This window comes from Diadema antillarum, unplaced genomic scaffold (genome assembly GCF_040938485.1).
Source record: "Diadema antillarum isolate AM-2024a unplaced genomic scaffold, OU_Dant_1.0 seq00001421_RagTag, whole genome shotgun sequence".
NCBI classification, from domain to species: domain Eukaryota; kingdom Metazoa; phylum Echinodermata; class Echinoidea; order Diadematoida; family Diadematidae; genus Diadema; species Diadema antillarum.
The window spans coordinates 69,211-213,389 of NW_027272173.1; the positions used below are offsets into that span (position 1 = coordinate 69,211).

The 144,179-nt window shown below is 39.3% G+C and overlaps 2 protein-coding genes and 1 non-coding gene across 3 annotated transcripts; 2 read left to right on the forward strand and 1 right to left on the reverse strand.

Annotated features, from left to right (window-relative positions):
• Positions 1–14,310: 14,310 nt before the first annotated feature.
• LOC139709258 (conserved oligomeric Golgi complex subunit 1-like) lies at positions 14,311–40,295 on the reverse strand. Its single transcript, XM_071621209.1, has 27 exons — positions 40,177–40,295; positions 39,085–39,172; positions 37,184–37,228; positions 36,593–36,659; positions 35,825–35,928; positions 34,830–34,896; positions 34,120–34,305; positions 33,650–33,691; positions 32,893–32,979; positions 32,279–32,315; positions 31,230–31,337; positions 30,947–30,997; positions 29,704–29,775; positions 27,569–27,756; positions 26,688–26,792; positions 25,795–26,033; positions 24,766–24,987; positions 24,228–24,329; positions 23,705–23,812; positions 23,043–23,085; positions 21,344–21,408; positions 20,367–20,460; positions 19,472–19,549; positions 18,796–18,872; positions 17,193–17,514; positions 15,551–15,754; positions 14,311–14,456 (listed from the first exon to the last, which is right to left on the reverse strand). Exons 1-27 carry the CDS (start codon positions 40,199–40,201, stop codon positions 14,322–14,324), a joined length of 2,961 nt encoding a protein of 986 aa, XP_071477310.1. The 5' UTR covers positions 40,202–40,295; the 3' UTR covers positions 14,311–14,321.
• Positions 40,296–55,138: 14,843 nt separating this feature from the next.
• Positions 55,139–100,361, forward strand: LOC139709256 (S phase cyclin A-associated protein in the endoplasmic reticulum-like). The gene is given in 30 exon segments (XM_071621206.1): positions 55,139–55,390; positions 59,834–59,960; positions 62,794–62,921; positions 65,291–65,449; positions 66,707–66,807; positions 68,932–69,033; positions 71,621–71,773; positions 73,168–73,376; positions 74,557–74,783; positions 76,299–76,437; positions 77,405–77,508; positions 83,112–83,290; positions 83,913–84,107; positions 85,023–85,134; positions 85,846–85,986; positions 87,255–87,410; positions 88,485–88,627; positions 90,153–90,234; positions 90,724–90,879; positions 91,469–91,570; positions 92,586–92,782; positions 93,396–93,525; positions 94,444–94,556; positions 95,111–95,234; positions 95,697–95,929; positions 96,524–96,687; positions 97,634–97,863; positions 98,639–98,791; positions 99,067–99,258; positions 100,134–100,361. Coding segments are annotated over 30 exon segments (4,533 nt in total). The 5' UTR covers positions 55,139–55,336.
• Positions 88,274–88,346, forward strand: Trnas-gga (transfer RNA serine (anticodon GGA)). The gene has a single exon. It is a non-coding gene; the product is annotated as a tRNA-Ser (tRNA).
• Positions 100,362–144,179: the final 43,818 nt, after the last annotated feature.

The following is a 144,179-nucleotide window of genomic DNA, read 5'->3' on the forward strand; positions in this document are numbered from 1 at the left end:
TAGATAGATAGGTGGATAGATAGATAGATAGATAGATAGGTGGATAGATAGATAGATAGATAGATAGGTGGATAGATAGATAGATAGATAGATAGGTGGATAGATAGATAGATAGATAGATAGGTGGATAGATAGATAGATAGATAGATAGATAGGTGGATAGATAGGTAGATAGATAGGTGGATAGATAGATAGATAGATAGATAGATAGATATAGATAGATAGATAGATAGATAGGTGGATAGATAGATAGATAGATAGGTGGATAGATAGGTAGATAGATAGATAAACAAAAGAGAGAGGGAAGAGAGAAAGGGCGTCGTGAGAGGATATATGTAATACTATATAGTAGTAGTAGGCGTATGAGTGTGGATTGCTGTACAATGTATAATATCGTGCAATATGGTTATGCATTGATGTATGATTTTTCATATTTCAGAGAAGCAGGTCCTTGCGTAATTGATAATTTAATAGTTGAAAGAAAGACATTTTGGATGAGTTCGATAATCTCAACAACAACAACAACAACACACACAAATATTTATATTGAATTCTAAGACAACTATTCTGCTAGATATCAAAAAGCAATATGTGGAATTGATTTTGGAAATGAACTAAATAAGTTATTTGTTTTTAAAAAAAAGTGCGCATGCATGCATGGTTTCTCGTCAGAAAAAAAAATATAGGCCTATAAAGCCCTACACAGTGACACTGATCATCTTTCCTTTATATAGGAGCACAAAAAACAAACAAATAAACAAACAATATATTTCTTTCTAATGGCGTGGAAAAAATAAGCTAAATACTATAGAGAGATAACAATATGATAACATTGCAACATCATAACTAAGACGAAATGAAATATGATAATTTTGTCACTGTTTGAATAAATCAATCAATCATCTGTTATAATAGTTTGTCTTATTGAAGCCGCATAATGTTGCATCATCTGCATAAATCATAAATTGCAACTACAAAAAAGCTTCGTGTTTCTGTTTCTGGCTTTGTTCTGATGGCCTTTTTTTTCTCATCACTGGTAACTTTAGTCGCACATGCGTATATCATAGTGAAATATACTTTGTTTAATCTTTGTTGCGCGCTTCTATATACCAATAATGTAGAGCAGAATATCGCATAAACGGAAGCGGAAACTAATGTTTATTGGACATGAATGCGTTGAGGATCAAACACAATGAAATTAATCATCGAGGGACACAACAAGATTACGCCACATAATTATCATAAGTCGCGGACAATTCCTACTTACTATGCACACCAGAGCGAAATGATACCATTTCATTATACGTGTCTCACTTTCAGAATGCGTCAATCATCATCATAATCATTTTATTTCTTCTTCATCTGACCAACCTACACGTGATTGAAAAAATGTGAAACGATCTGTCACAGATTAGTTCATAATTATAGGTGTATACGATTTCATTTTCAAATTTATTGTTTCTTCCAGGACACCTTTTTCCATCTCGATGTTGGACAGATCGAAAATTTCGAGAACGCTCAAAGCTAATGTTGGGTTGCGGACTTGCGGTTAATTAAGACATTACATATCACGAGCCATCAAAATGTCAAAGACTCCCCTGCAAATTAAATTAGGTTTTACACATAAGAGTGCAAAACGTCAAAATGTGACCTCTGAGGTGAGTAACATCTTGCTCCAACGTATACGCTCTTTGTAGCAATAAACATAGGCCTACTAGTACTACGGACTGGACGTGATGGGGGGGGGGTTGATCGTTTTAAAAGGAGAAATTTTGAAACCTATCATTTTAGTAGTTTATGAAGATTTCTCATTTTGAGATGTGTCGTATAATACAGGGGCTTATTATCATTGCGTCTAAACAATCTCATGGTACATTACAAAAGATGGGGATGATAGCAGTTTCGTATACATAATAGGAAAACAATGTCTGGCGCTAAGAATTACAGCAATGGCAAGGGTCTGTTCGCTTGCGGGAGGGTCAATATTTGCGTGAAATTTGATCTAACCAGGGAGGTGCCTCTCACCTCCCTGATCTAACCTGCCATTGACGACTCTTTGCAGGTTATTAGCTTGCACGATGTGACATGGTCAACAGACCCAGGGTCCTTAGCCTTGCCCTTGTTCTTCCTCCCAGACCCATTATAGATCAGTTTGTCTTTAGACATGTCCGTGTAAAAGAAAAGTATAGCGACTTTGAACGTCAATATTCAAGCGCGAATGCCTCCTCTTTTCCACGTATAGGCCCTGTAAAGTGTTATCGTGATAGTATCCATATCTCGTATAGATTCATGCGATTCTCAATTGCACTTGTAGAAGGTAAATTCACTCTACGGAGGAGATAAAAATCGTTGTGGCAGGCAAGAAAAATGGATATAAGACAGGGAATGCGTAAGGAGTCTACTATTCCAGACTAGTTATTCACTGACCTGCACGTCTCCCGATCCACGGGCCTTTCGCAGCGAGTGACCTGTCAATCCCATATCAGGCCTTCCTAGGAGGTTTGTCGACATCTAACGCAGAGTAAACCCGAAAACTTGACCTGAGTAAGCTATCTTCGAAGGGATAGAACAGTTATAAATTATTTGTTTTCTTTCCTTTTAGGGGGGAGGGGTGCTCATGAAAGAACAATAAACGCAAATTTCAAAAAGCATGATTTTTTTTTTTCAAACAAAAATTGGGTAGGGGGCTTGATTACGAATAACCATGGGGCTCTTTAATGCAGATGTATTATCTATAACTTCACAGTTGTCTGCGTGTACAAGTGTATATTATGGTTGACCTCTCACTTCCTATTCACTCATGGTCATGATTGCCAAAATAGGAAAGGAAATTGCACAGCTTTCTGGGAAGCCGACGGGAAGACGCCATAAGCATTCACATAAATTAAATTAATGAAGCAATGTTTTATGCTTCTCAAGAATGGAGATATGATATTCAGTTTCTTACAACTTAAATGCAACATTTGAACAGAATATCACATCCTTTAAACTTGGAAGATTGCTCTGGGATGAGGGTGGGCACTGCAACCTTTAAGGTTGGCCTGGCCAGCCCGTTCCCGCTCATAGACCTACGGAAGACGCGCCAACAATGCGAAGATGTCCGACGAGTATTAACATCTCAGTCATCACGTATGCCCCTTGGTGGAGTGTCAAGAGAGACAGTCGATGGTGAATCGGTGCATGATGTAGGTTTGGCGAGTTTACTTTAAAATCACCACGCCCCACAATCCACGCAGTTTCATCATGGAGATACTTGAGGTATACTAAAGAGGCAACGAGTAGAAAGAGCGGGGGTATACAGAAGAATGTGATAAAACAGTGACCTTCAGTAATTACTATATTGATAATGACATTGTATGCACTGTTGTTTGACAGTGAGCGGTTACAAAAGCAACTTAATTCTACTTATTTTTTGCGCTGAAAGTGTGCATTGCAGTCATTGTGCACCAACGTGACATATATGGAATCTGTGCTAATGTATAGACCTATCCTGCCTTCTTTACAGTCCCGAATCAAAGTAAAAAGTGTCGTCAGCAAAGCAAATATCCAGAATTGGAGGCGTATAAACATGTGGTACATGTAATATCTACATTAAAAAATAGGTATCATCAACAATGCATAATCTCATGAGCATAAACCAGCACAAACTCATATGCAGCGGAAATAAGAGATGAGTGTAATTATATACTCTCTATCTTCTTTAATGATTGAAGATACAGTAAAAATAATGACACAACACATCAATGGGTGTCCGAAAGATGACAAATTCGCCGTCGAATTAGGCCTATTAATCCCTCTGGCATTTCGATCTTTCATGACAGAGTATAAAGGCCTAATGGCCATTCACTCCTGCCCATTATGTACATCCAAACAAAACTCCCTTTCCTCTTTCTTTGGGGAAAGCAGACCAGATGCCTAGTTACCGAAAGAAGATTGTAGTAGTGATCATAATATCAATCGTCGTGATGACAGTATATTGTGCAATGTCGAATAACACCAATTCAGATATAGCCAAAGGAACAAGGTTTTACTTCGCTATACTCGTATCGTTCGCTATTTTTTTTTTTTTTGATAGAAAATTATGTACGCTGGTTATCACCGTCTGAAAACTCGACAGCTGCTCGACCTCAACCATCGTTTCCAGAATATTTATGACTGTGCAATAAACAAAACTGGCCTCTGAAAATGACCATTAAATGTTATTTTCGCCCGACTCGATTTTTACCGCCCAGCGCGCCGTCGAAAGTTCTGGTGAGAAGGAAGGGCAGGGCGGCGGGCTCCTCGAGCTCGGTTCTGCCAGCTTGCAAGCTTCATACCAGGTCTGGCGGGAAACAAGTCCGTGTTGTAGTTGTCGTTGCTGTTGCTGTTGTTGTTGCTGCTGCTGTTGTTGCTGTTGCCTCTGCTGGTGTTGTTGCTGCTGCTGCTGTTGCACTTGCTGCTGCTGCTGCTGCTGCTGCTGGGGTTGTTCCTGTTGTTGTTATTGCTGCTGCTGCTGTTGCTGCTGCTGTTGTTGTTGTTGCTGCTGTTTTTGCTGCTGCTGTTGCTACATGCTGCTGTTGTTATTATTGTTACACTAACTGTTGTTGTTGTTGCTGTTGATGCTGCTGTTGTTGTTGTTGTAGATGTTGCTGTTGTTCTTGTTGTTCTCGTTCTTGTTCTTGCTCTTCTTGTTGTTTTCCCTTTTGTGTTTGGTTATAGTATTTTTTTGCTTCTGGCAACTGAGCATTCGTTGCTGGATGCCAGCATTCAGCATTTCGATATTTTGAGCTTGATCCTTGGTAGGAGGACACGTCTGGTCAGTGTAGCCTGGAATCTCTGAGTAATTGGACTTGAAATGACGATTATAATATGAATAGGGTATAAATAGTCTCCCTATAAACTCCCTACAAGTGCAGGTCATCTTCACTTTCATCTGCCTCTATGAGTGAGTCATATATTCGTCTGTTCCTCCATGTGTGTGTTCGCGCAGGCATATGACCTTGTGGTGTGTCTTCTACCGGCGGGGACAAGTTAAAGGGCTTTTTACACTTGTAAATTTTTGCTTAGCCCCGGACCAACGGTGGGGCTAAGGGGGGGCCTTAGCCCCACCGTTGGTACGGGACTATCCTTAGCCCACTTTCTGTTTACACTCGTTTTTGCCAAAGTGGGCTAGCCCCACCGATAGTACGGTACTATCTGGCCCTGCAAAATAGCAGGGGTTAGCACCGCAATTGCGGTGCCAAGCAAGTGAGTGTAAACAGAACGAAAAAATAATCCTGGGCTAAGCGACGGAGACGAAGTCCGACCCTCACTGACCAATCAGAAACGAGGTAATCAAGTGCTGCCGATGCGTGCGTGTACGTGTACAGTACACAGCGTATATATGAATATTCATGTGGTTTGGAAAGTCCGGGGCTAAGAAATACGAGTGTAAAAAGGTCAGTTTTCTCCTTAGCCCCGGACAAGAGATAGTACAGGACTAATTGGCGAGTGTAAAAAGCTGAAAAAATTGGTACGGGATTAACGATAGTCCTGGGTCAGAGAAAGTCCGGGGTTAAGAAACACAAGTGTAAAAAGCCCTTTAAAGAGCCACCTGATTTTCAGCCTAGACCCACTCCACCTACTCTTCCCCTGGGAAAATGAAGAGTTTTATTGCATTTTCAAACATTTCAAAGTAAGTCCATCATCAGATAGAGCAAAATTAAACCTTTCCAGTGATATCTCACTTAATTGTGACATAACAAGGAATAGAAGTTATGATTAAAAATATCCTGTATTTTCTTATTATTTTCTTTGTTTTTAACAGCTCAACTTAACAAGGATGGATTTAGCTCGTTTTGCGACAAAACTCTTCAAGTATTTCCATTCAATTGTTTTGTTTATTCATTTCCATTTTAAATGAAAACAAATACAATGCGTGCATTACACTTAATCATCTCTTTCTTACAATCTGAAATTAAGCCTTTGTTTAAAGTCGATGCGAAATAGGAAATAAACAGAGAACTTAACAGAAGGACTCAGAGGCCTTGTAATATATGGTTAAAAGAGAAAGGAGGAAAAGGCCATAATAATAATGATAATGATAATAATAGTGGCTACTTGTATAGCGCACAGGTCCACTTTTCAGTGCTCATGGCGCTTCAAAAATGAAAAGATATTATATATTTACATGCATATACATATTCAAACATTTCAACAAAGAAGAAAATGGTAAACAGAAATATATATATATATATATATAAAGAATGTACCAAATAAAAATACAATATTGATCCAATATTAATGGCATACAGCAATAATGAAGCTTAATGAATTAAATGACAAGTTTGTTTTTCACGTATACGTGTAGTTGTATCAAGGAGGTACGAGCTCGCCTGTACCTCCTTATTTGTAATTCTGTTCATGCAGGGAGGTGAGAGGAACTTACCTCCCTGGTTCACGAGAACATTACAGTTTTGAGCAAGGTCATCTTGTTTGAGTAGCCATGACCCGTTTGGCTTTCTTCGGCCTATGTCCAGTTGACCTATATCCATAACTGGCTGGAATGTTTACATTCCTTTTACCCATCCCCTCAACAAGGAAGAGAGAGAAAAAGTTTTATGAAGCCTCTGAAAGTGACCTTTGACTGAAATAGATGACCATTAGTGGCATGTGTCCTCCAAAGACGATGCATTCCCAGAGAACCATGAAAACAAAATTCACGTCGAATCTTTTGACTAAAAAAAGCCAAAGAAGACACGACCAGTTCAGCTCCTCTGTATGCTCTACTATATAGGCTCTCACGCTGTCAGTAGGACCTATAACAATAATTTTGGGCGATGAAATCGAGCCTCTTGATAAGTGAACCTTGAACAAAAGAAGAGCCGTCGAAACTTATGAATCTGCATAAACTGAACCATTTGGGTGGCAAAGTATTGTTATCAGACAGACAGCTTCTAATTAAAAAATCTAAAAAACAGTCCGAGAACTTCGTGACGTGTCACAATGAGTGATGAAAATAAAACTAGCTAGGCCTTATACAACCTTTCACAAAAGGTCGGAAGCTTCGTTATGTTTTTGATTTATAATACGCTCCCTTCAGGTAATTTTAAGAATCTACACCTGGTTTATATTTTTTGTGTGATTTTTTTTTCTTTTTTAAGTCTGTGTCTGAATATACAACTACTGTATGCTTAAATATGTTTGTTGCTATGAAAGAACAGTTTTTGTGGTTGCTAAGGAAAGTCTTTTGTTTCTATGAAACCATCTTTTAATATCTTTTGTAAGCTAGCATCAACATCATGGTAAAACGAAGACAAAAAATATATAACGTCACAAAATGCACGTAGGCCCACAAGCGAGGCCAGTGCGGAATGTGACAAGATGGCGCTATTTCATTAAAACAGCCGTGGCGACGTTTCGACGTTTATATTCAACTCTCTTTCTGTGTATGCAGACTAATCAGTGAAACGCTATTTTGAAAAATCTAAAGAAAATATCGTTCAAATGCTGATAATGCTCAAAGTTTTGGTCAATTTTAAGTGCCGACCTCTCTAAACGGAAACGGAACGTGATGGGAAATTCAGAAAAAAAAATGCACTACTCCAGGACATCGAAAAGACACTTTTTTCTTTAAGTTATGGGGAATTAGTCGCCTTAAATTTGAATATGGCACCAACGGTTCAAGGAAATGTGTGTTTTCATTCGTTAAAGTATACAAAAAACAAATTACAGGTTGTAAAATCTCTTTTTATATTTCTATGTATCATTCCATCATTGTACTGCTGTGACATAGCGAGTTGTAGATTCCCATCAAGACGGGGGAGGGGCAGTCTATAGGATTGATTAAAGGGGCAGTACATAGGATTGATCAATAGACATGCTCTATTGATAAAGTTTCAATATTTCATTCAGAGAAACGTCCCCTATAATCCGTCATGGTAAAAGTACATCGTTCGCCACAGCCTCGCCTAAAGGTGTTATGTAAAAGTCACGTAGCATGACTTTCAGTAGCCTTAGTTCATTAGAATACATTGTACAATGTTGTACAATAAAAGCACTGATGATATGATCATTCTGAAATAGCATTGCTTTTCAACATTACAGGTACATACTGTTTACCATGGGAACGGTGATTTAAAAAATGTTCGAGTTATCACATTTAATGCATAGGGCCTATGTGTAGGTCAGTTGTATCACAAAACATCCTACCATATAATGATTTTGCAATAAAGCCTAAAATATAAGGAGATCACTATTTTTCTCACTAAACCATAACTGTAGACGGTTTTGATAGTCTAGACACAATTTTATTGTAACTATTGTTCACATCTATAACTTAAGATTGACTTAACAATGATTGACAATACTTAACATTGATTATATACTGATTAACTTTTTACACTGGTTGTTAACTAATTCCTCACTCACATTTTAGAACTATTTTGAAGCACTAAAGCTCGGTTTTTGATTCGTCTGCAAATGATAAATTATGCCTTTAAATGAATGAAAACGAGTCGCGATATTGTAGAGCTAACCCGGGCTTTTCACAGTCGTTTTTATTTCTAACCAATCACTGACACATTCGGTATCGTACGATTATTCAGGGAGAACGGCCAGGGAAGAAAGAGTGACCCGTGTCCTAAAATCTGACCTGATGAGGTCACTACAAGATGACCCGACGCTGACCTTTATCGAGTAACAACAAGCACTCTCTCTTCCATCCCGCCAATTTCACATCCGCGTCCCCGATTATCTCGATCCACCCCATCCCCTCCGGGTGTTTGGTCTGGTCACTCTGGCCAATCAGCGAGCTAGCTGGCTGGCTTGACCACTCTGACTGACCTTCACACTCTTTCTGGACCTGTCGCTGTTGTTTTTCCTGCCCCGGTGAAGCTTCCTGAGCCTCTAGGATCGAGAGATCTGGTTCTCGGGTGTGTTGCTCAACCAAACAGGGCTGAGCACGTCCGAGAGGAAAATGAGCAGACATGCGTTCACACCACAGTCTACTCGGGCTACACCTCTTTTTCGTTTTCTTTTTTTCCGTTCATGGTACTAGTAATCGTTTCAGACCCATTCTCATTCACTGACCGAAAAGCGTGTAAATAATCAATGTATGTACACACACACACACGTACACACACACACACACACACACACATACATACACACATCTCTCTTTCTCTGTGTGTGAGTTTAAAGGGAGGGTACAGTATTGGTGGAGATGAGAATTGAGCTTTTAACTTTTTGCGAGATACCAAGAAAACACTTATGAAATAGTACAGAGCTAACCATTTTCAGAGGAATTCAAAGTTTATTTGATGAAAATCGGGTTTGGAAGGACTGAAACATCCAAAAACAAAGTAAAGCAAAGCGATCGTAATAAAGTGTGGGTCCCACACTTATTAGAATCGCTCTGTTTTGGATATCTCAGCCATTTTAAAACCAATTTTCATCAAATAAATGTTGAATTCCTCATGGAATTACATGCTCTTTCTGTTTCATAAGAGGTTTCTCGTTATCTCACAAAAAAATTTTAGAAACCTGAAATTAGGTCTCAACCAAAACTATACGATCCCTTTAATTGTCAAATGGGCTTTAAGTGCAGATTCAATCAAATTGATGAAACTCTTCAGTCAAGTTTTGTTCTTTTAACTTGCAATTGACAAAATTTAATGTAAACTATTAATATTGATGTAGGGCAATTTGTTAATCAGTTGCGGTAAAAAAAAAAAAAGAATTTAAAGTATGTCCATCATCAGAGCAAAATAAAACCTTTCCATTGATACATCACTTGTTGCATAACAAGGAATATTCTTGGAGTTATGATTAAAGACATCCCATATTTTCTTATCATATTCTTAGTAGTTGTTTTTTTTTAGCATGTCAAATGGCCCATAATTCAAATATACATGTAGTATAACTTATAGCATACTCTTGCATTGAGAATATTTGCCTTGTTCTTTGCATGTTCTATCTGGTAATGTTCAGTGGCTTGTGTAATACGTTGTATCGCTCTCTGTGTAGTTCTATATTGTGCTTACTGAAATTACCCTAAGAAGGCATCTGTAGGCATCTGTTGATTACACCACTCTCTGAAATGTCGTCTTTCAATTTGTTCGTCAGCTTTTGTTCTGTTCTTTCACAATTACATAATTACTGTATAGTGGTAGTATTTGTAGTAGTAGAAGTAGTTATTACAGTGCACTCCCATTATTATGGATACAGTTATAACAAAGCTCTCATTACGGAGTAAAAATTTAAGTCCCAAAATTATTATCAATAATTATCCCATTGGAATCCCATTTTCTTTGCTTAATTTTGCTCAAGAAATTTAAATATAATGAAAGAAAAATGCTGGTCCCCAGGACTTTGTTAGTACTTGAGTCAGCCTTTTATGTAGTCAGTATGAATTACTGAAATGATATAGTTGTGACATACATAATTATGTATGTGTATGAGTGGTGCATCTGTCATATAGCTACATGAAGTCCTGATACATGTGTAATGACAATGACACGACATTGACTATAACATCAACAAAGCGAATTTTCTTTAAAGATACTTTATTTCAAGTCATACATTGCTGTAATATTGATTGTAGTAATGTCATAATCTATACAAAAACGTCTCTTCAGCTCATAGTCTGGTATTACCATAAGAGTATGCTACAATAAAGAAATGTGCAAATATTTCTGCTCAGCTCAAAGCTTGGTACTATTAACATAAAGAATGAAATTCTTCCATGGACAGAAATACACAAAATATAACGACATTTCAAGATTACAGATGAGATACTAATAGAGTTCATCAGTAAGAAAAGAAAACAAACAAACAAACAAACAAACATGTCTTTATGAAGGCATGAATATTCATATGAATACAAAAGCAGGTATCTTCATTTGCAACACATGATCAGCAGGTGTGTGCAGAAACATACTCATAGCGCCATCTATGGATGAAGTGGAAATCTCTGGATTGGATAAGCAACTAACATACTACTCTCACCGCCGCCGCTAATGAAAAACGAGAACTCACATACAGAATGGACATGAACACATATTAAAAACCATGGGCAGAATATGGATTGGCTATGTCTCTTATAGTATACAAATATACCAGGCCTGAGAGGCTCTGGTTGAAACTATGTGCATGAGGTGACTTCAGTAGCACTATTTTCTGCGCCCCTCAGAAAAAAGTGCTTCTGATGTCACCGAAGGCACATAGTTTCAACCGGTGCCTCGAAAAATTGGCCTGGTATATTTGTTTTATATCCCTCCCAATGAATTAAAGAGTATTTGACTGCTGGTATTCTGTAATTTACCCCTTTTTTAGGGCATCTTGCTTTACTCTTTTCAAGAAGATTAACAAGTCATTTACGCTCGGGAAAGCAGCAGGAGGGCAGCGCGTACGCGTACTATGAAGAGACAACTGCGCGCTCAGCCGCTAAAGTACTCGGTGCATTGCTGTACAACGTACTGGTAAACATGCGCAAACTGCAAACTCACTACGCGCTTCATACATGCAATACGCCTATCCGATCTGTCAACAAGTACGTTGGTGCGGTGGTACGGTGACGTGCGTGCTCGAGCTGATCAATGATGTGACTGTGAGCTGGGGTTGCAGTTGATTGTGTTTTCTGTCGTCTTTCTAGCTGTCTGTACATGAATATGGCCTATCCTTTCCTGTTAAAATTGCAAGTATACATTGTAAATTTGGGTAGAACATTCAGTAACAGCGAGTCTAAGGTTAGATTAGGGACTGGAAAAATTCTAGCAGTTAGCATCGAGTGCCACTGTAAATTCGTGTGATTCGTAACAGTTAACAAGTTAGACTCTAACTCATTAGACACTCTAAAAAATAATTATTAGGATGAGATTACGGGAACTACTGTAAGACAGGTAGAACTAGGCTTAACTAGATCTAACTTACGCTAGAAATAATTAAGCAGGCCTACTATCTACTGCAGTTTGTCAACATCTTTTGGGTGGGTCGCTCGAGTTAGTGAACTGCGAGACCAAATTTCAAGCGACGAAGCATGAACTCCCCAAAATTAGACAGTCCTACACTGGGATATAGGCATAGGAAATCTAGCATACCGTAGTTAGGGGATCATACTTTCTCATACATTGCACCAAAACCTTGGAACGATCTTCCATTATCTCTACGACATGCATCTTCAAAACCAGGGCCAAATGAGGCCTAACCAACGTTAGATTAGATCTAGGCCTACGGTACGTCGAAGAGCCCTAGCTTGCTTATTGTTGTTGTCTAATTATAGATCTACGATATCGCCTACTCTGTTGTAACGTAATATTCTATTCCACAATGCCATGAGCATCTTTTTAGGTAGAATGAGGGCTTTATAAGAGTCTCTCTGAGTCTCTTATTTTCTCTAACGTTACACGTATTGAGTGTATTGTCTACAGTAGGCATGCCTTGTGGTTCTCGCGAAGTGAAGGCGCCGCGATACCCATTCATTTGCACATGAAATCTCTCGCAAAGCGAAGGTGCTGCGATACCCATTCATTTACACGTGAAATCTTTCGCGTCGCGACACGAAGCAAAAAAGGCGCGAATTTCACCAGCGTGATATAGTTTTTGTACTATTTCCCTAGGGAGAATAGTCATACGCGGATTTGTATGGTAGAATTATGTTTTGTTGTTTACAGTGCTCTCGACCAATCAGAGGACGAGAAGCAATTTGTGAGGGACATAATAAGTTATAGAATATTGCCCCTTGGAAAAACCAATAGATAATTTAACCCTTTGCGTGTTTTGAGTGCTAACTGATACAGATAACCTCTTGGTGTTGCATCTACAGTACAAAGGCCCTGGAACAGAAAGGATTAATAACTTGTGGGGTAGACTACTAAACTTGAATGTTTCCTGGATAAGTATAACTTAACCACAAATATTCATTTCCTGTCTCCAATAAAGAACCCCTGGTTTCCTCTATAGAAATGTTCATTTTTCAACATCAACTCTCGAGACAAATTTCTTCCTCGAGGAAGCATTGACTGCACTGATCAAGCCTGAAGAATAAGATCATTTTTTGTGAAATTGCTCGAGTTTTGCAAAGCCCCATTGCCTTTCTCTTGGGAAATTCAAAGATTATCATCTCCCAAACATGATCCGAGCAATATTTCAAACACATAGAATTTAAAACGCTTACAAGATTAAATCACATCCAAATGAAATGCAGTCAAAACCCTAGCAGCAAGGAAGTGGAGAGAATGCACTAGAACATAAACTTAACAGAATGATGCTCAAGATTCCATATTACATTCCATTAGAGTATGTTTTTTTTTATGGCTCATCATTGTTTCATTCTTCTCGCAAAACAGAAATGAAATACTGTAAAAGTAGATATTCTCCCATGAGTAAATTTCAGCGCTCAGTTGGGTAAGATGAATTTAATGGAATCAATTACTAGAACATATGGCAAGCAAACATTTTTGCATGCTTTTATTTTTGTGTTAGTTTCTGGTTTTGCGAAATGCATGAAAATTCCACACCTTGAAATTTCTGCTTTTACAGTATTGTAAAAAAACAGAAGGTTCAGAATTGAGACATGACGTGTGTGTCTTTGTGTGTACACTTTCCAGAGAGAAATGAGAAATATGAGGGAAATATAATCAAATCAAGTAGTGAGGGGCTGAGAAATCGTTGACCACTGATGGTAGATTAAGGCATCTTATATATTCATGTCTTACCATTTCCAAGCTCAGATTTGAATCAGAACAATTTCTGCAAAGGATAAAGAGTATATTTTATAGTGGATGGAGGCTACTATATAATAATAGCCATAGATGTAAAATATTGGTGTACTGTAAACGTGGAAATTTTCGCGGTGTTGAAATTTTCGTGTATTTCGTGCAACCAGAAACTAGCGCGAAAATAAAAGCACGCGAAGATTTTTGCTTGCCATATGTCCCTGTGCGGGATATCTTGATTCCGCGGAATTAAAAACACGTGAAACTCTTCTTACCCAGCCAAGCGCGAAAAATTAGTTGCGCAAAAATATTCGCTTTTGCAGTAATAAGAGTTATGTATGGCTGTGGAATAACAAAGTCATATTCACATTTAGCAACAAAAAAATTACAGGAGAGAATATTTTCCATTTAAGATCCCTCCTATTTCCTGTGGAAACTGGCTTTGCTCCTCAAGGTTTGTTTAGATCGTGGAAGAAATATTTATCCTCCACACAATACTCTTATCTCTTCTTCTCCCTTGGCAACTGGCTTGGAGATAAAAGACAGAGGTCTATATTTGAGATTGTGATGTCCAATCTCCATTTAAGAAATCCCATCTTTTGGTCTCCTATGGCAACCAGCTCTAACAACCCCGGACGGGCTCCTTGCTCATGACTGACCCCCGAGATTGGAGAGCCAGCCGGACTTGAGGCTGGAGCTGAGACGAGATGAAAGCGAGGCCGGAGAGGAGCGAGACTTGTGCAGGATGGCATCCATGGGGGAGGGTGTGGCCATAGATGAGACCTGGAGGTGGTGGAGGAAGGTGCAAGAACACAATCACTTTAACAAGAAAAATACAAATATTTGTGACCACCTGGCTCAAAACCCAAAAAAGTAGGTCAAAACGAATTCCCCCTTTCTACACAGTTTTAGAGAGCAAGCACTAGGCTTTAAATTCTAACTTGTTAGGATTGGACCTTCTGACCCTTTCAAAATGTGATTGAAATAAGAGAGCTAGCAGGTGTAGTTTCATAGAAAATGGGGAAAAGAGGACATAAAGATTGGGGTAACTCAAGCATGCTGTGCAGAAGGATCAATGAAAGTGTTCTACTTCTCAGTGAAAGCGGTGCCTAAGCACACCTGTCTGAAAAAATATGGTCAAAGAAAGTGCTATTACCTTGATTTCTGTTTTGTTTTTAACAAGCCCCAAATTTTGATAGTATGGAGAGAAATATTACTCTCCGAAGTAAGACAAACGTAACTAGAAAAGTCACTCTGGTGACTGGTACATGTATGCCTCCGCCATCTCACTTTATTCTCCCAACAGGTGTGTGTATAGTACATATTGACAATAACAGACAAGAGTTTCATGTGACTGGCAAGAAATGGAAATGACATATTTTCAAGTTTGACAGCACAACCCCAATTAACCTGTTGAGGACGGTTTGATTTTGCTACAACACGCATTTTCCATAGACACTTGCCCGAGTATACTCGGAACTCGTCCTCAACGGGTTAAGAGAATGAGGTGGGAAAAAGTGGTAGAACATAACCAGTTAAAAAGAACAAGAGGAAAATTACAAACCCTTAATAAATAATATAACATAATGAAGGGAAAGTAGAAACATTCCTCCATGGTGAAACTCCAAAAAACAATGTTTTTGATTTTAAAAAAAAAGGAAAATCAGAGACTGTGCTGTCAATAAGATAAGAACAAAAGAACAGGGAGAAGAAAAGCTTGAAGGAAGATGATAAGGAAGAGGAGGATGAGAAAGAAAAAGAAGAGAATGAAAAGGAGGAAATGAAGAAGAACAAGAAGCAGAAGAGGAAAGAGGAGAAAAAGTAGAAAAAAAAAGGGGAAAAGAATAAAGAGTAAAAGAAGGAATAAGAATACAAACCTGTGGCTGTTTCTGCCGAGCCAGTGCCGGCTGTAGGGTCAGCTTGCTGGTCTGAGAAGAGGCTGTGCTGAGGGGCAGAAGGCTGAAGCGCACCTGGGGACTGGACAGTGGCAGGACATTGTGCTGTTCCTGGTAGCCGGCTGCTGATGACCGCTGACTCGAGAACAGGTGCTTCTCCGGACTGGTCAAGAATCCCAACAGGAGCTGGTGTCATGAAGAGTGGAAAATGACAGGTGAATTAATTCTATATAACTCAACTTTGATGTTCTATCAAAATTATACAGTACTCTACTTTTGCCAATACTAAAGACAGCTTAATTTCGACACTATTTCGAACAACACTAATAAAAACAAAATATCAAATCCTACACCACAATACACAGCTCAAACAATGACTTCACACAATCAGAAATGAAGAATGTGATAAAACTTTTTTGTATGTCAAGGCATACACTAGGTTAGTAAATGCTGAATTCAGGACCTCGTTGCTAGAAACTAAGAAAATGATAATTGTAGATGAGCCTCATTTTGAATTAGCTGAAATAATCCCTATAAAAAGCCAGCAAATCATTAGTACATAGTAGCAGTCAACTAAGGCAAAGTATAAACAAGAGACCCACGGGTCTAGCGCTCACCTGAGTATCGCAAGTTCACCTTTCACGCAGTCACTAATCTAAAATTATTGCAATAAGGGCCCAAATTTTTAAAGATTCCTTAATTTTGAGGGGATTGGGGGCCCCCTGGGGCCCTCTGGGTGGGGCATGGTGCCCATGTTGATAAATTGAGATCCTAACCCCCTAGGGATACTACCTGTCAAGTTTGATAAATATCCATCATGAAGTTTTCAGGAAGAAGATGAAAATGTACAATTTAGGCCCCCATTTGGACCCCCGATCACTCCCCCCTACCCCCAAGAGGGGAACCCCTGGATCGGCTATGAACAAACTTGATACTACAGTCATAAATAGTATTAACTTAGCTCTATCACTCCTGATTCTAGAGAAGATTTTTAAAGATTCCTTCATATTGGGAGGTTTGGGCCCCTTGGGGCCCTCCAGGTGGGATACGTTGCCCATTTGAACAGATTGATATCCTATGCCCTTAAGGATACTACCTGCCAAGTTTGGTTAAAATCGGTCATGGGGTTCTCAAGAAGAAGATGAATATGTACAATTTAGGCCCCATTAGGACCCCTCCCCACCCCCCTCCCTTGGGTCCCAAGGGGGGGGGGGGGGCACCCCTGATTCCGCTATGAACAAACTTGAAACTACAGTCATCAATGTACTAGCTCATAGTATTAACTTAGCTCTATCACTTCTGGTTCTAGAGAAGAAGATTTGTAAAGATTCCTTCATTTTGGGGGGTTTGGGCCCCCCTGGGGGCCCCCTGGGTGGGGCATGGTGCCCATTTTGACAAATTGAGTTCCTAACCCCCTAGGGATGCTACCTGCTAAGTTTGGTGAAAATCGGTCTTGGGGTTTTTGAGAAGAAGATGAAAATGTAAAAAGTTTACGCACGCCGGACGCCGGACGCCTGATGAAGGGCGATTGCAATAGCTCACCTGAGCCGAAGGCTCAAGTGAGCTATTGCAATCACTAATTTACTGTCTAATTACATTTATCCAAAAAGAGTTCCTCACTTACCGAGCACCTATGGGCGTGTCTGTTTAGGTTGGAGGTCATGTGTGGGGTGAAGACATCCAGGTCAAAGGGGTCAACGAACCCTTCCAAAGTGTCCATCAGTCCGTGCAGCAGGTCGTTGAACCTGGCCTGGTCTTTCTTGTCCTCGCCCCGCCCCAGCATGATGCTGCCGATGAAGCGGATGTCGAAGAGAAGCTGCAGGGCCTGGGGCTGGGTGAGTCGACGGCTGGCATCCCTGCCCCTGGGGGATTTCCCCTTCAGGATGGTTTGGTAGGTGTGGAGAAGACCATCACCTGTAGCTCTGACTAGCTCAGACACTAGAGAACTGAAGGGAACAAAATAGTAATTTCTGCATCAACTTTCTCCACTTCTACAATCATAGAATGAACAACAAATTGTAATACATAGGAATATGTAACATAGGGTTTTACCACTTGGTTCCCCCCCTCACTCAGTTTTTTTTTTTACCCCGGTAGTGGCACCAAAAATATAAACTGGGCTCTTTCACTTTTAAAACATAGCGCCGGCCCTGAACATTTCCTTTAGCAATGATTTTAAGATATCGTTCAGCATGTTTGTATTGGGGTTCTATCTTCTTTGAGGCTCTTGTCTGTTTTTAATACATCTCTACCCATTTACACAGAAGTATGAACAAAACGGAATAGAAAAACAAATCTTTGGAAATATCATAAATGATTAGACTCTGGAAACATAGGCATGCAAGACTGATATTTATAATGCAAGTATGATATGTGATATGTCCTCTATATGTGGGATACAAATTCATGTCTTAGAAACATTATACATCTAAGACATAAAACTTAAAAGAAAGTCCAAAGATTGATCTGAAAGGAATGCAGCTAGACTGATTTAAAAGTTTTAAAACATTACAGGAATATACTACTGTCATCTTTTATTTCTTCCAAATAAATCACTCACAGACACTGCACTCCCCTTTTGTCCAATAACAGACTACATGATTAGAATTAAACAAGGAACACAAGACATAATCCTGAGCTACAGCAATTAAGTATAAGACTTTGCAGACACTTTGGTCCGTATTCATGAAAGTGGTTTAAATGAAAAAAAAAAATGGTTTAAATTCAGTCCACGGACTAAAATAAGCATGAAATAAACATACATGTACCTTTCACATGCACATATCAACGAGCAATTATTATTGGATGTCTTCTGGCATACACAATCTGTCACATGCCTGTACACAGAGGAAATTTGCACAAACCATGAACTGAATTTAACTCTTTATGTGCCATAGTGGAAACCCCCCGTGTGCCACATTATTCTGAGACACCAACGTAGTCTTGCGATGAGAAAACATTCTGTTCTTCATATCTATATAAAGTTGTATAGATTTCTTTTAAATTGTAGACCAAGTGAGCAAAGATGTAGAGAAAATGCCAAGCTTTCCATTGATGTAAATTCTATGACAAATCTACGATTGCTTTTTTTTTTTCCGTTTGGGCAGGTTTGTGCGTTTGAGCAGAATATGCGAAGTTGGCACACCGTCCACTGAGTTGGACGTGCGAACGTGGCACATAAAGAGTTAAACCACCTTCATGAATACTGGTCTTGGTGTCTTTATTACCTGGAGAGGGCATGGCCACCAACACGGTTGATCTCCTCACACAAGCCATATAAGAGGGACTGTACATACCAAGATGACTGTAAAACAAGACAGAGAATGTTATGTGTATTTCTAGGAAAGTTTTCTTCTTGTAAGTGAGTTTGAAATATTTGATGATTATTTCAAGTAAAACGTTGCAGTCAAAACAACTCATGAAAGAATGTCTCCTGCTCTTCACAGCATTTTGTGACAAATGACAAACAGTCAAACAAACAATCCACACAAACCAAGAAGCTAATTTTGGCCTACTCAACTCTCATCTTTAACAGTAGAACTATATTATATGTAAACATTGTTTGCAACAAGAAACCATTTTTTTTTTTTTGGATGTTGCTGAAGATTAGAAGAGGGGCAAATACCATTACAAAATACAAAGTGTGTACATCAATCATGGTATAAGTGAATAAATGCAGTCAGTGTGCAGAGGCCAAAGTCACGTAAGTTTTTGACAAATGTATGATACATGTGTGGTAGACAAAATATGTAGGGTCAATATTGTGTATGTCAAAGTTAATTTTCCCATCAAAACAGATTCAAATAATGCAGAGTTGACAGTGTATCAAACTAGGTCTAAAATGTCAGGTATCTGATAAGGTGCATGGGGAGCAGGATTCAAAATATATGATATGATAAATACCTGGACTGGAAGACGTATCTTGGAGGACACTTTCTTGCCATCTTCAGTCTCTTCTTCAATGTCGATGCTGTCCCATGCCTGCAATGGAAATCACATGAACACTATTGTGCTTAGAAGGGACATCGTCAGCGCATCGTCTTTTGACTCTCATAATTCACCTCGGTAGCTCTCATTTGGCAAAGGAGGAAATCTTTTATTAAATCATGACAAATCTGTAAGATATGTCACAGAGATGGTAAAAACTTGAAATGTCAAGATGTAAAAGCATGACATGTAAAGATATCAAAAGTCAACTACAATGATTTTAGAATCGAATGGCTCATTGTTTCAAACTTGTTTAGAATCTTTATTTTAAGAATTTCCCTAGGCTGAAGAGGAAAATGTAGTGCCCAGGCAGATGAAAATTATTAGCAATTGCAGCTCAAGCTGAAGAAAAAGGAAAAAAAAAAGATAAGGCTAATATAAATTACATCTCCTGTCTCAAGCACGGAGAGGAACCCCCAATAAGCAAAAAGGTAAAAACACAAGAGAATTCATGCACACAAAATATTCAAAGAAATTATCAAAAAGAGGACTTCTGGCCAAAGTACGAATATAGATCATGCATTCAGAGTAAACTAGTTACATCATTCCTATATTTTTTCAGCCCATGTGTTGAATGTTGGAAAGAAAATGTGAAAGATACAACTAATGTTGAAGAGAGCAGACAAAAAGAAATATGCAGATTAATAATGTAACACAAAAGAAGAATCTTTCTAACTAGTTTTGAGGCTGCTTCTTTCCCTTCCTATCTTTTCATTTCACTTTTGTAATCAATGAGTTCCACATCAAAAGGCCATCTCCATCTATTCCTTCGGAGCACACAAGCCTATTCTTGCCCAACTTCTAAACTCACCGTCGAGTTTTTCAGCAAGGCAGACGGCGAGGTGTCAGTAAGGTTGTCTTTGAACTCTGCCAAAAGCGATGTACAGGTGTAACGACTCCAGAGTCTAGGCACGCGGTGTGGAAAGGATGGAAAACAAAAACATCACCGAGCATTGGTCACGGCAATGTGTTCAAATCTTATGTAACATCAGGAGGATGTGTATTTCCATTCACAGAGTACAGAAACGCTTCATAGCAGCATTTGTTACTACGATTATTCTCTGCTAGTAGCCATCATATGATCTCAAATTAATCACCACCAACAACAATAACACATTGAATGGTAAGTTATATTGTATCCTCTTGCTTATAATGCAGATTTATACAGATTGTTAAAAAGGAAGCTACATCCTCAGATTTTATCTAAACACATCTGGCTTTCAATTTGTCTACAAGTAAACTCAAATTGCCTTTAAACACATACTTTGATGATAAAGATGTCACATTTACATTTCAAACACCCCTTTTCATGACTCAATTTCCAAAAACACATGTGTTGCATCAGGCTCTTCAACTAGCAATTACACAAAGGCAATTTATTGCTTTCCTACATTTCACATGAGTGAACTCACAGTATTTCTGAAATTTATGATGTTAGGAAGATCTCCTTCATCCAAAACATGAATATAGGTGGTGGTATGGGCACAAATTTCTTACAGACTATAACTTTGGTATTTCTTATATGAATATGCATCAGTTTTCAATGCTTAGTGCATACAAATGTTTAAAAAAAAAGTTTAAAAAAAAACAAAAAAAAAAATCTGCAATAATCAACAAGCAAACACAGCATTGGTATTTACAAATATGTTCATATTCATCAGCTTTCTCGTCTCTTCCTGCATTCCAAATACACATGGAATCTCTACACAGACTTATGGCTTGGACTCTAGCTCGCAGGTTCCTATAACAAACTTCACATGAATGGACAGCTCTGAGTGAACAACTTACTTGTAAGCCTCATTGGACTGAGACAGAAATCCTGCTTTGGACTTGCTCCACTCATCATCTGTGGACTAGTATTGTATAGGAAATAAAACAACATGTCAGACAGAGCATCACAAACAAAGTAGCTGGACATAGACAATATCTCAGAAGTAATGATAATAGTGAATAGAATATGATCTTCTTTATTCTGGGTAGCCTCTTCAGTGTTGCCACTGTTTTACCAGCAAGTGTTGCCTTTAATACCCTAGTGTTCCAGAAATCTACTTATGTATTGAGCTCACGAAACGCATGATAGTTAAAATCATCTTGTCCAAGGAAGTAGTAGACACTTGACGGCGTTTGAACTACAGGCATTCCATTGAAAGTCAAAAGCCTTATCCGCTATGCCACAGTACCCCTACAGAGCAACTAATGTGGTAAAGACTAAGTGAACATATCTCTGTCATTTACAAACTTACTCAAAACTAGTTCATGACATATGTCATGAAGACATAATTTACATGGGATATCACATTCATTAACAGCAAGAGCAATAAAAATCTGCCATATCAATTAGCATCCAAATATCATTTTTCCTATAGCCTTTTCTTTTTTAGCAGTGTTTATCATGACTGACAAAACTAGCTGAGGAAATTGACTGAAAAAGCTATTGATGGTTTGTTTGGAAACTAATTCATCACAGAAAGACAAATGAATATAATATAACAAAAGTCTAATACAGTGTGACTGTTCTTCAAGGCAAACGTCTGTGTATATTGGCTCATTGAACACTAATGTCAATGTAAAATTATAAAATATGAACTTAATTGAATTTTAATGACACAATGTCTACAGTTCTTTACACCTCTTGGAGGTCCAGAACACATTATAACAATCCTAGATATTATGTGTTTTGTGATTATTTGTAAACCATTATTTCTTTTTTCCACACAATCACCATTCACTTCCCTGGAGAAGGTATAAATTTGTACAGAATAATGAAACTACTGCATATACGGAATACTTTGTATGGTTTTTATTTTCATGCATTTTGTGAGTCAGTTGCTATTTGCAAATTTAAAAACATGCAAAATTTTTAACACAAACAATTCTCCATTCAGTTCTGTCCACCATAATCCCAAATTTTACCACTCGCGAATTTGTCGGGAAGTCCTGATTCATGGAAAATTAGACTCGCTAAATATATGGTGTATACAATAGTACAAACAGAGTGTAATACACTCTTCATGGTCTTAGGGCATGACATGACATGATCTGTAAATTACAACAATCGCATATTGCAGAGACTCCAACCCCAAGCACCTTCCGATCTGGAGACTCTCCCGCCTGAAACCCCTAGCAAACAGGAGACTCCAACTTATTGTGCACGAAGCGCACATCTCGAGCGCGAAGCACAAAGTTCCTTGCGGCCGGGGTCCAGCTCCAGCTTTAGGGTTCTAGATGCTCTCTCGTGCTATCTAGAGCTCATTTTCAACATACGATGACACTAAGCAAGAAATAATTTCAAGCGGGAGACACAGAGCCAGGGCGGGAATAATCAAATCTCAAGCGGGAGAACGGGAGATTTTGCAAAAATGGGCTTTCAGCGGGAGATCTCCCGTCGAAAGCAGGAGAGTTGGAGTCTCTGATATTACCGTCTGCTTTCTAAGCTAGAGGTAATAAGGCAACGGCAATGGATAAATGACTGATTGAGACTCACCACTGATGATTTGCTGTCCCTCTTGGTAGCAATTTTGGTTCTTATTCTGTACACGGAATAATTTGATGAGGTGTGCAAAAAAAAAAAAAATTGATCATTATATGGCAAACTTTAACACCTAAGTGTCAAAAATTAGCATTTTTTATTTGATATTTCATGCATCTGACAAAAATTTTTATACAAAGCTGGACAATTATATCTCACAGACACTTGATAATTATTCCTCATAAAGATGTTTCTTTTGGGACATGAATTCAATGTTACTTTTTGCAGGTTTGACAGCATTTATGCATCAAAATCAGGAGATTCCAAAGAGCTATCAGGGCATCATGCATCTTAATAGCTGTGGTATAGTTCCTAAATCAGTAAGACTTTTTATATTCTCTTGTCATGACAAGAAAATTTGTCTAATTCACCGGGAAATCTCTGGTCTCAAGAATCAGGGAAATATGAAAGCTCTGCTATTTTCTCTGAGGGCTGACATAAAGAGCTACTGGTAGCACCATTCTGCTCAGAAATCCTGATACAAATCCAACAGATTCCATAAGAAATCAATGAATAACAAAAGAAATGTACAGTATGTAAAAGAGAAAACCATATACACTCAGTTGCTAAGCACCTAATTTTTGTCAAAAGACATATATTTTGCAAGATATTTTTCCTACCTCTGCTGCTCCGATCTCCGATCTCTCTTCTCTGTGATCAGGACAGCCTGCTGGAGGTGGGGCGAGAGTTCTGTCAGGGCAGAGCACAGACGACCCAAGAACACCACCCTGGAAGGGGGAAGGACAAAATGAAGTACCAAAAAGCACCTTTATCTCAATTCATGACACTTTCTTCAGAAAAATCAATCATGAAATGACATGAAATTAACCATCAGGGAATAATACCAAATCGAAAAGGAAAATGGAAGATGTTTTAAATGCACACAGCAATATATAACAAAACAAAAAGAAAAAATATTAATGGCAGTTCCTTTCCATGAATAAATGTAATTGCAAAGTGTGCATAACTGGTGTATTTTTATACTTTCAGTGTGTAATTCTGCTGATTTCATAGCTACTGTAAGAAATAAACACTGAACAGTGACGTTACCAGACATTATTTTGATACAATCTGGACATTTCTGTGGTTATGATTCCGTGTTGTTACAAGTACGATGTTTGTTTGAAGTAATGAATGCCTTACCTGTTGATTGTACCAATAGCCTGTTCCTCAAGATTGGCCTCATGGGCTACATCAAGGGCGCCCTTACAGTCAGTCAACTCTTGCTTGATGTGCTCAATTAACCTGCAAGACAACAACAAATGAATACTGGTAATAGTGGGTAGGCATTGGTTCCACCAAGAAGAGGAGTTGTACTATATACTGTATACACCATATATTTAGCAAGTTTAATTCTTCGTGAATTGGGACCTTCCGCCAATTTTGCGAATGGTTAAATTCGCAATCATGGAGTATAGCAATGAATAAAGAAATGTACACATCCACTTCACAGTTATGTCAGGATTACAGATGATATTTTTACATTTTCATATTTGTTTAAGAAGTCACACTTTCTTCTGAACATTTGTGTTATTCTTTGTTTACAATTACTATGATTACGAGAACACCACAGAAATCAGCATCTCCTGAAAATGTCCAATCAATAGCTACTCGTAAAAATATCTATGCAAAAATATCAGCACAGTTCAGTAAAGTAGTGTGCAAAGTTTGGGCCACCTACCTATTGACACACTGTGTGCAGGCGATCTGAAGGAAACTGTGGAGACTGGTGGTGTCGGCGTACTTGTCAAACGGACCCTGGGCCCCTCTGGAGGTCGCTGTCTGTTTGTCACTCTGCTGCTGCTGCTGGGGTCTGTCCGTCTGTCTGTCTGTCTGTTTGTCTGCGTAGCATCCCAAGTCTTCCAGCAGGCTCTTCAGTCTGACGTCGATGAAGGAGCAGATGCTGGAGAGAGAATGACAGGAGGAGAATGAGACAAGAAGGTGGTAGGTTGGATAACTTTAATAATAGATTTTTTTTGGGAGGGGGGGATAGAGGGGATATGTACAGTTGTATGTCTGTAACCATAGTTTTTCTCTGTATATATGGTCCTGTAAATCCACAGATTTAATGTTTTGTTTCTTTTTATTCGTTATGCTGCATGTGGAAATTTATTGTCCTATACTGTAAGAGTGGAAATTTTCACGGTGTTGAAATTTTCGCACATTTCGTGCAACCAGAAACTAGCATGAAAATAAAAGCACGCCAATACTTTTGCTTGCCTTATGTTCCAGTAGTTGATATCTTGATTCCGCAGTATTAGAAACATACGACACTCTTCCTACCCGGATGAGTGCGAAAAATTTGTTGCGGGAAAGTACCCACTTTTACAGTATTGTCTATTTTTTCATATATCTGCATTCATGGGTATGTCTGCGTTGTATGTACATCACCACATGTGCACTCAGGTTTAACTTTCTGTAAGGGTAATGTTTAATTATAGGATTGTAAGGTAATATGACATCAATATGACAGAATATTCAGGCTTTTAATATCTTGGTTACTTTTTTTTTTACTGTGAGTTTTCTGTAATCATACATTTTCTCTGTACTCATGGCACTATCAACGTCTGCAGACTTACTGTTATGTCCTTTTTCATTTGCAATAAAATCGAAATTGAAATTGAAAAAACACTGTTCACCTAAAAAAAAACACACACACAAAAAAATACAAAGCAGACTGATAAACACACTTAGTTCATGGTTTGCTTACCTCTGGGTCTTGGGAGTGAAGGCTCTTGCCTTCATGTAGAGGCTTCCAGCATCTAGGACATCCTTGGTGGACGGCCCAGCCTGCCAGGCCAGGGGACTGGGCACGTCGGAAGCCAGCTCCGTCCAGGTGTGGCTGGCCACGTCCAGGTCGGCTGGAGAGCTGTCCGTCTCGCGAGAGGCCTGGATGACCAGCTGGTGGCTGTTGGTCAGCGTCTGGTCAAGCGACTCCTGAATGATGGCCTGACAATCAGACCAACAAAAAAAAAAAGTCACAAATGAATACTAAGTTAACGAGAGCAATGTGGTCGGGTGTGTATACAGTATAGTCAATACAGTATATTCCTGGGTATATCACACCTCCTTTCTATCACAAAGTCTGCAGTGAACATTGCCTCTCCTGAATAATAAACTGGCATGTCAATAACATAACATTCATCCATACACTCAACAAATCATTGCATAGCAGAAACATGTGACATATAATTGACGAGCTTCAAGAAAATCTTACACGTTCACACTTCTTTTTGGATTCACTCTCTCTCTCTCTCTTTGTCTGTCTCTCCTTCCCCTTCTATATATGACACAATCCACCAAGTTGATACCATTTGCTGACTGGTAGTCACCTGGGGTGAACCATGAGGGGTCGGCATCATTCACCCATTTTCTTGTGTAAGTAGGTGGGTAGACCACTTCACCAGGTTAGCACCAAGGTCTTTAAGATGAATGAATGAACAAAGTGGGATCTTTAACGTGCAGGAGTCATGATTCCCTCACACAAGGCACATCCATTTAATGTCCTACCCCTGCTGTTCCACCATTCATTCATCCATGCATTCATTCCTGTAAAACTTAAACCTTTCAACCTATCCTATGACAAGCCCATCATAAGCTCACCTGTATTCTGGTCAAGAAGAGAGGTCGCACAAACTCCCCCCACAGGCATAGAGTGCGTCCAAGCACCCTCTTAGCAACTGTGTTTAGAGGAATATCATCTTCAGCCTGGAATGACAACAAAGAGAATAGAGACATCACAAAGATTAAACCTTTCTGAGCCAGGGACTTTGTCCAACGTGTACAATACTATTGGTTTTCCTGTGACAATCATTGCTCAAAGAACACAAGGGGTTAAAGAGGAATTCACAAATTTCATAGGAATTCAGACGTTTCGTAGGAAATATCGTAAGAATGCCCCACACACTTCATTGTCTGCTTTACACAACATCATTATATGCATGGCATACCTTTATGTATTATGTATTATGTATAAGTCCTGAACAATGATCTTCATTCGCCGAAAAACAGTAAAATCATCACCTCTTTTCCATACTTGATCAATGGTGAGTCAATACCCAATCTCCCCACCAAAAAAAAGAAGAAGAAAAGAAATGAAAACACACAAAAAGTTCTCATTCTGAAATTCAACATCTAGCAGTACAGACCTAATCAACTGTCTACAGTTCGGATTGTGGAGTGTGTACCACTAAGTTCATCTTGCAGAAGGACAACCCCAGCAAAACACCAAAACAAACAAACAAACAAACAAACAGACAAACAAACAACACTGGTGTCCAAATTGGCTCTTTTTCATAAAGCAGTTTGCAACAATTGTAACATAATCTAACTGCACCATGCGCAGTAGCGCAGGGGTAGTAATCAGTCAGATGCAAGTATTTCAGTTGTTGCCATGGTAATTGCAGTTACGGACAAAAAAAAACTTGCAATAATTACATATCTCGTCAAGAAACAGGCCCCATGAGAGGGTTGGTATCACTTACCTCCTGGAGCAGGTCCCATACTGCATCCCTGATGCTGGTGAGGCCTCGGATGGAGGTGACGTATCCTAGCAACTTGCTGATCCCATCATGAACATCACTGATGCAAGTCTCTACCCACTGGGATACGCTCTCCTGGACGAAAGAGGCAGCGATGGGCGTGGCAGCAGCTCGGAGCTTGGGGTGGAACTCTGTTTGTTGGAGGTTTTTTTAAGAATAGAAAAAGGAAGAGATTTCAACAGGATATTAGCCACTTTATCATCACATACAGTCTGTCTGTCCCAATGAAGAGTCATACATCCATCTCAACAACCCAATGTTCATTCAAATTAATGATTCTTGCAGTGAGTTGTTGTCTTTAAGTGATTGCCTCTGCCAAGGAAGGAGGAGGTTATGTGATCATCGCCATTGGTTTGTCTGCCAAATAACTCAAAAAATGTTAACTGATTTTAATGAAACTTGCAGGAAAAGTTGATAATGACACAAGGAACAGATGCCTACATTTTGGTAGTGATCTGGGAATTTTTATGGATTTTTGAAGGATATTCAATCTTTTGGCATACAAGGTCAATGAACTTTGGAGTTCTAGCTGCGCGTACTGGAGGTTTACATATGCGCACTAAAGTGTGTGCTCTGCTGATGATGTAAACAAAAGACTCCTATATTGGAAAATTGCACGCATGTTTTGTGGAAATGAGTTGCTAGCTTGGTGGAGGTCTGCGCTCTCAAAACGCTTCTCTAGTTGACCAATTGCCCTTAATCCACACAAATACAGATTATTCAGTATTTTTAGTAAAAGTCATGATAGCCTGTCTAGCAAACAGGAGGCTGTGAGTTCAAATCCCATCCTAGTATTAAATGCCCATGATTTTCTTTTTTTTTTATCATGGCTACTACTTTGAACATTGAATGATCCGGGTTTATTATGTTGATGAAGGATAATTTGTCAATCAGCTTTAACTAAATTTCACATTCCTTAGAGACTGTTGACAGTATGCAATACTTTTATTCAAAATAGACGAAAAATAGAAATGTCGCTACGGCGACTGGTGTATGCCTCCGCCATAATGCATGGTTCTCCTAATAGGTCTATAGTACAATGTCTTGACAATGTGTGATGACAGTTTCACACAATTGGCAAAATATTAAAATGACAGGTTTGCCACAAATGTGCTGAATGTTCACTTTCCTAGAACTAGGTTCAATTGGATGAATGACTAAAACGTCAGAGTGCAGGTATTTGGGGGAACTGATGATTTTTACTTGACTTTTGACCCTTCTATAAGTTTATGCATTGAGTAATTTTCAAGGTATTGAGAAAAAGTATAATTTCAGTATCAAATGGTAAAATAGTATTATCTAAACCTGGCCTTTGACCTTTGACCCCACAGTTCCAAAGAGAATCACTGTTAGGTAGAACATGCATAAATATGTAAGTTTCATGATAATACCTTGAGTTACTTTTCAGATATGGAGGAAGAAGTGCAATTTAGCACTTTCACTTGACCTTTGACCTTTTGGCAAGAAACTTCCCACAGAATATATATTGGGTTATACATGCATACATCAAGTTTTTAAAAAAATCCTTCAGGCATTGCATAAATATAAGGAAAGTAGTGATATTTTGAGGAGTTGACCTTGACCTTTGACCCCCTGACCCCCAACTTCCCTAGATAATTACTGCCCATCGGTACATGCATATATACTAAGTTCCATGAAGATACCTTGAACCATTTGCAAGATATGGAGAAAAACATGAAATTTCAACCGTTTTTTCCACAAAATAATCTGTGACCTTTGACCTTTGACCCCGTGACCCTAAAATCCAAACAAAGTATTATCCCCCCAGGATATACCCTCATACCAAGTTTGATGCAAAACCACCTCATGGTTCTTGAGATATCGACAAAAACAAAACGGGACAGACGGACGTACGTACGTACGTACGGATAGACGGATGGACGGACGACCCGAAAACATAATGCCTCCGGCCACTTCGTTGGCGGAGGCATAAAAGATGAGCTTTGCAGATATTCTACTACTATGAAAAGAGTGATTTTGAGCTGTTGAGATGATACTGAAATATGTAAGCAAGAAAACATATGAAATGGCGCCAGAAAGAAAAACTTGAAGCAAACCTGTTATGTGGGACGGGAGATGCTTGGAGAAAGTGCCCACGGCTAGTTCCTCAGCAAGGACAGTTTGACCATCTGGATGGACACATGAGTATATCATAGTACTTTAGATTTGATTGATCACATAAATATATATGTACACACACATACATACATAACACTTTTCATATTCTTTGAATCTCATTCATATGGAAATCATACAAATGTAAATGTACAAAATGATAAATACCTCATGTAAGGATTCAACTTGATCATGCTGAATCCAAACACACACTCTCTTGAACATAAATATACTTCTACCAAGATCTTCCCTTCAGCTTTTTATGACAGACTACCAATGTGGGAATAATGTCACTGTTTGCATAAAACAAAATAAGGATGATACTGATGAGTTTGCAGGGCTTACATAAAATAACCCGCTTGAAACTCATATAAACAATGAAAAAGCAAACTGTCTCTTTCACTACGCAACACAATAAGAAACAAAACAAAAATAAATTCTCACTTCAAAATGTGACTAGGGGTGCATTCAAGTGCTCTTGTGAAGTATACTGTATTGTACCATACCAGTGACTGACAGTCGAGCACTTGAACTCTCCAGAAGTGTACCATAATGTAACATACTGTTCTGTGCCAATAGTGAATCACTTCCCAATGCCCCCCAAAAGCACGCCATACTGTAACGTTACATAGAGTGCTCAAATGCAAAGTGGTCTAAAAGTGTACCATACCAGAAATTGGCATAAGAAGAATATGTGTATCACACACTCATCATAATACAAGTGGTTGATTCTCTTTGTTAGGAACACCTATGTAAAGTGAAGCGCACAAGGTGAATATCCCCGTTGCTACAAAACCTGTGACCCTTCTGACTTTACTCCAGAAATAACTCATGACGAACACTATCTCCACAGAGTGCTCGAATGCTCCATATGTGGCATGGTACAGTATTGTATGGTAGGGTATAGCATGGTTTGGTTTACTTTTGAGGGCTCAAACACGGTCAAAATTGTTATCATCTGGTTGAAATTGAGGAAAATATAAAATCTCATATTCTGTTATTCCAAAACTTGTAGGCAAGAGTAAGTTACTGATTCATATGTCCTTCAGTCTTTCCAAAATTCTCCAAAGAATAAGTCAATCACACTTAGTTATACCACATCCTAGACAAAGCTTAAAATTTCAATATTTCAAATAGCAAAGAGATAGTTTTGAAAAATTACATCTGTTCAAAATCTATTCTCACCTCCACTTTGGGTCACCTTGTTGAGAACACTGAGAAGCAGGTTGCTTTTCTCTGTAGAAGACAATGAAATAAAGACAAAACAAAACACAACACAATTTAAAAGAAAAATCGCAAAACACTGGGATGCATTTCCTGTTTCATCACAAAAAGGGTGGACAGATTCCTGATATTTTGGGATTGTCATGACAACACTTGGCAACCATGAATTACACAGGGGGTGCTACAGACGTAGAAGTGTTCATCTATTAATCTGACAAATATTGATGCGTGGGTGTTTCCTCACCATCGTCTTCCCCCTCATTCTCCTGATGGTAGAAGACAGCATGGATCTGCCTTAGAGTCAGGTTGATGAGGTTTGTTACTCCACACACCTGTCTCTTCACGCTGGTGTCTGGTTAGGGGAAAAAAAGTAGAAATAAACATAAACTAGAAATATTGGTTACCATGCAATGCCAAGTATACCTGCACCAACTTATGTTCTTTTAAAAGTTATTGGAGAGATGAAACATTTCGCATATCTCTCCTTTAAAAAAACATATCTATGCAAATTTCAATATTGAAATCTTCACTATAACCGGTACAGCATATTATATAGAATGTACACAGGTTAACTTTCCATATTCACCTTTTCCCCTACAAAAGCCAAAACAACAAAGGGCACTGTCACAAACAACAACAACAACAACAACAACAACAACAACAACAACAACAACAACAAACAAGCAACAAAAATTGACATCTTGATTGTCCGATGACAAAATATCCATGGTAAATCTGAGTGAAAATGACCAAGAAATGTGGCCGGTAAAATGCAACCACAATTTTTTTTTTTTTTTTTTTTTTTTTTTGGGGGGGGGGGGGGGTGCATTTTGTCCTTCAAAGTTTTTGTCTTCTTAGCAAGACAATGACAAAGTTTTACAAATGTATCTCATTGAATTAATGCCAGGTGGCTGGAAATCTATTGAAATTGCTCAGCAGATATTATGGTATGTACCATTAATCCTTGTTAATGAAGAGTCCAAATTATTGCATATAGGTTTAAAAACTGATCACAGGATTTAATCTGTATTTGGCCAAGGCAAGCCTACTGAATCAAGTGAAGAATCCAAAGATAATATTTTCTGCGTGTGCATCAAATCATATGCCAGCTGGATTACTGGGTATGGGTATATACAAGTGGCTTATTCTCTGTCTCAACTATGACTAACTACACTTAAGAAACTTAGTCCAGTATTTATGAGGCTTGTCATGTTTTTTGGCATTGTGGCTTATGATGCTGTCATGAATGGTGGCAATGCCACGTTTACAGAGCACACTATGGACACTGCTTACCAAACTGAGGTGAGCTGAAGGCCTGATGGACTGCATTCTGGGGGGGGGGGGGGGGGGGAGAAGGAAAAATAGCTGATATCAACAAAAACTTTACAAAATAATCAGCGATGAAAGAAACTTCCTCATTCATGTAAAAATATCAAAACAACATTTTTTTTTTTAAATCTTACTGCTAATTTTTATTGCAGCTGTCTCCTCCTGATATTATCAGACACAGACAAAGTTACTATCTTCACCCAAGAAAGGGCATGGTGTATCAGCAGAGTGATAGGAGCTATGTGTAGAATGCACAGAATACTTGCCCTAACACTAACATGAGGACCTAACACTGCGTAGGTGGTCCCTTTTGTCATGTGACCAGTCACATGACAAAATCAATGAGCTCCCTACCATCTGTCACCTGACACTCTGGCTCAAAGATTTTCATCATTACCCAATCACAAACAGTGTGCTGCTCAATTAAAGACTGGAGAGAGTGGCCAGAGAAGTGCCACAACTTCACACAAGTAGGTTCTGATTGGGATGAATCGTCTCTTGAGCTAAAGATGCACATCTTACCAGATAAATTAAAATTCTACTGCAGGCCAAGACTATCAAAATATTTTGAGACTGACCTTCCTGGCGAGGAGGAACTCTGTGAAGACCTGTCGAGGTGAGGTGTCCTCAAGGAGCATGATGGCACACAGAGACTTGGCAATCTCCTTCAAAATATGAGGGCAATCACTACGAGTGATTTCACAAAACATGTGTACAGTGCACTCATCATATAACAAACACGCTTTTAATAAACTTCTCGCTACAATGGAGTAAAAAATTCATGTCCCCAAACTATCATCTTTACATCTTTATATACTTTACTTTTTGCCTTAATTAACAAAATGTTGAAACAACAAAAGAAAACTGCCGTTCCCATGGATGTTGCTATAACGGGAGTCATATGTATTAGAAGAAAGAGGCCCAACACAAACAAGAGACAGGGGTGGGGTGGGCAGTAGTGGGTATTAGATAATTAAACAAACATTTCTTCCACTATTAATTACTGGTGAAGCTTGTCATCTGATTTGTTGTTTGTGAGTGTGAGAGTATCTTTGTCTGTTTTGTATAAAACTTGTATCATCATGTAATTCAATATTTGCAGATACCTTCATTTTCTCTCCTCTGTAATTTGGTGTTTTGTTTTGTTTTTAATTACGGAAAAAGGGACCAAAATATCTGTGAATCAATGGAACTGAAGTTTTCATTTAGAAATCTACAAACCGATCTACAAACTGATCAGGGAACTATGAAAACATACCTTTCTATCAGACTTAATAGAAAATTGAAAAGTTAGATAGGTATATAATCACATACATGTACACTCTAGAAACTTACCTCATCAGGAGCATCTGCATTCTTCAGGACATTCCTGCAACTCTAAAAAAAGCACAGACAAAAACACAAAAATTTGTACACCAAAAGAAATCAGCAAATTGTGAAGTAACTTGCTTTTAATATTTGCAACCTCTACTGAAGCAATCAATAAACTTTTTCCAAGTATCTTGGCCATGTTATTTGCTTATGTTGTGTATTACTTCAAAATTACCCAGATAACATCCATTCAAGAAAATTGCCTGTAAAATGGGTCAGTTGAGGGACAGCATTTACACTTAGTGTTAAAGTCACAACTAGCTTAACAAGTGAAAAATTATCAGCCAATGTCATACACATGTATATAGCATAAAACCTTGACTTTACACCTTGTATAAGGAAAATAGGAGGAATGATCTGCGATTGTTGGTCTTATACCATCTACCACCCATTATTCAGGGAGAAACTTGACTTTCCATCAAGGTGATCCATACCTGTAGTATGCTTGGCTTGAAGTGGCAGATGGCAGCCCACTGCCTGGACAGCACCGGAAACCACTTCAGAAGCTGGGCAGACTGGTGCGTGGTCGTGTCTAGCTGCAGACTGCTCACTATGTGGCATGCAAGCAGGTAAAGCTGGGTGGCATGTAAGTGTTCACCACTCTCGATGTCACTCCAGATCTGCACACAAGGAGGGTCGATCGCAAGAGTTAACATGTTTTGTAATTTTCGGTAATTTGTCTCAAACTTTCACTGACAAGTCAAATTAACAACCTCCTAGGTATGAATTGAATTGTATTGTCCAATACAAAAATTTATTGTTCACTGGTTGACACTTCTACAGAGTGTACACATAATTTATAACATAGAAGTAAATAACATTGAAGTCACTTCACAGTGATGCAAATTACCAAGCATGTAGTACATTTCATTTTGCACAATCAATACAACAAAATGCATTATAGATTGATATGAAATACATGTAAGGGGTTGACCTCCAAAGTGATAGAAATCAGATGTCTATAAATAGGCATTAGGATCAACACCTTATCATACTTCAAGAAATAAAATACAATACTCATCAATATTACAACAATTCACATCAGTTTTATAAACACTAAATTACACAAACATAAACAATATCATAGGTAAGTAATTGTAAGTAATGGTAAGGTAAGTAATGTTAATGGTAAGACGTATCTTACCTTCTCTGGAATGTCAAGGAGTAGTTTGGTCTGTGAAGCGATCGCATAAAAGCCTGATGACTGAGATCTGAATCAAAACATATCAATCAACTTTTGATTTTCAGTTTGAAATGTGCAAGTGGTGTGACATCATGAACATAATTGATGACACTTTGCAAAGCATGACACATGCACATGAAAGTGAAATTCTTATCAGATGTGGTAGTCAGGAGGCATTTGACTGCATTTCTGATTTGTTAACAATTTAAAGGGATGGTATAGTATTGGTGGAGATGAGAATTGGGCTTGTAACTTTTTGCAAGATATCACGAAACCGCTTGTGAAATAGTACAGAGCATTCCATTCTAAGAGGAATTCAAAGTTTATTTGATGAAAATCGGTTTTAGAATGGCTGAGAAATAAAAAAACAAAGTAAAACAAAGTGATCAGAATAAAAGGTGAGTCCCACCTTTTATTAGAATTGCTCTGTTTTGGGTATCTTGGCCATTCCAAAACCGATTTTCATCATATAAACAGTGAATTCCTCTTGGAACTATATGCTCTTTCGTATTTCATAACAGGTTTCTCATTATCTCACCAAAAAAGTTAAAAACCTGAAGTTAGGTCTCAACCAAAACTATACGATCCCTTTAAAACATATCAGCATGGCTGAAATTAATGGCTTAGCATGATGCTGTGTTCAATACATTGCGCTCCCATTATAATGAACACGGCTATAACAAAATTTTAATGAAGTAAAAATTCAGGTCCCCAAATGTATCTACATAGTGATACATAGTTTATATGTTTGGCTATTATAAAGTTTTGATACGACAAAAGGAACTGTCAATCCTGAGGGCTTTGTTGTCATCTGAATCAAGCATCCACTGCTTGGCTGTTGAAAGAATACTCACAGAGTCTCCCATTCAGTCTTTTGTCAAGTAAGACATGGAAATGTAACGCCAGAGTTACTGCTTGAAAGACATTATTTGGAGAGACGACCGCTCTTTACATACCCTGAATTGCCAGCCTTCTTGGGTGATATACTGATCCCTTTGGTGAAATGAGTCTTCTGCAAGTTGACACAGTGTTTCTGCATATCTTGGATGGAAACAACAATCTAAATTGGAAGAAAAAAAGATACCAAAAAAAAAAATAATAATTGTTACAAAAATGGTAACAAGAAACAAATTAGAATTATTGAGTACCCTGCCTGCAACTATTAAAGAGCAAAGGAATTAAAAGTTCCCTAATTGGATGAATATGCTCAATTGATACCATATGCCAATTGCTTTGAGTCACCATTTTTTGCATAAAACATGCAAGCATCACAACAATACATTATTCTTTGCTGACTAAGTGTTTCCAATTTGCCATTGGCATGAAGTCCAACATAACACGGACCCTCTAACTTGTACTAAGACAGAATGTTCTGTTTACATTAAAACCATGTTTGTCTTCAAATATATCAGCTTTTTTTGTGTGAGTTTAACGGGTCTTAAGCCCAATTTCAAAGAACCACATCAAGAATTATTTACCCTTTTATTTCAGGGTATGGTATTTTCTTGAGTGAAGGCAAAAAAGTCCAAGAGAATGCACATTGCCATGACATGCTAGTAATGCAGAATGCCATCAGTATGTTTTTGAGTTGAAGCTTTTACTTCAACTGCAAGATACTGCAGGAGATGAGAGAAGAAAATGGCAATTTCATCCTCTCACTGTAAACAATGAGGTCTGCTCATATCTTTACTACATCTGTAACAAATGGCCAGTAGCCAACATACCTTCTCTGCACAATTTTTCATGTCTGTAATGGTGTCTGCAGCCTCAATCAGATCCCTGTAGCGCTCACTGGAAAATAAAAGTAGAGAAAAATATTCAAATAATGGCATAATATGATAATTCAAGATATTCAGAGACAAATATGTGTACGAGAAAAGCGAAACCTGCAAAGCAAAAGCCAATATAAAGCTGACCGCTTAAAATAAATGATAATGTATACACGGAAATATTGAACTCACTGGCTGATAAGGCATGAAAGAGGAAACATTTCTTGCATCGCAGCAGTCCCTGTCGTGTCTCAGAATATCTTTTTTTTTATTCGCGTTTTCCAAGAATTTTGTTCTCAGTAAACTCAGTAAATGGTAACGCAAGAGCTGGCAAAATAAATACACAATAACAATAATTGTTTCAGACCATGTATCTTATCAGGGACAAGGATTTGTCTTGGGGAGTGTGTGTGCACTGAGAATAAATAATATCATAGTGACATTCTAAAAGTTTTGGTCCTGGTATGTCTTGTAAAACTGTTACCATACATGCTCACAAAGCTTACATCTACTTAACTGAAAGATTTGTTTTAAGATATTACTCACCCAACCATCTGTCGTAGGTCCTCTTTCTTTTTCTCAATGTCAGCCCTGCAAAGAAAAATTATTTGTGGGGTGCAGATGTAATGCTTGTGAGCATATTACTGTCTAGTGAGTCATCCCTCACCTTACTTTAACTCTCTATGTGCAACATTCGCATGACTGACTCAGTCAATGGCGTGTCAACTTCACAAATTTTGCTGAAAAGCACAGTCATGTACAAATCAATTGATGAATCATAATATGCCACTGTACATTGAACGCATCATAGCCAAAGCCTAGTCATGAAATTTACATCACAGCAAAGCTTGAACTTTTCCATACTACTTTGCGGTACTGCATTTCTCACATGAATGGTTCTTTAAAAAGTTAGGTGGCTCTGAAAAACAGAATATTTCCAAAAGCACTTATGTGTTGTAGTCTCAGGATAATGTGGCACACAATGACTTAAAGCATAAACAAAATAAAAAAAAGAAGATGATGATGATGGGAGATGAACCATTAATTCCTTGGCATTCATTCTTACTCATTCAACTAAAATTTTCACCATCTAACAGAAACTGGTACCAAAGGCTAGATTTTGTAAAGACCAGCAATAGCATGGTGTAGCGGTTTCCAATATCTCTGTATTTTTTACTGTCTGGCTGCCGTCAATTATGCTGTCTGACAACCCAGCATTCTGTCAACATCCACGCGAACTTTCTTTGTGCGCCGACACATGACAGGTGCGCACTACATTCTCCGCCTTTGTCATCGTGCCGAGGTACGCGTATTTCGCATTCCAACAGTAGTCGGATTTTCATAAACACACCCCTTGTTTTGCTGTCACGGAAACAACCTACCAATTAGTGGCGAGCTGTACACCTTCACCAGCCAATTACCACTCTCAAAGCTCCTGTCCCGTGACACGTTTTTTCCGACCACGCTGTTTCATTTCCCACGCTTCCTCACTTCACGATTAGCTTTCATCCTGAGAGCACGTTCTAATCGTTGGAGTCACTCACGTCCGCATACTACGTCCGTATGTACTTCCCACGTCTTCTCGCGCTGACGATACCTCGCGCCGTGGACTGTCATTTCACACGGATTGTACTCGATACGGATACGCACACTTTCCCGGATTTCGTACTTCGCGGCATTCGCTGCTATTCACATCGCGGCTCGCCCTTTCTTCAGGCTACACTCCAACCTGGGGATCTTTACATCGCTACATTCAACGCGATCGGCGCCTCGTTACATCGCTGCATTCAACGCGATTTGCGTCCCATCACATCGCTGCTTCGGTCCTGCTAGCGTGCGGCCCGTGGTGTGCAAACTCTACCACAACCAGCTAGGGACCGTGCAGTTCTTCCATCCAGCGCCCCAGCGGTGGACTCTACCCTCGCTTAATGTGCTAGCCGCGGCACTCAGAGGATACTCCACGCTGCCGCTGGATCTTTTGTACATATTTCTATGGGACACTGTCGTCTTCGGACACCCTAAGTGCATTCGGAGTTAGTCCATATTATTTCGGGAAGTGCAATACCCATTACAAGGACACTGTTCACCTTTACGGGTGCCCTGGTGCATTACACTACTGTGTAATGTGCCTCATAATGTGATGTTGTATTTTATGTTCTGATTAGTTATTACTTAAATTTTCAAAACAGCAGGAAGTAGGTGAAAACTCACTTCTTTTATAAACGTAGCTTTAAAATCTGGCAATATACACGTACAAATATATCATATTACTTTTTCCCTGCCTGAAAACATCATAAATGATGCATTTCTAGTTTCATTAGACTGCTCTCTTCTCTGTACTTAAAAAGAAATGGAAGGTCATATATATTTCTTGTTTGTATAATTTCTAGCATGTGCATATTGCACAAATCTTGAGTACATGTGGCCATCATCAGGTGCATACAAACCTGGTCTCCCTTTCAAGTTTTCTAATTTCTTCCACTGTATATTTCTCAAAGAGATGGCTGGTGCTGAGGTCTGCCATTGACATGTGTCCTGATGGGGAAAAAGAATAGAACACTTTAACGTTCTATTTGATATTACCAACCAAAACAAAGTATTAAGACATGTCATATTTGCAGCCCAAAATGTAGACTAGATCTAGTTCAAGTTGATATAAGCAACTGGTAATCTTGTCTCACTGATGATTCTGTCCAATAAAAATGAGCATTAGACAACAACAAAAACTTAACAAAGCCATAATATTAATAGTGTACACCAACGCCTGGATCGTGCAGAAAGAATTTGGTGCATGATGAGCCATAACTTACCAGAATCACAAATGAATGAGACTGATACGAATATGTAAATATACATGTTATATGTATTTCCCATTATGCAAGGCAATTATTATTACTAGCAGGTTATATCTATCAACAATCACGCCATTCACAGTGCATCACAATTCATATTTTTCACTGGATTTATATATACAATATTCAGTGTCTATGAAAAATTACTTTTCCAGATCCATGAAAAATGACTTTTCGAGATCCATAAATCTATGTGTTATCACCTAATCTAAAAAGAAAAATCACCACACCAACTGATTGAATTTACCTCAATATGAATTATCTATATAACCACCGCAAAGGGAAAAAAAAAATCATTCCAAACTGAAAGGATTGCATTTTCTGGTAACTGGGGACTTTCCCCCCCCCCCCCCCCCTTGTCTTCCCGACGGACTTCAGGACGCTTTGGTGGCATACATTTATCCAAACAATAAAGATCAAAGTTGCCCCTCTTGCCTACGGAGTTAATATGTACAGTAGCTCTCAATCCCACACTTGTCACTCCACAGCACAGCACAGTAAAGCCGAAGCTGTCTACCACTGCACTGCACTGCACAACAAGTAATGAGGTGAACACTGCACTGTGACCTCACATAAATATTAGCGAGTGGGACTGTACAATATCATTTCGAGTCGTATCGACGAATCGGGGCTGAATTGGTAGCAATCTCTGCGAGACAACAAATCCATAATACGATTTCAACTTACCTGCTGATCTATGACTACCATCCATTATGGTAAACAGCTCGTGAATAATCTGGAGAAGAAAAATAAAATGCTAGTTCTGTGGCCCGACGCACACTGCAGTCAGTTCAACCCCTCCGACACGTCAGCTACCTGTCGACACGATAAAACCCGTGTTATGTTAGTTGGTTGTAAAGGAGTCTGCGCCCAGACTACTTCATGCACCACTCACTGGAACTGGGTGCATGTATAGTCTTGGCGCAGACTCCTTTATGACCAACAAGGGTTTGTGCCTGCAAGCTAACTTGACACTGTGAAAAAAGAAAGAAAGAAAGAAAGAACAAAGAAGCTCTCCCCGATCGGTCGCCCCCAAAATCGTACGCCTGTGGCACTGTGTGGTTGGGGCGCAAGGTATTGCAGTGGCGGATCTACAGGGGGGGTTTAGGGGGTTTAAACCCCCCTCTTGGGCTGCCAAGTAAAAAAAAAAGAACATACAAACAAACAACAACTAATTAGTCAATTATTTGAAGACCAAAATCAACAATAAAGGCACTTTTCTTGCGTAAAAGCTGTCAATTTTAAAACTGAATATGCAAAATTGTCGCCCCTAACGGGGCGAAAATTATAATACACTATCAATATACATTATCATATCTTTATACACTAATATTTACTTTATGAGTAAATTTAGTGTATAGATGGTAGCCTCGCGTCCTCGAGTGTGCCCCGTGGAACATACCTTTAGTAAAGCCTACTTTTTTTCTTTTCTTCTATGCTTTCTTGTAATACAAGAATAATTTTCATTGCTCAAACAATGCGATTACGTTTTAGCTTTTAATGAATACATTTCAGACGAATGGCAAAGTGAGAGTGGCTCGCTCGCTCTGTCCATACTTATAATAGAATGAATAGTTTGCATAATTTATGATCATAGTCCTTTGGATTTTTTTTTACTGTGTTTAGTTCCCTAGGAATTTGATTTAAATGCTCTAGAAACGCGACTTTTATACTCTGTTTTTACAAAAAGTCCCTATGCGTGGGACATGGGAAGAGGTATATCCCCCTCCCACACCCTCCCCCGCTCTGTCGCTTCGCTCTCGCCGCGGATCTCACACCGTCTCATGAAATAATGTTATACCCCCGTATAATCATAGTCATTTGCAAATGATTCTATCCACTTTTTAATTTCCTAGAAATTTGCTTTTAAATGCTCTATAAACGCGACTTTTGTACTCCCCCTCCCCCCGCTCGGTCGCTTCGCTCCCTCGCCGAGGATCTCAAACCATCAAGTCAATGTGCCCATCCCCGTCGAAATTTTGCCCTCCCCCCCCCCCCAAACCAGACATGTTCCACTGCGCTTGGGGCGCGGGTGGGGCTGCACCAACCCCCCCCCCCAAAAAAAAAAAATATATATATATATACATTGTATATATGTTTGGCAAAAAAAAAGAGAGAGAGAGAGAGAAAATAGAGCATGCAAAGTAATTAATATGCTTAAAATTGCAAGCTGGCAATCCTAAAAATTGAAAATCTCCCTACTGTGGGAGGGGGGATACCCCCCTCCCACACCCTCCCCCCCCCCCCCACTCGCTTTGCTCTCACTCACTTTGCAATACCCAGCTCAACCCTTAAACCCCCTCCTTGGAAAAAAGCTAGATCCGCCCCTGTATTGTACCGATTCAAGAAGCACTCAGTTGGATCGAGGTACACGTTGTACACTGTACACTCCTCCAATATGCCACATATAGGCCTACCTTGTACTATCGTTGTACTATGTATGCTCTACATTTTGATGTCGTACGACCGCCCCCCCCCCCCCCCCCAAGGTCGTACGACCCCCCCCCCCCCCCCCAATTTTCAAAAGGTCCACTTTTTGTAAAAGACATTTTTGTTTTTCGAGGGCTTTTTACCCTATATATACATTGTACAACAGGAACAAAAAGTGACCTGGGCCCCGTTGCAAGAAAGTTGCAATCAATTGCAAATAATTGCTAATTTTGAAACAACCATTCTGATTGGCTCAGGGTCTGCCCTATTAAGAAGACATGCATGCAACAATGATTTTGATTGGCCAGTGACAATCAGTTGCAAGTTGCGTTTAAACGCAAAGTTTCTAGCAACGGGGCCCAGGTGGTGTACCAGCAAATTGTCAAAACCTCGTAAATTTCGTAACTTAGTTTTAATATGCCATACTGGTACCTTATTTCTAAGCCGCACTGCCATGCCGAAAAAGTCACTTTTGTATGCACCAAAAATGGCCCCATTTTAAGATATAAAATTCAAAAACTCCATACCGTGGGAGGGGGGACACCCCCCTCCCACTGCACCCTCCCCCCGGCTCGCTCGCTCCGCTCCCTCGCAAAGATGCAAAGGTGCAAAGGTCCAAAAATTTTGATTACGACCCCCAGAAAAATTCCTGGATACACCCCTGTCTTATCATAAAAATTAATCTGTATCCGTTTTCCAAATACAGCACTGATCTGATCCATCAAAGTTCGATTTTGATGAGTGCTTCGTCCTCTGCTTTTCTCCTCCTTCTCTTCTTATTGTCTCTAATTATTCTTTTTCTTCATTTTTTAAAGCTTTCCCTATCGTAGGATAGAATAAAGCTATGCTATTATATACAACCGTACTTATTTTCTGATTAATTATCACAGATGGAGTCATTCTTCTCTATCAAGGACTTAATGAAGGATCTTGAGGCATGAGGTCCCATCCCCTTCCCCATTGCACGCATACCGATAGTATGCTCGTTTTCTCTCTTGGAAAACAACTCCTAACTCGGGACTGCTAAAATTTCTGAACCCACTTTTCGCGGTCTTTTTCTGGCTTGGAGACCACTCTGAATTCCGGCATCCGGGATTCTGATCCCGGTGACTTGATCAAGAAATTTCAATTCATTCAGCCACCACTAAAGTTCTAAGGAATCAAAGGAGAGAGAACTGAATCGCGCGGTGAAAAGTCAAATACTTTTTTCCATTTATTTACAATTCTCGGGCCAGATTTCGTCGTGCCAAATAAACCTCTTTATCGGAGACTTCTTGAACATGCATGCATGCATGCAGTCCCTACGACCGAGGAAAATCCAGCAATACAAAGTCCTGTTCCGCGCATGGAAGCATGAAAAAGTTGAACATATTACAAATCTCTTTTGCATGTTTCACTGCTTGCAATTCGTTCAAAATTATTTCTTTACCCAGAACCATTTCGAAAAAGGCAACATTCGCGGCGGAATTTGTTCGGCGGCATCTAATTGGGGTCCAGTGGGAAACCTCCAGCCAAGCCCACTCCCCATGCAGGAAAAATTAACAACCAAACAAATTTCGAGAATTAGGATGTTAGCTAATCGCTAATCTTATCTCTTCCCTCCCCTATTTTTTTATATATTTATTGGTGTGTGCATGTGTGTGTGTGTGTGTGTGTTGGGGGGGGGGGGATAGAAGGCACCGCGGTCCTCTCTTCACTTATGCCTAATTATCGCAGTGTATCCACGATGGATGCGTTACTATATTGGTGGACACGCTTTCAGCAAGTGGCATGTTTGTCTGTTTGTATATTTTTGCTTGCACCTGCGCACATTGCACTCCTATCATAATTAGAGCTAAAGTATAAAAGGTACAGTTTTTGTTTCATCATGCCACCTCTCACTCACACGTCATTTCCAACATCCCGGGAGCGCTCCCTTAAAGGCATAATTTACCATTTGCAGATGAAACAAAAACCCAGCATTAGTGCTTTAAAATAGTTTTAAAATATGAGTTAGGGATAGAAAAAAACCACTGTAAAAAATTGAATCAGTAAAATTGATGTTAAGTATTGTTAAGTATATACAAAATATGAACAATAGTTATAATAAAAATGTTTCCAGACTAATTCGTCTACAGTTAATTGAGAAAAATACTGATATCTCCTTATGTTTTAGGCTTTGTTGCAAAAAATTTTTATGGTAGGATGTTTTTGGATGGTACAACAAACCTACGCATATGCATCAAATGTGATATCTTGAACATGTTTAAAATCCGCTCTGCTTCCAAAGCTGAACTGTACCTTTAAGGAGCTGCCCATAATATTGGGATCATCAAGACTTCACTATAAAGGTTCAAGGACTGATATTTGTGTTTGCACATCTAAATTGTGGTAAACTTCTACGGAAGCTTTAAAGTGCCATTCGACTTGGAGACTTGGCGAGATAATTTATCTTGTCAAGTCAACATAATAGCTCTATCATGTCGACTTATCAACTTTATAAGTTGACATGGAGACAAAAATTATCATGTCAAGTCGATTTCTAAAAATTTAAATGTCGTCATGGCAACATAACATATCTTGCCAAGTCACATCTAAAAAGTTACATGTCGTCTTGGTGAGATAAGGTATCTTGCCAAGTCGACATCTAAAAAGTTACATGTCGTCATGGTGTGATAATGTATCTTGCCAAGTCGACATCTAAAAAGTTACATGTCATCATGGTGACATAATGTATCTTGCCAAGTAGACATCTAAAAAGTTACATGTCATCATGGTGCATAAGGTATCTCGCCAAGTCGACATCTGAAAAAGTTACATGTCGTCATGCCTATATAACGTATCTTGCCAAGTCGACATCTTAAAAGTTACATGTCATCATGGTGACATAAGTTATCTATCCAAACTGAATAAATTTGCATGAATTTGCATAATTAATGAATTTCACTATTTCGTGTAGAAGTTTGGAAGCCCTCACCAAGCTCTATCAGATAAAACAATCAAAATCAAAATCGGCCATGAAATGACGGAGAAGTAGCATTTTCTAACATTTGAGCACACACGGACAGACGCACGGACGCATGGACGAACACACACACGCATTCACTTGTTATATTTGATGGTTTTGATTTCATTTTTTGGTAAAATATACACCATGGTATTAATTTTGATCATCTTCCTCCTCATTTTCTCTCACCCTTTTTATAGGTCCTGATCAAGCAAGAATCACAAGGATTGCGTGTGGGATATGCTGTGATAGAAAGAAAGACAGCTTTTTCATTTCATGTGGGCAGACACTCTGCCTTCCATGCAGCACATTCTTTGAAGAGAATGAAGGAAGAGATTGCCCATTTTGCAAGCAGAAAATACAGTCTGTTCGCAGTTTGTATTATTAGCTACCTTAGACCCTTAGTTTGTGTCTGAAAGGGGTGCATTAATGCATAATGATCTCCCAATTCATGCCTATGTGGCAGTCCTCGATAAAAAGGGGAATTCCACCCAAGTCAGTCCAGTGTTTCTACAGTGTGTTCCTAAAAAAGGGAAACCAAACCTCAAAGGTAAATTATATCACAAATGCATAGTTTGTTTTTTTTGTAATTTGTGTGCTGGATTAAAAAGTAGCTCATTAAGTTAAATTTGACACCTTGCTTGCGTCAACATTGCCATGGGTTTTGTTACAGATCGAGTAAGGTTTCTTTGAAGGAAAATGATACAACATCTACTTTTTCCAAGTTTCAAAGAACCCTAACTCTCTAACTCATGTCAACGTTGACGCAAGCAAGGTGTCAAATTAAAGCTGGAGAGCTACTTTTTATTCCATTATACAAATTACAAGAAAAAAAAAACTATGTATTGTTCAGTTGACTTTTGAACTTGCCTTTCCTTTTTAGGAACACACTGTATGGACGACGATGAATTAAAAAAAAATTGATCCAATCATGAGTGAATAAGGAAACTACAATCATTAACATTATCTAGTACTTCATTGTCAGTTTTCAAAATGGCAATGCTGATGAAATCAGAGAATTTTTAGGAGTAGTTCTCCATTTACATTTCACACAAAATTTCTCATTTTCCAGAGTATGTATTTTCACATCTTAAACTCTAAGTATATTTAGAACAGTTGTCACTCTTTGTCCTTAATAGGGTAGAAAAAATGTAGCTTTCAAGAAAATTTAACTTAATTTAAAAAATGTAACTTTTTAGATATCAGCATGGATAGATAACTTATGTCGCCATGATGACATGTAACTTTTTAGATGTCGACTTGGCAAGATACCTTATGCACCATGATGACATGTAACTTTTTAGATGTCGACTTGGCAAGATACATTATGTCACTGTGACGACATGTAACTTTTTTCGATGTTGACTTGGCAAGATACCTTATCTCACCATGACGACATGTAACTTTTTAGATGTCGACTTGACATGATAATTTTTGTCTCCATGTCAACTTATAAAGTTGATAAGTCGACATGATAGAGCTATTATGTTGACTTGACAAGACAAATTATCTCGCCAAGTCTCCAAGTCGAATGGCACTTTAAAGTTTCCGTAACTTCAATGTGCAGATAGGCCTACATACCGTTATGTATTTGGTGCTCCAATCATTGTCATATCACTTTCTCTCGTAGAAAGTGCTGAGGACTCTTTGAAACTCCGGAAAACAGTTTTTTTTTCATACTCTCAAGCCACTTTAATTTTTCCGTGTGTATGATACATTAATGGAGTTGTTATGATTTACATCATCAAAATAAATGCAAATCGAAAGTAACGAAAGAACTTACTTAGTAAACGATGTCACATATAATCAAGGCCTACATAAATGCACACATATTGAATGTGTATAATGAAATATTTTTTCATGATTACATGATATATTGTATGACATGTATGTTTATAGATATCATTTCTCAGATAGATAGAAAGATAGATAAATAGATAGACAGATAAGTATAGATAGATAGATAGAGTAGATAGATAGATAGATAGATAGATAGATAGATAGACAGATAAATATAGATATAATATATTACATGTATGTTTATAGATATCATTTCTCAGATAGATAGATAGATAGATAAATAGATAGATAGATAGATAGATAGATAGACCTATAATAGTAGCGGATCCATGGAATTCCGTAAAGTGGGGTGCAAAACTATTTCTGGTGCTTATTCCGGGTTTAATCAGTTGATAAGAAAAAAAAAGGCTTCTTTCCGAAAATACTTTCACTATTGATCACAATGATGGTTGCATACATTGTAAGCATGAACCAAAACTCTGACTTTTAGCGTTGGTCTTGTCTGGCAATAAACGATAATGTGATAAGCATGTACTTAAAGGGTGTGTACAGTTCTGGTCGAGGTGAGGATTTAGCTTTTAGCACTTTTTTTTGATATCTCAGCCATTTGAAAACCAATTTTCATCAAATAAACGTTGAATTCTTCTTAAAATTACATGTTCTTTCATATTTCATAAGAGGCTTTTCATTATCTCACTTAGGAATGTTCAAAACATGAATCCCCACCTCAACCAGTACTGTACAGTTCCTTTAACGATAATTGCCAATAATTGATAAGACGATGGTGTTTGGTCACTGTTTGGTCACAAACATCTAAGCACCCCCATGGTCCAGCCAATTGAGACTGAATGGCTCTTCTCTCATCTGTGAAAATTCAGAACCTTCAACCAAGGCGCTAGGCTCTGTGAAAATTTTAGAATTGGCGCCCTCTCTGTTCAGTTTGAAATATTTCACGAATTCACATCACTTTCCATGTAAACAGAAAGTGGTGATTTATCGTAGAATTCGTTGTAACTACATCTTGATGCCGTCATTTCCAGGACTAAAAAGCGCTCCCACGGCAGCTTTTGTCTTTAACAACCTTATTTTGCTGTAGAGGTGACAACATTTCCAACTAAAACCTGACATTCTGGCTTGAAAATGAGCGACTCCCGCAGGCGTCGGTCGTCGGGGAACAGTAGGCAGGGTCAGCGCTCTGCCTCCTCCATCAACGGCGCCTCTCCCTCTGACTGCGCTGCAAACGGGTCTTCTCGGGATTCAGTGGGACGATCGAAAATATCACATTTCAAGGTAAATTGCCGGTATCCTACTAATATTCCGTGCCTGGTTTACACGTTTATTCGAAGCCCATATACCATGTTCTTCACTGAGACTACCTTGATCTGTGATGCTCAGGACTGTTAAATTTGGCCTCATACTGTGACCTAAATTATGCAATGAATGTCCCAGCCCACGACTGAACAACTGTCAACACTGTTCAGTGCAGTACAGTGTTGGTAATTTGTGTGTGTGTGCACCTACCCTAGCTTAGTGCACCTTGCACTGCACTGTTCATCTGCAATGAATGAGACTGATGATGGAAAAAGATACCCAACACTGCTAATGTTGATCGCTCCTAGGTGCTAGTCATCATAATCTGAATACAAGGAGAGGTATAGGGGTCCTAGTACACTGTATGTGTGTGATCAATGGTCTTTTCTTCAGCCATGTTTAGAATTTGATATTCAACAGACACATCAATCTAGCGTTAGATCAAAGATGTCTAATTAAATGTTATTAAATGATGACATGCAAGAGGGAGATTATATTGGATGTTTTGATCAGGGAAGGGTATTAATGTAAATCGATCAGGCCACAGTAATCTCCCATCCAATCTTGCTTTAGTTTAGAACATGTCGATGGAACTAGAGATAGAATCAACTTGAGCACTAACGTTACTTCTTGAGGAAGGCTGTTCTCTTTTAATCAGGCACTAATTTTACTTGGGGTGGTATTCTGAGACCGTTTTATCTCTGTTGTAAGTCTGTTGCAACAAATCAGTATTCTGAACACCGTTTTATCTCTGTTGTAATTTCTGTTGTAACTTCTGTTGTAACTTGTGTTTTATCTTGCGCACTCTTTGCCTGCGCATACCATTGTCTTAAAGCATGCGCACGCGCGTAACAGTGGGCGCAAACCTGAACACCCATGAGATTACACGGTATTCTGAAAACTGTTTTATCTTCTGTTGTAAGTCATGCCCCGTGCAAATTTATGCTTCTGAGATAAAACAGGGTGGAAGGTGTTTTAACTCCGTTGTAACTTTCGTTTTAATTTATGGTAGATAGTGAGATAATTCATTAGCTCAATATTGCGGTATGCGAGTTCAAAATAAAAAAGATATACAAAAAACAGAAAACAATGTATGTACAGAAAGGCAAAAGATATAGCAGTTTGACAAAATGTAAACTCATTCCACAATACAAAATTTGGTAAGAGTAACATTGCAAGTACATACGCGTAGCATAATTATGCACATAGATAAAAACACAAACACATGCATGAACAGAAAGGTTACCGGCACCATCGGCAGTTTGTTTTAAGCACTATTCATTTCAAAAATATCTTTGAAAATATTAAACAATTTTTTAATATGATTTCACGATCTTCACCAATAAGAATTCATTATCAGTACCTTTTGGTGTTTCAAAAATATTTATTGCTGGGGGTGGCGCGAATCCTGAGAAAAGTATTAGAAATCTAAGGTTCCATGATGGAACTTGACGTGATATTGATCTCCAAGAGATATCTTGTGAAGATAGTGACAACAAAAACAACAACAATAATAATAATAATAATAATAGTAATAATGATAACATGGCATTGCAAGGGCTTAACTTAATTTAGAAGCGTCTAGTTCCCCATAAAAAATGAAATTTGGGTTCCTCTTAATTATGAACGCCAGATATCTTATTTTTTAAACAAAATTTCAAACAAAAAGACTCAATCTGAGATAGCTTTGCGAATCCCCTACTGCACCAACTATACGTCAAAACCGGTAAATGATCAAGCTTCTGTTTAACTTTATCTTATCGATGGCTCTCTTTACCTGCGCATGCCATTGTCCTATTTGTGCGCACGCCAGAGAATGAGCGCTTGTTAAAACGCGCGGAGTTAAGCAAGGAGGTGTCCACGATGCACAAGTGTGGGTGTTATTTGACAGAGTGAAGAAATGGTTAGGTATAGGATCCAGTCTTGCTATTTTATTCCTTTGACAATCTTTAATCTTAAAAAAGAACATTGTGATGTCATCATCTCTCCTTCTCTATGGCTATAGACAGTGTCAGAGTATAGGTCAACAATTTTCAGTTTTATTGTATAATATGCTCGCTGGAATATGCTACCAAAGTCAGCTGTGGAAGCAACTACAGTTTATAACAGATTCAAGTCAGAAGTTGATGCATTCTTGTCAAAGAAGTACAGCAGGGCCCCAGTTCATAAAAGATGTTAAGATGGCAGCTCTTGCTGGAATGGCAACTTCCCATAGCAACAACCAATCAGGAAGCTGGATTCTTGTCATTACTATGACAATTGCCATTCCAGCAAGAGTTGCTATCATATCAACTTTTTATGAAATGGGGCCAGATTCACATACTCTGCAGAATAATTTTCTCAAACAGTAGCAGTCAATACTGCAATAAAGAAGTCAAGGTATTTAAGTTTGACACACAGTTGAAGCTTGCTGAAAGTGGGAGGGCATCACAAGACTAAATCGTGTCTTTCCAGAGGCCTGACAAGACAGGTGAATACAGGTGATAAGGTAGCTCACCCATGTTATTTTAAGCCCCATTTCATTGCTCTCCTGATGTGTACCTTCTCTACTCTAAGTGCGGTAGTACTAATGTGGTAAACAGTAAGGGTAGTGTCTTACTGTTCAGTCGACTGAAGGTACTACATGTACAGCTGTACATCTGATAATTCCATGGAGTTGGTTAGCTTAGCTTTGTTTACAACCTCCAATACATGTTCGTGGAATTAAGCTAGATGTCTACCGGTCTCTTTCAAGGGTGGCTTCCTTTAGTTTACCTGTATGTTTGCTTCCAAGTGGTATTCTTCTTTGTGTTGCTTCTTCCCACATGAAAACAGAGCATTTTACTTTGGAGTTTGGTTGAAAGATAGTTGCCACTTCTTGGCCGACTGGGCGACACTTTCCAGATCAGAATATAGTGCCATGCCAAAGATTTGTCCGCACTGTGCACTGCTCTGTACAGTTTGGTGTTGTCTGCAAAGAGTAGAATCCTCGAGGTAACTTCCTTTGGGAGTTTGTTGATCTTCATCAGGATGGGACCAAGGATGCTCCCTTGTGGTATCCCACTCTGCACTTCAGTCCTTGATGATGTCACTCCATTTATAACTCTGTGTTTCTTTCCTTTAGAAAAGACAGCTTCAGTCCAACATTCAAGATCCAAGATTTCATGTGGAATGGCGTCAAAAACCTTTCAGAAGTCCAGATACAGAATGTCAATAGGTTGATTATCATCAGGTATCCTGGTTCACTCTTCCATTGCCCGCAAAAGTTTATGATTGATTGAATGATTTCCCAATCATGAAGTCATGTTGGCGGTGAGTGGATCATTCATATCAAAGTACATTTAATACTTTATCAAGACATCTCTGACAATGCTTTCAAGCATCTTTCCAACAATCGATGTTATTGTGACTGGCGTGTAGTTACAGACTGCTTTTCTGCTGCCTTTCTCGTAGATTGGAGTAACATTTCCTAGCTTCAAATCCTCTGGATTTGTTTCCTCCTCCAGTGAATTTTTGAACAAGACTGAGAAAGGTTCTGCTAAAATTTCATTGGATACTTCTTTTAGAGTGTAGGATGTACAGTAGGTTGTCAGGGCCAGCTGATTCATTTCCGTTCAGGTTCTGGAGCCTCTTTTCCACAACCACAGAGTTTACTGTCACATTACTGATTGTGGTACCATGGAGATGTAATCCAGTCAATGCTGGCAGATCCACTAGATTCTTACAGATGTGAATCCTTTTGTAAAGTAGCTGTTTAATGTTTTTCTCATCTGTTTGTAGAGGGGAACCATCACCATTGATTAAGTCCCTATACAATGTGCCAGTCCTAGATTTCCTCTTCTAATTAACATAGCTCCAAAATCCTCTCAGATTAGAGCCATTACTACTGATGAGGTGACTTTCTGAAGTTGGCATGTCATACTACGTTTATGATGATCATTGCTTACTGTACTTCTCTGTATGTCATACAGTCTGTATGATCATGGCTACTTCTTGATTTTCTGTAATTTGTCCCAGAGATGACATTTTCTCTTTTGGAGAGAGAGGGCATCTTTAGTCAAGTATTTTTCTGTTTCTTCCTACCGTGGCAAAGTTTGGAGGATACACTGTTCCGTTTCCTCATGTAACCTCTTCTGGATCGCAGTCCACATTTGTGAGCTTTACATACATTGTGTTAAATGTACAGTACACATGCATGCATACAGGTGTGTTTACGTTTGTATGGGAGAGGGAATTACAGTGAATGAATTGTCAAGTGTATGTGTGCATGTGAAGGAGTGTGAATCTGACCGGTATTAAATCGTAAGGCACAATGTAAATTAGCAAGATAAATGACGTATACATATTAGTGATCACCAAATTTGTAAGCATGCAAAACATAGTGATCAGCAACGTTTGCTGTCAAGCTCTTCAATTCATAGTTGAGGTTTGTGGAGCAGTATACAGATACGATATTATCAGAAATCGAGCAATGTGCCAGAGAGTGAGTGATGTTGTAATGTTACATGTTACATGTTACAATGTACTGTGTAGATAACAGTTGTTTCTTCTTTGACAATAGTTTTGTACTGCTTTCAGTTATGCTGTGAGTCTATGGGCATGGTCCATCTGACTTTGGCTTTTAATAATATCCCAACATAAAAATCATAGACAAAAGAGACAAAAACAAAATTCTAAAATATGCTCTATTCTCATTCAATTACAGGCTTACTTATACACTGTTGGTGAAATACATGTACAAACGTAATTCGAATTTTAGACTAATACTGTAAGACCAGAAATTTTGTGAATTATGCAAACTGGAGCCAAGATTTGTTAAATCAAAATGCACTTGAAAGTTTTTGTCTGCACTACATGTTGTGTGCATTGAATGCTAGTGGCAATTCGTGAAAATTTCTGTTGCATAAAAGGCCATTGGCTCCAACTTGTGAAAATCTCATGCAGTGAATATTTCTGATTTTAAATTATAGTAAATTCTCTTTTGGCCAGGGCCCCGTTGCTAGAAACTTTGCATTTAAACGCAACTTGCAACTGATTGTCACTGGCCAATCAAAATCATTGTTGCATGCATGTCTTCTTAATAGGGCAGACCCTGAGCCAATCAGAATGGTTGTTTCAAAATTAGCAATTATTTGTAATTGATTGCAACTTTCTTGCAACGGGGCCCAGAGTTTTGAAGTTGTTGAATAACTGATGTTATGAGACCTGTATATTTTTAGTCTACCTTCCCTCACTTGTCATCTACAAGTGCACTAGACTATTGTAGAATGTTACCAATGCTTTAATCAATCATACTGTATGATACCAAAACTCAGCAGCTCCTGTGAGTTATTAAAAAAATGAAACAAAAAACAAACCAATCTGCACTAGATCTTTGAATTGTGTTGTACAAAGATTTCTAACTTTCCACTACCTACCAGAGAGAAACTATTTCATGAATTGAACATTTTCACATATATATATATAGATGTAATTTGCAACATCAGCCAGGGTAATCTTGAACAGGAAAAGCTGACATGTCTGATTCCAGTTTTGAATTTACCTCTATTTACTGAGATGAAGGCCATGATAGGCTGTACACACAGATAGTGAGTGCTGGGAGAACTGATAACCAATGTAAACAAAGCAACCTGCCTGATGGAATAATCTTCAATAGGAAATGATCACATTAAAGGCAGGATTCTAATATCAAATCTCACCAGTCAATGAATAATACATCTCAATCTGAAGTGTAGAAAAACACTAAATCCTGAAAAAAATCAAGATAGAATCACCCAAACTTTGAAATGTTTGATCAAAATGTATTATTTTGATATGTGTACAGTATGTACAATTGTACATTGTGTCTATATTCTTTCAAACATTGCCCTATATTACAATATAGGCATTGCATTTACCTAGTATGTTTCTTTAATGGGATAGATACAAGTGCAGTGTCAATGTAGCTCTTCAAGATCAATAATTGTCATAAAAAGATTTAAAAAAGATGATCACAGTGTAAATTGATATACATGTACACTGTACATTTGCACATGTATACAACTACAGTGTATGTACAGTACATGTACAGTGTGTACAATTGACTAGTACTCGGGGATAGTATAATTTCTACAAGGTTACCAGTGACAGAGGTAAAATGTGACCTGTCACATGCATATAATGTATCAAAAGTGCTGTATCTTTTGAAATTGTGCTGATGTCTTGGTAAAGAACTTGTGTACACTATCTGCCAGATGGCAGTCAGAACTCAGAGAAGGACTGACACTCAAACAGTGCGCTGACTGGTGTGTGTGTGTGTGTGTGTGTGTGTGTGTATGTTTGTGTCCATGGATCAGTGCATCCAAAGAATAGGTGTCCGGGATTTACTAGGTACTGTCATGGAAGTGAGTGAGTACTATGGAATGCCTCATGAATTTTCCTTGCTATGGAGCCAGTTTTGTATTTGGTTCATCAAGCGCTTGAATTGATAAAATCATGTAGCAACATCACAATGTGACTCGGAAGGGTCAAAGTCTGTAACCATGGCGATTGACACCAGCACTCTGGCAGAAGTGTTTATAACTTTGAGCATGTAAGCTGCCATACATGATTGGACACACCATTGCAGCGGTAAATTTACATTCCAGTAAGTGCAGCTTTACCTACTAAAGTTGACAGAACCCCCCTCTCTCCTCCCCCCCCCAAAAAAAAAACAAAAAAAAAAAACAAGAACAAGAACAACCCAATTGTGTGTGTCAGGCGTCCACTCTCATCTAAATACGTCAATAAGCTCTGAGTGTTTCCTCCTTTCGTGGATTAGGAAGTCTTTTCAGATAGTACACCTACATGTAGAACAGGATTACAGGTTTGCAGGGAATTTGATCTAGTCGTACTTTGCACCCACCAGACAGTTTTAGTGTTCATACTACATGTTACTATGTGAAACTGAAAATGCTCTGAATTGAGCTTTGAACTTTGCCCAAAATCTTGATGGCTGTCTCCTTTTTTTTTTTCCTCTTGCCCAGCCTGGTGATGGTTCCACTTTGTTTGTTTACGTTTGCATGCACCACACTGTGTATATTATTGGAGTCAAGGTGCAGGCTGTGCACCACGAGTATGTGACTGGCCTCCTATTTTTATCCCGCTTGGGTAAATTGGGCAAGTGAGTCGCTGCTGGACGTTTCTCCTCCATGTTCTCTACCAGAGGGGTGCTGGAATTTGTGAGGAATACATGACGGATTATACACGTCAGTGCAGTATCATCGTCTTTGATTTTGGTCTCGGTGATTCCCATCGACTGTAAACTGGGGATGAGTGGCTAGTGTGGATAACTAAGTTGACAACTTGTTGTGGAGAGAAAGAATGGCAGAAGCAAATCCCGAAGCCAAACCTGATGCAGAGATCGGAGATGATGAAGTGAGTAATATTAAAGTCAGTGTGTGTTGGGATACAATGTAGATCTCCACGATGCTGAGTACACTTGTTGTATCATGCCAGGTATAAGGTCTAATATACTGATTACCCTGCAGTAGCATCAATCCGTGGTATTCTATAGCGGAAATGCAGTGAAATAGTGTAACATTTTGTGTGAGTACAGGGTAAATGCTGTGGTTTAATCGATAGACTGTATGTGTTGTACATCTGTATGTAGTGTACATGTATGTGTAATGTGAAAGGTGTTCAGTAAAACTTGTGTTTTACTTTTTAGCTGTTCAGTAAAAAAGTTTCATGATAGTGGGTTATTCATTTTTTATGTGATACCTTGGAAATATATTAACGTGTGCTATGTTCGCTGTATTAAAGATTTGTTTTCAAATTGAACCTGAATTAGTAATAACATGTCACAACATGTTTAGCATTGCTGTAAAAACCCACAACTGATAACATACTGTTTCAACTCACTCCATACCTACAAGTTCACAGTATGAATGTAAATTGTACATTGTTCTCCAAAATCACAGTGACAGATTGTGTATTATGTACTGTAAAACGAGGAATGTTCGCGTGCATTTTAATTTTGTGAATTTCGCTAGAGCCAAGATTCGCGAAATTAAAATGCATACAAAAGTTTTTATCTACACTATATGCATCGAGTGCCAGTGGCAATTCACGAAAATTTCATGCTGCGAAGAAGGCCATCGGCTCCAATTAGCAAAAAATTTCATACTGTGAATATATCATGTTTTACAGTAGTCTTCGGTGTAGGGTCTGTGTTTTGAATTGAAATTTAGTGTCATGTACGGACCAATTTAAATGTGATTTGCGTATGTGCTTTTGAGTTACACTGTACATGATGTGCCCCATTGTTTTTGCTGTTGCTGTTGAAGCTTATGGAAGCTGGTCATGCTTCAGTTTACTTTCCTGCCTTGTAAATCAAATTTTAATGGTTTCTCAAGATCAAAGGTCAGGTTTTAACAGTTAACATACAGATGTATGTAATGTTTGTACAGTGTATGTTGAATCAAATAGGGCAATACTCATCTCTGATTTGGTTTGGGCTGTACTATTTACTGAGTGTGTATAATTTTGCATTAATCTGTTTGAAATGAGACTGCAGGGTTGGTGAGGTTATGGACTTAGAAAAAAGGAAAAATCATATTGACAAGATAGAATCTTGACAAATGTCGAAGAATGGATCATGACAAAGTAGTTGATTAGGAAAACTTGACCTTGATGTGTCTTCAGAGTGTCTTCAAAGAAAAAACAAAATGAAACTTTTGGTAAAAGTTCACATTAGCAAGCCCAACCATAGTACTACTGTGCATGAGTGTAAACCGAACATCCTTATGTCGGAAATTGTGTTATCAATACATTAAAATACTACTGTATCTACAATGTACGTTGTAGAACAAAATCTTGATGCAAAAAGGCATACAATGTACGTGTAGATGTACAATGCATCGCATACATTGTACATTGTATTTACACTTGTTCATCTGTGCCTGGAAGATCAATGCAGTCCATGCACATCAACCAGTCTTTCCAAAAAAACAGAATTTTGACAAATTAGATGTGGTAATTGCTTCATAGCATTGTGCAAAGGTGGTGTGCAAACAAACACATCTTACAAGAGAAAGATTTACTTGTCGATATACCAGGCTCAGAAAGACTGTGTGTGTATGGTCATGTTAATCTAGGGCAACTGGCTGCAGCAAGCTCTGCAACTATTAAAGGACAAGTTCACCTTCATAGACATGTGGGTTGAGTGAATGCAGCAATATTAGAACACATCAATGAGAGTTTGAGGAAAATCGGACAATCCGTTCAAAAGTTATGAATTTTTAAAGTTTCTGCTCGGTCACGGCTGGATGAGAAGACTACTATAGCTTGTGATGTCATATGAGTACAACTATATAAAGAAAGTATAAAGAAAATTCAAGATATTCTCACTTTTCTCACATAATAAAAGGACACTCGACTTCTCTCTTTCAGATGTCAGGGGAAATAATATTACCCCTAACATAGGTCAGTAACATGTTGAAGAAATGTGCACTTTATTCAAAAAGTCAAGTTTTGTGGAATTCTCTTTTAATTTTCCTTATATTGTTGTACGCATGTGACATCATACACTGTAGTAGTCTTCTCCTCCAGCAGTGATTGCACAGATACTTTAAAAATTCATAACTTTTGAACGGATTGTCCCCAAACTTTCACTGATGTGTTCTACTAATATTGTTGCCTTCACTCAATCCACATGTATATGTGACCGTGCGCCTCAAAACGAACATAAAGTCGCACACACTGATTTTGCGTGAGGACTGAAAATAAGTGAAATGGGTCAACCTAGCCGAACTTGACTTTTTCATATTTTCTGAAAGAGCGGGTCTTCTTTTACATTATGCTAAAATTTGGTATCATAAAACGGACAGGAAAGTGTGTTTTTTTAGCAGTTTATCTCGAACATTTTTGGTAGAATAGTGTGATTAGGTGTGCCTTTAGAATTCTTTTTTCATTTCTGGAAAACCTTATCCACACTCTTCACTTTCAACTCTAATAACTTTTGAAAGGACGCTACTGCTTTGAAAGTTGGCATTAATTATGGACAGAATGTGTTAATGAGGCATGCTTAATTTCAGTTTAATCTGATAATCCCTTCATTGTTGTTACTCTGGTGGTTTACTTCCTCTTTTTTGTCCCATTCATCGCACAGCCAGCACGGTTTGGTAAAGATTAAGCTCTTGAATAGACACTGTACTGCAGAGCCTCTTTTCTCAGTTTACACTTTTCCTGGGTTTGTGCTTTCTTTCCAATATTTAGATAGGTTAGGAGAGTCAATTTGGTTTGAGTTATACATCTTTTTAAAGCTTAAAGTCTGCTCTTTCAGAATATGGTCTTAACTAAAAATTCATGTCTGGCGACTTTTTGTTTGTTTTGAGGTGCAGGGTCACATATGAAGGTGAACTTGTCCTTTAAAGTCTGTGGTTTTCGTTTCCGCAGTCACGTCACATGAAAGTCAAATATGTAATGTGAGTATGCCATAACCTCTTCAGAAAGGGAACAAGCTCTGTCTCTCAGATAGTTATATGTAGAACATTGCAGATAAGTGGGAGACTGAGGTCGCATGTTTTGGGAGAGGTGCTGAACATCTGTGCAGGGTAACGAGTCCTGCTTGGTACCGATAATAACTTCTGGCAAAGAGCAAAGGGGTAAAGCCAGTGACATGGTCATCGGATATTGCACACAAGGAATAGTACATGCAAAGAAGATCTTTCATGGTTTACCAAAGGTGACTCGTAATGACCTAGTGATATTACATCTGAAGTCTACAGAAAGACAGGCAGGAAAAGCACTATGTCCAGTGTATTAGCACTGTTGGATGACAAAGAACCAAGGAGGGAAAAAAAACACACAAAAAACACTATGAACAGTGCATGATAATGAACACTTAATGATTTACAGTGTAGATGATGGAGATGGCTATAAAAGCCATGAATCTGATCAACTTTGATCTGTCAAACCTTCAGAAGAAATAAGAAAGTACTTGTATTCAATGTGCGGAAAGAACAAAGATGAGCTTAAAACAAAAGGATTTAGCCGTATTGAAACTGGAAGCAAAAGCTTTGAAATATGTTTATTATGATAGTCAGTGAAGATTTATAGTTGGTGTACAGGAAGGAAACTTTCCGAAGCTCAGTATATCTCACTTCCTTCTCCGTACCTCGAAAACTGATCTCGGAGACTCTTGAGCTTCCACTTGTGTGTTCGCTCTGCCTTCCTTACTTCCTGCCATTGCGGTATACTGGCAGCGTGCAGGGTATGTTACATCTTCCCTCAGCATTTCCTTTGGTGAGGCCAGCACCGCTTGGCGTGCACCAGTACTGTCGTAGAAAGTGTTCTCAGGTGGAGGGAGTAATCAATGAGAAGTTCGCACTCTGTGCCAGAATTGGAGTGCTGTTTGATACTCTGGGATACCTTTTTGTAGATGCAGTGTATGTGTTCATTCTTATGACCATGTTTAAGATTTATGGATTAACAGTTTTGTTAGCTACCCTAGTGTGACTGTTGGCTTCCAGCAAGTGTGAACAGAAGTGTACACCAAAGGTCTTCTATGGAGAGACAGAAAACCTTTTGCAATGAATGAAGATCTTGATTTTTGTGAGAAGAATCTGTGATGTTGTATGGTACCCAGATATTTGAATTGCATAGACCGAATTAACATCACAACATGTGCATCTTGGGCAGCTCCATTTTGTAGTTGTAGACATCTACGGGCAGCCAGTTGTGAGCAGGGAGCATGGCAGATATAGATTTATGATTTTCATTCTGAAATGCTTCAATGTCTGTGTCGTGTCCTTTCCTGCTAATGACTTTCTGGATGGAATAAGCACTCTGGAATAAATCAAATCTTGTGTGCTGTAGGGAGCCTACCAAAGATCCACCAGCTATGACAAGGTACGGAGACTGGTAAAGGAGGAGGGGCGAATGGCTCGCAACCTCGTCACATGGAATGTCCCCGTGGAGAGTGATGACAGCGACAATAATGATGGTAAGCTTGTTTGGTATTTTGTATAGTATGAATGAGGCTTTCATATTCTTGTTTGTGTTTGTGTTTGTGTTTATGTTTGTGTCTTTGTGTCTTTGTATGTGTCTGTATTTGTGTTTGTGTGTGTGGTTTTTTATGCCTCCGCAACGAAGTGGCCGGAGGCATTATGTTTTCGGGTCGTCCGTCCGTCCGTCCGTCCGTCCGTCTGTACGTCCGTACGTCCGTACGTCCGTCCGTCCCGTTTTGTTTTTGTCGATATCTCAAGAACCGTGTGGTGGTTTTACATCAAACTTGGTATGAGGGTATATCCTTGGGGGATAATACTTTGTGTGGATTTTAGGGTCACAGGGTCAAAGGTCAAAGGTCACAGGTTATTTTGTGAAAAAAAATTTGAAATTTCATGTTTTTCTCCATATCTCGCAAATGGTTCAAGGTATCTTCATGGAACTTAGTATATATGCTTGTACTGATGGGCAGTGATTATCTAGGGAAGTTGGGGTCGTGGGTCAAAGGTCAGGGGGTCAAAGGTCAAGGTCAACTCCTCAAAATATCACTACTTTCCTTAGAATGCAATATGCCTGAAGGTTTTTTTTTTTTTTTAACTTGATGTATGGCATGTATTACCCAATATATATTTTTGGGGAAGTTTCTTGCCAAAAGGTCAAAGGTCAAAGGTCAAAGGTCAAGTGAAAGTGCTAAATTGCACTTTTTCCTCCATATCTCGAAAGTAACTCCAGGTATCATCATGAAACTTACATATTTATGCATGTTCAACCTAACAGTGATTCTCTTTGGAACTGTGAGGTCAAAGGTCAAAGGCCAGGTTTAGATAATGCTATTTTCCCATTTGATACTGAAATTATACTTTTCCTCAATACCTTGAAAATTACTCAATGCATAAACTTATAAAAGGGTCAAAAGTCAAGTAAAAATCATCAGTTACCCAAATACCTGCACTCTGACATTTTAATCATTCATCCAATTGAACCTAGTTCTAGGAAAGTGAACATTCAGCACATTTGTGTCAAACCTGTCCTTTTAATATTTTGCCAGTTGTGTGAAACTGTCATCACACATTGTCAAGACATTGTACTACAGGTATAGACTTATTAGGAGAACCATGCATTATGGCGGAGGCATATCAGTAGCCGTAGCGATATGTCTAGTTTTTTTTTTTAGTTTCAGTGAGTGTTTATAATTACATGTTCATTTTATGATCTACCTGGTTAAGTCAGGGTTTTAAAAAAAAGAAACAAAAATGCTGAAAATCATGCTTTGCTCTGAAGGCAGTATGATACTCTTTTTAATAGTAGTGTATGATTTATGTTTTTCGGGGAACTGAAAGCTGTAGGATTTGTGCCTTGTTCATTGTAATGATTCTTTGACCAGATTTTTATATATTCAGAGCAATAAACTAAGCCTTATTGTTACATTGATACACAGAGATGCTTGCTTATTAGCTGTGTTAAAGCAAGGAAAATAAATGGCAAAGCTGTAGTATCAAATTTCACTTTCTGTTGAAGTGACTGATTCTTCTGTACTATAGCAATCTGCATCTTTGAAACACTCACATAATGGCAGAAACAAAAACATATCCTTTTACAGCAAAAATGTATGCCATATTTGACGGAAATGGCCTGACTATAAAGCAAACTTACACTTGGTGTAATGTACATAAGATACTGTTATTAGCATTTGAATGTTTCTATATGTTTGCTCCACATTATCTAAGGGAGCTACTTCAAATTTACACACCAGAAAGAAACCTACGATCAAAAAGTAAAGATTTTTTTGTTATTCCAAACAGAAGAACCAAATTTTATGGAGAACGAACATTTGCATTTAATGCCCCTGTCTTATGGAATAATTTACCTCAGAAATTGAGACAAATCACTGATATAAATAGATTCAAGTCTGCCTTGAAAACGCATTTGTTTACAGTGTAAGCAAAATGAAGCTCGGTACCATCACTGTAATTGGAATTATATGTTCTTGTTACAATCTTTTCATTTTTTGAGTGCATAGGGACATTATCACTATGTGTTATGCGCTATATAAGCACTGTCAATTATTATTATTATTACATAATGTAATACAGTACAATATTTTCCCTTTTGTATGTAAGTCCAATGTAGTCTAGGAAAAACCATGTGCCTAAAAAAGAATCTGACAGAAGATGACAGCAGAGTATTTTTTTATTCCAAATATGTGTGACTATATAATAGAATACTGGTATAAAACATAAGAGATGTTTGACTCTGCCTCAGCTAATTTGATTATAATACTTCCTTTGTTGACTGTGTAGTTAATCCTAAATTCTAATCTTGGTGAGCAGTGATTAGCTTAAGTGCCACTTCACTTATCTCCTATTATCTACAAAAACTCAGGCAAAAAAGATACAGTTTGATAAAAGATACAGCTAATACTATAAGTATATGTAATTTTATCATGTATGAAATATATGTGTAGTGTAAAAACTCTAAACCTAATTAGAAAGTCTCATAAAGATGTGTTTATTTTGTATATGCATATATATGTGACTATACATGCTTGTGCTGTATTTGGCTCTAAATGTTTGTGTATACATGTAGTATGTATTAATTTGTGTATACACTGTGTTCATATACGAGTATGTACTGATATATATGTGAGGCCATAAGTGCTTTCTCTGGGCAATGCAGTCCAGCAGATTAACTCAGTCTCATGATTCTTTATACCTGAGTGAGCGCAGTACATTTATACCAGAGCTGCAAATTGCAGAATATCTGCATATTATTGTAGCCCAAGTGTATAAGGATTATTTTGTTTTTTATTTTTTATTTTCATGCTACCATAGATGAAATGACAAAGCGGAGGAGCAGGAAGCAGCATGCCCAAGGGCTGACCAAGGTGAGGAAGAAACCGCATTCGATGCTGGAGTCACCCAGAGAGCAGAAGGCATCTTCCAGCTGTGGGGATACCCAGGTAAAAGCTACCTTCACCGTCACTATAACATGTTTGCCACAAAAGACCCATTCACACAGCCATTGATGGTCGCTATTATTTGCGTTGTGATTCAAATGGTGATCCAAAAAAACATTTCTTTTTTTTAAAATGTGTATGGACATAATGATTGCGACCATCAGTGAGATTAAAATTGTAATTCACATACAACTGTATAACTATAAGTGGGACATTTCCAAAATAGTAGCGATTATTTGTGGTGTGAAATGTGTTTGTTTTTACATCCCGTAAAGCAAGGTGCATGCTGGGCAAAGTCACGTCAATCCCCGAGACTCGCCCTTGTACAGCTAGGCCTCACTGGAACTGGTGCAATTTGGATCTTAATTTTGTTTTTGCAAGTGTACGTGTGACCAAGAATACAAAACAAGTGTGATCCAAATCACGATTCGTATCACAATTTTTCAGTGTGTGTAAATGATCCTAGAGCCAATCTGGTGACTAATGTCTTTTCTCCGTTGATAAGCACCTTTTCCAGACACTAACCGACATGACATAAGAACTGTGAAATTCTGGTAGTCGTCGGTGTATCATGCTTGCTGTCATGTTGAACACTTTTATTGCTAGTTTTTGTCTAACTCTTGGTCTATTCTATTTTCAGGTGACAGTCAATCAAAGGCTAATGAAATAGTTTTATAATGTTCAGCTACTAGCACATAGAGATTTGGAGAGGTTAAAGGCTAGTCTACATGAACACCGCATTCAGTGCTTCTCAATTTTTCAATAGAAATCTTATTCCTGTTTCACTTCCCCTTTTCAACAATGATGAAAAATAAACAAATTCAAACCAGATGGCATATCATCATTTCCCATTGTTCTAGCATCGATATTCAACAAATGCTAGTGCAGATATGATGGTCGTAAATGCACCATCCATACCCCAGCTCTGAACCAGAATCAGATATGTACAGAGTACAAACAAACACATATTTATGTTATCACAGAGTGACTGATAATGTGTGTAGATATCCTTTGTGTTGCTATTTATACAAGGCTGTTGTAAGATAGCAACGTTAAGTCTAAGGAAGTTTGTTTCAGCTGAGAAAACACTGCCTAGATGGCGTTTCCATGGGGAAAGATACGCTATGAATAGACCTGCTGGGATTTTAGACTGTGCAGTGTACTCTTTCAAGGACTGTTATATTTACATCATGCTCTTTAGAAAAACAAAACATGGAAACTTGCAAAGAAAACAAAGTGCAACCATTTACACTTACATTATTGAATCTGTAAGTAGTCTTTTATGATACAACACCATCACACTATGACCAGGAAATCGCCAATATCTGTATCGTAAAATGCTGCTTACGTTTACTCTAGAACTTCTTTTACTTGGTACCATATTGATCAAATATTTGTTGATCTGTTAGTTTAAACATTATTGCATTCATACATTGATCTGTCAGTTTTGTAAGTAGCAAGCTTTTAAAGATATATCTGCAACGCTAATGTTTGTGGCACACCTCCTCCCTGGTTGGAAAATGGGAACAGCTGTCTTGCGTATGTGTGAAACAACATTTTTGCCTAATAGCCGTGTCACAGGATTGACGTCGCAGATCTAAAAAGCTTGCTAGTATTGCTACTGGGGAGACTGACTTTCTTAATGATATGTGACCCGCTACAACAAAAGGATCCTAAAGTCGCTGACGGCTGAGCCAAGAAAATTGAGTTTGAAGTCACATCATCAAAATTGGTCACAACAATCGGATTTCTGTTTTTGGCATAATTCTGTACTCTAATGTTTTGTCTATCATCTGCCGAAATTTCGAAGCTAAATGATCAAAGGAAAGGCAAGAAATCAGCGTTTTTCTGGGCCATGATTTTTCGACTTTCAACGTAACAGAAACGTGTCCAAAGATTTGGATTTAGCGCCGCAATTAGGCTCCGCCCCTAGCAACAAGGGAGTGATCCTACTGGTCAGTGCGTGGCATCCTGATTACTGATTGGTCGTGCGTAGACCGCTGGCGCTAAGCTTGAATGAACATCACGGAGGTTGCTAGGAGCCTACCTTCTATTGTCAGACGGTGAAAACTGTCTCGCCTCTCCTTGATCATGATAGCGTCGGAAGGATAAATTTGAAGGCGTTTTTCTCGAAGCACTGATTTCCTCAACCACTTGACATGCGCTGATAAAGTCATCGATATCTCCGTAACCGAGTACTTTTATGAGTTGTGCTATATATGAAATTAAAGTAGAAGAGTAGAAAAGGGAATAATGTCATGCAATTTTTAGAAAATTGTCCTCCCCCGACTTTCGGATCCTTTTGTTGTAGCGGGTCACATATGCAGTGAGCTGAAGTGTTTTCTGTTTACACTGGATTACTCACACGACAGGAGAAAACTGAGCGAGCGATGACCCCCAACCGTAAGAAGGCTGCCAAGAAGGTGGACCTACGAGCTCGCTACTGGGCATTCCTCTTTGACAACCTGCAGAGGGCAGTGGATGAAATCTACCAGACGTGTGAGGTGGACGAGAGCATAGTCGAGTGCAAGGTTAGTGTGGTACAGTGGACTCTACGTAATCTCGAGGGGTTGAGAGAGAAAACTTTTCTCCTGTTTAACTGGTGTTCCTGCTAAAGCGGTTCCTGATCATCAGATGAGCACTGTCACATCAGAATTTTCTTGTCACTTTCTAAAGTGCAGTTCTGCACCATGTTCAAGTCGGCTGTGACATTGTTGACTGTGACAAATAACGTGCTTCATCAAAATTGGAACTAATATGAGAAGGGCATTGGATTTCAAAGGTGATAAGTTGATGGAGTCATCAATTTCTTCCTTTTGCTGTGTACACACAAACAAAAATCTGTTAGTAATGTTTTTGGATGATAATTCAGCAAGTTCAACTCCTTCCATCTACATGTACATGTACAGGTACAAGTCAATATGGATAAGATATTACAAGACAATAATTTGATGAAATTATACAACTTATTCACTTATTTCTTTTCAAAAATGGAGAATATAATGAAAAACTCATGTCCAATTCAGTGGAAGATTTCTGATGTTATAACATCATCACCTCTTCCTATATGAGAGTGTGGTTGCAGCCAACATCACAGCTGCCAGTAAAAATGTGGGTAGCTTTGAAATTAGAGAAGCTTCTGATATTGAGGTCCAATTCTAAGAAAACCTCTGCCATTCTGTCCATCTGGCCTTACTCTTTTCATTCAAGCTGGTGTGAACATGTTGCAAAGTTACACTTTAAAGCTGATTTGTCTTTCAGTTTCCAGTACTAAGCTAGAAGCACATATTATGTTGCATTGCAAGAGGAGATTGACAGTGGCCAATGACTCTCAATGTTTGATCATGTGGAATTTTAAATATTATGTTTGACTGATAATTTGCTGCGTTGCTAGGTTATGTCATTGCATGGCTCCATGGTACACTGATGATATACAGCATGATTACAGTCAGGTGAAATTTCAGTACGTTGTTATGACGTTACTGTGTCTCAGTCTTGATTTTCTTTTATTTTGACATTCATTACACCCCCTCAAGACCTATAGTCAGCACCTGAAATAATGAGTACAGGTGAAGTTAGTAGCCAAATATTTCTTAACACTGCTTTAATTTATACTGTACATAAGATGCTATTAAAAGAAATACACTGTCTTGCTGATATTTATTATTCATTAGTAACATGCGTCTGTTCTTTAGCAAAGTTGTTACCTGATTTGTGACCTGAAGCTTTGTGATGACCCATGGCATAGATTAAACCAGGATTATCTTAATCTCCTCCTTGTGATACAGGAAGTGATTATGATCCTGAAGAGTGCCACACAAGACTTTGATGCCCTCATTAAAAGGATTACCGTTCAGAAGGACTTTGAGAACGCCGATGCTGAGAACAGGTGGGTGTTGCTATGACGATGGTTTCAAATACCATCTTGATACCTCAGAGTTTTGTCATCTTTTGGGTTTTTTACCTTTACCCCAAGTTGCTGTGTTTCTCTTGGCATGGTCTTTGAGAATTATTTTTTAAAAAGTGGAGAGAGGTTCCTCTTAATACTAACTGCACAGGCACTGCAAAGCTGGCAATGTGCTGCCACGCACTTGGTTTCGAAGTTTTACTAACCTGAATTTCACAATTGAATAGCTGTTTTATTTCTTTGTTGCTCAAAGAATTTTGCTTTGATAAATGCATCCTTGAAAATTTTTAGCAAATTTTCAAATGAATGATCTAGTTTTTTTGATTAACTGAATTTACTTTCAGCATAATTATTGCTAATTGCTTATTCTAGAATTCTACCCTTATCAGAAATGAATGGCAAACAATTATCAATGTTTTATGTCTTCAAGTACCAAAATAAATGAGCACTAGCCACGCTTGCCAGCAGCTACCCCAAAGGTGAATCTGGATGATGGCTGATTAGTCAAAGTGCATGTGAGCTAATGTAGCAAGAGAGAAAAACACTGCTTGTGTGTCAAAGTCAATTATTACGGATGATTAAAGTGAATATCCTGCTGCTGTACATGTGGTATCAATAACGTATTAAATGTTTTAATACCAATGACTATTTGCTGTTAGGACATTTTGTCTAATGGGGCACAGTAACAGCCAGATCCTCATCTTTCTAGTTACATAAACTGGGGTGACTGCACTGTGTTTTTAAGTTAGAGCTTGTACAAGTTAACATAATATTTTCTCTCTCGGCTACTGTTCTGTAATGGTCTCTTATAGTGGATGCATTTAATTTGTTTGCTTTTGTTTGTAGCAAGGGTGTGAATTATTCAATGAATTCAGTAAACACATCCAGACTATAGACTATGTTGCAACACTAATGGTTGGGCATTTTCTTCTTTCATAAAATGCGCCATGCTCATCAGGCTGAATTGTGTTTCTATGAGAGTGTCATGTCAAATTTCTAATCTTTCAGCCAGGAGGGACCAGAAGGGGGCCCACAGTTATTGTAGATTTCAAAAGTTGGAATAGTTCTGGACTAGCTTTTATTGGTGTTTGAAGAGAAACAGAGCAACTGGTGCACCTGTGTCATCTTAGATTCAGGAGTGCCTACAATGACAAGGGGGGGGGGGGGGAATGTTATGTAACAATTCCCTCCATCCCCCCCCCCCCCCGAAAAACACAAGGCTTTACCAAATTTTCGTGGGGAGAGAGTTTCTAGCATGTTTGTGCTTTGAGGTTGCTGTATTATATGCATATGGATGTGTAGACTGAGAACAAATTTGCATGTTTTGGTTTAGTTCAATTTTTGGTTCAATTACTTTGGTTTAATTTCATACAATCGTGTTATGACAAGACTGTGAAGGTATAATGGGTCAAGTGTTGAGTGTTGTTTGGATTTGGTTCAAACGTTTGGAGCTGATATGCCAAATTGGGTAAACTTTCCAAAAAATTCTCCATAAATGACACAAATGATGGCATGAGCTAGGCTTGAAAGCATTTCAGACCATATATACGGAGAACTAAAGGAGGCGTGTGCTACCTCCTTGGAAGAACCTATGGCGAGAGCATAATGACGACTATAGCGATGTAGCATCCATTCATTTCTTCTTCTTGCAACAGTGCTCACCCCTTTTCCTTAGATCTATGAAATCCTGGATGAAAGTTTAAATTTGCACCAACATGATCATATAAACAGGGCAGAATTTTTCTTTGTTTGTTTAAAAAATCAATTTTTGCATTCTCTGCACTGCAAGCAAGTTGTAAAAACAAATAAATGTCACTTGGGCACTTGCTTTATTTCAGAGAACAAAACTCTTTTGATAGAGCTACTATTTCTTTTTTAACTTTTGACCCATGTTCTTCATAATGTTTTTGATGTGTGGAATTGTAGAGGGGTGATACAGTAACAATCTAATCAATACTAACTCCAAGTGTTTTGTTTTCTCCTTTATGAGATTCATGCGTTGTTTGCCGTGTTTTCCTCAATCGATTTACTCTTTTTTCTTTGATTGCCGTGCCGTTTGACCCTAAACCTTACCCAACCTTGCGACTAACCTCACTCTGGGGTCAGACCGACTTCCATTGTTTGGGAGGTCAGGAAGTCGTCTTCGTCACCTTCCAAGCACAGAGCCCCCAGCTGGCCCGCTGAGGCCAGATTTTCTACCCACAGACGGTTGGTCCCTCTTCCATTCTTCCCCTCCCCCTAATTCTCACTATCGCATATAGCCGATACCAAGCGATATCACCTCGCGACACCAATATCTGATCGATCGCTCTTGGGACGTACACTTCCGGTTTTGCGGTTTACCCACGTCATGTCCTTCATCTATGGATATTTTCCATAATTTTGTTGTTTCGCATCATCGGCCCAGCATTGGGCCGCTTCACAGAATAATCCCATTCATCAAATGTAAAGTTACAGATTAGAAAATAACTTGATTATTTGACAGATTGTAAGACAAAATTTGATATGATCTGTGAATACTATTACTTCGGCATTCAATGTGCATAAAAGCGTACATTTAGACATTGCGCATTCATAACCAGAAATTTATATCCCAAGAATTAAAGGTAAAAAAATTAGAGCGCCACACGCATTCAGGTTTGGAGAGCTATATGCGATAGGGAGAATTGTTAAATGTTATTTGTGAAATACAGGATAGGTAATGTATTTTGTCTGCGTTTTGTTTTGTTTTGTTGTGTTTTATTACGGCGCATGTATGAACTTTGCATGAGTTTCACTGAGCGAGAGACATGCAAAATGGGTTAGGATATTGCCCAAAAATGTGGTGTTGGGTGTGCTCACAGAACAAAAAAGAGATTTAATAACTCTTGGCAAAATCGCTCGAAGCACATATTTTGCTGCGCAAAACTGTTTTCAACTTTACCAGTTTTTTTGTGCACAGCAAATTTTGTTTTACATGCAGCATGATCATACATGATAACGATAGGTTAAAAAAAAAAACCCACACACGAAAATGCAGGGTCGCAATATTTTGAAAGTTGTGCGGGTTATGCCTGTAAAACAATTTTTTTTTGCCTTAAATCAAAACAAGCAAGCAAGCAGAGGTCTTAATATTTGCATAGTTGAATTAGAAATTTTGTCTGTTTCTTTCAAGCATTGTCAACACCAGTTTGTAAGGGCCATTTTCTTTTTGATTAGAATGTAATGTGCCACATTTGAGATGAGATGGCCCTGCTGTTTGGCAGGGAGTTTTGTTGAAATTTCCCTTGTGTGAATACAAACGCAAACTAACATCCCAGTTGCTTGAAGATGAAACATTTCATTTCTGTACTTTATATTACATCATGTACGAACCCTGTATCTGTACTAGCATGCTCGTCAGATAAATCATAGAGTTTTGTTTCAATGAAAGTTTTTTTTTAGAATAGATCTTTGCCATAGAGCACTGCTGCACATTAAGAAGAAGAGGCTTTGAATGTGTGTGATCTTCAGCAACAAAATAGCTAGAATGCACCTTATCATCCTTCTCTGTCCAGAGGCAGTTAGGTTTCCACTGTTTCTGGTAGTTAAAGGCATTATTTACCATTTGCAGATGAAACAAAAACCCAGCTTTAGTGCTTCAAAATACTTCTTGAAGGTGAATTAGGGATAGAAACAACCAATGTAAAGATTTGAATCAGTGTAATCAATCTTAAGTATTGTTAAAAATACGAAATGTGAACAATAATTGAAATAAACTAAAAATGGTTTAGTGAGAAAAATAGTGATATCTCCTCATATCTTAGGCTTTATTACGAAATTTTTATATGGTAGGATGTTTTGGGATACAAGTGACCTACACATATGCACCAAATGTGATCCTTTAACATTTTTTTTAAATCACTGCTCCCACTGGTAAACAATACCTTTAACTCTTTTGGGAAGTCAACATTATTTGTAAAGAGACAGTGCTGTGACTGCAAGACTAACGGTTTACTATTTTAAGTATAAGGCAAGGCATCTGTTTCGTATTGTTGACATTGGACCTGGGGGATGTTTCACGTAGTCGAACTTAATTTAAGATTGACTAAAAATTATGGTATGCCACTGGTTTCCCTGATCAATTTTATTAGCTAAATCACCACCCACTTCAAATTATCATTTATGCTAACAGAATAATTCCATTGGTATTTATCTTATCTTGTATCATCAGCGGCTACATAAAAAAAAATCTACAAAATCTTTCATTAGAAAGTTGAGCAACATCGAAGATACACATAGCATACCATAATTTTTAGTCTATCTTAAATCTTAAGTTCGACGTAAATTCTTTGTGAAACATTAATTAGCAAATTTGGCTTGAGTTTGAAAGCAAAAGAAAGCACAAATGTAAACTAACAAGCAAAAGCATTGAAAGCAAAAGTAAAAATTAACAAGCCTTTTTCACCAGGTCACTGAAGTGAAATTTCATGCTGAAAAAACTGTCCTAATATGTGTGCATGCCCAAAAAAGGGGGAAAAAAAAGCACAAGTCACTTGATATCAAAAACCAACTTTATGTCCTGATTCTCTGTACAAGACTTTTAAAACTCTTCTGCTGTTTCACTTGTGATACTTCTCACCACGTACTTTACTCATGAATACAACATGAAACAGCTTCAGTGAAAGAGTACTAACTCATGAGAAACAAACTGCACATTTCTCTTCAACACAGAATAAATGCTCTCACAATTTACCTTATCAACAAGTACTCTATATCTGATATTCTTCTTTGCTAATGTCATACCTAGTACCTCCCCTTCCCTTTTTTTTTCCAGACCAACATCTCTGGCATGGGAAGTAAGGAAGACTTCCCCAGGGCGGGCCCTCGGGGCCAGCCCCACCCCCGATGGGTACAGGAGCACCCCTAGCCCTGTAAACAGGTCCCTTACCTTTGGTGTGCAGCCAGTCACTGAGACTGGTAAAGCGAGGTATGAATATATATAGTATGTCCCCCAAAAAAATTACCTTCAGATTTTTGCTTTGATAACTTCCAATATGATTATACTGTCTGGATGCTATTTCATTGTCTTAGAATATAACATCTGAGCTGTATTTTGCAGAAAACTCCATCCAATTTGGTTAAGTGGTCACAGAGAAATGTGAATCATTGTAAAGCATGTCATGGGTCTGATTCTTCCAAGTTTATAGCACTTTAATGCTCTTGGAGCTGCATATTAATGTGTGAACATAATGGACAGAACTTGGAGGAAAGGGATTCCTGACATGCTCTACAAAAATCCTCATTTCTCTTTGACCACTGAAGCAAATTGGATGGGGTTTTCTGTAAGATGGTGAGTTAAAAGTTATAGTTTCATACCATCAAATTGTATTTGGATTGATTCACTATTTTTTAAGTTATTGTTGCAGGTCATCTCATAGTAACTTTTTGTGGGATATACAGTATACTGGTCTTGTCACAAATTGTAACCCTTCGTAATTTTTTCCCCATAACTATGGCAGGATATACAACAATTACAAACCCAAATTGCCAGTATGAAAGCCCTTCTACGAGCTCCGTGATCAGCTATTTGAATATATATGTGAAGCCACCTTATATAATCACTTGGATTATGTTATATATGTGTAAATATTCAGTGATATTTTTTAAAGGGATGGGTGTGGGGGCTGAAGGCAATGTTTGAGAATTCTTTGCCTTTTTTGTCTGCTAGTATCCTGTAGTAAAGGCAGGGCATCGAATATAAAAATGTGTAGTTCTTGATGTAGTCATCAGTTTAGTAGAATTTTCTAGGAATGTAAAATGTTTTCATGGAGAATAGACAGGTACCATGAGGCTTTAAATATTTTATATTTTCGTGTGAGGGTCCACAGTGCTGTATAAATAAAAACTGTTTGAAGAGTCATCCTTATCCTTGTATTATGCAAATTTTAGGAATCACTATTGCATTGCTGATTGAATAAAGAGATAGGACTATGTCATTTCTACAAGGTTGCAAAGATTGATTAACAATGTGGTATACAGGATATATGGTAGTACTGTAAAAGTGGTTTCTTTCGCGGTGGTTTTATTTTTGCGCTTTTCGTGATTTTCGCGAATTGAGGTTGAACCGCGAAATTAACATCACGCGAAAATGTTTTGGACTCGTCGGTTGTTACAATGCTATCATTACCAACCGCGAATTTAAACACACGCGAAAAAGTCGGCACCGATGGAAACCGCGAAAGTTTCTGTATGTGAACGAAACCACTTTTACAGTAAATACGTGTAGATTGATGTCAATCATACCTATGATCAGCTCAAGTTTGTATTTTTGACTATCCGAGCAACTTTTGACATGTAAATTAAACAATGTCTGATCGCCAGCCCTGTACCAGTGCCAGAAGTTGGTACCAGCTGGGCTGACAGGGTGAAGGGGAAAAAGACCATTAAACCAGTCCCGACCAGCCCCATGAAAAAGGAACTGCCCAAAGTGGAAGCCACCCAAACACCACCACCACCAGCCCCAGCCCCCACTAGTGTGGAGCCAACTCGTGACAGCCGTGTGCCAAGTGTGGATGGAACACACAGCGAAGGTAAGCCTTAGCTATCTCAGTCACTGTGTTCCTACCCTTGTACAGTCATTGTATGGAAGTCTGTTATTTCCTTAACACAAGTTTTTAGATTTTAAAAAAAAAATTGTTTGCTTGGTGAATCAGCAAATGTTGTAGTAGTAATTGGTATTGAAGCGTGCAGAAGCATTTGGGTCATTATTTACATGTATGGAAAATCAGTATTTTCCATGAATCCGATGATTTAATGGATTTTATTACAACATAGTATATTTATGTCTTCAAGGTACATGTATTAGTGAAATGTTGTGTTAGAGAAAACTAGTTTGTTTTTGTTTTTGTTTTTGTTTTTTGCCAGAGAATGCATCATTCACAAAGTGGCGGGACAAGTTATGTCATTTTGGATTGTGCATATTTTATTTTCATCAATGGAGTTATACCCTGCATTTCTACAAGGTACATTGTTATTATTAAAAAAAAAGGTGCTTTAAGGATGACTATGATCCTTTAGGCATGGAGTTGAAACTTCATTTACATTAAGGTGATTTATATGCCACTATTTTGGCCTCTATAGATATAGACATTTGCTGTCAGACTTGTAGTACTGATAATTGTGATCCATTCACAGATATATTGTTTCAGATAGAGTTTTGTGGTTACATCATGCAGGTATGAGTCCTTCAAAGATTTGAAAAAAAACAACAACCCTGATATATTAGTGGAGTATATCCCAAAAGTCCTTCTGTGGACAATTACTACATGGTTTAACTGGAAAACTCTTTATCATGCATACACTGATGCGAGGTTTGATTTGTGTGCAACATTACTGTGATGTTTTGCAAGCTGGTCACACCGCGCTGCAATATTGTATAACACGATATTTTCTCGGCATGAAATTTTCGTGAATCGGAGGCAACGGCCTTATTCATAGCATGAAATTTTGGCAAGTTGCCTCTAACATTAAATCCATATAGTGTAGACAAGATCTTCAGTGTGCATTCTAATTTCACAAAACTCGGCTCTCGCGAAATTTGCGAAATTAAAATGCACACGAACATTCCTCGTTTTACTGCATTCACCACACTTGCAGGACACTGCCGTAATGGCAGATCATGCCACCAAGTTGGATTGGTATACACACACACAGTTGAAAGTTTCACAAATCATTGTTTTTTTTTCCCCGTCTTTTCATTTTTTCTTCCAGATGCGGATGATGAGGGATGGGAAACGGTGCAGAGAAGCAAACAGAACCGGTCCCGCCCGTCCTCTGCTAAGCACTCCGGTGGCCGCCACCACATCTCCACCACCTCTGTACAGACCAGCACCAGCCAGCGGGCGGGGTTGGCCAATGGCCCTGCCCCACCCAAGCCCCCCTCTGCCTCGACGGGCAGAGAGCGGGCCGACAGTGAGAAAGAGAACAGACCAAACCATGTTAGTTGTTTATTATTTGTGTCATCTCAGCTTCACCATAGACATTTCTAAAGCTTTATTGTCCCCGCCGAACGAGTTCGAGCAGGGGACTATGAAACGGGCTCCATACGTGTGTGTGTCCGTGTGTCCGTTTGTGCGTGCGTCCGTGTGTGATCAAAATGCTACAAAATGCTACTCCTTCGCCATTTCTAACCCGATTTCGATTCCGTTTGCTTTATGTGATGGCACTAGGTGAGGGCTTCAAAACTTTTACACAGAATTTTGACCTTTGACTTCTTTGACCTTTGACCTTGATTTTTGACCTGTATTGTACATTTTGCTACAAAATGCTACTCCTTCGCCATTTCTAACCCGATTTCGATTCTGTTTGCTTTATGTGATGGCACTAGGTGAGGGCTTCAAAACTTCTACACAGAATTTTGACCTTTGACTTCTTTGCCCTTTGACCTTAATTTTTGACCTGTATTGTACATTGGCTACAAAATGCTACTCCTTCGCCATTTCTAACCCGATTTCGGTTCTGTTTGCTTTATGTGATGGCACTAGGTGAGGGCTTTAGAATTTGTACACAGAATTTTGACCTTTGACTTCTTTGACCTTTGACCTTGATTTTTGACCTGTATTGTACATTTTGCTACAAAATGCTACTCCTTCGCCATTTCTAACCCGATTTCGATTCCGTTTGCTTTATGTGATGGCACTAAGTGAGGGCTTCAAAACTTCTACACAGAATTTTGACCTTTGACTTCTTTGACCTTTGACCTTGATTTTTTACCTATATTGTACATTTTGCTACAAAATGCTACTTCCGGCAGGGACATATATTACGCACCGCGTAATTTCTACTTTTCCTTGTGTACAATGATAACCCACCTCTCCCCTCCCCCTTCACCAAAATATTTCCAGTGTGCAATCATAGAAAGAATGGAGTAGTGATCGGACGAAGGATTTTAAAGCAAATTAATGATAAGGGAAATGAAGCTAAAGTAGTTAGAAGATGTACCACAGAAAAAGGAGGCAAGTGGTAGAGAGGTGTTTAGCAGAAGACTCTTGTGTGAAGATCACATCCTTTAAAGTAGCGAGACTTTGATATCACCACTGTTAGTAGGGCAGGAAAAGAAACTGAGATAGATAAAAGAAGGGGAAAAAAAGAAGTTTTCATCAGGAGCTAAGAATGTGATGACTGAATAGAAGAGAAAGTTTTCTGAAGACTGTTGTATCGGTGTGGTATAAAAGCTCTCTCTCTCTAAAGATAAACACAGTGACCCGATCTCTTGGGCTGTCCATTGCAACGATACATCGTCAACAGCCACTTTGCAGAACATTTGTCATTGTTGAACAGTGTAAGGGTAAATTTTCTTGGCTTCTATTGACATTTGCAGTATCTACTGAGAATATCTGAACATTTAGAATGACATCAATCCAGCCTTGATCCATGATTAAAGCATCATATGTTCGAAATTCTATGTCACCAAACTTTCTTATTCCTCTACACACATGCTGGCACACACGCAGGTGGACCAAATCACATCTACGTCAGGAGGGGGCGTGGTCAGGCAGCTAATGCAAGAGAGACAGAATGAGCCGCCCCCTACCCCTTCCAAGAGCAGTGACATTAAGGATGACGACCCCTCCATCATCCAAGCATCCACAAGTAAGTGATCTAAGAGTGACAGGGGGATGGGTAGAGAATGGTTTCCTTTCAAGTCAAAAGTGATATCAGGAATTTTTGATATTATCAGTCAATTTTGGTTTTTACATTTTCAATCCTTGTTTAATGTAGATATCAATAATTCCTACATTCTTCCATCCAAGTTGCATCGTCATTCAATCCTGACTGGAAAAAAAAATTCAAATCATCATAGCTGTGAACTCAATCTGTGGATCAAAATCAAGCAGTGCAGAAAGTACTGACATCATGCAAAACTCTGAGTTACCTAGTCTTCGGACAGAGCAGGTAGTACAGGTTCTTTAAAATATTACATAGATACATACTATACATGATGAATTTACATAAGCAAATGTTCGGTTTTTAGTATAAAATTTGTTTCAAAGTTCATCAGACTGCAAGTGATGTTGCCTAACTTCAAGCCCATTGTAGATTACTTTTGAGAAAAGGCTAAGGTTGTCATTAATGAATAAAGAATAAAAGATAGCAGCAATATATTTCTTTGAAGTAAGGGAACTGTTTCTTGTTTTGTGAAGGGAGAGGATAAGCAGTCTGGTCCAAATCCCAGGTTTGTTCATTCTCTTTTACCTGGTGCTCATAATACTGTAAAAGTGGAAATTTTTTTGTGTGTAATTTTTCATGCTCCATCAGGTAAAATGAATCTCACATGTTTCTCATTCCATGGAATCAAAGAGATACAATTATAACATACTGCAAGCAAACATATTTGTGAGCTTTTATTTTCACGCTAGTTTCATGTCACTCAAAATATGCATAAATAAAGACTTTTGCAGTAACACAGATTGAGCACATGATATTATTTCTGAAGAGTAACCGTCAAAAGAAGAAAAAAAAAAACCGTGTCAACATAGAAAGGGCTTCTTTTGGAAACTTATGTACAACTTCATTATTTTGGTGACAAGATGATGTTTTCTTTGTGGTTTATTTGAAGGTAAAACCTTGGTGTCATCATCCGACGATGGGGAGCGGGAAGAAGAGGAGGAGGTATTGGCAAAGAAACTTGATAGTGATGATAATGAGGAGGAGGAGGAGGAGGTATGCTGTGCTTCTAACACTCATTACTACTAACATTCCATCACTAACAAATCTATCTTCAAATGCTCATAGCACATGGCAATGGAAACTGTGAAATAGATAAAAATATGTCATATTTGTTTGCAGGATGCAAACAGGAACTTATGATAATATCCAGAAATTTATCTTTGATCCATTCATGGAGGAGTTAACTTTGTAAAAGTAACTTATATCTACAGTCAATGTACAGCAATCAAGATTTTAAAACCATTTTACTATTATTTCATAGAATGTCAAGTGAAACTGATGAAATTGGTGCAAAGACTGCAGTACTGCAATAATAATTTTTGGAGACCTTTTAGGTTTAAATAAGATTCTAATATGGGAAACTTGTTGTAATTTTCAAATCAGACCATGGAGGTAAAAGGTTACGGAGATCAAAAAGTTTATATACCATGGCCAGCTGTTGAATTAAATGCCGCCATAGCCCAATGCTCTGTCAAGTTTCCACTTGTAGACTACAAGAAATCATATGCTGATGTTTCCTCTGGCATGTATGCGGGACATTATCTAGGCATGGAATTTTTCAGTTCAGTAGCCTTTCTATAAGACCAAAAAAAAAAACCCAAAGAATAATTGGTACTCTCTAAAGACCTCCAAGTTGTCTCAGAAGAAAGTGGGGTGAGGCATGTCATCAGGATGTTTTGTTGAGATGAAATTTTTAAAAACTCATTTTTAAAAGTCACTTTTTTCTTTGTGAAGCGGTTAGTCATGATTGCTTATTCTAGAAATTCAAGGAAGGGAGACCCCCAGCTGGTTATTATGACAAAGTGGAAAAGAAATAAAGAATGACAAGATCTTTAATGCCTGGATGATGCAAATGTTATGATATTAAGTTACACTTTGCTTTAGCAAGAGGAAGTTTTGTCTACAGGGACCTGAATTTAGCTCTTCAAGTCTTGGGTCTGGTAAAAAGCACTATTCCTACAAATTTTTGCATTTTTGTCTCTATGTTGACTTTGCTGTTTTGGTTTGCTTGCCACTAACTAACTCAGTTGGGGATTGGCTCTCTCTCAGTACTACTTTGATTAAATCATATTTCACAAGCAGATCTTGTTTTCAGTTATACCTTCTTTGCCAGTTAATCAGCATGTGTTTGCAAAAATGGTACATGCGTTCATCTCAGATCATTTAACCCAAATCAAGCCAGTGTCAATAATTGCCAGAGGTGTACTGATATGAGTGTGTATAACAATTGTTTTAGGCTCACAGGGGCTAGGCTTTGTTTATTTCTGTGACCGAGCGGGATATTGACAAGGTCTGGATTTGTCATTGCAGGATTCAGTTTGGAAGCAGGCTTGCCTGTCCATAAAATCCTCCTCAATTATGCTTTGATGGCAAGATAGATTTTGAATCATGAGATCAAAATGTGGTATCTCACATCACATGTGATTAGTCACCATCCAGAGAAATAATTGCACAACAGTTATTGACATTTCTATCGCTATGACTATGTGCACAGCCCAGCAGCACAATCACAGAACTGTGGCATAATGGATATGAAATTTTGTGATAGTATTGTAAAACCAGATATTTTTCTGTGCATGAAATTTTCTGGGATTTTGCTGGGAGCCAGGATTTGCGGAAGTAAAATGTACATGAAAGTTTTATTGTACACAATCCAGCACATATAGTATACTTGTAAATATTTCATGGGCGGCAACATGCGAAAGTTTTTTTTGCTGCCAAAAAGGCTGTAGGCTCCCATTCGCAAAGCTTTCGTGTGGTAAATGTTTGTGGTTGTACAGTTTTAAGAGCAGCGTCTGTTTCCTTCTGTGCACTGAGTTGGATGAACAAAGAAATTATGTTGTCTATGAAAGCAGCCATATATTTCTTCTTGTAAGTTCCAGTAAATGTGTATCTATCTCTCAACCTGGTAAAGTTGCAGAGTTGCGCAATCAGTCAACTCAAATTCATCCAGCCACAGTGAGCCTGTCATGCGTGCATTTCATAAAAGCTCCCTGACTACTTCTATCTAATCTGTCAGTTTCTTCTTGGCGCCCGGCGATAGTCACATTTAGTGCTAGCAGTGCATTCTCATACAGACATAACCCATTGAAATGTGAAGAAAAGAAGAGCACCGTAAAATAGTTGTAACTTTCACCTAAACTTCCTATGCTGTGTACCTTAATCGAATACTCAACCAGTTCTGTGTACTTGAGATACAATGATAAAATGTTTACATGTTGTTACGTTAGATTGTATCTGATCTATTTTTCCTGCTGAAAATGAGGAAAAAAAAATGGTATCAAATATATTGATATATTCAATGTCAGGCAAATATTGGATGTCATAAAATATGTTCTTTGGTGACTTATCTTTTGTGGTCTTCTGTTTGTATATAGTTTGTAATATTTTATACGGAGACCTTAGAGTAAGAAATTCTACATAAAACGTGATTAGTATGCAAAACACCCTGCAGTACCTTAGCACCCTCAGCAGCCTTACCGTGCACGAAAGACGCATTGCAGCTCTCTATGACAAAATCTTATGCAGAACACATGGAAGTGTGCAGAGGGAACCTTTCTCATCTACCTCTCTCTACCTCTCTCTCTCTAAAACAAAAACAAAATGTGTGTCTGAACAACCTCCCATTGCAGCTCATAAGCACCCCATTAAATAAATGCAGCAAATGAAATGCAGTAAAATATTTTATTTTCAATGCAGCAATAATTCATCACTTTCTCCCAAACACCTCTAGGCCGTGATGACTAACAACCACCCCATCCCCAAATCAGTAAAGGCAAACATGCACGTATAGATATAAGTTGTGATGATTTTTCTGTTTTGTTTTGTAGTAACAAGAGAAGAGAAAAATATCTCAAGTTGAGGTATTGCTGTTCTAACAAGCAACTAGCTGTCACGATCTCACTCATTCACAAGTGTTCAGTTTTGAAAGTTTGCTGTTTGGAAGTTTGATTTCTTCTAATCATCTTTTTCATAATGATGTTTGAAGCTGTGTTCAGCCTATTGCTTGCAATTGCAGTGATTGGTTTAATGTGGCTAACAATTTTAACAGTTTTTTCACACTCACAGGTGGTAATTAATGATATCAGTGTATCAGTGATGCAGCTACCTGCATTACAAGATTGTGTACATTACTATACAATATTGACTGCAGGTGTATGTCCAAGACAATATGATTTTTTATGCCTCCGCCACGAAGTGGTGCCGGAGGCATTATGTTTTCGGGTTGTCCGTCCGTCCGTACGTACGTCCGTATGTACGTCCGTACGTACGTCTGTACGTCCGTACATACGTCCGTACGTCCGTCCGCTTTCGTTTACGCGATAACTTGAGTAATATTGACATGAATTCTACCAAACTTGGTCCAAGTATAAAGTATGATGGGGCAATTAGTTGATTAGATTTTGGGTGAAATCGACCAAAGGTCAAAGGTCAAGGTCAAATCATGAAATTGTATCCGTTTACGCGATAACTCAAGACTGGATCGAACAAATTTCACCAAACTTTGTCGGAGGATGATGTATGATGGGACAATTACTTGATTAGTTTTTTAGTGAAATCAGACTGAGGTCAAAGGTCAAAGATCAAGGTCAAATCGTGAAATTTATCTGTTTACGTGATAACTCAAAACTGGATGAAGCAGCTTTCACCAAACTTGGTCCAAGGATGATGTATGATGGGACAATTAGTTAAGTAGATTTTAGTGACATTGGCAAGAGGTCAAAGGTCAAAAGGTCAAGGTCAAATGCTAAAAATGTTGCTATTTGCCCAATATCTATGCAATGCCCTAAGGTATTTTCTTGAAACTTGGTGTAGACATGTACTACTGTGTAAAGATTCTCCAGAGAGAGTTTCATGTCATAAGGTCAAAGGTCAAAAGGTCAAAGGTTAGATGAAAATGTTGTAATATCACTTTTCTCACAAGTGGTTCAATGTATCTTCATGGAACTTGGTACATACGCATGTACTGACTGGCAGAGATTATCTAGGGAATTTAGGGGTCGTAGGTCAATAGTCATGGGGTCAAAGGTCAAGGTCAACTCCTCAATATTTTACTATTTCCCTCATACACTAGTATATGAAATGCTTGCATTATTAGTTTTCAAACTTAATATATACATGCATTACCTAATGGAGATTCTCCAGGAAATTTCCAGCCAGAATGTCAAAGGTCAAAGGTTAAGGGTCAAAGGCCAGGTTTCAATGCCCCCCCCCAAAAAAAAAAAAAAAGAAAAAAGAAAAAAATATATATATATTGTACTGTAATTACACTCTTTCTTCGTACCTTGGAAATTACTCAATGTATAAACTTATAAAAGGGTCCGTCAGAATTCAAGTAAAAATTCTCAATTCCCCATATATGTGTACCTGCACTCTACGACAATTATAGCAAACCCAGTTCAAGGAAAGTGAACACTCAAGTCATTTCTGACAAACCTGTCATATCTATATTTTGCCAGTTATGTGAAACTGTCATGGATCTCACATTGTGAAGACATTGTACTATACGCCTATTGGGAGAATCATGCATTATGGCGGAGGCATCAGTCGCCATAGCGACATTTCTAGTTTTTTCTTGAATGGTCAAAGAATACCTCCCTTGGCATTTGTCTTCCTTTGTCTGGGTTGTTGATATAAAGAGAATGTGCTGAAAAATTCGTAGTCACTCACAACCCTTTGAATATGCAGCATGGAATCATTATACTGGAACTTTTTGAGTGTATCATGACAATGTAAAGACTCAGTCAAGCCGGATGTTAAGAGAGCACAGTTTCTGATGTGTTGTAACTTATTATTGCCAAGGTCATTCCCTGCTAGGTGTTCTGTGTAACCTTTACAGGCAGTGCTAAGGACATGACCAATTTCAATATCAAATTATTTTAGACAAAGTGAATACTGAAGCTAATGCCAGAAGATATACCCCAGTATGTAATGGACATGTTCCAAAGTTGGGAACAGTGCTTAAGCATGAGCTGGCATTGATGTGGACAAACTCAAAGTGAATGTTAACAACAAACTTCTGTAATGCTGTATGTACATGTATCTTACTTAGGTATTTGATGCTGACATAGGCTAAGAATGTGGGAGGTATAGAAATGTTTGTGGACAATAATGTACAGGATTAAGGAATGAGTAGAATGCAGCAAGTACTATGTATGCAGTCATAAATCATTGACAACTTTAGTCCCTTTGTGCAGTATAAATGTAATTGCATCCTTACCAGTTGTCCCATTTAATTGGATTATTTGTCTTCTTAAGGAAAGAAAGAGCTTCGTTCAACCTTTTCTTCCCATTTTATAAACATCTGCCTTTAGTGATATAGAGGTTTTTGGTGAAAGTTCTTATTGCATGATTTTCTCCCAGTTATTCCTAGTTACCTAATTTCATGGCTTGAAGTTATGTACTCGTAATAGTATTGTATACAAACATTAGACTATTGATGAACAGATTGCAGGAAGTCTTGACTGTAAGTAAATGTCAGTGACATCGGATTCTTACAAATAAGCTATGTTTCGTGTTAAACTTCAGAATGTTGATTACTGACAATTAGCTATGTATGATATTTAACTTGAGTGTTGTTACGGATGAATCCATAGAATCCTGACACAGAACTGGACGAGGAGGAGACTCTGACCAATGAGCTGGCAAAGTGCCAGGAGGAAGCCCTCGCTAGGGCCATTGCAGAGGAGGAGAACCTCAACAAGGAGATCCAGGAGGAAGAACTGACGGAGATCGTCGTGGAAACGGATGATGCTGAGAGTGACCTTGGGGTGAGATGCCTTCCCATGAATCTATTTTTGTCCTGTTTGTTGTTGCCATGCGATTATCTGTTTGTGGTATTATTCGCAAGTCTGTTGGATTTATTATTGTTATTCTTTTTTGTGCTGTTGAAGTGGAAGAATCATCACTTTATCTTCACTTGAGAATCAGAGAGACATCAAACACTCTAAAATCTGCTGGATTAATGCCATTGTGCTTCCCAAGTTATGAATGGTATGATGTGTCAGTACTAGTGAAATAGTGTATAACGGGATGTTGTTTGCAGCATTCCTTTTGTTCAACCATACCTTGCATACCAGAGTGAATTTACTAGTACAGGTTTCTCAATGCTGCATACTTTGATATTATAGTTCCCTCCACCATCCATAGAAGGTTAGTATAAATCAGGTCAGCTTTTTTGTTTTTGTTGGTGTTGTTAAAGATTGGTGAGTAGATGACATAGAAATCACAGTAGCAGAGTTAAGATTCATTCCTGAAAGTCTGTATTTTCATCATGAATGACCCAGAAATTTAACACACAGTTCGGCTGAGATTGAATAAGAAATTTGACCGACTTACTGGCTTTCATAGTTGATTTTCCCTGAATATTTTTTCATTTTCCTGTGTCTGTTTTGAACCCAGAACACCATGAGTTCCTTAGACTGCTCCCAGAGGGCATCTGACTGGGCCGACATGGCCATAGATTTTGAGAAGCGGGAGAGCGAAGGGGCCTCCTGGGCCGAGCTGGTGGAACTAGAGGGCGTGGAAGCGGCCCGTACTCCGGGATATGCTCTCCACATGCATGAAAAGCTCTCTTCCCCATCACGGAAAAGGTAGGGAACCAAGCTTTTTATGTTATTTTTTTAAAACCCATCCACTGCTCAAGGGGTAGCCCTCAGTAGCATAGGGTCATCAGAAGTTTCAGAAATCATGTCAGTTGAGATGAAGAGAAAGTGCCTCATTCGAGAAAAGTCATGTGATGTATGTGTGTACGTAGTGCTCATCTGACAATTACAAACTATTCTAGCAGGAACCCAGTGGAAGTACAAACAAATTCTATGCAACAAATCTACATGTTATTTTCTATCGGGGCCACGTCCTGCGCACTTTCAACATATTCTTGCCTAAATGCTGCCACTGTATCTCGTTAATGTGTCAAAATGATGACTGAGTTCAGACATATACTCATAGAGATACAACTTTCTTAATGTGCTGGCTACTTTCTAATGTAGCTGAGATTTTCAATTGTGCAGTCTTAATATTTGATGTTTTAAAATGATTTTTGTTTGTGTGTGTGAAACAAAAGTACTGTTTGCCCCATTACTATTGCCATTTTCTCTGTTGGCATTATAGGAAGTCTCTACCTAAAGCAGTTGTCTAATGTCATTAACCTATGTACATCAAGACTGTTGTGTTCATATGAATCAATGGTTGAAGGGGAGCCCGGAATTGACAGGATAAAAACTCATACCCTAACCCGTCCTGATTAAGCTGGGACCACTGTATAAAATACGGCATATCTAATGAATATTGGGGTAACTGAAAGATGTGTAGTTGTCAATGAGAAATTATGTGCATGCAGTTTTTTTTTTTTAGGAAATGGCACAAACACAGCATGACAGCAAATGATGGTAGGCTGCAAGGAGTATCATTAGAAAAGTTCCGTAGAGGAACCCTGTCAATATTTCATATGTAGTGACCCCAGTTCCATCATGGTGTTGTTTTCTATCTCATCTGGACCTATGTAGGACCAGAGAAGAGTCTCAGAAGCGTCACGAGGAGCGTCAGACCAAAGCCCAGCACAAGAGAGAATGTCTGATGGATGCCAAGGCCCAGAGACTTAAGACACTCCATGAAAGGGTAGGTATCAGCTCCCCATTAACACTTTCATTACCACTAGTGGTTATATCAAGATGCCAGTGAGATATGATATCAATGCTAGTGTATGATACACTGCTCTCCTGTTACAATGAACAAAGTTATAACAAAATCCTGGTTACAACAAAGTAAAAATTCAGGCCACAACATTTTCCACTCTGTTTTTTTAAAATTTGTTTGTTTGTATGGTTATAACAAAATTTTGATATTATGAAAGAAAACTGCCAGTCCCGAGGACTTTGTTATAATGAGAGTTCACTCTAATGGATGTGAGAGGGTTAATGGCACCAAAGATATTTATTCTTTTCATTTCTGAACTTCAAAGGTTATATCCAAAGTTTCTTCTTTTTTTTTTATCACACAGCTCTTCAAATTATCATTTTTTTAACCATCCACCAGAAAATTGTTTCTTTTGCACATCATTCCATCAACACTGAGAAGCATACTGAGAGTGAGCATGATTTTCATATGGCATCACTAGGTGAATGCCTAAAAAAAAAAATCTACAAATCATTCTTGACTGAGGAATTGTGAGGGCCTTGTAAGTAGTGTTTGGAGACAGAAAGACAGAGGGACAGAGATGGTGGAAAGAGTAAATGAACAAGAAAGAGAAAGAAAGCTGAGTAGACTGAATAAGACAAGCAGTAACACTGACCATAACCTCTCATCGTATGGAAACTTGAAATCTGCCAGATTGCTGAAGTCACCGATTGGAAGGAAGAACTGATCAGGCAAAAAAAGAAGCTGTTGGAGGAGAAACAGAAGAAAGCAGAGGACAAGAGACTGATGCAGCTTCAGGCAGTCATCCGCAAAGCACAGGATGAGGAAGCAAAGGTGAACAACCTTTTTTTCTCTCCTCGTGTTTAGTTTTTCAAATTCATGAAATTCTTCCGTCAAGATGTTTTTCATCGCAACTGACTGACAAATTGCCCTACATCGATGTAAATAAGGATTCAAACCAACACTTGCTGCCAGGCAGAAGCTCGTTGGTCTAGTTGAGATGACGCCTTTCCAGAGATCAGGAGGTGATAGGTTTGAATCCTGCTCGAGTATGTACGCCCGTGATTTTTCTATCATAGCTACTACTAAAACACTGATCAAATCAGTGCTTATTCACGTCGATGTAGGGCAACTTGTCAATCAGTTGCAGTGTTTAGTTTTGTTCTATGCATATTGTAGAGGCATGCTGTAAAACCAGAAATTTTCATGTGCATTAAACTTTTGCAATTTTTTGCAACGAGCCATGATTTGTGAAAGTAGAATGCACGGGAAAGTGTTTGTCTACACAATACATTGACTGCTTGTGGCGGTTTGCGAGAGTTTCATGCCGCGAATGTTTCTGGATTTACAGTAGGTTGATATGGAAGGTTATTTATGCTATCAGAATTGCCTCAATGTTTCAGTACATAGCCTTTCACAATGAAGGGATACTTGTGTATTTGTAAATTAAGCTGCTTAACTTTGTCCCTGTGTTTTGATATTCTTTTTTTCTTCACAAATATTTGCCCAAATATGGATATGCCAAATGTGCTAGTTGAGATTTCCATGACATTGCATGATGTAGTCAGGCCTGGAAATGAAGGGATGTTCTTATTTCTTATTATATTATCCAACATTGTAAGAGGCCAGAGATTTCTGACTGTAGCAGTCATGGTTGCCAGTAAATGTTGTGGGACTTGTTTCTGTATTCACATAGCCATGTTTTCTTGTTGTTGCTGTTATCGGTGATGGTGTACTTCATATAGTAGTCCTGACATAGGAAACTAATTACTAGTATGCTGTTCCTTTACACCAAATGACATTCTTGCATGCATTATTTGTTAACAGAGATTGGTTGGTGTCAGAATGTGAATTCCTTTTCTTGAATTGTTTTTTGCGTAAAGCCACACGTGCCAAGCTGCACCTGAAAGGAAAATCTAGATACAAGATGTTAAAAGAGAGCAAATCTCTCTCAAATGAGCAATCACATTAGCCTTTTTGTGTTTTGAGTGCCATTTGGCACATAATACCCCATATCATTGTACACACTGTCAAAAGTCCCTGGCACAGAAAGGGTTAATCTCATACCAATATTCTCCTTGCATGCATCTCACTGTGTCCAGGCCAATGAGATTGCCTTCATCAACACTCTGGAGGCCCAGAACAAGAAGCACGACATCATGGCTCGGCACCAGGGCCATGAGGCCCGTTACCATGACATCCTGGAGGAGAGGCAGCGCAAGCATGAGGAGAAGGCAGCTAAGGAGGAGGCTGTGCAGGTAAGGGTGGGGGGTGGGATGGGGTGGGGTGGGATGAGGTGGGGTGGGGTGGAATGGGATTGGGTGGGGTGGGATGGGGTAGGGTGGGGTGAGGTGGGATGGGATGGGATAGGGTGGGGTGGGATAGGGTTGAGATGGGATGGATTGGGTTGGGTGGGGTGGGGGAGAAAACTCACTGTAGGGCCATTGATTGGCAGGTTTACTAAATACTGTTAGATAATTACCTTAGTCTGTTGATATTTTTTTTCTCTCATTCTCTCAGGACCAGAGACTTTTCCATCTACTTTTATTCCTGCTGTAGAAATTGTGATACAGTCCAAACTTGGTTATCCATCCATCACTTTAATATATGCATATTTACTTCATTGTGGTTAACTTGTGTAAAAGCATAAAAGGAATGTACAAATGTGATAAAGAGAATGTAGAACAATCATGAATGATTTTTTAAAAATACGAAATTCATCATGTCATCAGATCTATCTTTCATGTATAATTTGTTTATTTTCTGTATGCAGAAACGATGGTACAACTTTTGAGACATCAATCAATCTTTTATTTCTGTGATTGTTGGTATTTTGCAGTCTTTAGGGACTTATACAAAGTAATTCTTTAAATTCATGAAATTCTTCCGTCGAGATGTTTTCATTGCAACTGATTTACAAATTGTCCTACATCTACATTTTTTTTATCATGGCTACTACTAAAACTTTGATCAATTTAGTGCCTATTTACGTCGATGTAGGGCAATTTGTCAATCAGTTGCAATGAAAACATCTCGACAGAAGAATTTCATGAATTTGAATAATTACGCACTACCCGCTGCATGCTGTAAGGATTAGAACCAACACTTGCTGTCGGGCGGAAGCTCGATGGTCTAGTGGAGATGACGCCTGTCCGGAGATCAGGAGGTCGTAGGTTCGAATCCTGCTTGAGCATGTACGCCCATGATTTTTTATCATGGCTACTACTAAAACACTGATCAATTTAGTGCTTATTTATGTCGATGTAGGGTAATTTGTCGATCAGTTGCAAAGTCATTCTTTTCATTGACTTCTCGTTATCTTGACTCTCTAGGAGCGGAGGAAGGCTCTGGAAGAGGAGCGGATAGCCAGGCTTGAGGCCATGAAGAAATACAGACGTGAGCAGGAGGAGAAGATGAATGCCCTCAAGGACCAGCGAGAGAGGGCCCGGGAGCATGCCTCGAAGGAGAAAGCAAGGTACCTTATCAAATGCAGGCTGACATCCCCCACTCAACGAGAAGGAGGGTTCATCTTAGTAGACTTTTGTAAAACCTGGAATTTTTGGACGAATTGAATTTTGCGAATTTCACGATTAGCCAAAATTCATGAAAGTAAAATGCGATCAAAAGGTTTTGTTTACACAATGCAATGAATGCCAGTGGCAATTCAAGAAGGTTTCGTGCTGCAGAAAAGGCCGTTAGCTCCAGTTCATGAAAGTTTAATGCCTCAAATGTTGCTAGTTTGACAGAAGATGCTTATATGGCCCATTGTGTTCTCTGCTGATATTATGATCTAGAAAGGGGCAAAGTCGTAGCGCTCCATTTGATGCGTCTACCTTATTGTCAAGAGTTTGTTGCAGCTCCATGATTAAAACTCAACACTGATATCATGGTTTGCCGCTGAGATCAGAGTGAATGCAGAGTTGTGACTAAAAAAAAAGAATTGAACCTTCTTGGGAACTTGCAAATGATCATGTGTATATCACATGCTTCATGTGTTACCAAGTGGTTGTGCGCTGTCACAGATATCAACATATTTTAGTTTATCTTTTAGTGATCGTGAATTCTGTAATCTCATTTGTCAATCAACCACTGAATATATCCCGTATTCCGTGATATGACGTCATGATACTGTATTACACAGCCAGCTGCGTGTGTACCAAAGACGCTTATAGGAAAGTGCGCGCTAATCCTGTACGAAACAAATGGACAGTGCGCGGTCCTCAAGCATATTACGCACATAACCTGAGACCACTAGACGCTTGATAAACAACAGCAACTTATATCTATCTGGCTACTGCAGTATCTTATGGCGTGTACGTGTACGTATTTGTATGCGCGCATACAGTAATCAGCTCGCGAGACGTAGGCCTAAGTCAACATGGTCATGGCTGACAGCCGGCGATTTCAACATCATTCACGAGGGGAAATCAGCGAGAAGAAGGTTAGCACTTACACTTAAAAAGATAAAATCGTTACCCCCTGCTTGTTCTTAGGAAATACAGGAAATATCTACAGTCTGGTGCCATATTCCATTCGGCCTCCGGCCTCATGGAATATGGCACCAGACCGTAGATATTTGCCCGTATTTCGTGAACAAGCAGGGGGTAACTAATAATATTGCCCAAGTCAGTGCCAAGAAGTTGGAACACGAGCCAATTCCATGATATCTAAAAAAATTTTTAAAAGTGACATGAAATATACAGTCATTATAAGTGTGTATATTCTCCATGTTGAAGGAGATGTAGCTGCTTGACCTAAGAGCATGTGCGCTTGTTTCTACTGATGTATAACCAAATTCTTCGCATCTGTATGAATGATTGGCCATGGAATAATATGGTCATGTACTCTTCTTCCATTTTGGAATGTCCGTCTGAAAGCAGGTACTCATACAGCACTGGACTGAAAACCAGGTTCTCATGATAGAACTTGGCTATGGTGAATGATAAGGACATTGTGTTGGTATTGCTACATTACTCTTTTTGCTGTAATTATTTTGACAGGGAGCGAGAACAGCGTCTTTCAGCTCTCACCGCTGCACAGAGTGCCAAGGAGGAAGAAATACAGAAGAAGATACAGCAGAAGGTATGCACAATTTGGTGTACTCATCACTTAAGGCAATATTCACTAACTTGTATACTCACCATTCTGGGCAGTACATCTCGGTATACAGAAATCAGTATGCTGTCACTCAGTGCAGTATATACAAATTTGGTATACTCACTACTTGGCACAGTATACACAAACTGGTATACTGTGCCAAGTAGTGAGTATACCAGGACAACATAAACAAGTTGCATCTTGGGCAACGTAAACAAAGTGGCCTACTCTCCACTTGAGACAATATTCATAGATTAATACACTCACTGTTCAGTGCAGATCACATAAATCATACTCTTGCCGCTGAGTGATGTGCAGTGTAGTTGGGAGAGACAGGGCAAAAGTAAACACAAAATATACAAATGTCAGTTTTCTTCCGAATTAATGAAACAATGAGGAAATGGGTGTGACCTAGCCCAAGTGAGAAACATTGACCAGATATTGACCTTTCACCCATTCTCCTTCTCTGAACAGCATGACGAGAGCATGAAGCGTCACAGCCAGCAGATCGAGCAGATCCAGAAGAAGGCCATCGAACTGAGCTCCTTCCGACACTACGGCACGAGCGACGCGGCGCCGCGCCAGATGCCGTACGAGAAGAAGAAGATGTGCAGCCTGTGTAAAGTGTTGGTGAGTGGACCCTGTCCAACTTTCTTGAGTCTACAAGTCACATCCTCATTACATGCATGACCAAGCAACAAGAATGATGATGATTATGCGTGCTTAACATTCAGTTTTATTTTGGCATCTACATTGTAAATTTGTAGTTTTATGAATACTTTTGAGTAGTTTGTTTTGAACTATACAAACTTCATCCAACTGGACATGATTGCTCACTCTCAGACAAGCCTCTTTACTTGCAATTTTAAGCAGTCATTTGCAATGTCATGCTGCAGAAAGATTTTCATTTGGGGAAAAATCTGTACATCATCCTATTTCATGGTAATGATAACGTATGCCACTTTACTAGTGAGTCTGTATAAGGTACAAGATTACAGAGCTGCCAATTCTCCCTGACTCTGCAGGAATCTTCCTGAAAACTTCAGTATCTCTTCATGTCTAGATAAGAGAATATAAGATTTACTCTGATTGGGAATGGATTTTGCCCCAAGAAAATATCTCCTTGATTGCTCTTTGAAATCTCCCTGATTTGGACTGATGAAGAATGTTGGCAGCCCTGTGAACATACTCTTCTTCTCGCTTCCCATGACAACCACAGATCCCGTCGGAGGTCTACCTCCTCAGCCATCTGAGAGGCAAGAAGCACCGGGAGAGGGTGACCGAGAACCACAAGGGATCCAACCTCTCAGAGGAAGACATGGTAAAAGCCTGGCACCCAGAACTTTGCTAGAACAAAACGGACAGTGAATGCTTCCAACCTCTTGCTAGTTTTCATTTGTAATAGCATCGTATGTAGAGGCCATCACATCTGAACTATTCTCTTTGTGTGATCAATGCATATTGGCATCCATGGAAAAAAGAATAAGGTATGGGCATGCAGTAACTGTTAAAAAGTTGAAAGGAAGGGAATATTTCTGTATGTCCTTGGAGGTTTTCGTTTTGATGAAACCATGCTCATCGTTTTTCTCAGTTTAGTCATCATTCTATTGTACTGACATTTTATATATAAGAGACAAACTTTTATCCAGAATCAACCTGAGCTGATTTGAGCATTCAGCACCTCTTCATTTCATTCTTTCCCTTAATGAAGAAGATTATTTCCAAGTACAATGACAGATTGAATTTCTACTGATGAAATCTGTCTAGTTAAAACTTTTTCTGACTCCTATTGTCACTTTGCCAAGACTCTCATAATGCATTGGGTACATGTCGAGACTACTATATCAGTAAGAGTTCAAAGGTCACTACATTCAACAATCAGAGTTTATTCTCAGACTTGAAGTTTTAGCTGTTGTTGTATTGTGAAAGTCAAGATATTTCTAGTTCATTGTGAAAGTAAGTTGTAAAACTGAATTCCAGCTTTCAAAGCAACCACAGTAAATCACCATTGTTGCAGTCATTGTAAGATTGCATAGAGTGTAGTCATCTGACATTGTATTGAACAATTGTAGATTCGGAAAGTTATTATTACAGGGCCTTGTTTTATGAAAAGTTATAATTGATTATATAGTTGATTTCAATGTAAGTCTATGACAGCCTGTGTGGTAAGGAAATTCAAAATTGATTATATCTTTTGATAAAATGGGGCCCAGGTATCATACTGAGTGTTTTATGCAACAAGCCTCAGTAAATGTGTGGATAGGGATTTTAAAAAAGAAAAGAAAAAACACACCGTGACCTTTGAACCCTGCTTGTGGATGTGTACCCCCTCGTAGGAGACGATCTCCCTAAAGCTGGTGGTGGATGCCCCGGGAGACCAGCCACACCCAGAGCTAGTGGCGGAGCGGGAGCGCACCAAGGCTAGCCGGAAGAGGGCCAGGAAGCTGCGGCAGCGGATGGCCAGCAAGGGCAAGGAGTACGAGAACAACTTGCCCTCCAAGACCCAGGGCCAGGACTCTCATCACAAGGCTAAGTGAGTCTCAGAGAGCACCCTAGTCTACATTCTCATCAGATCTGTCAGATCATCATACTCAGGTGCATTTAGAACCCAGAACCTCCTTAATGCTAGACAGACATCATATCCATCACTGGCTATTGGGCAGAAGCTCGGTAGTCTAAGGAATATATCGTCTGTATTGCAATCAGGAGGTTATGGGTTCAAATCCCACCAGAGTATGATTGTCAATGAATTTTTTATCATGGCTACTACTCAAACACTGAGTGTATGATGTTTATCTTACGGCAATGAAGAGCAGTTTGTCAATCAGTCGCAATTACAACAACTTGACACAACAATTCATTAATCTGAATAATTATGCAGTACTTCCTGCATGCTATAAGGATCAGAACCAGCACTAGCTGTCGGGTGGAGGCTCGGTGGTCTAGTGGATGAGACGCCTATCTGGTGATCAGTAAAGCGTTGGTTAAATGTCCAACCGGAGTGTATATGCAAATGATTTTTTATCATGGCTGCTGATCTGGCTACTACTAAAACACTAAATATTCAGTGATTACAAGCATGTTTATATCAGTGAAGAGCAATTTTGTCAGTTTTTTGCAATAACAAAATTTATGCTCCATCTCAGACTTCAGAAACTGCTTAAAGACATGAACAAGTATCTTCAAGCGTCCGACTCCTCTGGACCGTGGGAGCAGAGCAAAGTATCGGCACTGGACCGTGCACTCGGGGAGGTCAACCGGATACTAGACAAAAAGGTATCCATTTTGCCAGTATCAACTTTCTTTCAAAGACGATGATTATGTAGGAACTGTATTTTCATAAATGTTTCATCTGTCTTTACAGTTTTCCAAATGGAAGTCAATTGCATCGCAGCTCCAACAAGCTGTTATCTTTTCTCAATAGAATCATCAGAATAGATACCTTTATTGGTGCTGATGTACTAAAAACAAAAGGAAATTGTTTGGAGCTACCTATAAAGTTTTAGTCTTTCCATAATGTTGTGGCCAGTGTCACTGTACCACAATTTTGGGAGAAATGGGTCACAAATGATCATATGAAAATCAGCTGCAATCTTCTTGCCATTACTGAAGCTGCAACCCATAGTCTCTACCCCAAAACTTTGACATGGGACCAGAAAGTCTCTTTTGTATATTTAGATATTTAGAAATAATGCACAGGAGAGATTGTGTTAGTGGAGGTGCAGTGCATTCGAGAGTATTTACAATGGTGTAAGTGCATGATATGTTGCATAATACTGTGAATGACCAAGAGTGAGCTGCATCTCCATTAATGTCACAAACTTAATTCTGTGCATTATTTGTTTTATTAAATGGGTCTATGAACTATTTTTTCAGATCAGGTGGTAAAACTTTATATTGCAGCACAATGGGGCAGACCTTTGATCGACCATGATGACGGCTGCATGAAACAAGGCAATTGTTTGAGTTTTAGCCATACACAGAGACACAGATTGATTGCTAATCTACTACAGGATAACAAGCAGTGCATGTCACAAGAAAATGAAGAGCAGACATACGACCCACTTCAGCCGTACTAATGGGCTACGTTCTTGAACCCATTTTATGACATGATGTTATCGATAAGAGTATGTGTCATCCCATAATGACTGCCACTAGATGATGTATTTTGGTCTGTGTATACTTTCACTGTAGGAGCCATCAGACCAAATCATGTTCAGGGCTCATGGTGGTCTGTCAGTTCTGACGAGGATACTGATGCTGATAGACAGTGCTTCCTCTGACAGACCTGCTGTGGTTCCCAAGAAGTGAGTTTACAGTCTCGTACAATGTACCATTATTTTCATAATTATCCCTGCTTCTTTTAGTCCCACAATATTTGCTTATGCGACAATCACTTCAGTCTTATTTTCTCCAAGTACTTAGGGTTAGAGTTAGGGTTAGGGTTAGGATTCAAATATGGTTTTAGGTTTAGTTTGATGTGAGGATTAGGACTAGGTCAGAGTTATGTTTGAGTTATGGGTAGAATTTATGTTTGACTTTGCGTGCAGATATTTCAAGGGAGCAATTGTCACAGGAGCAAATGTCATGGAACTTTCATTCAATACATTTTTTTGGTGTTTTTGGAGAGGGGGTTCTTCCAAGTCTTCTTCCTCATCTTTGCCTAATGTTTTCTTCCGTCCCATATGTCTGTCGGTCTGTCTGTCTCTCTGTGTCTCTTCCTCTCTCTCTCTCTTGGCATATCAAATTGTGAAATACTTCCAACTTTCGAAGCATGAGCTGTTATAGACATCCACGTCTACAAATCATATCATTACATTGTTACGCAAACCTTACCCAACATTGAATCTCTTCAATGCAGGACACTGTGCTCGGCCGCTGAGGTGTTCCGGCTTGCCTGCCGCAACAACTATGACAACTGCCAGTATGCCATGTACAGCGGCAAGATGGCACCCCTCATAGACCTCCTTATGCACCAGCTGTCGGTAAGTCTCAGTTTACCATCCATTATCATACCATCACATTAATCATGACAAGCCTTCTATGAAAGCTCGATCATGGATATGCTGTTGTCTTCTTTAATGAGTCAGATAGGGTATATAGTGCATTATGAGTAAGATTCAAAACATGAATGGGTTTTTCTGCCTAGCACCAGCATAGCCGTATCTTTGCGGTACAGGTTAAATTCTACACTGTATATTTTGTATATATTTAGTTAGTATGAGTTTTCACGAGTATGGACTTTTAACCCGTTGAGGACGAGTCCGGAGTATACTCGGGCAAGTGTCTATGGGAAATGCGTGTTGTAGTAAAATCAGCCCGTCCTCAATGGGTTAAGGCAATTTTGCGAGAGGTTGAATTTTAGAATGAGAAATAGTAATTATTCCTTTGCAGAAGAATAGTATCTGTGGTTCATATATTTTGCTTCCCCCCCCCCCCCATACTAGATTCTAATACCTGAGACAGAGGATGGTCTTCATGGTCATCCCTGGGGACTGGACTCCCTCAAGCCACCCTATGACGTGGTGGCCGGCAGTCTCATGCTCCTCTTGACCAGCCTCCTCAACGTCCTGGTCAAGCACCGGCCACAATCCCCGTCCACGCCGGACGGCAAGCTGCCATCCTCGGCCAAGAAGAAGCAGAAGGAGACGTTTGACCAGTGGGGCATGGATATTGTGAGGTCAGTGTCCAGTTTATGGCCTAGAGGGCAGTGACTTCTATTGGCAGAGCATCAAGATGGGTGTTGGGGTGGCTGCGTTGCCGCAGCGAAGCAAACATGTTTCGCTGTTGTTTTTGTTATACTCTTATATGATTGTGTTCTCATATATTTCATATTTAATTTATTTTATTTTTTATTTTTATTTTTTTTGTGTGTTAATGCATCTACTTACAGTATGGTCAAATATGGCTTTACTCATCCCTCATAAGAACACAGCTGCCAAATTTCCATGATTCTTCAGGGGGCTTCCTTTAAAACTTCAATATCTCCTCATATCTAGATGTGAAATTCTCTGCGATTCAGGAATTATTTTTGCCCATTGAGATGCATGTAACACACAACATCTCCATCAGAGCTCTTTGGAATCTCGATCATTTTGATGTGCCAATGTTAGCAGCCCTGTGAGAGTTACAACAGTCCGTGTGCGAGTTTGATATGTCCTTTATCTTGCACAAATTCTACTTACATCTTCAATTAGATATCAAGTTATCAAGTTACACCCTTGCCATCACTAATCCTTTGTTTATTGATTTGTTGTTGTTGTTGTTGTTGCAGCTACCTGGTTAGCTGTGGAGTGTTGGACAAGCTGACTGTATACTTCAGCAACGTGCGGGACCCCATAGACGAGGAGCCCCATATAGCTGAGTTCCTGCAGCATGCCCTTGGGCTGCTGGGTGCCATGACGAGATTCATCTCCACTGCCTCAAACAGGTGAGTTTGTGACGACTCATAGCAAAGGAGACCTCCCAAGATCAGTCACTGTTAACTGAGAAATATTCATGCCATTGATTTCTCATGCTAGATTTGTTAGGAGATTTTCTCATGGTTTTGACAGTGCTGATGGGTGGCATTTTTCTAATATACAAAATGTACTAGAAGTTATAGACAGGTAATACTAGGAATTCACAGGAAGAAAAAACATTGGCATGGTTGTATTTTTGTGCTGGTATCATAGAGTATGAACTATGAAAATGCCACACTATAAGAAATTGTAATGATACTGCAAGGAGATGCCAAGGAGTTAATATTCATAATTTTTTTGTTGATGGGAAACGGATCCAGGATTCGAGAAGGTGCTGTTACATTGTACATGGACCAATGCTTACGCATACATGTATGTCATGTTTCGAATATCTAAATAAAACCGATTCATGCACTGAGTTTGTGAAAAATGTGTGTGGCATCATGTCATTCTCACTTCATCTCTTGATTTGGCCATTATTCTGGGCTGGTTCTGTCTATAAACGTATGCATCCTCAAAGACAAAGTTCACTTGCTAGCTAGCTGTGGAAACTTGTAAATACGTGTAAACGTGTAAATATGTGATATACTTTCATTGACAGTTGACTAGATCTACATCGTTGATCTTTGTAATGAAGATGCCGGCGATTGTCGTGCCATCGATCAGCACCTTTTTGAATCTGTGGTCCGTGTACCTTTAACCCGTCGAGGACAAGTCCTGAGTATACTCGGGCAATTGTCTATGGGAAATGCGTGTTGTAGCAAAATCAGTCCGTCCTCAACGGGTTAATCTTGACAAACTTTTGTTCCTAGAGGAATGTTTTGCCCAATCCATGGTGCTTCCCCACCCCAGGTATCAAGAAAGACATCATGATTGAGTTGTTTGTCTGTTTGTTCGATTGTTTGACTCCAGAACCGCTGCAGGCATCTTTACACCCAAGAAGGACGACACCACCCAGCTGGTGGCCACCTTCCAGGTGACCGGTCTGGGGGGCATCGTCTCCCTCCTCTACGGCATCCTGCTCCACGGTGGAGCCCCTGCCAGGGACAGCACCATGACCCCACCAGAGATCCCTGAGCACACCCTCAGCGTGGTCAATGCTGGGATCAAGATGCTCAGCAGCATTGCCACATTGGACCTGAATGTCTTGCAGGTGAGAAGCAATGCTGGCAGAGAAGGAGAAATACTGCACTCTGAGATTACCCTTCTGTGGAACACGAGTCTAAAATCTTTTTGTCGAATTCAGATACCGTATTCGCCAGCGATAATGCCACACCATTTTTCACAAAAATAAAACAGTAAAGTCGGGGTGAGGCCTGTATGTTGACACAAGCAAATTATTGTCTTTCCAAAGTGTAAAAAAGAAAGCACAGCGCGATTGCATGATGATTTGCATAACCACTGCGGTGATTGCAATCCTTCACATATCACACAATAGGCCTATCTCTGCAATAATCTGCTATTGAATAGTACAGTGTGTGTGAATGAAGACACCAGGCTATTGAATAGTGTGTGTGAATGTGCACACTCTCAGTCATTCCTCACATTAGAGTCCTACACACAGAAATATCATTCAATATCCTGACACGAAGTTTGCATCAAGTGGAAAAACTTAATATGAAACAAACATAATTAGAAAGGCCTTTGAAAGATGGAGAATTAACAAGTTTCTCAGAAATGTGATGTAGAGAATAATGAAGTTTTGATCAGAACAAAACCCCTTCGATTTTTTCATCATCAAAGTCGGGATGCGGCTTTTCCGGCACTGCGGCCTCATAACCGGCAAATACAGTGTGAGAATGTTGAGGAATATATGAAGTAGCAGGCATAAATAGCTCAATATCAAAGAGAGGGCATATCAATGCAAATCTCTTGCACGTTCTATTGATTGGTCATCACCAAATAATGGTTCTCCCTCTCTTGTACAGACTGCCCTTGGTGCCGAGGGGACGTCACTGGAGTTCCGACATATCGCCACCTACCTGATGTGGTATTGCAGTCACTTCACGGCCTGTGAAGATCTACTCCATGAAGTCATTCTCATCGTAGGCTACTTCACTGTACTCAGCAATGACAACCAGGTAACGGCAGAAAATATAGTACTGTATTTGGTGCCCAGGTCTACCTACTAAAAATTCACCATTTTTGTGCAGTTATTATTATTGTTTTCATTATTTTTTTCTTAGCACTGTTCCTGGGTTACCCAAAAATTTTTTAAATTGATTATTTTCTTGTTGCTTTATGCACATAGATTTTGTTTTGCCTTTATATTAACACAACAGTAAATTAATATTTATACATCAAGTAAATCCTGTAGATACATTATTCATATTTCTTTCATTCCCCCTTCCCCCAGGTTCTCGTACAGACGGGTAACACTCCAACCCTCCTCCAGCAGCTGTGCAGCCTTCCCTTCCAGTACTTCAGTGATCCCCGGCTGGTCAATGTCCTCTACCCTACCCTCATCTCCTGTTGCTATGACAACGTGGAGAACAAGGAGATCCTGCAGCAGGAGATGAGCTGCTCCCTGCTTGTTGTGTTCTTAGAGGTAAGCTCATGTTTATTTCATGTCTGTTTCTTCGGATTAGCTCCCCTGTAATTTCAAATCCTGCATGTTTGAGTAGCAATATCCTCTTACCTTCACATCTGCACATCTCGATGATTATCCAACTTTCTCCTTCTTTCTCTTCTCCTTCCTTTCTGGTTATCTTTCTCCTCCCACCGACTTCCAAACCCTTTACCCGATTCTCACTCTATTCTTCCTTACAACAACTGTCCCTGCCTTCTATTCTCCCATCTACACTAGTGCAACTTCACTTTCCAGCTCACTGCTGCCAGTTGACTGCCACACTTTCCTTCCACTCTCCCCATGTTCCCTCCCTCCCGCACACTCCTCTGTCTAGGATCTTCTTTCACCAAACAACAGTCCTTTCACGGACTACATACACATCGTGTTACTGCAAACCTCCTTCCCTCATTTACAACATCATACAAACTTTCAACAACACATAATTTCCTCATACTCTTTGACATTTGGTATGGATACAGTATACAATGTAATAAAAAAACAATTGGCATGCAATAAGAACATGTGACACTAAGTGACAGTACCATCAGTGTAGAATGCATTTAATGCATACAAATTCTCCTAGAACCATGAAGAGTGTATTGTGTCTTTGTATATCTGTTGTTTGCAACTACCAGTTTACTCACTTTTCAGTTAAAGTTGTTTACCCTTCCTTTTCTTGTTAATTCAGTATTGGTAGCTCACGGGGGTTGGGGGTCAGGATTGGTTCAGTAAATTTTGAGATGTATTGCCATGTGCTTCAAGATATCACAGAAGAAAGCTTGTAAAATGCAGCTCTGTTTGTTTTAGTGATTTTTAAATAGAAATTTCTGTTTCAACATCTCTTTTTTTAACAGGAGCGTCTAGGGGACCAAGAAAGGAGAAAACTGGTACCAACAGCAGCCAAAGCAAGAGGTAAGACCTCCTCCAACAGAACTTTCAGCCAAATGTTTCCACAATCATTTGAGTCCTGCCTTGTGTTATTAGTTAGTTTTGATGTCGGGAGGGTTGGCAAAGAGGACGGGAGGCAGAGTGTAAAATTATTCTGTGCACGCGCGAAACCGAGGATTTCTCCATCCTGCTGATTTTCGGGATGTTTCTTGGTGGAAATGATATTCGGTCTGGTAACCTGTTCCATACTGAATTCTGAAATCCCCATAGACTTAATACACGGGCCACTGGGTTCCCATACGGAACGAGTAAACAGGATGGGTGGCTAGCCGCTGTATGTGTGAGTAAAACAAGCACCTGTGTGACAGCTTACACAAGTGCAGCGCATGCAAGCGTGCCCATCCACAGAAATCTAAACAGCGAGCATATCAGGGCAGAGGAAGACGGTCACTGTTGGTTAACTCACTGTCCTATATGCCCTACTGTCCCGAATCAAAGTCTCCCTATCACCTCCAAGATCCTCCAGAATTTACCTCATGCTTAATAACACAAACCCAGCATCATGTGGGTCTAGGGCAATCACCCCCTGGGCAATTACCCCGGACCCTTCCCTTGACCCTAACCCTAATCCTAATCCTGAACCTAATCCTAACCTTAACCCAAACTCTATACCCTAAACCTAACCCTAATCCTAATCTTTACTCTAACCTTATCACTAACCAGTATTTAGCAGGGGGTAATTACTCTCGCGGGGTAATTGCCCTGATACGACTCCAGTATGTGGCCAGTCAACTGAGGGCTCACATAGCAGTTTACTAGGATGGTTGCAGAGTTTATGTAATTCATCAAGTGTCGATAATTGGAATGTGAGCTAAGAGAGTAGTGATTTTACTGGGGGAGGGAAAGAAAAGGGAGACTAAAATTTGTCATCAAATACCTCTTGCCCCCCAGCAACCATGTTTGATGCTCATCAAGAAGTTGCTGTCAGTCGATGTTTCATAGCAGGTTGAATTTTTAACCCTTTTTGTGCCGGGGGCTTCTAACAATGTGTGCAATGCTATGGGGTTTTCTGTGCCAATCGGCACTCAAAGCCCACAAAGGGTTAAATTGTTTTGTAATTCATTTGAAGTTATCGTATTTTACAGCAATTTGAAATAGTTGTAGTGACAGTGTTGAAGAAGGGAAAACAGTAAGTTTAAGTTGAATATGTAATATATTTCACGTGACTCACGAGTGAGTCACTGTGACACTAGGGAGAGTGTTCAATCACATTGGCTAGGTCTATGCCAGTAGGACAAGAATACACTAGCAATTACTATTAACCAAATGTAGTGACTGTTGATATACGCTGCATCTCAACCTGCACTTGTACTTTTGTATGTCTTGTCTTGTGATATACAGCCGAGCATGGTGCTAGTGTGACAGAGCCAAGCAATTCAGACATAGGTAGAGTGTGGAGTTTTGCTTGAAGTGCACTCACACTAACTACAATTCACGAGTTGACACTTTGACAATTCTTTTTCTCTTCGTTTGCTCACTTTTTTCCTGCCATTAACCCCACTGTGTTCCACCTTTGAGGGAGTCACCACTTTGCATCAATTTCAGCCCTGCTTACAACTAAGTTTCATTTTATAAATTGATAAATCAAAAAGTAATAAATCATAAACTTCTGAAATTTAAAAGAAGTGGTAAGGCTACAAGGTCATTGTTTTTCTTTCCTGAGGTCACTATGGCAGCGCATAAAGCTGTTTGCATTTTGTTTCTCTGTTTTAAATTATTACGTCCAAAATACTGAAAGGTATATAATATACAGAAGAGAAATAGAGGAAAGTAAAGAGATTGAAAGAGAGACAGTGTTGGGGGACAATAAAGGCTCAAATACATGTGCTTTTACAACATAGTTCCAAAGTTAGTGTGAAGACCCCTAAATGACATACTGAATTAAATTTGTATGACTAAAGAAATAATAGATATGAGAAAATAGCAGAAAAGGATGGAAATCTAACTTTGTCAGGAAATGACCTTGCAGAAGTTAGCCGTATCAAGGCAAAAATTAAGTTAGCAGTTTATCAGCACATGTGTCATGAATGTAAATTTTATTGTGTGTAATATGTATATTTTGTCTTTTTTTTTCACATGGGAGAATGCAAGTTATGTGCAGATATAGTTTATATTTAGTGTACTTTTCCCGTAGAGAAGTAAAATTCAAATACTGAGATATTCAAGGAATTATTAGTTGTATATTTGCAGTGTAATTTCTGATTGTAATTTTCTTTGTGCTTATTGATTTTAATCAAATGGGCCTAACTGACTGGACTTATTCATTTCCACTCTGCTCGGATTGCAATTTTGTTATTTACTTTTATATTTGCCGTGCTGTCCTTGATTCTATTTCACTAACAAGAGCTTGATTTTGTAATTCTTCTATGCATACCACATGCTTGATGCTGAAAGCTTAGGTGTGCGTTTCTCCAGCTATGTTATCTTTCTCTGTTCTGGCCTTTTGTTATTGATTCCCAGATGAAGCCATTGACTGTTCACTATCATTTGAGTTGATGACATTATACTGTATACGCCAAATATTTCGCGAGGTTTTTCGTGAGTCAGGTGCTATATGCGAAATTAAAGACACACGAAAATATTGACTCTGATCCCGATGTGAATGTGACATACGCATGTACATTTCTCCGTTCAGTGCAAGATTCCACGATCGCGAATTTAACCCCTCGCGAAATCGTCAGGAATTCCCAATTGGCGAAAATTGAGACTCGCGAAATATATGGCGTATACAGTACTCTAAGTGATAAAATTGTTTTTCCTTTTTGATAAGAGCTGAAAGATGTCCAAGCTCAACAGGTCTTGAGGCCTCACCAGTATAGATTACCTGTCGTGATATTTTGATATCTTGATATTTTGAGATTGAGCGTGTTTCTACTGAGAGCACCTCACATCCCTGGCATCGCCACAAATTTTTTCCAACGCAGCACCTCGTATTTTACGACCACTCGAGCTGTTTCTACTGAGCGATAAAATACGAGGTGATGCAAAGGTGACGTGCAAATGCGGCGATTCCGGAAGTCAGGTACATGTATTTTTAAGTCACAGATTGGGTCACGCGCGCACTGCCTGACAATATAAAATGAAATACTAAGTAACACGGTGTAAAATCACAGTAAGTGATGAGGGCTTAGTAATGCAATAAGTTAGGCTGTTAATCATGCGAACAATAGACGATGAATGCCACAATTCACATGTAACGTAACGTATAGGGCCTATAACACGTACACAAGCGAGTTGGTACAGGGAGGTGAGAGGAAGCAAGTTGCGAACACGGTCGCTGTGTGTACACACGTATTTTGTACACATGTGTCGAAGGATTGTGTGCGATGAACCAATTGAAAATCGCGGGGAGAAATTCTAGACGTCCGATACACCACGAATTTCGCTACCCGGTGTGTTTCTACTGAGAATCGTCCTTCGCGTCACCACGCATCGACCACCTCAATAGGTGGACGACGGAGCACCTCGCATCACCCGGCATCGGCCACTACCCGATCTGTTTCTACTGAGGAAAAATTCGAGGTGTCACCACGCATCGGCCGGTATCACCACACATCGGCTGGCCTCACCTCGAATTTTCGTCGCTCAGTAGAAACACGCTCCTTGATATTTTGCAAATGTACCAGTAAGGGCCTGCTTGCTCCTGCAGCAGGGTTTTTACTCTTGATATATTCCTTGTTTTCCTGGATTGTAAACCTAACTTGCATTGCTTAAATCTTAAAATGGACAAATATCAGATTGGATCTGTAAGATCTTCTGTCGACATTTGTGTTTGTTGCTGTATTGGGTAAAAGCTGCAGGTTCCAGCCACCCTTTGATATTTCACTCTGCTTGAAATAGGATGGAAATGCCATTCTCAATCCTCAATCAAGCCTGTACTTTAAAAAAAAAAAAGTTCCATTGATCACACTGGATAAAGTTACAATTATACAATAATAACCAAGAGATGGGAAAGAATATAACTGAAACTGACGCACTACATAATCCTGTCTGCAATACATATATACAGTGCGTATTTAAAAAAAACGCAACAGGATTTGATTTCAAATTTGTGAAGATTGTGTTAACTTTACACCAAAGTGAGTAGCAACATTTATTCATACACGGTTATGGATGGCTGAGTAATCATTCTTTTTGGACAATGGGTCAAATTGGACTTGGGACCAAGTTTAGACACTGCAAGAATCAATGCACCTTATCAGAAATTAACTTAACAAATGGAATAATGAAATTAATAATCGCAACTTACCATTGTCTTCTTTCGGATATCTCTTTTTAACATTACATCCCATGCCCCTCAACATGGCCACCATTCCTTTTCACACAGAGATTAGCTCTTTTCTCCATCTCACGCACAGCCCTGCGAATCATTGGGGCTTGGTGGCGTAGAGCTTCAAACTCATCAGTGATTCTTTGTCTCAGAGTTGCAATGTCAGGTGGAGGGGTTATGAACACTTTGCTCTTGAGATAACCCCAAAGAAAAAAGTCACAACAAGTCAGATCCGGAGATCGTGGTGGCCACTCCACATCATGATACAAGGCAATCACCCGATTTCCAAATACCTCAGCCAATCTGTTTCTTACTGCAACTAGTCGATGGGCTGGTGCGCCAGCCTGTGCCCACCATAGGCGTCTGAACACACCCCTTTGTTGCACAGGAAAATTTTCCATTAATTCAGGAATCACATGTTCATTTAAAATTTGTAAGTATCCATTTCCGTTCATGTTGTTTTCAAAGAAGAAGGGCCCTAGGAGCAAACCGTTTCCACAAAGTCCAGCCCAGACATTCAGCTTTTCTCTACGAAAATCGACGTCATAGTTCAATGCAGAAACTGAAACTTGGTCCCAAGTCCAATTTGACCCATTGTCCAAAAAGAATGATTACTCAGCCATCCATGACCGTGTAAGAATAAATAAGATATCATTGGATAGAGGAGATATGTGGCTTTAAGATGTTGCTACTCACTTTGGTGTAAAGTTAACACAATCTTCACAAATTCGAAATTAAATCTTGTTGCGTTTTTTTTTTATACGCACTGTATTTAGGTCATATATATTCTGTGTTGTGTTAATATCTGGAAAAAACGACAATGAAGTGGTAAAGCTGGGTTCTCGTTATTCTTATCCCAAAGTGTGCTTGAGAAGTGATGTTTCACATTGTGTGTCTATCTGTCTGTCTATAGCTGCCCCCTGTCTGTCTGTCCGTGTGTCCCACATTTTGTTATGGCAATAAGACCAAAACCCCAGAGTGGACTTTCTCCCATACTTGTCCAAGGTATGGCACATAGAGTTTACATGTGCTGATTATTTTAAGTGCATTATCCTTGAGGTCGAAGGTCATAGGTCACAGAGCTATATGAAACATTTCATTTCATGGACATGACTTGAGCTAGGAAGGTCGGGGGGGGGGGGGGCAGAGGGTTGGTAAACAGTAGTAAATTTGGTAGGAAGGTTAGGATTGAATTAACAGTCATTTACATTAAATGATATGGGTTATCGAACTAAGTTCAAGGTCGAGGGTCACTAAATTTGCTGAGTGTGTCATTTTCCCACCATATCTTTGACTAGAAAGGTCTAGTGAAAAGCACATTTTAAAGGAAGAATAGAAGTATTGCAACTGATTGATTCATGAATTTGAAGAATAGAGGTAACCACAGTTATTTTCCCTGAAAATGAAAATGAAAGGTCAAAAGGTCAAAGGTGAAGGGCAAAGTTCACAAGAAGTTGAAGTCTTGCCTTCCTGACATTTGAAGAAAATGGAGTCACTGTTTAGAGAGAGAGAGAGGAGTTGAAGAAAGCAGAATTGTAGGATGTGTGCTCTCACACTACCCCTTCATGTAGTGGATTCAAATACTCCACCTTCTTTTTATGCAGTAAAAGACTTATTGAAACGCCCACCATCTAAACAAGCAAGTGTTACCTCGGAAGAAAAAAAAAATCATTCTTGTATCCCCGTGGAAACATCGTGACATTTTGGAAGGATGTTTTCCTCCCAGGGTGGGATTACTGGGTCTTTTCTGTTGACGCTGTGGAGAATCCTAAAGAGAAATATTGGATTTGCCGTGCTTCGTCTAGGCTTGAAACGGTTGAATAGAAACAAGGTGCGACAACTATGAAGAGGAAAACTGTATCCAGGTAGAGGATTACTCTCTGCTGAGAAGATGTTAATTCGGCTTGTCATTGTAGCTCTCCGAAGAAATTTGTTTCAACATATTCAGTTTATTTTGCTCTTACAACATGTGTGTGTGGATATCATAGTTAATCGTTTAGATTTGAAATCCCCTGAGAGACTTCATGGCTTCAAGATGATTAATATCTCAAATACTCCAAGTGAACACAGCATTGTTTCTTTGAATTGATTGTAAAGGGAGATATTTTGGGGGAATGAAATTTTCACAAATTGGAGCTGACGGCCTTTTTCGCGGCATGAAATTTTCACAAATGGCCACTGGCATTCAATGCATATAATGTAGACCAGAACTTTTGTGTGCATTTTAATTTTGGGAATCTTGTGAAATTCTCAAAATTAAAATGCACGCGAATATTTCTGGCTTTACGTTGATAATTAAGTAGATTGATATGTACTTGTATGTGGGTAAGTTTGCATGTTTGTGCATGTGCATATGTAACTACACTACATATATTTATGTGTGTGTGTGTGTGTGTGTGTATAAATGTGATATACACATTTTCATATGTATTAGCAATATGTATATTTTATGCATATATTCATTAGAATGAGGAAGTCCTGCCTTTTCCTTCTTTCTTGAATATCTTTTGCATGAGATTCTTCATGTGATTGGGGTTTGTACGCTATTCTCTTGTGCTCAAGCTGACACATTGTGTAGGATGAATTCTTTTCCCTCTTGCATTTGTGACTGAATACGAGTGGGATGGGGGCTTGGGTCCTTCATCTGTCTGAAGGAAGTATATGGGATGAAGGTAGAAGAGATTCTTTATATTATATTGGTCACTTCTTGTGTTCAGTTGATGGTGTGTGCCTTTCATTGATCTTGTTTTAACTGCTGTCAGTTGTTATGTTCATGTTTACTGAGTATGTCTTTTACTGCACTTATTCTTAACCCGTTGAAGACTATAGTAGTCCTGTGTATACTCAGGCAGGTGTCTATGGGAAACATGTGTTAAAGCAAAATCAGCTCATCCTCCTTAACAGTTTAAGAGAGGTCTGTCCCAACAATGCATGTTTTAATCAAAACACACTCTTTGTCCTCATACATTTCCTCACACTGTTCAGTAAGTCTTTCTTGTGGCACTCGTACGTTGTTGGTGAGGGGATGATAAGATTGACAGTGGGGAAGAGGAGGGAAGAGAAAGGGGGGAAGGTAGGATGAGCAAAGGAAAGATGGATGGATTGTACCAAGGATGATAGGAAAACAGGTGGATCTGCCTTTGGTAGGAGCTGGGAGCAAGGTGGGGGGCAGTGATTAGACAACCTGACCCTCACAGAGGGGTCCTATGGGAGGAAGATGATGATGAGGAGGATGAGGAGGATGGTGGTGATGGTGGTGGTGATGGTGGTGATGGTGGTGATGATGATGGTGATGGTGGTGATGGTGGTGATGATGGTGGTGATGATGGTGGTGATGATGGTGGTGATGATGGTGATGATGATGATGATAGTGATGATGGTTATGATGATGATGATGATGATGATGGTGATGATGATAGTGATGATAATAGTGAAGGCGATGATGGTGACAATCATGGTGATGGTGATGGTGGTGGTGATGATGATGGTGGTGATGATGATGGTGGTGATGATGATGGTGATGATGGTTATGATGATGATGATGCTGATGATGCTGATCGTGGTGATTATATGATGGTGGTGATGGTGATTATATGATGGTGGTAATGGTGATGATGATGGGGATAGTGATGATGCTGATGCTGCTGCTGCTGATGATGATGGTGATGGGATGAGGGTGATGATGATTATGATGAAAATAATGATGGCGATGGTGATGATGGTAATGATGATGATGGTGATGATGGTGATGGTGCTGATATGATGGTGATGATGGTGATGATAATGGTGATGATAGTGATGATAATAATGGTGATGATGATGGTGATGATGATTGTCATGATGATGATAGTGATGATGATAATGATGATGATAATGGTGATGATAATGCAGATGAGGATGAAGATGAGGAAGAGGAGGAGGAAGAATGGAGCAGGGGTTGTACAAGATGCTAACTGGAGTTAAAGAATAAGAAGTAAATTGAGAGAGACAGTAATGAGAAGTTGGAGGAACAAGAGAAGAAAGAGGAAGAGGAGGAGGAGAAGGAGGAGGAGGTGGAGGCATTGTCAGTGTTCTCAATGAGCACTGTTCTGTATTCGCTGCATATGATTATATGCCTCCAGGTTTACTGGATTATTCATGTAGGAGTATTTTTGTCATGCCATTCAGTACACTCATTCAGCCAGAATCCATCGGAGTAAGGTGGAGTAAATTGGGTTTTCTCAAGATTGAGATACATATGTTTTTACATGACCAAAAAAAAAAAAACACACCAAAGAAAACAAAAATTTGTCTATTGTGAGGTTGGTCATTCCTTCCACAACACACTTGAGAGTTTGGTCTTTTGTGTGTGTTGGGGGGGGGGGGGGAGGAGGAGGGGGAATTTCCTTTAATGTTAATCAGGATAATTCTTAAATAGTTGATGCCAAGCTGGGCTCTCCTGTGATATGGCTTTCAATAGACGGCAAGTCTCAGCATTCTCTGAGGCTGTGTAAGTCCCACCACCCCAACACCTTATCAGTCATGGAGGACGTTGTGTGCATGTGTGTGTGGTGGGGGGGGGGGGGGGGGGGTAGCTATGCACCTACCTGTCAGACTAAGGGCCTCTTCTACCCACATCTATTATGCATTTCATTCTCTGTGTGTCTACGTATGTCATTACTACCATACATGTGATCCCATGTGCTGTGTTGTAGAGATGGGGGGGGGGAGGGTTGGGTTGTTTATTGCCTGTTATGTAAATAATGGGAATACACTCATCTTGTACTATCAAACCTGAAATGTTTGCAGCATGAAATTTTCCAGAATTGGAGCTGATGGCCTTCTTGCAGCATGAAATGTTTGCAAATTGGAGCCAATGACCTTTTTGCAACGTAATTTTTGCTAATTGGAGCCGACAACCTTTTTGCAGCAAGAAGTGTTCACAAATTGCCACTGGCCTTCAATGGATATAGTGTAGACAAGGACTTCCACATACATTTTATTTTCACAAATCTTGGTTCCTCTTAAATTTTGCGAAAATGTCTGGTTTCACAGTATTGAAGAATATTGGTCTAAAACCGAGTGGCTTCTCATCTTTTTTTTTGTCCCTCATTATTCCCGACACACATGTCCCGGTGAATTGTGAACTGAAAGTTGATGAAGTCCTTTGATTTTATGCATGCCAGGGAGATTGATTCATGATGCAGTGCGAGTCCACGGGTACTCAAAAGTTGCATCTGAATTTGGCTTGATGGATGCGGGAGAGCCGGAGAAAGTGATGCGGGCTTTAGACGTGATGACAATGCCGAGTGGTGGCGACCGTCGCCGTCGTCCGGTGGTGATGCGAATATTCCCCGCGTCCCTTCCCGGTTTCCCCCCCATCTTCCCCGAGTCTTTATGGCTTAATCCACTCTAATCCAGGTGGAATCCCTCTGGGTAGGAAAAGAGCCTCGTAGCGGATTATCAGGTAAAACAGGCGCTAGTCTCCCTTCCCAGGAGACCGGAGGGATCTGCCTGGTCATGCGCTCCTTCCGTCTCCCACCATGCAGCGGCCGCATTAAGCTCTGACTTGCTTTCCGCTCTTTTTTTCCCCCTCATCTTTTCCAACTAGACACAGCAAGATGTCTTACTCAAAAGCTGTTTCCTCCCGTAAGGCATTAGCTTTGCCGGAGTTCCCCCCCCCCCCCCCTTCCTTCTTTCCTCCACTATCACCACCTTTATCTGTACTGATAGCATCCAGGAATTGTGGGTCTCTGGATGTTGTGTGAGAAGGTTTTTGTTGTTGTTGGACTTTTTTGTTTTTGTTAGTCACATCGTGGGATGTGATATTATCATGGTCAATGCTCCTGTAGAGTCCTCTGTAGAGGCTGCAGACGGTAAGAAGCTTCCATGTTTGGGTTTATGTCTTGCGTCTGTGTATGAGTGTGTCATGAACTTTTTATTTCATTTGCATACTTTTGTATACATGCAATGTATCTTTAGTTGTGCCTAGCTATTTTCATCATATAGCTTTCTACTTCTTTTTTTTTTGGGGGGGGGGGGAGGACTTGGGATGGAAGTGGCATAAGGCTTTTCTTTTTCTTTCTTTTTTTAATGGTGGTAGATACCAGCAGGTTTCCCAAACATGAGATTTTTTATGTATTCACAAACGGTAGTATGTTCGTTTTGTAGATATAAATGTCACATATCAGACTCTCAGTCATACATGTATTCACATTGTCTTTGCACATTTTATGCAAGCATGCCATGTATCCATCTAGGTAGTGTAACAAAGAGTGTTGGATGTGTGATTTTCAGCGATCCAAAAAAAGAAAAGCCAGATCCATGAATATGTAGCCAGTGAAAGGTATCCACATTGGGTGAGTAATGATCTCAGGTTGCTGGTTACAGGAGAGAGAGGGGGGGGGGGGGGGAGGGGGGAAGGAAACAGACCCATAAACATGCGGTATTCTATAATATACAGGGTGGTATGTACACTGTCAATTCTGTCCGCAATCCATTTATGTGTAACATTGCCATTCCAGACTGAACTCAGAGATATGCAGTTAGAAACAGTCAAACAGGGAATTCCCACACCAATAAGATATTTAGATGACTGCATAAAAACTTGATGTGCACCATCTACCCTAATCCTCCCACCCACCACTTGCCCATCCCCTATCCCTCATCCACCAACTCCTCCCCCATCCCCCCACCCCCCACACACACTCGTACAAGCACCAGGTACATGCCGTGTGTTTTCTTTCTTTCTTTCTTCGTCAAATCTTTTATCTGGAGATTCATCAATTTGACTGAGACTTCACCCTCTCCCGTCGTCCTCTGGGTAACCGTATCCCCGTCCTATCGCTCCATCTAAAAAGCTTAAAAGCAACAGTGTGTTTCTTTTCTTGCAAGGGTAAGCCAATCCCATCAGGTCGCAGAAACACATTGGTGCATGAAGATGAGGTCACGTCAGACGAGCTGTCACATCTTGTGAGGTGCTTGGAACCACTCTGTTATCTCTCGCTTGGTCAGAGGACTTCCTTCCCCCGCTTTCCTTCTTGATATATATGTTTATTTATTTCATTTATGTATATCTTCATTCAGTCAATCCGGCACCCTGCATTTTAGAGATTGAGAAAGATTTTGTTTTTCCTATTACACATACGTGTATATATTTCCTGGAAATGTAGATAAATGTTCCTTGATACCATCATCATCTTGATACCATGTGGTAAAGTGAAATTATGGGCATAGCAGATTGACATTCATTGTGTATAAAAACTTGCCACAGACTTCTCTTCAAACTATAGAAGCACCCAAGAAAGTTAATTGTGGATGTACGGGGGGGGGGGGGGGGGGGTGGATATGGTAGGATTTTATTCTGGTTAGAATTTTGATCACTTTTCTGAATTTTATAGCAAACTTAATTTGTATTTTTGCATGTTTTTGCAAGTTGAGAATCTTTTTTTTTAATTGTTTGTTTCATGTTAAACTTTTCGTAATCTCCTCAAAATTGACACAGAAACAACATTGATTTACATTGGCTAATGACAAAAAAAAAAGAAAATAAAATCATCACTTAACCAGTTAAGGACAAGTCTCGAGTATACTCAGGCAGGTGTCTATGGGAAATGTGTGTTGTAGCAAAATCAGTCGGTCGTCAATGGGTTAATTATGAAATGTAGCCCTGTCCATGTGTTTGGTTGATTCACTGGATGTCATAGAGTCGCTCATTGGCACATTTCAAGGTCCCATACTTGATTATTTGTGTTGGTTAAACAGGCAACTTTCAGGACCATGATTTGTTTGTGGCAAGTGTATAGGACGTACCCCAAATGTACTGCTTTATTTCTGTTATAGATAGTGTGGCCATATCTCCAGCTAATGTACATTCATTGTAGTTCCTTTGACCAACACTCTTAAAGGGAAGGTAAACCCTAAGAGCAATGTGGATTGAGAAAAGAAAATATGAAGGAAATTCAACAAAAATTCACTTTTCTAGAATTATGAAAGAGCAGTGGACCAACCGCTTTCAGAAAGCAGGGGGAATAATTGCTACCCTTAACATATGTCAATATCAAGTTGATGGAATTTGTAATTTTCATGAAAGATGGATTTTTGTAGTATTTTCTTTATATTTTCTTGGTATTGTTGTCCACTCATACGTCATAACCTCTAGTAGTCTCCTCATCCAGCGGTTCCAACACCAAAACTTAAAAATTCATAACTTTTGCATCGATTGTCTGATTTTCTTCAAACTTTCACTGATGTGTTCTACTAATGTTGCTGCTTTCACTCAATCCACATTGTTCTTGGGGTTTATCTTCCCTTTAAAACCTTTTGAAGGACTGCCATCATAAAATACTATTGAAATTATGTCATGAATGGGAGTGAGGAGAGCTAATGAGCCATTGTGTGTGAAAGTGATGTTAAGATCTACTGTAGACAACACTCCCATGTGTATATGTCTACCAAGCGGGAGGGTGTTTCATAAAGCTGTTCGTAAAGTTACGAACGACTTACGAGCGACTGGTGATCAGTTCTTGTGCTGAATTATTGAAATTCTGATATGTATAGCACATCAGAAGTGATCACCAGTTGCTCGTAAGCTGTTCGTAACTTTACGAACAGCTTTATGAAACAGGGCCCAGGTCACTCAAACACTCAATGTATCATATATGGCACTGCATACAGCACAGAGCCTCTGAAAATTATGGAGTTTCCTCCCTGAATATCATGGGACATATCAATGAAATTAGCCAACCACAGAGGTTTCTAAATTTGGCTGACTCCCATCACTTTTCTCTTTTCATCTTCCGAAAAGGCTGAAGCAGAAATTTATAGATAGTTAGGTAGATAAGTAGATAGATAGATACAAAGATACATAGATATGTAGATACATAGATAGATTGATAGATAGATAGATCCAGTGTAGATAGATTGATAGATAGATAGATACAGTGTAGATAGATTGATAGATAGAGAGTACAGTGTATGGGGGAGGGGAGGGGATTAGTGCAGGAAAAAAGGAGAAATCAGATTTTTTCTGTAGTTTGGCATGGAATATGGGGGAGGGGGGTACTTTTGTGTTATGATACTCGATGGTTTCCCCGCAACCAGCGTGGAATGTGAAATAAAGTCATATATACTTCCTTTGATTGACATACTGTGTTGACAAAGTTCAAGTATGTTCTCCATCATGTGCCGCCGTCCCAGATCCTTCATATTTTGGCCCGCGGTATAATCTGAGGACTGCATGAACCGTGATCAGCCTCACGTCATTCTTGACAGCGGAAACATCCTCCGATGAAAGATCCACATATTTCCGTATTCTCGCCAGTGAAAGACACTCGGTAACCACAACTATTCCCTCCACCACCCCCCCCCCCCATCACCTCTCTACTGTGGTACACGTGAAACCACCGACTGTTTTCTTCTGCTTTTTTTTCTTCTTTTTTTTTTTTTGTCCTCCAAGTTACCTGCCAGTGATGGGCCGTGATATATCGGCTCTGGCGTGTCTAGCAGATCGTTAATCCATGCCGGCTCGTCTCCCGAAACCTGCACGGAGCCGACCAGGTGTGTCAATAGTGGCATGCAAAGGGTATTGACTCATTTGGTGCTAAGCTCCATCAACGCTCCCGAATCTTCGCCTCCTTCTCCGTGTTATTATTTCACTCGGGTTTTATTCTTCTCTTTGTTTAAAAATCCTGGCTTGCGGAGATGTCACTTTGCACCGCCGTGACGTGTACAGTCAAACTTCTTGGCAGTTGTATTTTTGTGTGGCTGTATCATTTCCCTTTACTCGATTGTTTTCCGTTTAGTTTGTGACTGAAACAGTTTGGTTGGTGTATTGCCTGTATTCCTCACCTGAACAGTTTTTCATCGGATCTTTCTTGGACAGCAAAGAAGTATTCAACAGCTTGTTAATGTCTCACTGCGTGAATTCCATACCCTTTGATCAAATGAACTTTACCTATCAAAATAAAGTTATTGTTTTTTGTTTTTTCTTCTTTTCATGCATATGTTGTTGTTTTTTGCCTCCGATTCTGCTATTACGTTGTCTTAAAAAAAGGCATCCTCAATATTCAAAGATGAGGTAGTGTTGCGTATCCAAGCTTTTATCTTCTTTTCCAAAAAGTTTGTATATATTTCTTTAAAGGTCGTGTTTACCTTTAGGAGCAGTGATTTTAAGAATGTTCAAGATATCACTTTTGATGCATATGTGTAGGTCAGTTGTATCACAAAACATCCTACCATGTGAAAATTTTGCAATAAAGCCTAAAATATAATGAGATATCACTCTTTTTCTCATTAAACCATAACTGTAGACGGTTTAGTCTGGAAACATTTTTATTATAACTATTGTTCACATTTTGTATATTTTACAATACTTAAAATCGATTATACTGGTTCAAATTTTTACAATGGTGATTTCTCTCCCTAACTCACATTTTAGAATTATTTTGAAGCACTAATGCTGGGTTTTTGTTTTATCTGTAGATGGTACATTATGCCTTTAATAGTTAACTTTGTAATGTGGTTAGAACTTATGAGACTCACATTTATCTGTCCTGTATCCAATATGCAGCTAGCCAGGGGCAAAGATGAAGGTCAAAGTATGAATGTAGTAAATTTAAAAGAAATAATAAATGTATATGCAGCAAAATAACCAAGTGCCTGTTTTGTACTTAATTTGATGGAAAGCATATCATCACTGCATTAAATATTAAAAGACAATTAGGTAGACTGTGATTTTAGCCAGCCATGGGAAAAGGTTACCATATTTTAGCTGCAAAAACAATTTGGGTTAGATGGAGCATGAAGTATGAAGGCGTATCATTCATTATGCTGGTGTCAAAATCCTGTGATGCTTCTAGCTTCTTTTTGTTTTTCTCCACTGGTGTATAGTAGATATTCTCTATTTAGGGCATCTCTTTTATGAATATTCCTGCCCCTTAAGCGTCTGTTGCAGTGTTCTTACATACTTTCTCTTTTATTCGCTAGGGGTTTTCCCTCACAAAATCTCGGGGATCATTTTGTCTTCTGATGCTATGCTGCTTCCCCCCCCCCCCCCCCCTCCGATGTGTATAGCCTCTCTCAAATGCTTTTTCTGTCTTCCATTCTTTCTAGTCATCTGCCTTTAACTGGGGAATATTTCCTTGTGATACAGGGTGGTATTGTCCGTTATCTCTTTTGACATGTTTGCCGGGAAAGCTGGCATGTGTTGCTTTCGCTGTTCTCGGGGGGGGGGGGGGGGGGGGGGGGGGGGGGGATACGAAGAATGAAATGACAAAGAGAGACTGTGGATGCAGGCTTTTACCAGATGATGCAGGGCCCACTTAAGCATTCGTGACGGCAGCTCTGGAAGTGCGCGGCGAGAGCTTGCGGAGACTGCGTTGAGTATTGATGTTTCGTGTTGTTTCGATTCGCAGACTAGTTTCTCCGGTGCCGCGTTGTGGCAGCCAATGAGTGTTCGATGCATTATTGATAAACGTGACCCGCTTCCTACCTGTGCTTTCCTGTCAAAACCCGCACGCCGGTGTAATTCAAGAATGGCAAGCTAAACTCTGGCTCCATTTGAGCTCAGTAAACATTCTACGTGGGCTAAACAAAGTTGACATTCCCCCCCCACCTTCCCTCTCTCTTCCCCCTCTCTCCCCCTTCCTCTCTCTGTCTTCTTGCCCCATGTTCTCTGCTCTCTGTAATTCTTTACTCCGTTTGATAAGGAGCACCCCTTCAATTTCACATTTTCGGCCTGTTATGCTCAACCTGTATCCTTCTTAATACGCACTGCGCGTGCGTGTGCCTTGTTAGCCCGGTCAGATTATCAGGTGTGTGCCTATATTGCGCAACCTTGCCTCCCCACCGCCTTTGCGCAAACAGTGGCTGCACTGTCGTGCTCTTCTCTTCTTCTTTATTCCCCCTCTCTCTCTTTCTCTTTTTAAAATTCTATTTTGTGTTCTGCATGTTCGAGCGAGAACAACTGGTTGGCCGGCAGCAAAAACAAACTGACATGGATACACAATTTCCCAACAATTGCGCCACCCGGAATATTAGATGCCGATAACCAAGCCCTGATTGTGGATGGTCAAACAGAACTTGATACCGCGCGCCCGCATCTGTTCAAATGGTGAAATCAAACCCGCGGCCCCCACCAGCGCTACCACTGCGGTGATTGAAAATATCAGTGCCACCCCCATGTCTTCAACCAGGTGTGTGTTTTTACACCCCCTCCACCCCCAAACACCCCCCCCCCCCCCCCCCGAGATATTCTCCTCATGATCAAAATCGTATTTGTGCCAAGTGTTGGGGTGCCCTCCACATCCATAATTGATTGGAGACGTAAAAAGTGTCCCATTTTTCTCAGAACACTCTTCGGAGAAGTAGTAGCACTTTCCAGCAGTGTTTCAGCAGCCTCGTCAGGAGAATTTCACGCGTGGAAGCATTGTATCCATGACTGCTATTTCAGTCATAAAAGGACAATGGAAAGACATGATTTTTTGAACAGTTGTGACTTGTCAAAGAGTAAGAAAAGTTTGAAAGCCAAGATAATTTATCTGTAACCCGTAACGGTATGTTGAATACTGTATGCGCCATATGATATAGCAAGTCTAATTTTTTGCGAATCAAGACCTCCCGACAATTTTGTGAGTGGTTAAATTTGCACGTGTGTAGTAACAGTACTGAACGAAGAAATGTATGTGTGCATGTCACATTCACGACAAGATTAAAGTTGATATTTTTGCACGTTTTCAAATTTATGAATAGCACCAGGCTCGTGAAATTCTCTAAAATAAATACCATGCGAAATTTTGGCATATACAGTAAAAAGAGATTGCTAGTTCCAAGTCAAGGTAGCGTTCCTTGCTTGTAGGAGGCAACATAGATCCGGATTAAGTGCCGATAGTTAGACACAGTGACTCGTGACAAATAATTGATACTTGAATCAAAATTCATAGTTTCATTCAAGTCTTTATCTTTGGTGAAATCTGGAGAATATCTCTAAACCCATCTCATGTGATGTAATCGTGTTGATACTGTGTGAGCAGTTATTTTCGCGTTCAGATACTTTTGCGAATGAGGAGGTAAGGGACATAGTGAGATGTTGTTTGAACGAATTGACATGAAGCTGTTATAAGTGCACTGTTACACCAGCTCATGGGCAACATTTTCGCTTGTTGTTCAATTTGCGGTCCAACAGTGATTCCTGAAATTCACGAAAATAACAGCTTATACAGTAACACAATCCCCTCCCCCCCCCCCAAAAAAAAAAAAACACCCTTAGCCTGAGTTTACTCTGGACTGTTGTGAGGCATGTTAATTTTTTTGCTTCTTGATATAAAAGAAGGGTTTCAGTGGTGAGTATATCAATATGCAACACCTCATTTCTGAACACCAAGGACATTTCTGTCACGAGTATCAAAGAATGACATGTCAGGCTCGTGTAGGTGATGTTAAGGCAGTAGTTCGCTTGTCGCAATGTAGCCACGTAATCATTTGCACCATCATGTATATGTGAACAATCAGTCTACAAGCCTGTATTATCTTTCCTGTGTGCTGCCCTCAACTTTAACATGCCCCTTACTTTTCCACATGGCTTGATATTATCAGCCATCGTCTTTGGTTCAGCTGCACTGCCGAGCCTCTCATACGTAGAGTCTCAGCAAAAATTCTGTATACGTCATATTGCTACCGAGAGACACCCCATTAGATTATAGCACCAGTGTACAACATGGGAGTCAGATTGTTAAATTTTGCAAAATTGGATGCTGTTGGTTTGGGTGTATAAATAGTAGTGATTGATTAAGCATTAGTCTGGTTGTGTCCGGAGAAACCCAGCCTTTCTTTGTGATAGCTGTGGAGTTTGGAGACAACGGCAGTAGACGGGATAAAACAGTATGAAGTATTTGATGTAACATGGCCCTTAACTGAAATTGGGGAGACCAAGTTTTGTCTGTGTGTACAAGTGTATGTGTGTATGTGTATATATACTAACTAAAGTTGGGTTGGGCAAGTTCTGTGTGTATGTTCGTGTGTGCATATAGATATAACGTGGTTTTTAACTGAAAGTGGGTTGGCCAACTTGTGTGTGTGTGTGTGTGTGTGTGTGTGAGTAGAGAGCACTGTGGTAAATCAGCAAAGAGCCCCAGCTGTTGGTAGAGATATGCGCAGTCAATTGTCAATTCCATATTGTCATGTCACTCTTAATGTTTGATATACTGTACATGCCATACTTTATATTTTGTAAGGTGTTTTGTGGTATAGCGAATAATGCGAGTTGGGTGCTATTCGCAAATTTAACAACACGCAAAATTATTCACTTTGACCTTGAGGCTAATGCGGCATGCACTCATACATGTTTCCCTTCATTATTTGTACTCCATGATCATTAATTGAACCACTCTTAAGATTGTTAGGAAGTCCTGATTCACAAAAAATTAGACTCGCTTATGCTGCAAAAATGTGCTATTTAATCCTTTACCCAAGAAGTCTAGCCTTGAAAGTGTAGGTAATAATAAAGTTATCTTTGGGGGCTCTCTTTATGTTTGCTAAGTCTGTGCTATCGAGACAAGACAGCAGTGTATAGCATTATGCTGTTGAGTCCACAAGCAAGTTCATGCAAAAAGATATAGAAAAAAAAGGAAGTACATATCACACATTGAGCCATTTATTATGACCTACATATCACAATTCATTTAAAGATTAATAGGTGACTGTGATATATCATTTAATATTTCATAGTGGAACATGAGAGACATTAAGTCATAATAGATTAGAAGAAATATTTTCATCTTTTCATTGAATGGCCATACTTGTGATGTAATAATTTTATCTGCAAAACGATTTGAAAAATAAAATGAAATATAAATTCCATAGAGTTTCAAAATGAATTACAAGAGCTTTGTCTGTATTAAAAGAAAAGATGTTAAAAATATATTCAATTGAATCTCCAGGGATTGAAGCTTGCTTGTATGTAAAGCATGATGTGTTAATAGTAAAATGCTTTCAAGCTTGTAACATTTTCTAACATTTCTAACATTTTTTTTTAAACATTTAAGGGCAGAAATGCTTCAAAGACTCTTCCTTCAGATTTGAAATTTATGGTTCTTTTTATTTTTGATTTTATTTTGTTGATTGAGCTGTTCTACGACTGAGTGCAGTGACTGCTCTTAATGGATTTTTATGCAGGTGCATTATTATGGATATTTCCTCTTTTGCTTTTTCTTTTATTGCTTCTTTTTTCATTTTTCATTCTGTCATCATTTATCCCTTTCCGTGGTGAGAAATTAATGCGAGAATTTTTAAACGTTGGGAAATACAGGAGTCGGGAGATTCCCTCGGCATCTGGGGATCTCAGCGGCAAGGTGCCACGCGGTGGCCCCTTGTTTGAGATTCAATTATCGTAATGCGTGCAGGGGATTTCGATTTCCCTGGAACAGAGCAGCCATTGGAAAGGGAAAAGATGTAAAGAGCAATATATGTCTTTTCATTTTTATCAGCCAGACTTCTGCATCAAATGTTCTACACATGCGGATAAAGTGACTGGCTCGTACTTTTGATCTGCATTAAATGTTTCGCATGTCCGACTATTAGTTATCTGCTATGTGTAGCGCGATGTTAGAGCTATCATGCGTAGGTTCTGAGTCATTCTTTGCTGCTGATGCTGATGATGGCAATCTATGACTACAGCCATTCTGATGTAGTGCATCATATCTTTGTGAAGGTCTCTATACACTTGAAACAAGGGAATGGAATGATGGAGAGTTGTGTAGCTTGGCTATTTTGCAGTGCAGACAAACATACAAGTTGCATGAGAAGGTACCAGGGCACCGTTTTTATGAAAGTTGTCAGTCTCTGACAATAACTATAGTAACAGTCAGTGACCAGAGCTTCTCACCAATTTGAACCAAGGATTTTACGGAAATTGTCAGAGACTGACAACTTTCATGAAAAACTCTGATTTATTACTAATTTTGAACTGAATTTTCAGAGAAATTATTGTTTTTCCTGTTAAACTCAAATTATTCAAACCATTTCTCAGTATGGAATGCACCTGCTTGTGACATTACACTACATAGAAATGCATTTCAATGCAGTACCAGACACTGAAACAAAACACATCACATTAGAATACATTGTTATTTCCCCTGACCATGGATATATCATTCCATATAAAGGTTTACAACAACCCAATTTTCATGGCAGAATACCTTTAAAAATTACCTTGAAAATATCATTACCAATGCTTAGTCAAAATCAAACAACTATGAGAGTTTTCAGAGCCATCTGGGATTGTATATCAATTAGAGAGGAAAACACCCTCTTTAGTTATCTGTAAGATAGCCGGTCAAAAATCTACAGTGATCCATTTCATCTCTCTTTGAACGTAATGGAGCACCAACCCAATCTCCAGGTGAAAAAAAAAAACACCTTTTACAATATTTTGCACTAGTAGAATACATTTCTGAAAATGACATGTCCAGTTGAGAAAGAAAAAAGCATTTATCAATCCCTTTTGCATGTGTTCATGAAATATTAGTTTGTTTGGTTTTTTCAGTGATGAGGTATATCCGTAAGAAGATGATTTCATTGCTTTAAATGACAGAGTGCGATTTACACTATTTCTAGAGCTGTAAAGTCATGCATTTTTAGTTTGTGTACATGCTCTGAGCTATGTATCATACCAAGGTGGTTTTATGATTCACAAATTTCATAAGATGGCTGAAATTGCAAACTCGGCAACATGATAAGATATTACTCGTATTGTAAATCCAATGTATACAGTCGTACCATCTACAAGGTGGGAAATAACGATCGTAAAAATGTATGCATAATGTCTGTCATAGTTTGCGTTTTTCGAGGTTTTCTAGTTTTCTTTCTGTCAGTATGCATTTGTCTCCCGCACTACAGTCCTCAGTCAGTGCGTGGGAATTTGTTGGGTATCTACCTCAAAAGCAAAGAATTGCATCCACCAAAGAGGAAATATAATATTCCAATTTCTATAAACAACAATCTCTGCCTCACGTCTTCACCTGTCCATTCAACTTTTCGCTGCCTCCTCAGTGAACTAATTACCTACCATATCATGCGTAATGTAGCAGTGTGTTCAAAGTTTGATTTCTTCTCAAAGCTGCTTCTTTGCGTTAGTTGAAATTGTCTTTCCTTCTTATGTTTTTCCCTGTTATCTTGTTATTCTGTGACTTGCTGAGAGAATATGTCCTTTGCAATTTCATTTTGACCTGTTCTCTACTTTGCGGTTACCCCCCTCCCTTCTTTGTTTTTTTTTTTATTTGTCTTCTTTGTGCTCTATCATTTCATTTGCTTTCTTCATCCTGTTCTTCCGTCGCAATGCCCCGGCCTCGGTGTGCTGGAAGGACATGTCCTTCGTATCCGGATTTGCCACGTCTGCGCCAATTTAACCCCCAAATGAGAATAATGCACTTACAACCACCCGCCACTTCCACCCCGAGGGCAGCCCGGTGAGCTGGTGGTGTCCACAGCGCAGAAAGAGCTTCCATCCAAAATCCCTGCTTCATCTGTATATTTTTTTCTTTGCAATATGTTTTCTATAAATCTGCTTCCCTCTCTTCTCTTCCCCCCCCCCCCTTCATGTTGTCATCCTTTTTCTGTGTCGGTTTTAGCCCACAGTATTGCCATGCTCTGAATATCTGTGTGTGTTCTTTGTGAGTCTGTCTGTTTGTCCATCTGCCTCTGGTTTCCTGTTCTTCTGTCCTCTGCATGTGTGGCCATCTCCTCTCTTCACTTCCTCCTCTCTCTTTGTCTCTTCTCTCTCTCATCTCTCCCCTTACTGCATCCCTCTTCCCTTCTGTCTATCCTTCCCTTGATGTCTAGTATCTCTCACTGTGATACCAGATTGTGCCCATTCTCCCCACTGCTTGCTGAATTTGACTTCACTCTCCACAGCCCATGTCCTTGTCTCCCCCTCTTCCATCTCATCTCCTCATCTCCCTAGTATCTCTCTCCTCTCATCCTGTTGTCATGGCAACCCAAGTATATCCACACAGAATCACTGAAGACAGAGAGCGGGAGGGAGAGAGAACTAAAAGGAGTAGAAGAGCTGAGACAAGTAATAGAATTGTGATTTTCTTTCGAATTTTGTTCTTCTCTCCCGTCTCTCCATCATCAAGGGTGTGTTACTTTCTCTTCTTGTTGCTCAAGTCCAACCTGATGTATTTCACCCATATTGCATGCTTAATTTATGAAGACCTTTCATTGATGCCATCCGTCTATTATTTCATCTCCCACAAACTGGGTGGGGGAAGGGGAGGAGAGATGGTATGTGGAGAATAGAGGCGTGTTTGATCAGAAGTGCCAATAATGGCAAGAGGCAGCATGAAATATCGATGAATACCTCTGTGATAATTAAATTAACTGCAGCGAGCGAGCTACTGGTGTGTGCACCAGCTTGTCTTGTTTCCCTCACATGTTCAAAGGGGTGCTATTGTGTGTCCGAAACAATGACCACCCTGGTTTAAATGGTTGGCCTCTGGCCCCAAGTTCTCAATCATTTGGACATCAAAGGAATAGATGCATTCCTCATAGTTGCAATGTCGATCAGATGAGGGAAAAAAAAGGAATCGCAATGAAGGATTTACCAACAGGTGCATGCAGTCTTATCCAAGTCATTAATTTCAAATTTCCAAAAAGGCTCCAAAATGGGTTAAATTGTGAATCTTTAAAAGTGCAATATGCTCTAAATGCTGGGTAGACTCCTGGCAAAGACTGCTTTGCTTCATGCAGAAATGATGCCTTATGCATATTCAAATGGCCATTGCCGAAGACCAACAGTAATGGTTTCATGATAGATTTAAAACCTGTTCAGAGTATAAAAAAATGTTTTGCAGCTTGGCTACTAAAGTACAGTCAGGTTGGGTTAAAGCACAATGCCCCGCCTTGTTCAGGCTGAAAAAAGTGGAAAATGGAGCTGAAATCAGTTGAGTAGAATGATAGAAATTTCATCAAACCTGGACAGAAATTGGGAAAAATGATGGGATGCATACATGTTTTCACAAAATTGTAGTATGAGTAGCAATTGCATATGGAAATTAGCAGAAGAGATGATGTCAAAGTTTTGAATTTCTTTGCAGAAGTGCACCAAAGTATTGTAAAAATCACTTTGATCTGAGTTGTTTGAGTTGTTGCCGTTCTATTGCTGATTGCCACGTGTGAGATGGAGGTGTGTTGAGAGCAGAGGAAGGGTGTGTACTAGTGGGGGGCTTTTATCAGTGTTCTTCATTTAGGATAACTGAATGGTAGAATGTATCACACTACATCATCGCACAGAGTCATCCCAGTCGTCACAGCGAAGCCCGCCCTCGCTAGAAATCACAGTTCTTTCCCTCTCGCAGCCTTGAAACAACACTCGCCCTCAATAGCTCTCGCTCCAAAGTCAAAGAGAAAATGACAGCGATGAGAGCGCTGCGTGGTTTCAGTGAGAACAACGAGGGGGGGGGGGAGACAAAAAGTGCTTGTTTGAGAAAGAGCTGAGTAAGCAGGCTGCTTCCACGTCGCCTAGCAACCCCTCCATCCTTCGGCGGGAAATGGATGCATTTAGAGCGAGGTCCGGAGGAAGGGTGAATTATTGAAATGTACACACATTATCCCATTAGCGCGGCTCTACTTAGTCATTCTTGGAATGCAAGAAACTGACAAGATCTGCATGTAATTTCACTTGTCTTTTCCCTTTCCGCTCTTCGCCACCAACTTTAAAGGCAGCACACCTCTTCAGCTCCCATGCATAGGTGATATAAACCAGAGTACATTAAGAGGGCACATGAAAAAGAGTTCCTATTTTGTGATGGCATTGGATTTCAGTTGAATCATGTAAGATAGACAATTTCAGGGAAAAAAATGTGAGAAACTGTGCAGTATATGAATCAGTTCTTTCACACACACATAAAACTTGTAAACTTATATGTTGGTGCCATTTTGATGAAATAATGTCCATGAATCATTTTTAGTGACAGTGATTGGAATTACAGGTGTAACCATTTACATTTATACTGCTGATTTGTTGTACACATACCAGCTGTTGCCATGGTAACTGAGGTTATTGTGAGGTACAATTGTTTGACGATGTTTTGCTTTGGGGCTCGAATATCATTGATACACTGTAGGAGAGTTACAGGCAGAGTAAACTTTTCACCATGCATAGACGGCAGCTGAAAAAAAGCACTGTCATAGACATGAAAATAATGCAGAGAAAATCTCAATCAAGAGTTATTGACACAAGAATATTAAGACATTATTTACATGTAGCTGCATCTTGTGGTATACTGGAAAACTAGAAACATTTGCAACATGAAACTTTAGTCAATTGGAGCAGATGGCCCTTTTCGCAGCATGAAACCTTTGCGAATTGCCAACCATGAAGAGATTATGAGTATACTGCATGTAGTAGTATTGCAGATATTTGTTTTACTTTTGTGAATCTTGGCTCCTCATGAAATTCAGAAAATTCTCATGCACTCATAAATTTCTGGTTTTGCATTGTACACTGAAAAAAAAACCTGTATGTGTCCTGTCTTCTGGTATCTCAATGTAAAAGTAACACCAGTCTTTGTGCACACTGAAGTAATGGAGTGTTGTTCTATGTCATAAAGCATGGCTCGACACTAACTTTTTTGTTTGGTGGCCCGATGGGGCCACCAAAATCCTAAATTTCAAATTTTTGGTGGCCCGAGAGAAAAATTTGGTGTCCCGAAAAAAAAAAAACAATCAAAAACATTAAAAGTCCTTTTTTTTAATGAGTCAAATATTTAAGTTTTATGATACATGTAAGAATTAGAAGTTGGACATATCTACTCATAAATAAACTTCAACAAACTTGCAACACTCACTCTCAGGCACTCATTCAGTCCTTTTCATCCATCCTTTAAACAAATTTAACTGCTAATTTCCGGCACAAAAAGTTACGAATTTATTGACATACTTTTCAAAAAATTTTGGTGGCCCGACTTTCATTTTTGGTGGCCCCGGGCCACCGTTAGTGTCGAGCCCTGCATAAAGTAAGGACATGGAGACTCAGAATAAGATGTATATAATCACATTAGTAACAAATAGTATTATTGTTATTGTTGATTAAGTAAAACCAAAAACAATCACAGCGTGAAACTTTTCAAGAATTTTGAGCCGACATTTTGGGTTATTTTTTTTTAGTATGAAACTATTATGAATTACCACTGGCATTCAATGCATCGTGCAGACAAGAAACTTTCACATGCATTTTATTTTCATGAAATTTGCGAAAGTTTCAGGATGTATGGGAGTATTTCTGTGTTTTTTTTTTTTGTTTTTTTTTGTTAAAGTTGATATTAACATTGTCATCAGCATCATTCTTTATTATAAAATGGGTTCAAGAATGTAGCCAATTGGAAGCGCTGAAATGAGTCACGTGTGCGTGCATTAATTTCTTAGTAAATGCACGGCCGGGGCCTGACGTACGTCACAATGTTTACACTAGCAGTGCGCACTCAATCAGTTGTTACAAGTGCGTCACGCGCTACTATACGCGCTGTCAATCCTGTAAACAACTTCTAGTTCGGGCTGCCACAACAGCCGGCGGCCTTTCTTGTGCATAACACGTGGCGTACGTATACTCTTATACGTACGTACAGTACTTATGTGCGGGATTTCCGAGTGCGACGTGCGTAAATGTTTGGGACGAACATCTTCGGACATCTTGACTTTTGAGCGAGTGCTACATGTAGCTGACTGGTATTGACCCACAAAGGTACGTGAATAATGCTGTTAGTTTTCGACCCATTTTATAAAACAAATGATGCACAGGATTATTTCGTGGCGTTAGTGAAGGTGCGGCTCACTCTCGAGTATTGACAACGGTTGCAAACATGCACTCGGCGCCTCGTGCATGTCACACCATTGTCAATACTCTCGAGCGCGCCGCACCTTCACTAACACACTCTATCCTGTGCATCATTTGTATACTAGTGAATGCTATTCTTTGGCAAATTCTCCAGACCCGAGTTTCTGCAATGGAAATATTATTCAATCAAGGCCCACCATTCCAGCCTGCTCCGGTAAGGGAGATTGTTTGGGAAAAGGATTAAACAATTTTGCCTCCATTACCGCAGGAAGTAGAAGCAGTGGGACTAAAGTCAGAACTATCAATTAGTCTCCTGACTAGGTGTTTTGTGTTTACCTACTCTTGTTTACCGATTGTCTTATGGTAATTATCCAATTAAGAAATATGGTGTGTCGCTGGCAATTTGTTGACCTTTTCTCGATGAATGCCTGCCATTTGTGATAAAGCTGATGGCATTTCTGGAGCTAGAAGTTTGTCAGGAAATTTGGAAAATTATGAGATGGTCTCTGTTCCCTGATGTTCCCATTTCCATTCTTTCTTTGCAATCCTCAATTAGGGACTATGTGTACTCTTTGGGTTTACAGTCATTTCTGCTATTCTCAGTGTGGTAGGGGATCAAAGAAGGCTCTTTATATTTCCAGTGGTTAAACATTGTTTTGTTTTGTGGCGAATGAATTGATTGGTGGATTTCAGTTTGCGTGTTTCTATTAATTTAATGCAGTCTTTGTTGGCTCTTCATAAAATATGTAGGGTTGATGTGATTGTTTAACATTTTAGGTTGTATTCTTACTCTTCTGTCAGCTACTGATGTGGTACTAAAACAGATTTAATTGAATTTTGTATTTGTAGATGGAGATTTCAGTAATTTCATCTAATTGCTAGCATACAACTTCTATCAACAAAACACAAAAGCTGTGCATGGATTCAAAAGGGCAGTATTTCATGAATGCCTGTGCAAGAAAACTTTTAATGGATTTTAAAAGGGATATGGACAAATTGAAAACTTCAATTGTGATGTTAAAAGCAAATGAGAGCAGTTCTCATCGAAAGATAAGAAAACACTGTTGAGAGGGAGAATGAAGACAAATAAATCCTTGAGCTATCTTTTGTTCTTCAAGGCCACTTGTTCTCAGAAGATATTTCAATCACAAATAGATGTACAGAGAGTAATGCTACTCTTTAATTTGAAGTTTACAGTCATAGTACAGGGAGTAATACCATTCATTGATTACATGTACAGTCATGAGTCAGTATGTTCATATTTAGACATGTGTGTGTGTGTATATATATAAATACACATGCATAAATGTAAACTTACTCACATATGTACTATGTACACACATATAACTGCATAATTCCACTACATTTGTTGCAAATATTGAACATTGAACAGATTTTGTTCAGAAAACTCACATCACAATAGTAAGTTGATACTGGCTGTCTCCATTAGATGAGAAAGTATTCTCAGCCGCAGGTTGCAGTACTACACACAGGTATTGCCAATATCCATTAAGATAAGGAATTGAAGGATATGGTACTCTCAAAAAGAAAAAAGAAAAATCAAACAGTATGTGAAGTCTACAATTTTGATATGGTGTGATTACCAGGATACAGAATAATCTTTGGTCTATACTACAAAAGCAAAGATTCCTCATCCTTATACTTATTGTCTGAGTTCTCAAGTTGGGGAAGGTTTGGCAGCGGGATAAATGTTGTGTTGTGCCAATCTCTGCTCATCAATTGGCTGAGTCCTCGTCCAGTCTCTCGTTTCATAGATGATGGGAGAGGTATTGGATGTCCGATAGTTCTGTAGGCCCGTGCCATCGTTATCTCTTGGAAGTCTGTGAGGATGGGGGGGGGGGGGGGGGGAGAGGAGTAAGGTGAGAATGGAGGAGAAAGATGCAGAGCCTTTTGTCTTGGAGACGAGCCTGATTGGGTGTTGTGTGCAATTGACCTTCCAATGTTGTGAACACCGATCGAGAAGAGAGCCCTCCTTTTACACGCACCAATGAGAAGATGGTGAAGGTGTTGGGGGGGGGGGGCAGAGAGGGGGAAGGGGGTCAGCATGGGGTAAGGGTGGTTGAAGAGGCAGATTTACTATCTCATAAATCTTGCCAAAACATCTCGTGGAGTGAATCCTTATCGCAGGCCGCGACAGCCATCGTGGGCTATCATCTTTTCCGTATCCGTGCATCGACAGACGCTCGAGCCACGCAGGACGTGAGAAGTTGGTGGGAAGATGGAGAAGAAGAAAAAAAGGAAGAGAAAAAAATACAGAGAAAGGGAGGAAAATAAGATATTCAGGTATGAGAGAAAGGGGAGTCGGGAGGAAATTTATTAGAGATGGATAGAGCGAGAGAAAGAGAGAAAAAAAAGGATGACGTTGGGAGTACAGGCAAGCTCTTTGAGGGTACTCGTGTGCTTTGGAGTGGCTTCTCCTCCGTGTCTTAGGTGTCAGACATGAACAAGGAAATCCCCACTGCCAATCAACAAAAACAAGGTCCAGCTCACAAAAGAAGTGTGCGGGCTGGTTGGGGGGGGGGGGGATGTGAAGCGGTGGAAAAAGGAGAGATATAGAGGGGAGATGTTTGCTTCTTATGATTATGATAATATTCCTTTGGTCTTTCACAAGTGGAACACTGTCGTCGACCATTTCAATATGGATGCAGATCTGGGTGTATGGTGGCACACAGCTTGTTCAGTGAAAGTTGGGGGAGAAGAGGAGGGGGGGGGGGTAGGCAGAGAGGGGAGAGGAGATATTAGGGTATACCACTTTCCCCTAGCTCAAGCTGCCACACTCCCCCCCCCCCTTACCCTCATCTCCCCCTCTCTCCCTCTCGCGTGTAGACGGGAAGATGAGCTTGCTAGGGAAGACCGTTGTTAGCTTTGGCTGTTCAGATTACATCTGAAGGAGGCCACCGGGACTGTTATGTGGTCCCCCCGGGATTGGGGCAGGAGTAGCAGCGCTGCTGCTGCTTGCAAACGCCGGCTCAAGTGGACCATGGACAGCCTTCCGAAAAATTGATTTCCCCACTCCCCAGGTACACATGCTTGTTGGCAAGGGTTGCCTGAAAAGCAGATTTCAAAAGCAGATATTTGTTTTTAGTGTTTCTTTTTCAGCTCTCTCTATCTCTTCTTCTCTCTCTACCTCCAACTTCTCTCCTTCACTCACTCTGTCTTTATGTCACCTGATTTTTTTTTTTCTCTCTCTCTGGCTTTCTTTTTTTTTTCATTGCCATCCTGTCACCATTTCAAATTCCTTTTGCCTTCTCATCAAGCCGCGATTTCCTGAGCATGATTCATCATGTCTATTCAATAAGAGTAGGTCAGGTGGAACCCATGTATATAAAACCGGAATATCATTTCTCTGACAACTTTGGTGCACTCGTGGAAGGCTCGAGCCGCGAGTCCTCGAACGCATCCCGTGACTGGCTTTGGCGAGACGCATTTACATATCTGTCGTTTGTCGCCTCTCGAAGCCAACCAGAGATTGACTCACTGAGGATTCAAAGTCGGTCACCGTTCTCAGGCGTACTTTTGGCAGTATAGTTCTCAAAAAAAGATTTCAAAAGTCATAGATGTACAATTGTGATTATCTTCCTTTAGAGTTGACTGTCAATTTATCGAGGCTAGTGTCCTATAAACATTGAATTACCATTTTCCTTTGTGAAGTGGCTTCTCCGGGTGAGCAATGGCTTCACCAATACCAAAGGAAGCTCTCCCTCAAATCTAACATTGTTACAACAAATTTTGCATGATTTCACCGGAGTGAGAAGATAGCATCAGAGGCACAGTGTGATCACTGGTCCAATTTCCCAGTTTTGGGGGCCAGTAGATGAGGCAAGTTTTAGATGGACTTGTCCAAAGGTGGTTAATGTCAATGAAAATTGATGCCCAGCTCTTGCGAATTCATCCAAGTTGTAACTGCATCATATGTCGTTCCTTCTGATCGGTAGTTCAGTGTAGAATGAGTGGAGACCCAAATGAATTAAAAGCTGTATCAGTACTCTTTTATCATTTGAAACTAAGGCAACAAAGCAAATAGAAGTGTGCTTTCAAAAAGTTTTGATTACAAAAAAAAAAAAAATCTCAATGTAGGTTTGCTTTTTTACTGTACACTTCAGACATATTATGTACAGAAGAGATTCTGTAAAGGAGGGTAAAAATTTAGGTGAAAAGGTAAAAACTTTCATATCCACTTCTGTGTAGTTTCTAACATGACTCAATTCTTACATGTTCGTTGAGTTGCCTAGGAAAAACATAAGTTGTTGTACTGAGTGAGATACATTTTTTTTTCAATTTCAATTTCAATTTATTTTCATATTTCTCACATATATCACAATAAAGTACATAAATACAAAAATTATACAAAACATAATTTAGATGAGACTTCATCGGAATGTACAGAAGTTTGATTTGGTATAAACACAAGGTCTGTATGCATGCGAATTAAAATGTGGTCATGATGCGAAAAAAATATGATGGGGCCTGCGTAAAAGCATTAGCTTGTACAGCCGCAGGTCCCGTATTGTGTAGGTTGTGTATCAACAAAGCATTGGATTGGCAGTACACAACTCTTGTTTATGTTGTTTCTTATGAGATGATGATTATCAAATAATAAGGATATGTGTTGACCCTCAGTTTATTCATGCAGAGATATAACGGAGCAACCTCTGTGATTGGCACAGCTGCGGCAGCGGTCATAAGTGGAAACAACGGACTTTATCTTTCCTTTGATCTAGTGAATGTACGGTGACTAATTGATAGATAGAGGTAATGCTGCACTTTGGATCCTGTGAGGAAAATTCCTCTTGTGGTAGGCAGTGGTAGGAATGCGAATGTATGACAGATGAAATCCTAGTGATTTCTGGCAATTGCTAGGGAAAAGTATGCAATAGCCGTCGCAAACCTTGAGCCAGGATTTGTGATAACATGGTTAGCTATCCCCCCCCCCCCCCAAAAAAAAAAAAAAAAAAAGAAGGGAAATAAGTTGTAATGAATTCAGTTAAATTGGTGCAAATGTGGGAGTGCAAATACAGCTTGTATTGTTCTGAGATTTGTAAGCCTCATTCAGATATTCTCTTGCAAATATAGAGTGGCACTTTCCTTCTGCAATTTCAACCTGTTTTTGTTCCATCTCCCCCCCCCCCCCCACATCTTAACACTCTCAATACCAGTGGTTTGATGTACCAATTCCCGCTCAGTGAAGGATGATTGCTTACAGTATGGACAGACTTACGGCAGAAAGACAAAAAATGGGTTGTTGCCAGTGAACTGTGATGCATTATTAATATCCACCCGAACCCCATCCTCTAAGGCTTAAAACTCAGGCGTGCTGTGAAAGCTCTTTTGGTGGTTGCATTTGATTTCAGCATTTTGTGTCAGCTCTGACACGGGTAGCCATTTTCCTGCCTAATACCTTGATTCATGCCAGGCACTGGAAAAATTAATCCTATTTACATTGCAACCGTTCTCTCTCAACCTGGTCCCCCACCCACTTTTTTTTTCAATAAATTTCATGCATCTCTCCATTGAGTAGGCTTGCACCGGTACATATTTAAGATTTGTACTTTTAATCCTATTAACAGGTGATGTTGGCTCACAACAATAGAGCAAATGGCCTAACGCTCCTTGCAGGATTCCCGTCAAGTATACCGTATCTGGCATTACCTTTGAAGACCCTGTTGTATACAATATCAGCATCATTTTGAGTTACTGGTCCATAGAGGGTCAGTAAGCCGCTTAGGAAGAATTATAATCCTTGCATCTGTTATGACCAGATTGAAATATTCTGCTTTGAACAAATCCTGATTTAGGCTGTTCATGTCAGAGCTGTACGTGGTATATCAGAACATGGACTCAATTTATGTTGTTGCATAACTTCGCTACGTAGCAATGACCTGTACATAGTGCATTGCCATGATAACCAAAGACATGTTGTCTAATTTGACTGTCGCACTGATACATTGCACTGGCCGCACACCGTGACACATTATACTGCTTTGACCAAATACATTAATACATTACACTAACACAGAACACTAGCACGTTACATTGACACTGTGCATTGACCGAATACATACACACAAAATATTTGATACATTGCAATGACAGCTTGCATTAACAAGATACATTGACACATTACACTAACACAAAACACTGGCACATAACATTGACACCTTACATCAGTCAAATATATTGACTCATGACATTACACTTTCCTTCAGCAGAATACATTGTCATATGCAATTGACACTAAACTTTGACATGTTGCAATGTCACACCTTTATAGTGAAAGCCTTCTTGAGTTATCCATAGTGTCTATCATTGATTTCTCATGAATCATGCTCTCATCAACTCCTTAACCCGTTGAAGACTAGTCTCAAGTATGCTCAGGCAGGTGTCTCTGGAATATATGTGTTAAAACAAAACCAGCTCGCCCTCAAAGAGTTAAAACACCGCTTTGGTAGTCATGACTGTACTTCTTCCCTCTATCTCTTTCTTTCAGCTTGTCCTCCCTTCTTTCTGCCCATCTGTCCATCTCTCTCTTTCCTTCCTTTCTTTCTGTCAATCTCCTTTATCCTATTTCATCCATGTTTTTGTTTCTTTAATCCCTTCAAGCCATCCATTCCTTCATTAATTTTGCTATTCCCATTATTACATTTTCTTTTTTTTGCTTAATGCATGAGCAATGTCATAATGTCTTTCTTGCTCTCTTCTGTTTCCAGTGTTCCTGTATCCATTTTGTGTGTACTTGTATTCGTTGTTTCACTCTCTCTCTTCTTTCTCCCTCCCTCGCTTACTAGCTTCTCTCTGTTCCGTCGCCAGTCGCCTTTCTTCTCCCGTTTTGTGGTGCCTAATCTTTGCCTCGTTGTGACTCGCAGGGAAGGCAGTAGGAGGGGATTTGGGAATTGTTGGTTGTAATCCCGCTGTCAAAGGCAGTAGTGGGAGCCTGCCCTGCGCAGTGGGAGTTTGGCTTGTAATCCAGTTAGAGGTGTGACACGGTCCGTCCATTGATTAAAGTTGTCTCGATACCAGGACCCCCCACCCCCTCGTGTGCGCAAAGTGCGTCACCACCCGTATGAAAGTCGTCATCCTCTCTCAAGATCCCGTCCGGCCTTTTCCTCTCGTGCGGCAGTGGACAGGAGATTAACGTTTTAGCAATAGTCAACCATATTGTTTGGAAAATTCTCCGTGTTATTCAAAGTTGGCTTTCTGGTAGTGATTGGAAAATGTTGGTGTGGAGGGGGAAGGGATTGAGTGTGTGTGTGTGTGTGTGTGTGTGTGTGTGTGTGCTTCTATGTGAATGAGACTATTTGTCAATGTAGTGAAATTGCTCTAGGTGTAATATCTGAGATGTTGGCCCAAAACAGTAAGGACATACCAGGTATAATTGATGTGCATGACTTGACAACGTACAATAGAGACTTGTCATTTGTTACCTTTCAGAGTTTGCAAGAGGCAATGCCGTACTCTCTAGCTGCAAATGCTTAATGCAGAATGGCACGCCATTTGTCTCAATTGCCACGGGATGAGGAAAAAAACAAAAAAACAACCTCTATTACATAGAATTCTTTCATATGTTTTGATTGTGCTATATGTATTGTGAAGTAAGAAAAATAATGAGAACATGCTTTGGATCATGTAAGAATTTACTGATGACAATATTTTGTTGAAACTCAACTGAGCATCAGATAGTAAAGAAAATGTTTCATATATACATCAGTATATCTTCCTGATGTGACTCCTTAGCACGAGGTTTAGAGCATCAGAAGACGATGACTTCCACATCTTCAGGAGATCTTGACATGCTTCAAGCTCAGAAAATGCTAGGGCATCACTAGTATTCAAGTGATGGTAGTTACTGTCAAAGTGCTGTTTCATACTTCTGTGATTACTTTCCTCATACATGGCTTTTCATGTTTTCTTTGTGCTAGCTGAATTTAAAATCCCTTTTGCAAATGGGTGAAAAATGAGTCAGAGTTGTAGATATTTCCTAGCCTTAGTCTAAACGCATTGAAACCTCATTTTTTTTTTCTCTCCCACACCCTTTCCCCCAACTGCATGTATTTGGTAACAGATGAAGTTATTTCAGTCGTCGCCTATCATCATGCATGTAGGCTTGTCACTAATGGGCTCCATGCAGTCAGCCTAGAGAGCTTCCCAGCTCTGGCCGACACAAGCTCTGTGGTATATTTACCCAACATACCAGCCACTCCAACGAATAGATTCCCTGTGGAGTATCCCTTCCCCTTCTTATGGATGGGATGTAACCATTGATGGCAGAGCATCTCCTTTCTGGTATCCCCTCCTCCTCCTCCTCCTCCTCCCAACAACCCCCAGTCCTACCCCTACCCTGTCTTCCCTCCCACTATGAGTTAGCATCCCTGATTTTGGAGTTTAAAATCGCAAGAGGTCTGTCATTTATCAAGCGATTGGACAGAATGACACAGCCCCAGCACTCGGAATGTGGTAAGAGAACAGCGATAATGGAGGAATATTTCAAGAGGTTGAGTGTCCTTCCAAGAAAACATTTGCCAAATTTTTAGCATCAAGAGAATCCAAAGTTTTGAGGAGAGATGATACTGATGGTGGTAATTTTCTGTGTTTCTGTGTATTCTGGAGAGGGGGATGGCGAACATAAATGCACAATGCAAAGATATGCTCATATGCATGAAAACTACAATGTTGCGCCCTGCGCTCTTGCCGGGGCTTAGTGCAGAAATGTCTTGAAGAGATATGCAAATACCATCTGCCATTAGGCAGTCAAGTGGCCAAACTGGTGTCTGTAAACAGTGCAAAAAGGATCTTGGAGAGACCAGTTGAAAACGAGTGCACCCCCCTGCCTCCTCATCCCCCTCAACCACCACCTTACCCACCATGTTCCCCCTGTCGAATCAGCTCTTCGGCTTGGAGAGAGACAAAATACCTCTCTCTAAACGTAAATTGCCTGTTGTTTCTCCAGCCCCGCCCCCAATCGCCATTCTCGCACGTTCGTTAATATTTCCCCCCTCTGCTGTGACCGCCGCGCATCCTGAAAGTCCTGCGCCATCCTTTCCGGCGATCACCGACAGCCTTTGGAAGGGCACTCAGTTTGTTGGGCTTTTGGAGTGCCGCTGAGTGCTGTAAGTGATTTGTCAAAACACCATTATTCAGAGATATTCCCCCTTTTCTCTGTCGGCAGTAAATCTCAGTGTAACGTGAAATGCTTTGCTTTTAATGTGACATGGACTTCCTGATTCAGAACAAGAAGAAGCTAACAGGTCCAGACAGCTATGGAAACTATTAAACATTCATAGTAGAATTGTAGAGAGATTTAAATGCAACAAGTGATCACACTTTTCCTTGAAAAAAAACAAAACAAAGCAAAAGCAAAACAAAACCACATGTTCTAGAGTTACAATTACTGGTAGATTTGCTGGAGAGGACTGCAAATTGTTTCTATCTGTAAAACACTTTTTCATTTAAATGTATATAATATGCATTACTTTCAGACCTGCAGTCAATCTCAAGTGATTATATTAGTTTCTTGTTTTGTCTTTATTTTGAGTAAACTTTCTTCTTCTTCTTTTTTTCTTTTACTAAACTTGGAAAAACGTCATAATGGGTAAAAACGGGTAAAAAAAGATTTGATAAATTCAGTAGTTCCGTGCAGAACCTCTTTCAGATTGAATTGACAATCGTAATGTCTGTTGCGCACTCTTAGTTGTGGTTGATTAAAGAGTCGTGAGTATACTTACAGTTGGCCATTATGTTATGTATGACCATTCGTATGAGCAGATTTGATATATAAAATTGTGTTGGTTTCAGACATACAACTTCTCATCCTATGGAAGCAGGTCTATTTGGCCTACCATATGTATGCATTTGTGTGCGGGTGCATGTGTGTTTGCAAGTACCCCTTTGATGCAATCAATTTACCAGTAAGAAGAAAAGTGCATTTGAAAACGTGTGTCTTCGAACCAATTGATGGATAACATAATGTGAGACAGACTTGACAACACATTTGTCACCAAATCTTCAGGGATCTTCAAAATACTCATTAGGTGATTTTATGCAGACTGTAATTCCATTCATTCTCATCCCATTCACTTTGTAATTCCCCCACGTAACGCAGATCAAAACTACTTAGCTGATTGGAGAAAATAGACAAAGAAAACAAGATTGTCTGAAGGTTCATGTTTTATTACATGATGTTGGTTATGTTGTGAAATATAAACATGTTTCGGTAATACCTTTCAAATCTGAATCGGCAAAATGGTGATGCTGCCATGTAAACTTTATCTTTACAGTATCAAATAGAATGTTTGTAATTGATGTTCCTTTGAAGGCGAAGCATAGTTCTCAGAAGTACTCAGAATTCATTTTCTACCATTTAGAATTTGCTTGCAATACATCAGAAGGGTCCACCAAGAAACCTGTCTGGCTGATGTGATATACCAGGATAATTAGTCATTTTGCAATATTTTGAGATCAAAAATGTTTGAATTATTTTGATGGTAGCATGAATGCCCATGACTTTTCCTGAAGCACCCTCCCCTTTCAGTTATGGATAGGTAGAGTATGACTAATAGTAATAGTAATAGTAATAATAACGATAGTAATTATGATAATAATAATAACAACAATAATAATAATAGTAATAATAATAATAATGATAATAATGATGATTGTAATAATTGCATTTATATGGTGCTTTATACGGGTGTTTTGAAGGGCACTGGTGCTATTTGTGAAAATTGTATTATCACATTGGTATTTCACACATTTCTTAAAGGACAAGTTCACCTTCATAAACATAAGGATTGAGAGAATGCAACAATATTGGTAGAACACATCAGTGAAAGTTTGAGGAAAATTGGACAATCGATGCAAAAGTTATGAATTTTAAAAATCTTTGTGTTGGAACCACTGGATGAGGAGACTACTACAGCTTGTGAGTCATATGCGTACAACAGTATGAAGAAAATGTAAAGAAAATTCAACATAATTTCACTTTTTTCGCATAATAATAGAGCACTTGACTTGCCTCTTTCTAAAGGCAGGGGGAATAATATTACCCATAACATTTGTCGGTAACGAGTCGGGGGAATGTGTACTTTTTTCAAAAGATGAAATTTTGTGAAATTCTCTTTATATTTTCTTTATATTGTTGTACGCATGTGACATCTAAGTTATTCACACACTGCAGTAGTCTTCTCATCCAGCGGTTACTGCACAAAAACTTCAACAATTCATAACTTTTGAACGGATTGTCCAATTTTCCTCAAACTTTCAATGATGTGTTCTACTAATTTTGCTACATTCTCTCAATCCTTATGTTTATGAAGGTGAACTTGTCCTTTAAATGCATATGTCTCCATTTTGGAGCAAAAATCAAAAGTTTATGCAGTCATATATGAAAACTATGTTTTACCTTAAACCAGAAGCTTCCTATGTACGATGGAGAAGGTTTGTCAACTTTATGAAGAATTCAGGCAACTATCATGAACCTGTATGTCTATAATGATTCAGTAGGAAATATAAATATCCCTACCTGTACATGCAATCTTGCTAATTTTGTTGCTTGATGACAAGAAAATAATCCATTCTGTAATAAATCAGCAGCTTGGCTTCAATTACCCCTCTCCTCTTCATGCTTGGTTGCCATGTTGGTTTTAATTTGCTGTAAATCCAAACCTGTTGCCATAAAGCATGAGCTTTATTAAGCTATGCCCCTGGTTTGACGAGCATAATTAGTCTAATGAGATTTGAAAGTTGTGATTGCTCGGAAGTTAATCTTAACATTCTGGCCTGCGAAAAGTAGCCATCACGTCGCGGGCCCCAATATTCCAAATTCTGTTGACTGTTGGCCTGAGACATATGTCGAATCATTTTTCATAAATGTCAGCTGCTCTGCGTGCCCCTCACACTCACCAAACAGCCTCGAAGCAGCTCCAGTGACAGTTTTATTGGGAATGGCTTGTTTAATTTGCAGTGTAAATAAAACCTGCCACCAACACCAGCAAGGGCAATTATGATCTGTTCTTGCTTTTGTGCGCTCTGGCTCCTTTCTGTGTCATGTGTGCTAAAAATCATAGTTATTTTGCAATACTCTGCTTGGTTTTTTAGTTTGTTTTGATTTGGTTTTTAGTTTGTGGTGGTAGCTTGCTCTATGTGGCAGGTGTAGATAAAGCAGGGTACATCCAGGGAGGTGGAACCTTTTCCACCTCCCTGGTACATCTGAGCATTTGTCCCCTCATCCCCCTGCCCCTCCCCCAGCCCACTGTTGGTCCTGTCAATTGCAAGCTCATGAGCAATCTGAGTAGGTGGTACATTATGGTATCTACAGATAGTGTTTTAGTTCTTTGGAGTGACAGGATAAGGTTTTTTTATTTTCATCAGGGCTCAGCATTTATTAACCTAATATGATTTTTTACGTTAATAAAAACAAACTACAGTGGTATATTTGTTGCATGCTAGAGGGATTCAATTAAAAAAATAATGACTATGAGGTTCAAATTATCAAGGTGTTTTGTCACATTTTGCTCAAACTTGCTGATGCAGAACATAAAACACCCACAAAAGAATACAAACCCAATAAAGTAGCCTCTACTACTAGGTTAGGTGTCTTGAGGTAAACTGATAGAAGATGAGGTACAATTATGGAGCAGTTGCAAATTGCTTGTGTGGTGTTCCTATTTTTTTCTGCTATGGATGTCAGAATAGAGATTTGAATTTTGGTCAATTGAGATGTTGTAAAGTTGATGCTCGCCACCTCTTGATGAACTACATGCTAATAGTCTGTAAAGAAGTTCGTCAAAATAATGGGTCACGTCTTAAAGGTACAGTTTATCATTGGGAGCAGTGATTTTAAAAAATGTTAGAGATATCACATTTAATGCACATGCAGGTCAGTTGTATCACAAAACATCCTAGCATATACAAATTTTGCGATAAAACCTAAAACATATTCGTAAGGAGATATCACTATTTTTCTCACTAAACCATAACTGTAGATGGTTTACTCTAGAAACAATTCTATTATAACTATTCACATTTTGTATATTTAACAGTACGTGACATTGATTGTCACGATAAAGATTTTTACATTGGTTCTTTCTATCCTTAACTCATATTTTAGAACAATTTTAAGCATTAAAGCTGGGTTTTTGTTTCATTTGCAAATGGTAAATAATGTCTTTAAATTTGCCATATGCCAATTACTGATCATTTGCCTGTCGGCAAACTTTATAGAAAATGATAAATAAAAAAAATTGAGAATGGAGCTGCCAAGACTGCAAGTACTCTAGCTGTGGTGGTGCCTGTCTCTTGGAGAGAGTGCATTAGCAAGGAGCACTGGACACCATTTTCTTGCGACATGCCGAGTGTTTGATTCATGGGGGCCAATTTGGGCAGCGGGTTGCTACCGTCACCCCCTTCCCCCAAATACCCACCTCCACTTGGCTTCATTGGGCTAGGATGAGGTGGGGCAAACATGGGACATGTGGTGGGCTCTTGTGGTGTCCAACTGTCGCTTCCTCCTCCTCCCCGATGGTACCGCCAAACGTCAGCCGATCGCCCCTCTCCTCTCCCTGTCTTTCCTCCTCCGCGGACTGCAACAGATGCTCGACCCACGACGACAATGACATGCCTACACTTTTTGTTCGAGGGTCGGGGCATCTTGCAAGTGTCGTTGTAGGACTGGTTCTGAGTATATTCCCACCATTAGGTTATCACCGTTGTGAGAGGATAAGTGTTGTTCTTGTCCGTCCTCTCATGTTAAGCAGAGTGAGACAGAGAGGTCAGACATCTTGTGAAGTGGTGTTTCCAAGGAGATGGTGGAGTGACCACTCTTTCTCGCAGGGGGGCAAAGTCCAACCCTATTACCAAGTAGAAGCATTTTAAAGATAATTTGTCACGTTTTACCTTTTGGGGGAGGGGTAAATGTTGTAAAGGCAAAATACTGATTTAATAGCATTTTCCTCTCTTGTAGAACACTTGAGTAAACAAAGGGAGCAAATATTTCAAAACAAGAGGAGGAAATGTTGACATACTTTTTGGGACACAGTTCAGATGAAATCAATGATTTCTTCTTTTTTTTTCTTAGCAATGTTAGCAAACATGTATGCAAATTGAATACATGAGCAGTCACTAACATGTAGGACTACGTAGAAATGTAAATCTGTCGTCGGGATCACAGCCAATTGTTCAGCACATTTCAAGAGGCTAGTCGTTTTCCCTCTCATGGATAACTATACTTTTTATTTGCTTGTGCTTGAAAAGTTGGCTTGCATCAATCAAAAGAATTACTTCCCCTTTTGCAATTCTTTAAAGTCTGGTGTTTTCCTTCCAGAAATTCAATGACAGAAGGAAATATGAAGGGGAATGAATGTTGTTCAACAGTATGTTACTGACATAATGATACCACTTATCAACATCCGGTTTACTTTTGTCTGACACGACAAAACTGCATGAGATATTCAGTGTTGTGTGGATGAAAATCATTTCTTTATTGGTAGGATGTGCAGACAGCAAGGGACTTAGTGTTTAGTACTGCTATACACAATGGAATATTTGTAGATCAGTACAACCACACATTTCATTGAAATGTGCATCAAATTAGAATCAGAGTTGGAGTTACATGTAGTAATGAATATCAGCTCCAGTGCTGATAAATTGCATACTGTAAAAGCTGTTATTTAGGCATACAGATATTTTTGCAATGAAGAAGTCACAGACGTTTTTCGCGAGATGTTGTTTTCGCGATTAGACACAGGTTATCGTAAGTGCACTAATGCCTGTCCTTTTGAAATATCTTATGTGTTGTTGAATTCGCGGCCCAACAGTGATTCATGAAATTCACAAAAATGAAACCCTTACAAAAATAAAAGCTTTTACAGTTTTGCAAACTGATTGGTCTCTTTTCATGCATTCTCTGTGGCGAGATGTAAACCACCTATATAGGAAGTCATATCTTATTGGATGCTCTTAAAGGTAGGGGATACCTTTTACAGACCTCCCAAAATGCAGCAAAACATTAAATGTGAACCTCAGGGGACTTGCTTAGGCCACTGCTTAGAAATTTGGAAGTCAACAGTTATCTAAAATTTGAATAATGCACAAAGCTCAACTACTCAGTAGTTCTGTGTGTCAGCCACACTTAAGCCTTTTTGTTGCATTCTTCTGTATTTGTGATCTATAAACACAAATCTAAAAGTACAAGAGCTGATGTAATAACATATATGTTATTACATCAGCTCTTGTTGTGTGGCAAGAATGTATATAGAAATGTTTGTAAGTGTTGATGAACTTTCTTCACAAAATATACATGATGATGGACACACATGCAGTACATGGGTCTGCAAAGGTAGCCTAGTAATGTACTGGAATTTACGGTGAGCCCCGAAAACAATTCAATTCAAAATCTAACGGTCAAAAAAATGTACTAAATGTTACCTTCCACGTTAAATACTTTATGGGAGTTTCTAAAATGATACTCTCTTCAACATACCACTGTATTTATACAGCTCTTCATTTAAGGCGTGCAAATGGGATTCCCTACCTTTAAGTATCTCAGGCCCAGCATCCTAAAATCCTCCTGACATCATTTGTTTGCACATTGCCCATGTGACTGAAGGTGTTCATTGCAATTCTTGGACTGACTTTTCTGAGAAAAAGTATACATTAGTATATTCATCATTGGTGCCAGAGAAAGTTCCTTGCCAAACAACATTTTCCAGTAGTTTGTGTTTTTCCAGTAACCATTGATAGTACTATTGTCGAAGAGTAGTGCGTCTTTGATGTTAACATCAAAATGACTTGACTGATGTACTTTTTACAATGTAATTGCTCAGGACTAAATGTCCCCTTCTTTTCCTTTGGCATATCCTGTCAGTCAGTTGTATTCTGAGCGTGATATTCATTGTAAAAAAGACTGTTCACAGTATTTGGGGGTTTTTTGCTTTTGTTTTTTTTTTTTGTTTTTGCTTCTTTTCTTCTTCTTCTTTTTTTTTTTTTTTGGGGGGGGGGGTAAATGTGACAAGAGGATAGTTAAAAAAACAGTGTAAAGCTAATTTATGACAACCATTTAAGGTTGTGTCTGTTGTGCATTTGTGTGTGCTTGTGTGTGCCAGAGAGAGAGAGGGAAAGAGTAAAGGAGGCAGAGAAAGATAGAGAGAGTGTATGAGAGCGAGAGAAGAACATGGAGAGGCAGTGAATCAATTTGCACTGGATTTCCACACCGCATCATTTGGGCATCATCCTCACTCCGACAAATCTAACATGATGCGTGCCGATCCGCGGCAGCTCCGCGTAACCCGAGCCGCGCGGCCAGACGACGAGTGCTAAAAAAGTAGGTGATAAATGATCCGACGGAGGGGAATTATTATATTATTTATTATTCTTGTCGCGGAAGCATTAAGCCTTTGTAGGGAAGCCCTGGGATTTACATCTTCAAGTTGGAAAGTGCTGCTGGATGAGATAAACATAAAAAAGGGGAGGGGGTGTGATAGGGAGACATTGAAAGGAAAAGTGATCAGAGGAAAAAAAGAAAGAAAGAAGGGAGATAAAACAGCCAGGTGACATGTTAGTGGGAATTTGGCTTGAACACCAAAGTCATTATCACATGGTTGGTGAGGTAGTTGCCCTGATGTATGCATTATGTATGGCGGATGTGAAAGGGAGGGGTTTGCAAGATGCTAAATCATGCAGGATTTGTCAGAAATTTTTCAATGAAAAAAAAAGATTGTGGCACATTTGTGCCTATGCTGTGGATGAGGAGTGATATTCGTGGATGTGAGTGCTACAAAAATTGCACAAAGTAAGCAGAATTTTTCGACACTTTTGGATAAAAGCTGACTGCATTTGTTCCTGATGACTTCTGTCAAATTTCCAGTGAATTATCGACTCCCCCCAAATTTCCAGTGATTTGTTGACTTATCCCAAATTTCCAGTGAATTCTCAAATATGATGTTCTCCATCAGTATTTTTCTGAACTTTTTTTTTCCCCAAAGGTCATTAAAGTAATTGTTGCATTCTGGTGAAGAATCTCTCAGGATGGACATTGCACAATCCACGTCCAGTTCTGACCACATGCTTTTATCAGGCAAACAATCAGAAGGTGCACTTGTTCTCATACTCAAGAGAAATATCCTAGTATGCCTTCTATGTGATATGCACCAATGTGAATTCCGGATATTGTTTAGATATAGTTCATTCGTGTTGATGTAGTTTTCACAAGAAAAGACCATTCCTGTAATGTCTTAGAATTCATAGATGCTCCTTTTCGGACAGCCTAGTAATGAACCACGTAGATTTACATGCTCCCTTCCATGAAGTTTCTTAGGCAGGAATTCCCGTAGGATTTGTCAGTTGTTGATTGCTACGTGGGGCAAGCCGCCAGCAAGCTTTGTAGTATTACGGCAATCGCTTGTTAACAAAGCATCCATAGAATTTTAATACATCACAGAAGCAGTCTGTTGTCATTGCATGCAGCATCCTGAATGTTTTGATATTGATATTTGGAAATCCTGTGTGCGAGTTGGTTTAACGTCTCATCTTTCTCCTTGGTGCCTTCATTTTTTTTTTTATATTTCTCTTGGAAATGGTTGAGGTGGGGAACAGAAAGACCAGTTGGTGGATTTGAAGGATACCGAAAAACTTAAAAGTAGCCGCTGAGACAGTGTAACGGAAGATTCTTTTGTGTGTCGTTGCTAGCGTCATTTCATCCGGGTACTGCGTGAGATGTGGATAGTGCACCTTGGGTGCGTTCGCTTCTCTCTTTGCTGCGCAGAGAGTGAAATTATTCTTTGGTCATTCTTCTCCCCCGAAATATTCACTTCCTGTCTTTCTTTTTCTCTTTGGTAAAGCAACTGGTTTACATTAGGTACAGGG

Coding starts and splice junctions, on each gene's coding strand:
- LOC139709258 (XM_071621209.1), bottom strand. CDS start 40,201: ATGGATGGTAGTCATAGATCAGCAG. Junction 32,980..33,649: donor ATGCAGATGCTCCTGATGAG/GTAAGTTTCTAG, acceptor CATATTTTGAAG/GAGATTGCCAAGTCTCTGTG. Junction 32,316..32,892: donor AGTTCCTCCTCGCCAGGAAG/GTCAGTCTCAAA, acceptor CCCCCCCCCCAG/AATGCAGTCCATCAGGCCTT.